At 40.6% G+C, this 144,179-nt stretch overlaps 3 protein-coding genes and 3 pseudogenes across 7 annotated transcripts in view; 2 read left to right on the top strand and 4 right to left on the bottom strand.

The window, feature by feature from the left end:
* AP1S2 (adaptor related protein complex 1 subunit sigma 2) overlaps positions 1–29,596 on the top strand; it is a 30,124-nt gene extending 528 nt beyond the window's left edge. Inside the window, exons 2-6 of one of the 4 annotated variants that reach the window (XR_008666109.1) lie at positions 1,814–1,992; positions 10,369–10,477; positions 11,101–11,238; positions 15,608–15,702; positions 28,076–29,596. Coding sequence is in view for 3 of the 4 variants with exons in the window: in XM_055337863.1 (XP_055193838.1) it covers positions 1,814–1,992; positions 10,369–10,477; positions 11,101–11,238; positions 22,301–22,357 (483 nt within the window). In the remaining variant the exon portion in view is untranslated. The other 3 variants (XM_055337864.1, XM_055337865.1, XM_055337863.1) reach the window with 3 other exon arrangements.
* A 2,365-nt stretch (positions 29,597–31,961) lies between these two features.
* Positions 31,962–59,452, bottom strand: ZRSR2 (zinc finger CCCH-type, RNA binding motif and serine/arginine rich 2). The gene is made up of 11 exons (XM_055337828.1): positions 58,664–59,452; positions 58,136–58,215; positions 53,956–54,034; positions 50,457–50,565; positions 50,168–50,254; positions 46,921–46,959; positions 46,183–46,301; positions 40,880–41,093; positions 36,050–36,105; positions 35,140–35,249; positions 31,962–32,605 (listed from the first exon to the last, which is right to left on the bottom strand). Exons 1-11 carry the CDS (start codon positions 58,702–58,704, stop codon positions 32,172–32,174), a joined length of 1,368 nt encoding a protein of 455 aa, XP_055193803.1. The 5' UTR covers positions 58,705–59,452; the 3' UTR covers positions 31,962–32,171.
* Positions 59,453–62,932: 3,480 nt separating this feature from the next.
* On the bottom strand, positions 62,933–122,483 carry CA5B (carbonic anhydrase 5B). Of its 2 annotated transcripts, none has more exons than XM_055337855.1 (8): positions 122,416–122,483; positions 111,534–111,729; positions 83,096–83,293; positions 75,108–75,226; positions 73,190–73,285; positions 72,403–72,465; positions 71,215–71,370; positions 62,933–65,196 (listed from the first exon to the last, which is right to left on the bottom strand). In XM_055337855.1, the coding sequence occupies exons 2-8, from the start codon at positions 111,673–111,675 to the stop codon at positions 65,017–65,019; spliced, it is 954 nt and encodes a 317-aa protein (XP_055193830.1). In that variant the 5' UTR covers positions 111,676–111,729; positions 122,416–122,483; the 3' UTR covers positions 62,933–65,016. The 2 variants fall into 2 exon arrangements, with proteins under 2 accessions (XP_055193830.1, XP_055193829.1); XM_055337854.1 differs by lacking the exon at positions 122,416–122,483 and adding an exon at positions 120,904–120,922.
* Positions 76,409–79,082, bottom strand: LOC129517610 (serine/arginine-rich splicing factor 11-like; annotated as a pseudogene).
* Positions 94,626–95,251, bottom strand: LOC129517775 (ribosomal protein L18-like; annotated as a pseudogene).
* On the top strand, positions 99,487–99,982 carry LOC129517776 (60S ribosomal protein L26-like; annotated as a pseudogene).
* Positions 122,484–144,179: the final 21,696 nt, after the last annotated feature.

Here is a 144,179-nt window from a genome sequence, read left to right as displayed (position 1 = left end):
TGCCCCGCTCCTAGCCCGTCACCTCACCCGGGCTCGGTCAGTGATGGGAGTGCGGCCCCGTGGGGCGGTGGGGAGGCGTCGGACGCGGCCGGACCGAGGAACGCTGGCCCTGAGCCGGCTCCGCGGCGGAGCCTATTGTTTTTAGTAGCCAATCTCGAGGAATTGAGGTGCCCTGTGATTTGTGGCAAAAATCAAAGCTTTACTTTTTAACCAGAGGGAAGGAATACTTGTGCTTCGCAACCGGGGATCGTCCCGTGTTAGCACATAATTTATTTTAGAGTGTGTTATTCATTCGTCTGTAAAGTGGTGGGGAGGGGATACAGACCGCCTGGAGCTCGTGCTCTTTTCGAAAGCAAACCGCCACCCGTCCGGGTCGTCAGGGTCCTGATACAGGGGTCTGTTATTCTTAAAGTTCTGGTAACGGGTTTGCAGTAAACGTCCAGGTGATGCTTTACTTGCTGTCCCCCTTCGAACGCCGCTGTCCTAACACGACTTGTATGGGAGGCACTTTGATATCAAGAACATCGTTTATTTTGTGCCGGTGCAGGTTTTAAGTGAGGTGTAATACCACTGTTTTAACTTTAATGAAGTTAAATTGCCACATCATAAATTTCTAAATATCTTGTTGACGCCCGTTTGGATTAGTACAAAAAGCGACAATAATTTCTTAGCGAAATTTACAGCCGGTTTTATTCTAAATTGGCTGTGCTAATTCCCCCACCCCATATTCAAATTTAAGATGGTATGATGCATATTAAGAATCGGGTTGGGATCTTACTTGTAGTAACCCTGTTAAAGGAACTTATAGCAGTTACAAGAAAAAAAAGTGTCTGAATTGTACCTTTAAATGAACTTTTGTTAGAAACAATGCATACCTGTTTGCATTTGGGAAGACCAGTTGGATTACAAGCTTCCCTTTAAAATTAAACATGTAAAACTAATTGACGTATTTGAGGTTCCAAATACATATATACAAAATAGTGTAAGTGAAATATACTAGAATTCAACATCCACTCCATGTGCAGATGCATTTTTAAAAAATTGTTTTAAATGAAGTATTTTGCATAATGTCTCTACATGTGTGTGACTCAATTTTGGCATTTTAAAGGTTTATATTTTTTCATATTGTTACATTAACCCACTTCTTTATTGTGTGCCTATTTATATTGGAATTTTTTAAGTGAAGATGAGAAGAGGAACTTAAAAATCAGGCTCTAATTAAGAAAAATGTGCATCTTTGGGGTTTTTTTGTTTAAAATTTTAGATCTTTTGTTTTCCCTAAAATATGTAAGCATAAACTAAAGAGAGCATTCTGAGTGATAGCTGTCTGAAAACAAGTAATTCAGCCTGGAACTGGAACAGCCTTGGTGAAAAATAGTAGATCTGCTGTTTGTTTCAAATGTATCTAAACCAGTTGATATCATACAGAGAGTGTGAAATGTATAGCACAGGTAGACAGTTTTCTTAAATTGCAGGTGTTATCTTTTTCCTCAAAATTTTCACTCAGCTCTTTACCTGGGTTTTTTTGGGGTTTTTGTTGTTGTTTTGTTTTGTTTTTCTGCTACAAGCTGCTTACCACACTTAGGTGGAACAGGGTGGGGTGGGGTGGGGTGGGGTGGGGAAATTTGCATCTGGTGGGAAGATCTTTATACAAGAATTTTCCTGCTATTTTAACTGGCATAGCAATACTGATGGCTGCTAATCATTGGTCAGTTACAGGTCGTGGCCCCAAAGCTTCTCTGTGAAATGTGTCATCTTAATCTTTACGGAGTCAAAGTGTTGCATGTAATCTTGGTTCTATTTATCTTAACAGATGCAGTTTATGTTGCTTTTTAGTCGTCAGGGAAAGCTTCGACTGCAAAAATGGTATGTCCCACTATCAGACAAAGAGAAGAAAAAGATTACAAGAGAACTTGTTCAAACCGTTTTAGCACGGAAACCTAAAATGTGCAGCTTTCTTGAGTGGCGTGATCTGAAGATTGTTTACAAAAGGTATAATTTTTATTTATCAGATAGGTAAAATAGTAGGATCAAATGTTCAGTCATGTATAATGTGGTAATGGCAGACTTTTTTTGAGAGATGACATTTATAAATAATAAAGATTTACATGAAAAAGGTTTAAGTTAAAGCTTTATGTCTTTAAAATAACTGCTGTTTTGATTGATTACCCAGTCAAAAAATAAAATCAGAAGTCGATTTAAAACTAATTATGTGATTAAAGGCATAAATGATTATTCCTTTTTAATAATCTTTTTAGAAAAATTAAATGAATTTATTTCTTTACAGGTGAAAATTGGGTTGTATTTTAAATGCTGTAATTCTCTGAATTTAGACAAGCCTTTTCCCTCTACCCCCTTCTTGAAAATCTATACAGTAATGACTAATAGCTGACGTGCCTTTTTTCTGACTTTTAGAATCTTACTTATGAACACCTTGGATACATAGACCATTTTAGTCATATAGAGGTTTTGAACCTTTGTGTATACACAAGATTTCTTTGTTAGCATTTATTCAAAGAACACTTGTTGCTGTCATGGAGGTATTATTAGATCTGATAGATAATTTTGCAAAGAATAGATTTTTAAATTTTTGATGTTGCAAAATGACTCACATTGGCTTTGAACACTAAGCTTTTTAAAAAATGTACATCTTTATTATATGCAAGTCTTTTAATACTCTAAAATATATTTCTCAAGATTAGGCTAATCAGGTTAAAAGAAATATAATTACTTTGTTTCTTCTCCATATTCCCTGTCTTACACATAATTTACTGTGTGTAAGATGAGTGTTTCTGCATATAAAAATTGTCTTCTGTAGGGGAAGTGCAGGGAACAAACAGTATGGGCTGCAAGGACGGTTGAAGAGAAGTCTGGGTTTTCTCTCTTTCCTTTATTCCACTCTAGGTGTGGACAGGTGTTTTGTGAGGGAGGTGGCAGAGGAGGTAATGGGGATTATAGGACATTAAGAATGTTCTCAATACCATTAACTCCTCTTTCCAGTAGAATAAATTTAGTCATCTTTGGGTGATTTGGGTTTAGTACTTGTTGAGAAAACTCAGCATTTTAGAGCTGAGAGAGGTCTTGGAATAATCTAGTCAGATGATTGTTTTTATAAAGCTTTTTGTCCCAAGGTTAGAACCTTAAATGAAACAAGTGGAAGTGGAGGTGCTTTCATGAAAACAGGACTGGGATCTCATACCTCTGCTCCCTTGGCCTGCATCCTCTGCATAGGAGATGTTTCATGAGCTTTAAAACCGCCACTGTTGATTAAACTTCAATTTTGTAAAAGGAAGAATTTGGGAGAAGTGACTTGCCCAAGGTCATATTCTAGTTAGTGACTGATAAGAGGGCTAGAAACAGATATTAAGTGGAGAGGGGAAGGTTTTAAACGGGGATGAAAACAGAGCAGATACACATTTCTGAAAGGATCTTTGTAATTGGAGAATGGGGTGGAGCGGGGAGGGGGTGGTGGAGCGCTGAGGCCCACCGCCTGGAGAGATCCCTTAGGAGACCCTGGCGTTATAGTGAAGCCCTGAAGGAAGACTGCTGTGGGCTCAGCAGGCGGAATGAGCTGTTACTACAAGGTAAGTTTTACAATACTTGGTCGCTGCTAGAAACAGGGAAGGCAGTGATTCCACATTTCTGGTTGAGCTGATTGTAAATGTGAGGTAGTAGACACGGTGACTGAGATGCCTAGTTTGCTCGGGGTGGATGTGGAAGTCAGGGCAGAAATCAGGCATAAAGTGGTAGATCACCAACATTCAAGGGGCAGGGAGACGGGGAGAGGGTAAGTTATAGGGTCAGTAATGTCAGGGAAGGGGAGAGAGTTTTGAAAATTAAGTCACCAGTGCCAAATGTTGCAAAAACAAAGTGAAGAAAGAATCTATTAGGTTTTACAGTGAGAGTTCATAAAATGCCATTTGTCGGAACATTTTCAGTGAAATAGTAGAAACAACTCTCGAAGAAATGGGGCGAGGTGTGAAGAGGTGGAGACTTTTAAACAGCAAATGTAGATTATTTTGGGAGCTTTGTCAGATGTGAAGAGGTGGTAACCACCCATAGACGAGGGACAGGGTTTTTAAAAAGGTGTGAGAGACTTAAGCTTATTTCTAGATAGGGGAAGGAGTCCCCCGTGTGGAGGAGGAAAATACCAGCAAGGGAATCAATCCCAGAAATCGAGATTCCTGCAGCTGAAGGCAGTGGCCTGTTATGCTGAAGGAAAGCAAGCTCTCCGGTGTTCCCGCATACAGCATTCAGCCCACCCATGTTGGGCCAAGCTTTTTTCTTTTTAAAGGCTAAAGGGTAATCTAACCCATTCTGATACTTGTATCAAGTGCCTGTAAATAAAAGGTGCCCTTAAAAAAAAAAAACTTTATTGAGATAAAATTCACATGCAGAATTTTTATTTTAAGGCGGAAGTTAGAATTTTTAATCTGTTTTTCTATGCATCTGCCCCATTTCATACTGAAAACCTCATATATTCTTTGTTGATATAAACAGGTGATTTTTTTTTCTCCTAGTCCAGCTGGAAGAGAAGACCTTTTAAGCAAAAGAATTCTCACTTAGCTTCTGAGAGAAATTCTGAACCAGCCCTGTTGCTGTTCCTATCACCAAGTGATCTCTTTAGGTCTTCCTTCTTCCATTTGTCTCAGCCACATTCTTCTTGCTGAACATTTCTCATAACATTCCCCCTTTTGGGAAGAGGGTTGGGGGAGGTGTGGATAAGAAGAATATAGCTGGGGATCCCTGGGTGGCGCAGCGGTTTGGCGCCTGCCTTTGGCCCAGGGCGCGATCCTGGAGACCCGGGATCGAATCCCACGTCGGGCTCCCGGTGCATGGAGCCTGCTTCTCCCTCTGCCTGTGTCTCTGCCTCTCTCTCTCTCTCTCTCTCTCTCTCTCTCTCTGACTATCATAAATAAATAAAAATTAAAAAAAATTAAGTAAAAAAAGAATATAGCTGAAAAAATAGATTGAAAATCTGAGGACTTGGGTTCTGTTTGATTTGCACCCTTAGCTAGTTTTGTGACTTTGAACAAGTCATTTTGTGTGTGTCTTCTTAAAGACCTAACACTGGGAGTACCTGGATGGCTCGGTGGTTGAGCATCTGCCTTCGGCTCAGGTCATGATCTCGGGGTCCTGGAATTGAGTCCTGCGTTGGGCTCCCCCAGGGAGCCTGCTTCTCCCTCTGCCTAGGTCTCTGCCTCTCTCTCTCTCTGTGTCTCATGAATAAATAAATAAAACCTTAAAAAAAAAGGAAAGAAAAAGACCTAACACTGTATGCTTTTTTTGATTCCTATTTTATGCAGCATGTTATGGAAGAGGCACTAGATTAAAGTTTTTCAGTGAATTTAAAAATACATATATCTCCAAATTACTAGTTTGAGAATTTGCCACAGTACTGTATTTTCTTTACTAACAAAAGAATTTTTAATAACATACCAGTGGGTATTGAGAATAGTTTAGTTACATTCACGCACAGTCAGCTGACACATAGCTGGCTGCGGAGAAGTCATGTGTTTTGAATATAAGAATAGGCACTTTCAGATGTTCTGAGTGCCAGTAATTAGAGTAAGCCTTAATCCACTCTGCTAAAAATAACCAAACATACCTTTCTTCTTACTAGTCTATTATTACTTTTACTTCAGATTTAAACTTACAAATATATACTAAGAGAACAAAATAAGCCAAAATTGAATATTTAAAAAGCATTTGGTTCTAAAAATAGGGGTACACTTCAGTTCTCTTGATAGTCTTTTACTAAATCAGCATAACAATTTTTCTCTTCCTCTTCAAAACTCTTAAAATATTGCTTATTCAGTTTTAATTTTTGCCAGGTGCAGGATTACTTTATTTAATACAGTTCCTGGCTGTAGTTTTTAATATGAAACTTGGGTTTTGGAGTCAAATTACCGTTACTCAATTAAGCCTGGGTCTCCTATAAATGCAAGTTAATAACAGTATCTTTCTGGAAGAGTTGTTGTGAGGATTAAAATGGTAAAGCCTCGGCTAACATTTAGTGTCTCAGAGTGAGGGCTCTATGAATGTTATTTGTTAACTATTCTGTTTCTTCCAAGCTTTCTATAAACAGGTGCCTTATAATCCTGATAACTGGATGTTCACCTATAACAATATTTGTTTAATTGATAACTCTTTTTCCTTTCTGAGTGAAAGCAAACATTTAGGTAGTTTTGCAGGATTTTTTTTTGGCATCACAGGATTTTTTTTTTATTTTTATTTATTTGAGAGAGAGGGAACAAGTAGGAGCAGCAGGAGAAGGTGAAGCAGGCACTTTGCTGAGCAGGGAGCCTGATGGGCTCAATCAATCCCAGGATCTTGAGATCATGACCTGAGCCGAAGGCAGATGACTGAGCTACCCAGGCACCCCTATATTGCAGGATTTTAAAAATAATGGTTGATGCTTGGACACATTACTCCTGGTGATAATTAAATTAATAGTTCTAAATGATTCACACAATTAAGCACCATTGAATAAGTACTGTTTATTTGTAACTCAGGAGGCCGTACTGTGGATAAGGAGCAAGGATGGTGCAAGCATTAGATTAACAGTAGCATTGTAGAAATGCTGACATTCAGAGTAAAAGAAAGTTTGCCCTACACTGTTAATAAATTCCTTCTTTAATTTTATTTTTTTAAAAAAGATTTTATTTATTCATGAGAGACACAGCGAGAGAGAGAGAGAGAGAGAGAGAGAGAGAGAGAGAGAGAGAGGCAGAGACATAGGCAGAGGGAGAAGCAGGCTTCACGCAGGGAGCCCAATGTGGGACTCGATCCCGGGACTCCAGAATCATGCCCTGAGCCGAAGACAGACGCTTAACTGCTGAGCCACCCAGGAGTTCCCTAAATTCCTTCTTTAAAAAACATTTTTTTTAAATTTATTTGAGAGCACAGAGTGAGAGAGCATGAGCAGGAGGAGGGGCGGGGGAGAGGGTGAAGCAGGCTTCTTACTAAGCAGGGAGCCCAGATGTGGGGCTCTGGGGCTCTATCCCAGCATCCCTGGATCATGTCCTGAGCAGATGCTTAACTGACTGAGTCACCCAGGCGCCCCTTAATACATTCCTTCTAATGAGATTATTTAAATAGCACTCTGTTTGTGTCAGCTAGTCAGGTCTGTTTTTTTTATCTTATCTACCATTTTTATTTAATATCAGTTCCTTTAATCTTTAGTTTTCTTGATTTGGGGACTTGTAACATGTTATTTGTATCAGTTTCCTCAAATTCAGAACTATTTGGTGAACATGGGTTAGGGAGGATGGAGGGTTGGAATATTCCATTGCTTTTTTTTTTTTTTTTTAAGAGAGAGATTGTTGAATTTGCGTGAGCAGGGTGAGAGTGGTGGGTGATAGGGAGAGTGATAGAGAGAATCCCAAGCAGGTTCCATGCTCAGTGTAGAGCCCAGTGTAGGGCTTGATCTCTGAACCCTGGAGATTGTGACCTGAGCCAAAGTGGTTCACTTAGCTGACTGAGCAACCTAGGTGTCCCTCATTGCCTTTTAAACAGATACACAAAACAGGGTAAGAAGGAGAGGAAGCACTCTAAAGTTGGAGGTGGGGGATCCCTGGATGGCTCAGCGGTTTAGTGCCTGCCTTCGGCCCAGGGCGTGGTCATGGAGTCCTGGGATCGAGTCCCACATCAGGCTCCCTGAATGGAGCCTGCTTCTCTCTCTGCCTGTGTCTCTGCCTCTCTCTTTCTGTGTCTCTCATGAATAAATAAATAAAATCTTTTTAAAAAATAGGGCAGCCCAGGTGGCTCAGCGGTTTAGCGCCACCTTCAGCCTGGGGTGTGATCCTGGAGACCAGGATCGAGTCCCACGTCGGGCTTCCTGCGTGGAGCCTGCTTCTCCCTCTGCCTGTGTCTCTGCCTCTCTCTCTCTCTCTCTCTCTCTCTCTCTCTCTGTCTCTCGTGAATAAATAAAATCTTTAAATCTTTTTAAAAAATAAAGTTGGAGGTGGTGCCCTCTTATGTCCTTCATGCTAATAAATGAACACATTTGAAAGCTTCCTCTCTAAGCCTACAAGAGACCTACCATTTTGAATAACTTAATGTATAAGTCAGGTAGAATGGACATGGCAATAAAGTCTAGCTGTGTATGATGAGGGAGTTCCTAAGGTGGAGTGGGAAAAGGTCTGAAGATCAGATTTCTTGTCCTAGACCAACCACTTGGCAGATCCTATACTCTTGGGCCTCGTTTTTTTTTTTTCTTTGTTTTGTTTTTGCCTTCCTCTGTAATCAAGGATTATGGTGCTTACTGTTGGAAAGATCAAATAATTGGTCTTTATTTTTTTTTAAGATTTTATTTATTCATGAGAGTCACAGAGAGAGGCAGAGACAGGCAGAGGGAGAAGCAGGCTTCATGCAGGGAGCCTGATGCAGGACTCTATCCCGGGTCTCCAGGATCACGCCCTGGGCCTAAGGCAGGTGCTAAACCACTGAGCCACCCGGGGATCCCCAATTGGTCTTTATTTGATCAATGTGATGATAGTGGGTTTTTTTTTAAGATTTTATTTATTCATGAGAGACAGAGAGGCAGAGACCTAGGCAGAGAGAGAAGCAGGATCCCTGCGGGGAGCCCAGTGCAGGACTCGATCCCAGGACCCCGGGAACGCAACCTGAGCCAAAGGGAGACGCTCAACCACTGGGCCACCCAGGTGCCCCATAGCATTGATATTAATAGAGCATTCTGTAAATATTAGACATTCTCATACTGAAGAGTAGGAATTCATTGAATTCCAAAACTGAGATTGTGTGTGTATTATTTTCTGTTAATGCTATGAACAGTAATTGCTCATTGTGTTTTCGAAAAATCACTTAAATGCTTGCCAGTGAAAATTACTGTCAAAACAGACTTGTTTAGAATGTTCTGGTTTTTTGGTAGCGTTGGTTTGTTTTTCTCAACAGCCTTTATAACACACTTAAACCATTTGAAAATGCTCTTTTAATCCTCAAAAGACTTGATCATTGTTTGCTATGCCTCAAGGTTATATGTTACGTTTTGGCTTCCTTGGGTCAAGTATAATGTAGTCCCATGTGCTAGAATCCTAATTTGGAAAGAGAATATGAGTTTTCCAATTTTATTATTCAAGGGTAAATAACCTAAACTTTCATTTAACAGATAGACCTTGGAAAATTTGACGACAGGTCACAGTTTCCCCTGTTCTCTTTCTCTAACTTCTGTAATAACTTAAAACTGTTCTTATCTTGGAGTTTATTCCACAGTCCTAGAAACCTCGTTTTTAAAAACAGTTCTATGCCATGGGAAGTCAAGATAGTAGTTACCCTTGGGGGTGGCAGGTTGTGACCTGGAGGGGCTAGGAGAGGGGATTCAGGAGTTCCATAATCTGTTTCTTAGGGTGCTGGTACTTGGGTGGGTTTACTTTGAAAACCAAGGGGTGGCTCAGCGGTTTAGCGCCACCGTCAGCCCAGGGCGGGATCCTGGAGACCTGGGATCGAGTCCCACGTTGGGCTCCCTGCATGGAGCCTGCTTCTCCCTCTGCCGGTGTCTCTGCCTTTTTCTCTCTCCCGTGTCTTTCATGAATAAATAAATAAAATCTTTAAGAAAAGAAAAAAACCAAGAGTATATGACCTGTGTCCTCTGTTTGTATATTACACTTCAACAAAATGTTTCAGGCATTGCCTTCATGTTGATAATATCTTCAGTGAGTCCTTTGGTCGGAAAGTTTATCTTCTTCCCTGTTTACTTGTAGTTTGAATTAGTCACACGGTGCATTTTGTTTTAATTAAGTAAGTGTATTATATTTCATACAATATAGGACAATTATATTTCTTTCATTATATTTAATAATCGGGTCCAGCTATGTTTTAGAATATTCAGAGAAGGGAGCCTGAAAGAAGAGCAAAATGAGTTACTCTTTCTAGAAGATTTCTGTATGGTATGATTGAATGATCCTTTTTTTGTTTTTGTTTTTGGGTTTGTTTTTTGTGGGTTTTTTTTTTTTTTTTTTTTTTGCTTTGTACTTTTGAAACACTACATGCATTCATTCCTTTTTTTTTCCTTTTTTAAAGGTTTTATTTATTTATTTATGAGGGACACACAGAGAGAGGCAGAGACACAGGTAGAGGGAGAAGCAGGCTCCCTGCGGGGAGCCTGATGTGGGACTCCATCCCAGGGCCCTGGGACCATGACCCAAGCCAAAGGCAGACGCTCAACCACTGAGCCACCCAGGCGTCCCAACATTCATTCCTTTTGTAATCCAGGAGGGAAAGAATCTATACTGTTGTAAAAGGGGAAATAAACTGTATAAGCATGGGATCCTTCACAATAGGGTATGAAAACATATTTAGAAAACATGATTATAGGGTAAAATTTTTTCCACATTTGCTTTGTTACAGATATGCTAGTCTGTATTTTTGCTGTGCTATCGAGGATCAGGACAATGAGCTAATTACCCTGGAAATAATTCATCGTTATGTGGAATTACTTGACAAGTATTTTGGCAGCGTGAGTAGTATTTTGTTTTAGGAAATTGAATGCCATGGTCTTTTTTTTTTTAATCTTTTCTGTAACAAGTTTATTATTTGATCATCTTGGGGATTCTGACTGTTTAAAAATAACTGCAGGAGAGGGAAGGGCTGACTGTCTTTTGCTAGCGTGCTCAGTCAGCTGCCAGAATGAATGCTTGATCCCATGGCCCTACTCATTTAATGATGGTTGTGAGAATGAGATTTAAAATAGTGAAACAGGAAGGAGTTCAGCTGCAAAGATTAATATTCTGGAAGTGCTTTGTATGGAATTTAGATTTGGTAAGCAGTTATAATCACATTATCTAAGAAATGTGTATTTAAAAAGATCAGTGTTTATCAATAGAGAATTATTAAGTTGCTCATGTTGGGAGCTTCCAGAATCAGGTCTTACTTTACTTAGCTTGTAGGTATTGTGTTTCCAAGTACTTGAGATTTGACAATTAAGCTGACTAAATCAGTGATGCTTAGTTATTAGCAAGATGGCTATTTTTAGAAAGAATTAAGATCGATTCACTCTGATCAGATTTTATGCACTACCCAATGGTGGGTAAGTATCTTTTGCTTTCTTCAGTTTTTGACATTGTTTTTCTTGCTTTTTAGGTATGTGAACTTGATATCATCTTTAATTTTGAGAAGGCTTATTTTATTTTGGATGAATTTCTTTTGGGAGGGGAAGTTCAGGAAACATCCAAGAAAAATGTCCTTAAAGCAATTGAGCAGGCTGATCTACTGCAGGAGGTAAGCTAATTGGAGTTCTCTTTAGTAGACCTAAGCATGTTTTGGTATTGCTAGGGAAGTCTCAGTTATGTTCTCTCATTCTTAAAGTTTCAGAAATTACTCTGAAGCATGCTTGGCATGTAGTGTCCATGTGCAGTATATTGATTGGGGTATATGTTAGTCACATCAACTTAGTTAATCTGTGGATGGATTGTTTGCTTTAGAGATGGTCTGTCATATTGATGGCCCAGTTTTTGGACCCCAAAACACTAGGGTCTAAACCTTTAGAAGACAGACTAAGAAGGAAAAGATTCATCTAACAGTAATTTGAGAACTCTCCATCCGTTGTTCCGAATTACTGAAGGTAATGCCTTTTTGCATTAGTGTGGATGGATAATCAGTTGACTGTGAGACTATGGCATTTTCATCCCAGATTGGTTCATATTTTCACCTCATGTCCATTAAGCACAAATGTAGCCAAGCAAATGATAAGTGTTATAATTACACTTTTTGTAGAAATCTCTAATTTTGTGTTAGAAAAACTAAAAAGTATTTGGCCTTTTTCTTTGCTCTTTTTAAAGATTTTATTTAACTGTTTATCTCAGAGAGAGAGAGAGACAGAGACAGAGAGAGAACGTGCACACACAAGTGAGGGAGGGAGAGGCAGAGGCAGAGGCAGAGGCAGAGGCAGAGGCAGAGCGAGAATCTCTCAAGCAGACTCCATACTGAATGGGAGCCCAATTTGGGACCCAGTCTCATGACCCTGAGATTGTGACCTGAGCCAAAACCAAGATTTGGATGCTTAACCAACTGTGCCACCCAGGCACCTCTCTTTGCTCTTTTAAAATAGCAAATCATGTTCTGTCAAGTGATTGCATCCTTATTTTCTCTTGATATCCTGAGAACCGTTGATAAACCCCCTTCCCTTTCCAATTTCCACAGTTGTCCTGGATTACTTGTATATTTGTTGTTTCTGGACCTTCAATTTCTGAAGTTTTTCAAAATACTTAAGGATACCTTAATTCAGATACGAAGTTGAATTATGGTTTAGCAATAATTGTGGTTTTAATCAGATAAAAACTCTATAATACAAGGAGAAGGAGCTAGTCAATATAAAAATGTAGTGTGTTTTCATTAATTACCTTTTTTGTTATTAAAGGAGGCTTTAAATCCAATTTTTTTTTTTTTTTTTTTTTTTAGCATTTCTGCTGTAACAGAAATGTGAACTAAGAGAAGAGTAAACCTCTCTTAACTGTGTGCCTCTATGGGAGGGAGGGTAGGCCTTGGTAATGGCTCTTCATTAGTCACTGAGTCAGTTGTGAGGATTACTCCAAGTTGGGATGATATCATCCAGAACATACATATATTAAATAGGAGACAATACATTGTACATGTATTATCTTGAACTACCAAAACAGTACTTAAGATATCTGCAAAAGTGGAATCTTATAAAAAAAAAAAAAGTGGAATGTTGTTGGCAGCCCTGATACTACCCACTGTCCGTAGTGAAATAGCTTAGGCCTTTTTTCATGTGTGTACGGTTTGCCACAGTTCTTTATCATTATTATTATTGACTGCAAATATATCATAAGGGAGATTTTTTTCAATGTCTGATATTGTGACCACAAGCTCATATTCTGCTATTGTAAAATTGGTTTTAAAGTTAGGACCTCCTTATTTTGCTGTTTACTAATCAGACTTTTCTAAAAATAGGGTCAAGCCAGAACAGGAGCTGGGAATTTTTCATATTTATCTCTTCTCGTTCACTTTTATATTTCGTTATTATGGAACGGTATTCTGCTCTCTCAGATCCTGGTATTTCCTCCAAGTTCTTCATCATTTCCTGATTAATTACATCTGCCTTAAAACATCTCTGAAATTCTTGAAGTTCACCTTTTAATTTTAATATATATTTTTTTTTCTGGAGAGTAGTGTTTACGGCACTTATCTCTCCTGTGTCTGGATTGTTTTTTAAACTCTACTGAACAATTACTATAGAATTTATAATATGAGAAATATACTAAGTTTACTCTTATAGTTTTTATTGAGGATAAAGAAGTCTGTATTTGTGAGTGTGTGTGTGTATCTCCCCTATTGAAGTATCTTAATAGTAATATCTCCCTTTTTGAAGTAGTGTTTTGGTATCTTTAGGAGAAAGGAGTGGAGAGGCATGGGATGTCTGTGGTCCATGTTAAGATTTTTCTTCCCTGTCTCACCGTAGTTTAAAAAAAAAAAAAAGTTGACTACCATTAATTACGGTTTCATATCTTTAGAAGAGAGATTTGGCCCTATTTCTCATCTATGACTACCTTAATATTTTGTACATAAACCAAAATGATAGTACACTAAGACATTTTCTATTCAATCGTCTGAGTGTACCATTTTTTTAGATTTAGCCATTCAGGTCTCTAGGAGGCAGAACATGGCTGGTCCGCTCTAAGTTTAGAGTGAGTTAGAACATTGCAGGTTAAGGCCTTCCTGAAGCCAAGCTAAAGTCTTTTTGGGGCAGTAAGGCTTCAGATGATTCCGTTCAGGTTAACCTGTTACTCATTCAGGTTATTTGCCAACGTACTGTCACAAATCCAGGGACGACAAAATGCTTGTTTCCTAAAATAGATTTATTTATATGTTGCTATATGGTACATGTTTACATCTTCGGGTGAGTAAGTATTATGTTCATAAAGTAGGCGGTGGAATAAGATGAGAAAAAGCATTCCACCAACTGCTAAATTTCTTTAAAATTTCCCTTTTACCCAATTTATATAAACGTCTTGTGATTTGTTTAGATAGTCCTTCATATTGTAGGCAAACAGGGCAGACAGTTGATAAAGTAGGTTTTCTATTAGCATATTATATATAGTCAGTAATGAGAACATGTCTGGACACCATGACAGCAAAAAAGAACTGTGACAATAGCTGATGCTTACTGAGCACTTAGATGGGAAGCATCCTGTGCTAAACATCAGGATGCCCTGAGAAGGATCATGAGCACCTTTTTAACAAATGCAGAAGTAGAGGCTCAGTGAGGTTACAGTGACTGGTCCTAGCATTCCAAACCCAGATCTGCTAGACTTGGGAGCTGAGTGGAATATTGACCACTAAGCCCTGTCCATGTCTACCCACCTGCCTACCCTATTTGTATATTGTCTTGGCATGTGTATTTTAAACCTTCTGTTTTCAGTACCAACTTCTGTGTTTTTCAGTAATAAAGAGATTCATCATTCTGGAGGTTTTTCTATATGGAACAGAGTAGATTTCCTAAGACAGATGCCATTTTATAGAGTTTTCATTGTCCAAATTATCAATTGTTGGTATTTTTAAATTGGATGTATAGATAGAAATAATATATTTTAAAAATCATTTCTTAATGAATTTCTCAAAACTCTTGGATTTATAGTAGCTTTTTGGGTCTTATAATTTTAGTCTGTGTCATGAATATGATTTTTGCTTCCAATTTTGTAAATGTAGCTGTAAAGACACTTACCTAAATGCAGCCTTAAACTTGTAGAAGTCCTAACTAATTTATTTTAATCTACTTTTCTTTGTATTGTGATTTTTCTATTTGGTTTCAGGTCTTTTACTTGATTATTTCTAAACACCAACGATGCTTCTGAATTTTTAATGAAAATATCTGTTGGCTTAATGATACATGGTAATCGCAAAATGATTTAGATTTTAGCCCTTTAAAGTTTGTGAAATATACATTTCTATCCTTAAGAATATTTATTTTCTTCAGAAAATTTTCTTTAAAATTTCCTTTTTACTCAATTTGTATAAATGTCATGTAGTTTGTTGAAGTAGTCCTTCATCTTATAGGCAAACAGGGCACAGTCAGTGGATAGATTTTCTATTAGCATAGTATAGTCACTAATGAGAACATAAGTATGTATTCAAATTATAATTGCTAAAATATCAGACATTGTGTTTAAATAACCAAGATTTCCTTTTTATTTTACTTAGTTACTTGGTAAACAGTGGTTCAGTTTTGACATTTCTAGAGTGAACTTTGTATTCTTTTCAATATTTGGTTCTGTGAATACATAATTAAATTTGGGGGTAAAGCCCAGAAATATCAGTCCATTATCCAATTTTTAATGTTTACTGGAATTTAACACAGGTTTTCTTAACATGCCACTGGTACTTAACGTGATTCTTAAATTACTAAAGTGCAACATGCTGAGATTACTAAATTGACATTCTTTGCAATACTTGGAACATTTCCCCACCACCAATTAAGTGCCTATTTTAAGCTAGTTTTTTGAGGGGGAGTACATGGGGGAGTGGTACAGTTGGTTTATAAACATAGATCTAATGACCAAGGAAATACAGAGTGCATTTTCTTTGTAAAGTCAGGCACTTACCAGTTTTTCTCTGCTCCTTAATTTTATAGAGCCAGAATGAAGAATGGGGAGGTTTGTCTGAGGATATCTTATGATAAAGAGCAGTCTAAGGCTTTAGTCCTTTTGACCCCCAACTTATTTATTGGTAACTACCAAATTTACCGTTTTTGTGGCATGGATAAAATGGGGTGTTATGCAAAGACTGTTGCACGTGAGATGATTTCAAGTCCTTGCCTGATCCATGAAGATCAAATAGGTAAAAAACCGGGCGTTGGGCTTTAACCTCAGCGGTAGATGCATGATGGTGTTGATCGGCGCTTTGAGATGTGTCAGCCTTTCTTTTTTATACTAACAGCATCGTTTTGAAATTTGTGGGGGTTTTCCTTTTGAGCTTTGTTTGCTGTTGGTATTGTTTTTCACTAAAGAGCGTGAGCAATGAAAAATAAGTGAGGTACCAAAAGCAAGCATTACACTCACGAATTTGCTTCTACTTTGAGATGATCCACTTTATGAATAGGGTCTCTTGGATTTGCAGTTGTTAATCTGCCTCGGCTAGAAAGTGGTGCTCTATGGAGAATTAGTGCTGCTAAAATTGATTTGTTTTAGTGCTGGGGCTGCATGATATATCTTAGTACTATTATCTTTGTGAAAGTAATAATAAATCTGTTGGACTGCATAAAAACGGAAAGGTAAGATATCTCAGAAAAATTGATTTTTAAAAATGAATCTTTTGTGACTTAAAATTACTTTAAGTAAATAAGTACTTGAAATACTTAACATGCCTTTTAGTATGAAGTTTTTGGGTTTTTTAATTAAAATCTTGCTAATTAAGAATATTTGGGTATGCTAGTCAAACTCAAGAATATTGTACATTGTTTTATAACAGCTAGATGTGTTCAAATATATACAGTATCATTTAACAGCAAAAAGCATTTTGATCTAAATCCTCTTAGGATTTGGTCTAATTAGAAAAACTCCTATGATTCCTTTGTAATTTCCACTGATGATGTTAAAACTTTCAAGCCTAAACCTTTTTCTTCTAAGTTGGGTTAAAAGTTAACAAGGCTATATATATGCCAGCATATTTTAATTTCTTATAGGTAAACTTGATTGGGGTCTGCTAGAACAAACTGGAGAAGTAAAGGTTTGGTCACATTAATGTTTGAGTGGAAAATACAGAAGGAAGGCAAAACAAATCTTGCCTTTTGTTTTACGTGTTTTTTTTTTTTAATTTTTATTTATTTATGATAGTCACAGAGAGAGAGAGAGAGGCAGAGACACAGGCAGAGGGAGAAGCAGGCTCCATGCACCGGGAGCCCAATGTGGGATTCGATCCCGGGTCTCCAGGATCACGCCCTGGGCCAAAGGCAGGCGCCAAACCGCTGCGCCACCCAGGGATCCCTGTTTTACGTTTTATAAGAAATTTTACCAATGTCCTTGGTCACTGGTTTTTAGATTGTAATCACTTTGCTGTATGTGTGTTTTTTGAGCACTCTGCTTTTCAGAATTTTGAGGGTTCCTCCCTCTGTTTCATTTTAACTTATTTTGAGCCCACTCTTGCTACTCTGGGCTGTTATAATGAAAAGTTGAGTAACCTAAAATTATAATGAAAAGTTGAGTAACTTAAAATAATGAAAAGTTGGAGTAACTTAAAATCAGTAGCTGTAAATCTGATTTTTAAAGATATTTGACAAGAACCCACAGTAATAAAATACATTTTTATATCATAGCAGTTACATGCACATAAACCAAAAAAGTATTTTGTTAACTAATACTTTATTTCTTGTTTTGCATTCTCACATTTTCTATTCTCTCCCTTTTTTCAATGCTGATCCTGATCTACTAAATTGATTGCATGCACCCTAGGATTGGGGCCTGCAAAAGAGCCTATTTCTAGCTGTTGGTGGTGATTTTTTTCTTTAAAAAATAGTTTCTGAAAAATGTCATGGTTTGAGTTCTTTTTTTCCCCCTACTGACAAATTCTTTAAATTTTTCTTTTATTGTTTCCTCTGTTGCCTTTTAAAAAAAATAAAGTTCCCATTATAGAAAAATTAAGATGCAGCCAAGCACCCAAGAACATTAATTTTACCTACCTATCAACCAGAGACAATTAGATTAATTCAGTGGTTCTCAACTGGGGTGGGGAGTGGGGCAATTATGCCTCCTCACAGAACATTGAACAAATGCCTGGACATATTTTTGATTGTCATGACTGGGAGTGGGGTGCTACTGGCATCTAGTAGGTAAAGACCAAGGATGCCTCTAAACATCCAACAGTGCCCAGGACAGCCCTTGTAGAACAAGGAATTATCCAGCCTCAAGTGTCCGTAGTGCTGTGGTTGCAAAACCCTGGTTTAATTTAACACGATAGGATATATAAAGACTCCATTTACATTTATAGACCACTACATCTTTATAATATATAGTCCAGAGTATAAATGACTGGCTGAAATGAATCAAAAGTAAAAGGGAGAAAAAAAAAACCCTAAGAACTATAAAAGAATGACAAATGTTCTTAATAAGAACATGTAAATAGCTATAAAAATCACCTCTGTGAGTCAACAAAATCACCTTTACTTTACTTGATAACCAGTGCCTGGGGAGATCATCTGTGGTTGGCTTTTAGCATCTAACCCACAGCAAAGCTTGTGGGATGTCACTATATAATTTCATTTTCTTGGCAACAACCAAATCAGTTAATATCTGTTAAGGTAATTGAGTTTTTACCTGGAAACAGAATTGAGTATACCCTTTAGGCAATTAGAATATTTTTAAATTTTTTGCTGATTTCCCCATCCACCTTAGGGATTTGATAATTTTTTTTAGAGAGGCACTAGTTTAAATGACCAGAATTTGCGTGTATAGACTTTTATTGTACATGTAGACTTTTTTGTTGTTCTTTTGTATTTTATTAGCCTTAAAGAATTTTAGTAAACACCTAGAGTGTGAATATTTTAAATTCAATGATGCAAAGAAATCTGTTATGTTTTGAAAACTCTGATCAAATTTAAAGCATTTCAAGTTATGGTCCAAATGGAAGACCTAGGCAGATGCAATATAGTTACTCTAAAATATACTTAAAACTATTTCTTTGCGGTCTGAAGTTATATTTACTAAGTGATCTGCTTTTTAATTTATTTTTAAATATTTTATTTATTCATGAGAGACACAGAGGCACAGACACAGGCAGAGAGAGAGAAGCAGGCTCCATGCAGGGAGCCCAATGTGGGACTCGATCCTGGGACCCCAGGATCACGCCTTGGGCCAAAGGCAGATGCTCAACCACTGAGCCACCCAGACTTCCCAGTAATCTGCTTTTTTAATTTAAAAAGTATAATTAACTGCCGGAGAAAGTAATTTGTCCTTAGTATTTTATAACGAATAAGTTTTAGAGCAGGGTTTACAAAATATAGTTAAGTTATTCCCATCATTTCTAAGACAATCTTTTGAGACATGTAATAGAAACAGCACACTAGAACAGCAGTAGCTATAAATAATTCACAGATGAAAGAAAAAACAAATGGTCCTTTTACATAAAGGCATATAAAAATATGAATGAGAACTTTTTTTCATTCTTGGATTGGCAAGGATGAGCAACTCTCTTGTCTGGTGCTTGTGAGCACTTAAACTTGTATTCCATTTTGGAGGATTAGTTTGGTGATACCTGTTAACAGTTAAATATTTTGACCCATCAGTTAAATTTTAAGGAATTGCATCCAACAGAATTATACAAATGCACTAAAATTTTAGTATAATATTAAGCTGGTGGAACTTCCCCAAATATTAATCAATGGGAAATAGGTTAAGAAAATTACAGTACAGCCACACATGAGACCATTACCTGGCTGTAAAAAAGAATGAGATTAATTTCCATGTAATGATATGAAAAGATACTCAAGGTCTATCAAGTGAGAAAAGATCTAGGAGTGGGACATTAATAACTTATTGGCATTAACTCTGAAAATGTTTGAAGGCCCCCCCCACCATTTTCTAGAAGTGTAAAACCTGTATTAGAAGTATGAACTTTTTAAATTTATACATTTTTATTTTTTTTTAAAGATTTTATTTATTTATTCATGAGAGAGAGATAGAGGCAGAGGGAGAAGCAGGCTCCATGCAGGGAGCCCGACATGGGACTCGATCCCCATGGGACTCGATCCCGGGTGTCCAGGATCATGCCCCGGGCCGAAGGCAGGCACTTAACCGCTGAGCCACCCAGGGATCCCTAAATTTATACATTTTTAAATGACAAAATGAAACTGTGTGAATGGAAGAGTACACATTGTGTTGTTCCATTAGGTAAAATTAGAGTAGAATTTGCTAAAAAGTTCCAGCATGTAAAGTGAAGCACTTGCGTGCTCTTGGCCATTTTAGACACTAACCATCTGGCACAACCATATTGCTCTTGCCACTCATTGCTAACTTAATGTAAAAAAAAAAAAATCACTTGACTTTACTAGTGCCCAGAATTGCTGGCAGAGAAAGACTGACACCGTGAGCTGTGTCATCTGAAAGGTACCTTACAAGGGCTTTCAATTCTTCTCTTTTTGTTCATTACTAAACATAGATTTTAGTGAATTTGGACATTCTCTGGCCCTGTGGTTTTTTTTTTTTTAAAGATTTTATTTATTCATGAGAGACACCGAGGCAGAGGGAGACGCAGGCTCCATGCAGGGAGCCCGATGTGGGACTTGATCCCGGGACTCAGGGATCATGCCCTGAGCCAAAGGCAGAGGCTCAACCACTGAGCCACCCAGGCTGCCCTGGCCCTTTGGTCTTTAAGCACAGGGAATAGGGTTCCAGAGTTGAGAGTAGGACCTTGGCTACCAAATTCAGTGAGAGGCAATAACAAGGACCATTGTATTCTAGAACATGAAGGCTAGAGGATACTACTTATAGTACAAGAAATAAATGAAACCCTTTCACAAGAAAAACTGGGAAGCAGTAACTTCAAATAACACATACTTATTTTTCATTTAATGTAAATGATTTGCTCTTTGACCACATTGTGTGCTAAAAAGAGACAATCAGGAGACTAGGTTTTCAGTTTTGGATCTAATACCAGTAGTTGACTTAGGCATCATCTCAACAAGACTTAGACCTTCAGATAAGTCTAGCTTCCAGTATCTTACAGTTTCCCAGATTGCTTTAGTTTTGAGTCATCAGCCTATTATGGTGGAGATCTGGGAATTTTTAAGGCAATGGAGCTTGTCTTTGTCTTAAGAATGTAGACAGTTGGAAGAGCAGGTGTAACTTAATTCCTCTCTCTGCTGTTTGTTAACCTGCACTTCCCACCACCTCTGGCTCTTTTCATAGGGGATTGAGAAGAGAGTCACTCTGAGTACGGAGGGAAGTTGAGCATACATCATAGATGCATGTGTAGGGGGTGGGGAGCGAACTCAGAGCAAGGGAAGCAGAAATAGAATCAAGGGGCACGGAAGTTGGCAGGGTGAATGGCAGTGGAAGCACAAGCATTGGTCTTAGGCCAGACGAATCTTCCTCCTGTTTGGAGGAGATAACTGGGGAAAGCTGTGGTTTGTTTTTTCTTCATCAGTTGGATGAGCCAAATTCTTGGCTTTGAGAAACTGTCATCTAGAAGAGAGTTGCTGGGGACTAAGGAGAAAGAGAAAAGGTAGAGGTAGATAACTGGAATAAAATGTTGAGTTTGGAATAGACTTAATGGGGGGAGGAAATGAGTGAGGAGTAAAAGGATAGCCCAGAATTACAGGCCCATTTCAGGTTGAAAATAATGTCTGATTTTTATTCAAAACAGGTCTCCAAAGAACTGGTACTAAGGGCAGTTTGCAATTTGTGTAATACAACTGGATTAATTTTTTCTGTTTTCATTCTGGCCATTATTCCCATGTAATCTAAATCACTGATGTTTTAGTGTATTGAGGAACTCCGCTTGCCCGGTAGTGGAAGAAGAGGGTAGTTCTGGTTCTGCCCAGGACCCCTTGTGTGTTGTGACAGACTTGGCTCTCACCCACCCCAATTTTTAATTAAACTAATTATTCTGTGATTCAGAAGATGTTACTAGTGGTTTTGAGGGCCCAGAATCCTGGAGTTATATTTAATCCACTACAATATTTTCTTGGTTTATAAGAGAAAAAATAACTTGGTTAATATGGGCATATCTGTATCATTTAGCTTAAAATCAACCTTAAAGGTTAGGTGGTCATTAAGGCATTTATTTACAGCACAACTTTTTCAGACTGTCAAAATTGAGAAATTATTAAAAACACAGTGAAGCAACTTAAAAGTAAAAGGATACATTATTTTTGTACATCTTAGGGTTTCTTTTTAAAGGGTGTTTTTCCAGTGAAGAGGGTTTTATTCCTATGACGAATATTCTTCACAGTTGATGGATGCTAATTTCTTTTTTAAGTATAATAATATGGATCATTGGCCATAAAGAACAGTTTGGCTTATCATCTACCCTTGAGTTTACTAAATGTAGTGAAAGGTCCGTCAGAAATGCTGGGCATGCATGTTTGAGAATGGTCTGTCTTGCTTAGTAAAGTCTCTTCTGGGGAGCGTCAGGGGTGTGCTCAGCCCTATTTGGGAAACTATCTTTCTCTTTTCTTTCAATGGGCATAAGCTCTCCATGGTTGGTTTTTACATAGTGTGCATAAAATTAAGAGAGAAAACCTAAAAGATAAAAAGCTATACTGTAAAGGCTCAAAGAACTGGTATGTAGGTGAAAGGTTGACAGACTTAAACTTTTCTTGTTCTCTCTCCAGAAAACAGAGAATATGTATCACAGCAAGAGTTTCATGGGGTGTAAGAAAGCGTACTAGAATACGTGCTGGAGTACTGACATGCATCAAAATGTAGTAGGATCTATGAATTCAGTTTGTAATTATAATTTTGTCAAGTTTGTTATTTATATTTTAGCATAAAAAGTCTAATTATACTAAGTCTCAAGGGATAGTCCCCAAACCTCGCTTAACTGATATTTTCATAGGGAATTTTATTCTGATAATAATCCATCTCTGGGACTATTTTTTTACACAAAGAATATTGAAAGAGGTCAGAGGTTCATTGGCCAAAAAGTATTAAGTACTGTGAAGCACTAATGTCATTGATACAGATGTAAAGAAATAGAATTCCCCTATGAAAATGAGAGCTTCTATACGAAAATGAAGCATTTGGGGTTTATTACTAATATAATTTTAACTTGCTGGTTCATTCCACTATATCCTGAGTGGAAAAACGAAAGCAAAACTCTCTCTTTAAACTGTTTTAAGAATTAATTATTTGAGGATTAAAATTTAACTGGCACTTCTTACTTTTGTATTTAATTGTATAAGGGATCTGTTATATATTTGACCAGTTTACATGACTTTGTAGCCTAACATTTCAAAATGCCAGCTTTCATATTAATATGAAGATATTTTAAAGGCACTCAAATGAGCAGTTTTAAACTTTGAGTCACAAGCCTTTTGGCAGGGGTATAATCCCTCTGAGAGTCTGAAGAGCCATGGGCCCTCTTCTCAGGAAAATCTGTATGTAATTTTGCCACTAGTTTCAGGGGGTTCTTAGAGTCCCTAGAAATCCATCTCTGGGTCGTTTGAAAACCTCACCTCAGGGTACCTCATTGATGTGGGAAACTTCTACTTACGTACATTTGTAGGCATAGACATTAAATCTTTTTGGAGAGTTCTCTAAAATCTATCTTGAGGATTATTTTAAAAATAATATCCTTGGTCTCAAAGGCATAGTCTTTGGAATTTTTTTTTAAGCTAAGCAAACCGTTAAACACCTCCATTGCTACTTAAAATACCAAATGGGTGACTACGTTTCCACTTTTTCTTGGCAAAGATTTTCCTTTAGGATCTGTAGAAGAGTTTATGGTCACCTGAGGATGTAATGATTTTCATTAAGGGATTAAATTCCTTTACTTCGTGTAATAAAATCCTGACATACTTGAAGACTGGCAGGAGGTAGTAGTATTCTAATTGAATTTTCAGTTAACTCAGTATTGACCAGATGATTTTACACTGAAAATCTTTTCATACTCAAGATGAATTGGAACTAAGCACTGTTTATAAGTTAAATGTTCAGCCATACACCAAAGAACGAAAACAAAAATGTAAGCTTCCATTTTCCTCACTGTGCACTAAACATTCTAGGAATCTGATTGTGTCTGTCAGTTTGTACACTGTGTAAGAATATATGCATTTCTTTTGTAGCCACGTCATGAATATTTTAATGTCCCTGTGTACTAAATGACTACTCGTCGTGTATGCAGAATTTCACAGAGGAAATAGAGAGCTGATATACTTATGAAAGAAAATATCCTCAGCTTGGTGACTATCTTGTACAATAGATCATTTCAGAACCAGTACCTTTACGATTGTAATTGTTTTTCCCGTCCTCATTTTTCTTTTTCTGTTTTATTTTCATTCTGTATGTGATCTTGATGTAGTTTATTCCTGCTCACAGCTGGTATAATTTCTTCTTGAAATATGACCTATGAATGTTTTGAGTAGTTCATCTTAAAGACATACATGTCATCATTTATGAACCATCTATGATTAAAATCTTGTAAGAAAAATTTAGCAATCGTTAAAATGTTCACCAAAGAAAATATAGCGGAAACGCCACGGCAAAATAAGCAGTGCCATGCCATGACATATAATGTGGCTTGGTCTTCAGATGTTCGGGGGAGAAAGGAAATTCTATTCAGTGTGACTATTTTACAGCCTCTGTGAGCTACCGTATTCTAATGTATCACATAAAAGTGTACTTGGAAGTAATTTGAGAGAGTAAAATCTGTACTGTTACGTAATATTTAAGGGTAAAACAGTCACAGTTCTTAAGTTTGTGATGCCACATTTATTGATCACATTTGTGCTATACAGTATTGAACAGTCCCTTTAAGACACATCAGAGAAAGCATCAGAAGTGACTTCTGCAATATATATTGTTCAGTAGGAAGTAACCTTTTCAAAATGTTAATACTGAGTTCTAAGACTCAGTTTAAATACTAATATTTTACTATAGTTTTATAATATCTATTAAGTCTCCATTTAAATACTTAATGCTTTGTTAACTATGGTATTATACTCTAAATATTAAGACTTTTAATATGACATGCAACTTATTTTATTATAAAAGGAAAAGTACCAAATAATTCAGCGTTTCTATCTAGAGAGTTTAAAGCCTGATTACAGAAGCTATCTTAAGGCATCAATAAGCAAATTCCGAAGTCACTCGAGCAGGTTCACTGCTGACGGAAGACCTATGAAAATGTAGACTAGGCAGGGACGCAGAGCAGTTCTTTCGGGTCCCCGGGTCCTGCAGTACGTGGCAAGCACCTGGATGGGTTAGCAAATGAGAAACTTGGCATTCGCCCTTGAAAGCATTGGGAAACACGGGTCTTTCATTTCCATTTTTGTCCTCCGTCCCTCCCCCACCCTGCAATATGTCATTCATCTGGTTTTACTGCTGAATATGCACTGTCTCATGCCTGTTTGCTTTGGATGCGGTGTGCTGAGCTGTAACAAGATGTTGCTTCTTTTATTCTTTGTATACAGCTGCTTGCTTAAAATTCGTAGATTCTGAAATTGCTTTTCTTGCACGTCTCAAATAAAAGTATTGCATGTACTTTGTCTCATGTGAATGACTTTTTTCTTCTTCATCCCTTTTGACAAATAATCTATTTTATATTTTGGTTTTTCCAGGTAATTTTATTAGGTCGTGTTTAAAAAACCCTAAAGTGGTTAATCTGGCAAATTTTCTTAAGTGTACAGTTCAGTACTGTTAAGTATATTCACAGTGTTGTGCAACTGCTGTCCAGAAATTCCTCCTCCTGTGAAACAAACTGTACCCATTAAACAATTCTCCATTCCCCCTCCCCTCAGCCCTTTGTAACCACCATTCTACTCTCTTTCTATGAATGTGACTACTTTAGATAATGGTTTTTCCAGGTAATTTTGAGCTACAAGTTCAGTGTCAACATGGGAAAATTACATTTGATACTATGAACACAATTTGTAAAAAAAAAAAAAAAACCAAACCAAAACTAATGTACTGTTTGTAGAGCACTCCAGAAATAATATGTGCAGGTGGTTCCTTTAAACCAGGCCTTTTAGAAAGGACACATTTTAAATAATGCATATTTGATAAGTAACATGGTTCTCTTCATGAGATGCCATATAGGATTGCAGGCAGTGAGCACGGGGAAATCTGACCAGCTCCACGGAACGGAATGGGAGGCATTTTTACACGGATAAGCGAAGAACGCTAACTGTATAGAATCCAGTGTAGGCATCTATTAATAAATGCATTGAAGGTTGAATAGTGTTTTTAAGAATTATTAACAATACAGTTGACCCATGAACAATGAGGGGTTTAGAAGCACTGACCCCCCCCCCCCACGGTTGAAAATCCACATACAACATTTATCTCCCCCAAAACTTAATAGCCTACTGTTAACTGGAACCCTTACCAATAACCTAAACAACACATCTTTTGTACATGTATTATATACTTTATTCTTACAGAAAAGTAAGCTAGAGGAGAAATGTTAAAATCATAAGGAAAATACGGTAAAAAGTCTGCATATAAATGGACCTGTACAGTTCAAATCTGGCTTTGTTCAAGGGTCAAATACAAATGATTATATTGTTTCCTTTATTTAAGATGTATGTGATTCAGATTTCAATATATTTCATGTTTAAAGCTAAACATGATACAGAGACTGGCTACATTGTTCTTAGGGATGTTGCATCTTTTTCATTAGACTTTAAAAATTCTGAGACTTGCAAATAAAACAGGAGAAGGCACCTTCATGTGCACATCACCCAGCTTCAACACCCATCAACTCAAAATTCATGGTACTGTGCTTTTGTGTCATCCATTGCACCCCCCACCCCATTTTGGTTCAGGGTTTGAAAGCATGTCCTGTACGTCATTTCATCCCTAATGCTTCAGTATGTATCACCAAGAGATGGAAGTACCACACCCTCCAAAATTAACAGTAACTCCTAATATCTTGTTCCTGGTTTAATTTTTCCTAATTACCTGAAAATTGCATTTCTATAATCGGTTTGTTTGAACCGGATTCCCAACAAGGCTTAACACTGTATCTGGCTGACGTCTCTTTAAGTCATTTCATCTTTAACAACTCTTTTTTCCTTGCCATTTTTTTTTTTAACAGTCACTCATGCTGTAGAATGTCCTTCATCCTGTATTTGGTGGATCGTAATCCTGTGGCAATGTTTAACTTGTTTGCCTGTCCCCCATATATATTTTGATAAAGCCTGGTTAGGCTGAGGTTTCATGGGGGTGGGGCGGCAAGGGCAAGAATACTTCATTAAAAAACCTTTTTGTCACCAAAGCCAATTTTTACCCATTTTTCACTAACCTACTAAAAGGTCATCATGTGAACTTTATACGGAGAGCTGGTTTATAATACTTTATTTAGTACTGAATGCTAAATACCTTCCTGTAGGGTAGGTCTCAATCATGTAATGTTATCAGTTAACATTTTTTGAGCACTTTCTAGAAGTAAGGCACTAAGCCTTCTCTCCCTTAAATGTCTATGTATGAAGGTAAGTACTGTGATCCTTGTTTTCCAAATAAGGAAACAGGCTAGAGTTTAATTTATTTACGATTACTCCATATAATGCTTTACATACAATTAAATCTAATGTATGGATTTATGGTTTAATATTTTTCTTTTCCTTGTTTTGTGCTGTACCACAATTAGGATGCAAAAGTAAGTTACTTTATTATTGGATACTAAAAATTGCATTTTCTCCATTAAATTGTCATATGCCTTTTAATGACAAAATTGTTGCAAGAAATACCTGAATTTGACCTGGTCCTCTTTTGTGATGTGCAAAATCAGCCACTCTGGAAAATTTTCAAATAATTTTTTCTAGATATGCTTGCTTTGTTTTGTCTTCCTTTAACATTTAAAAAATGAGTTATTGCTTGCCCCCCACTGAAGCCACTGGTTGCCACGGGGTGGGTGTGGGGGAACCGGCTGCAAAGGTGAGTTTCTGAAGCCCTGCTGCTGGGGAGAGTAAAGTAAAAAACTGAGTAAAAATGCAGAGGAAGACATTTCTATAAATACATGTGACCAAAAAAAACCATAGAAAACCAACTTATGTGAAGATTCAGAAGAAGAACTCGGGGTTTTTCCTGCTTTTTATTTAGGGGAGACTGAATTTTAACACTAAGGTAATTACCTTTCCTGTAGCTAATTCGATAGCAATGATTTCCTAAATTGCCAGTGGGTTTGCCTGCTTTTTGTGCGACAGCAGTGGTGCCCAGCACACTGGTAGGTAATCAGTAGGTATTTAATGCATGCTGAAAATATCCTTCTGTAGCCTCTGAGCTTTGGGGCACAAAACCCTAAATAACCACTGCTCTCAACATCAGAATGTGCCCACATGCCCTGCTGCTTGCACTGTTCTCTAAACTTGCACATCCTTCCGTGTCAATTTCCCATTCTCAAGCCTCCCCGGATCTGCTTACCAGAGTCTCACATTTTCCCTCCACAGGAAGCTGAAACCCCACGTAGTGTTCTTGAAGAAATTGGACTGACATAACTCTCCTCCCTTGTTGATGACTTCTTGTGGCATTTCACACACTGTAGATGGTCACTGCCTTCATGTCCATGTTAGCTAATGGTATAAGATGACGTCTTGTCAGTATTACTGTTTTGCTAAAGCTGCTTCATTCAGGCCTACACAATTTTTTTTTAAGGGAACTTTGGTTAATCAAGGGATAAGGAATTTAAATACAAATTAGAATGATGCAGAAAAAGAAAGGTACCTTTTCTGGATATTTTAAAGTTTATAGAATCTGTTTCTCTCAATCTGATCATGTATCTATGAGAATAACACACAATCAGGCAATATACATTAATTAATCACCGTCTTTGGCAAAGGCAACTGTTAAATTAGAATATGAAACCTGGTTTTATGAAACCAAAGACTAGCGTGTAGCATTTCAGTATATATGAGAATAAAGGGAACTGATACATATCAAATGAATTAAAATTTAACTGTTGAGACTTTAAGAAAAAAAAAAAGAACCAAATTTATACCAAAGATCCTTATTGGAAACTATATACTTAAAAGGGAATACACAAATGACTAAATTGAAATGATGTGTTTTACACTAAAATTATTTCTCCGGCATTCCAAACCGGGGACGAGGAACAGAGGTTGTTTAATAGTGAGCATGTTATGTTTAAAGCTAAGGAACATTCAACTCGAGACAGATTTTTTTGTGGTCATAACCATTTAGTGACTTAAATGGTTTTTTGATGCCCCCAAGTAAAATGGAAAGACTGACCTACCAGAATTCTTCATAACAGTATCTTACGGAAAATGTGTTCTCGTCACAAAGTGTTGCCTAAGTCATTGTTTAAAGCACGAATATTACTCCTGGGGTGCTTTTGCTTCCCTCCACTTGTAAGTGCTGCAAACTTTAGGGCAGCTTCCTTCCCTTCCATGGCACTGCCTAGTTAGCAGAAATGTTAAAAAGCAGACACCACCTTTCATGTAAAATTGAGAGTTGAATGAAGTAAAATGGCATTAGTGGGCCCTATGTTTTCTTAAAGCTATACAATTGTTTCAGTGTCACTTTTATACATACTTTAATGTATGTAAACGTATCTTCATGATTTATACTTTCATTTGTATCTGCTGGGCTGGATTAAGCTTTGTTGTGATTGTGACCAATACATTCAGGCCATGTTAGCACTGTCTTATCACATCACCAATTAGTTGTAATAAATGTTCAATGTACACCACTGTAGTGTGTTTTTATCTTTCTCTTTACAAAAGTCTGTCAAACTATGGGGAGCTGCTGAAAGAATTTTAAAGTTTTTTCAGTAAAATGTTGAAAATTCACCTCCATTTGAAGGTGGTTGCTAAAAGCACACACGAGATAAATGATGGAAGATGTAAGGAGTTTTCATGTACTTTGAGCTCACTAGGAAATAATGTGGCTTCCACGCTGAGAGCTTATCTACACATTTATTTTCAATCAATAAATGCCGCTTTTAAAACCTTGATGCAGTTGACGTTTCTACTTTCTGAATTAGCAACTCTGATTATTCCAGGTAATCAAAGGCATTGCAAATCAACCAGCTCCCCAACCCACGCCTCCCCCCCCCCCCCCCGCACCTGGAGGTGCTCACGGAGTGAACCGGTATCAGCAAACTACCGCCTAATATAAGCAGCAACTCAAAACTGGTCATGACAGTTAAGGGACCTCCTAATAACTGCAGATGGGGGGGATCCCTGGGTGGCGCAGCGGTTTGGCGCCTGCCTTTGGCCCAGGGCGCGGTCCTGGAGACCCGGGATCGAATCCCACGTCGGGCTCCCGGTGCATGGAGCCTGCTTCTCCCTCTGCCTGTGTCTCTGCCTCTCTCTCTCTCTCTGTGTGTGTGTGTGTGTGTGACTATCATAAATAAATATTTAAAAAAAAATAACTGCAGATGGGAAATGCTACATATTAAAGCGAGGATAATAAAGAACAAGGCATCAACTACCATCAAGTTTCTAGTCATAAAAAGATACTTGCAGACCTGGATAGTCTCCAACACTCAGCTGGCTTATTCAATGAAAACAGGCCTGATGGGCTTCTGCTGGCACTGTAGAGCTGGAATTTTAAAATCATAAATAGTAATCAGGTTATAAGTTTAAGAAACATTAATAACTTTAAGTTAAAATGGACATTTATCAGGATAATGAACCAGTCAAGTGGTTTAAAACTTCTCTGCCGTCCCTCCACACCACAGCACCCATGAACACTGGAGGGAAGAGACCCCATTATCTCATAATTACCTTGAGCACAAGCTGGTGTTTATCCTATTTTGTCCTCCACGACCTATGAAGGCTATTCCACTTGGAATACCACCTTTAATTACGTATATCTTGGCTGTATTTAGGAAAGTAATGGAAAATACTGGATACCATGTTATTCAGCATTAGTGAATCCAGTAGGTAATTACAGAAATTTTTCAAACATTTTTAGGGTAAAGCTGGCATTTGAAGTTGAACAAATCAATTTTTAAAGTAAAGTGATTTCTGGACCATACTTCCTTTTACAGATTACATACTAAAGAACTCTCATTTTCAACAGATAACCACTCACTCAGAAATCCCAATCTTGAAATTTCTTTCCCTGTCAGCTTCAGTACTTTGTGCATCCTTAAGCCCTTACTTCCAAATCCCAAGTCACCAAATGCCATATACTCTGAAAATCCAGATGTCCAGTATGTCATTAGGTTATGAAGAAAATTAAAAATGTATGAGAGCATCTTTTTTTATGATCTGAAATCTAAGAATAATTTTTACCTTAAGTCCTTTTTTCTTCAAACAAGTTTCTCTGACCACTTTTTTAAAATGAGAATTGCTTTAACACAGGCAAATTCAGTAGCAATGACCCTAATTTTCCTGAAAATGACAAAAATAAGACTTACCTCTATATAAACAGCTCCCCAACACACTAAAAAAAAAAAAAAAAAGACGACACCCCTAATGGAAAACCTCCAGCTGAGAAGGGGCTGTGAATATGGGACAGGATGGAGAGAAAATAAACCGACTTTACCCTTTCAGTGCTTTAAAACAATCTTTTTTTAAAAAAACAAAAAACAAAAAAACTATCCTTAGTTTTTTTTTTTTAAGATTTTATTTATTCATGAGAGAGAGAGAGAGAGGCAGAGACACAGGCAGAGGGAGAAGCAGGCTCCATGCAGGGAGCCTGACGTGGGACTCGAACAAGGGTCTCCAGGATCAGGCCCTGGGCTGAAGGCGGCGCTAAACCGCTGAGCCACCCGGGCTGCCCGACAAAGGGAATCTTAAAGTCAAAAAAGCTGCTCAGCTACTGCATGTAGAAAAGCCCAACAGATTAATAATAAAGAGCAAACAACCGAACTTAAGAGCCATTAAATACAGAAAAAGTGTCAGGCTTAGCCAATACATAGAGAAACAAACAGTCAAACAAAATTTACCAAATCAAAGATTAACTTGGTGGTGTGGGGATAGCAAAACTTATGATGGATAGAGTACATTTTTGTTAGCCTTTCTGGAGGGCAATTTGGAAACGTCTCAGGAGTCTTATCTCTTGGTGTCATAGAACTGATCCTAAGGAGATGGTCAGAAATGTGTGAAAGTAAGGAAATCCACAACCGGACAGTTTATAGCACTGGACTCTTTAATAGTGCAAAATCAAAGGTAACTTTAAAATCCAACAATAGGGGTATGGTTGAATTAATGGATAGGTCCACGCGCAGTGAGAAAATTAATGAGAGACTTGATGAAATAGGAGGTTCTGTGTAGGAAAAGCAAAGCATATTCAAGTGCAGCCATATATGATCTTGGTGTTAAAAAAATGTGTACACACGTGTAAGAGAAGGAAAAAAGACGCAAGCAATGCTCCAGTGTGAACTTTATTGCTAAAGGTTAGGATTACAGGGGATTTTCACGGTTTCTGTGCATTTGATGTTGCCTAGGCTTTCTATTCTATTCTAAACACACTGATTATCAGAGAAGAAAAGTATCCTGAAGTGGGGTTCTGGCGGACGGTGTACAATCAGTTACGAATAAAGTAAGTTTATTTGCATTTGGGACCCTGAATCGTTCAGTCTCTGCTGCCTGACCTCCTCCTGCCTCGACTCCTGGACCTAGAGGAGCTCTGGCTCCGGCTGCCCCGGCCGCGGCTGCGGCCCCTCTTCCTGCCTCGGCTCCGTGAACTGGGCCCGTCGCGGCTCCTCGACAGGTGTTTGTGAGACTTCTTCCCCCGGTGGCTGCTCCTCCTCTTCCTCTCGGCTTCCCCGTTTCTCTTGTAGGAGTGGACCGGGCTGGGGCTTCTTCGCCGCCGCGGCCTCCCATAGTACTCATCGTGGTGACCCATCCTCTCTCTCCTCTCCAAGCCCTTCCCAAAGGATGAGCCGGTCCGATCAGGAGACAGGTAGATGTCTCTGTTAGCTTCCCAAAACTCATTGTTGGGATTTCTGAACACATGAAGAAAGTTGCAGTGTTTTCCTCTTGGGCACTGGTGTATTTCAAATAAACCTGCAACGGCACAGTGAGGAAATAGCATTTACTGCTGGCCCTTTATCCGGTTTAGAAGGTACACCGCCGACGTTCGGACGTGACAGACCTATCTCCTCCTGCGTATTATTTCAAAGCAGCTTATGTAAATTGATGTCATAGCTCTGGTGCCCAGAACTGCAAAAACATTCAAACGCTCTAACAAACGGCACTGTGAACGGTAACAAAGCAGAAGGTGTTCATTAAGCCGAGTATCCCGGTCCCCGACCGGATGGATGAGGGTGTGGAGTGCGACCGACCGAATGCATGGTGACCACATCGGGGGGTTTTGAGGGCTCCACCGTCCCACTGATAGACGGTGTAGATCCCTAATTCACACCGAAGTGCCAGCCCCTGGGAGTCCCGGGACAGCGCTCGGACAGCGTGCTGGTGGCAGGACAGCTACTGGCCAGAAGGGAGCCCTATCAGAAGTGGAGGACTTTGTATTTTTTCTTTACACTTTAAGGAGAAAATGGTAAACATTGGCCTCATGCTCTTAAATTTACCAAGTGGTTTTAGTACGGAAGATTTTTGTCACAGGTGAAATCTACTCGAACAACTTAGTGGTCCTCTTGAGGCTTTCAAACTTTTTTTTTTTTAAAGTTCGTCAATTCCCCAAATATGTAAAATGGTCAAAAAAAAAAAAAAAAGCGAAGTACCTCCACACCACACATTATATGCGAAAACTCAAAATCGATCCGAGTCCTAAATGTAAGACATGAAACCGTACAACTCTTTGAGGAAGACATACAAGTAAAATCTTCATGACACTGGGCTGAGCAATGGATTCTTGGGTATGACACCAAGAGTACAGCAAAAAAAAAAAAAAAAAAAAAAGATAAAACATATTTCATCAAAATTATAGACTTCTATACTTCACAGGACATCGTCAAAGTGAATGGGCAACCCACAAAATGGGAGCGAATATCGGCCAATCATATCTGCAATAAGGGGCTTCGACAGATGGAAGAGTAAAACCCCATGGTAAAAGGACAACCTAATTAACAAGGGGCAAGGTATCTAAATAGGCCTCTCTCCAAGAAGGACACACGTATGGCCAATCAGGAGGACACACCAAAGACACTCAACATCATTAATTACTAGGGAAAGTAGCAAAGTTGTTATTTTAAAAAAACAGGTGAAAGAGTCTCCTGCTTTGGGGGAGCCGGTGTCACACTCGGAAGCACCTCACCGAAAGGGCACGCCGCGTTCCCATGAACTGACAAAAATAACCGCTGGCAGGGAAACGCCAATTCCAGCTCTTTTAGCCCGCAAGCTCTCAAACCTCAGACATCATGGTTCTTCTGCTCTCCAAAGCAAGGAACTCTAAATTCTTGTTTTGCCCCCTTCAATAAATGGTTTTTAAGTGACGGCATCCATTAAGATCAGGCTGCCAGAGATAAAGCCTTCATAAATTATGGATTTTGTTTAATGAGAGGTTTTAAGCAGGCAAATGTAAAGCCAAGAAAAGTAAAGTGTAAGAGAAGTGCTCCCCTAAGGCCTGGATGGTTTCATCCCTGTTTCCAGAGGAGTTCAACGATAAATAGTTTGGCTGAGCTCGTCTGACGGAAATAAAAAAATAACAAGGCCTTGAGAATTGCTGGCTACTTAGAGGACTGACTCATCTCTGGACTCGGCGGCCACAGTCTGATGAGTCAGCCTCACTGCGCCCTGGCCACACCCTACAGCTACAGCCAACCTCTACTGCGCAAAACATGTCTTTCAAGCCAGGCAGGAAATGCCATCATGTTTTAAGGTGGCAGGGATGACCGAAAATTCACGAGGGATAAAGATACGGGAGAAAACCCAGTTTGCATGAAGGGAGCCCGTGAGGAGAGGTCATCTCTGACGTGGCCACAAGGAAAAGGCAGCTTCTCGCAAACACAACTCAGGCTTCCTGAAGTCTGAGGGCTCGGGATGAGGATGAGATGGTGGGAATTCTAGCCCCAACTCCGTCACGGAGACGCCGTGACTGCAGCCACCTCATCCATAGCGTGATCTACAAGCTCTATTACAGACCTAAAGTGAGAGGTTCTTTACGTAACGGTCTCTGCTCGTCTAGTGCATGAGGCACAAGCTAGGTTTCGCCCCTTTAAGAGACTCTTCTCAGGGTGCCCGGACGGCTCAGTGGGTTGAGCGTCCGACTCTTGATCCCAGCTCAGGTCTTTTTTTTTTTTTAAATGTTTATTTATTTATGATAGTCACACACAGAGAGAGAGAGAGACAGAGACACAGGCAGAGGGAGAAGAGGCTCCATGCACCGGGAGCCCGATGTGGGATTCGATCCGGGGTCTCCAGGATCGCGCCCTGGGCCAAAGGCAGGCGCCAAACCACTGCGCCACCCAGGGATCCCTCCAGCTCAGGTCTTGATCTCAGGGTGGGGAGGTCAAGCCCCGCACTGGGCTCCACGCTGGGCATGGAGCCTACTTTTTTTAAAAAAATGTTTTTTTCCCTTAAAAATGTCCCTTTACACAACAGCGGAACCACTGGGGTAAAATCATCGTGTTGTATTTTACCACAAATTGCCATTTTCCATCGGGTCACTGGACAGAATTCGCACTGAAGTTGCCGTCCTGCATACCATCGTCCGTTAAACAGAGAGAGGGCTGCCTGGCATTCTTCTTCCCTTCAAAAAAAAAAAAAACACAAATTAAAGGATGCATTTTACAGTAACTTTCTATTATGTAGATGACCCCCACTGTTCATTAACTTTCTTATTAGTTTATCATCAGACCACCAAGTTCACTGCTTTTGTACTAGGGAGTCCTCCTTAGAGCATTCAAGCTCCTGAAGCTCACAATTTATTCAGGAAGGCTTTTTGCTAACCCTCCGAGAGATTCTGATGCATGGAAATCAAGAGGTTCTGATGCATGGAAATCGGCTGGAGTCAAAGCTGCTTAAACCAATAGATTGGACCATTAAAAATGCAGAAGTGTTTCCCATCATCAGAGCCTCTCCTTTCTCAGCTAGGATTGCTGTTTTTCTTATTACAGTGGTTAATTGATCCCATTAGCCACGGCGGGGCCCAGACAAACAGCAGGACAAACAGAAATGATATACCAACTGCTCTCTTAGGGGGCCGAAGGCATACCAAGATTACACGGGGCTTCGATTTCTGGCTTTTCCAATGTACCCTTTTCTGTTCTCTATGCTAGCCACTCCCTTTTCAGTTTGTATTTTAATTATGAAAACTAAGTAAAAAAAAAATAACCACTGTAAAAGATTCAAAACTATGTTAAGTATACAATGCATGAAATGCAAATGCATTCTCAAGTCCCTTTGGATATCCCTATCAGCTCTTAATATTACATTTTTAAAAATAACACACATGTGAAAGCCATCTATTTAGTGGGAAAAACCCAGACGGCAACATAATTATACTACACTGTGACAAAATGTGAAGATATTTATGTTCAGAATACTTACGATTGATACTGAACATACACATTGCCCCTCAGATGAGGTTCCAAGTTGCAGCTGACCTAAGGAGCAATGAAGAATTCGATCATAAAAAAAGAGAGAGAAGAAGGAGGAAAAGAAATCCTCCAGTCATCACAATGCACTTTGTCCAAGGTAACACTACCAAAAGTAGTTAACATTTGAAGATTCCAAAATCCAGCTACCATGCCACTCCCAGGCCTATTTAAGGCATGCTTCAGCACACCACACCATTACAGGCCCCAATTATTTGATGCCTGCTGATCCAGATTCATTTTTCATGAATGTGAAACGCTTCACACGTACATACAAATACAGAGAACAAAAATCAACCACCCAATTTCAAGATGAACGCTTGCCATTTTCAACTAAGAATGGTTAAATATGCAAAACATTAAGGACCTAGTTGAAAGCCTTCTGCCTAGCGTCCCTTCCCTATCACATGGATGAGCACTAACTAGCCTGAGGCTGGTGTATCCTTCACATTCCAAATGCAAACAAATATACGTGCACCTCTCTACACAGACACAAACATGCATATCCATATGTATACAGACGGGCACATACACATACATCCGTGCCATAGAATCATACATGTTATGTACAGACATCTATTATAAACATATGGGTAGACTTTATGTGAATATATGGGTATATTTATGTATACGTATGCAAAGAAACCCATATATGTATTGGTAAACAATGCACAGGACTGCTTTGTACATTTAAAATTTTTAGCACACAAAGTATATTTTACATTTTTTCCAAATATCATCACATAAACATGACTCATTTGAACTGTATACTGGGTATATCAAAATACCAAATTCATTTATTCACTCCTCTAATGATGACTATCATCATTAGATAGGTGCTTTCAATTTTTCAACAAACAGTGCTGCAGTCAGCATTCCTGAACATGTCTCTGTGGATACAAGGATTTCTAAGATGCATGACCAGAACTAGTGTGCCAGTCTGTAGGTTCACATGTACCTTCAACTTCACTAGATATTGGTAAACTTTCTGAAGTGGTTTTACTAATTGACACATCCTTGCCCACTCTTGGTATTAACAGAATTTATCATTTTTTACCTGATAGGTGTAAATAATCTCATTTAATATGCACTGTTCCTATTATTAGGCTGAGCATTTGATCATTTGTCTTCAAAAATGACAAATCTGGACACACAGATCAATGGGACAGAACAGAAAGCTCAGAAATAAACCCATGATTATATGGCCAATTAATCTATGACAAAGGAGGAATGATTATGCAATGGGAAAAAGCCTCTCCACAAATGCTTCTGGGAAAACTGGACAGCTACATGCAAAAAAAAAAGAAACTGGACAATTTCTCACACCATACTCAAAAAATAAACTCAAAATGGATTAAGGACCTAAATGTGAGACCTAACACCATAAAAATCCTGGAAAAGAGCACAGGCAGTAATTTCTCTGACATCGGCCCTAGCAGCATTTCTCTAGGTAGCTCTCCAGAGGCAAGGGAAACAAAAGCAAAAATAAACTACTGGGACCACATCAAAATAAAAAGCTTCTGCATAGCAAAGGTAACAATCAACACAACTAATAAAAGGCAACCTGTGTAGTAAGAGAAGACTTTTGCAAATGACATATCTGATAAAGGGTCAGTATCCAAAATATATAAAGAACTTATATGACTCAAAGCCCAAAAACCAAATAATCCAATTAAAAATGAGAAGACATGAATATTTTTCCAAAGATGAATACAGACAACCAACAGACACATGAAAAGAAGCTCAACATCACTCATCATCAGGGAAATGTAAATCCAAACCACAATGAGATACCACCTCACACCTGTCAGAATGGCTCAAATTGAATAGAAATAAGTGTTGACAAGGACGCAGAATAAAAGGAACCCTGGTGTGCTGTTGGTGAGAATGCACACTGGTGCAGCCACTATGGAAAATAGCATGGAGGTTCCTCATAAAGTTAAAAATAGAACTACCATATGATCCAGTAATCGCACTACTGGGTATTGACCCAAAGAAAATGAAAATGCTAATTCAAAGGGATACATGGACCCCTATATGTATAGCAGCATCATTTACAATGGACAAATTATGGCAATAGCCCCAGTGCCCACTGATAGATGGATGAGGTTGTGGTATATATACAATGGAATGTTACTCAGCCATAAAAAAAGAATGAGATCTTGCCATTTGCAACAACATGGATAGAGCTAGACAGCATAATGCTAAGCAAAATAAGATAGAGAAAGGCAAATACCATGATTTCACTCCTATGTGGAATTTAAGAAAACAAACAAAAAGGGAAAAACTGAAAAACTCTTAACTACAGAACAAACTGATGTTTACCAGAGGGGAGGTGGGTAGGGGGGCTGGGTGAAATAGGTGATGAGGATGAAGAGTACACTTATTTTGATGAGCACTGAGTAATGTATAGAATTTTGGAATCACCATATTTTACACCCGAAACTAACACTGTATGTTAACTATGCTGGAATTAAAATAAATAAAAATAGACAAATCCGATTTGTTTTTATTTAATGGTATAAGAAGGTCCTCAGATATTGATACAAATGATCAGCTTTTATTTTCAAAATGAATCTACAATGTTACAAATTTGTTCTACAGTATTTTTGTTAGAGTACTCAAAAAGAGGCACACTCCATAATAATAGTTTATAACATCATCCTTAGAAAGATGAGGAATGATAGTTTATAACATCATCCTTGAAGACTAAAAAGGCCTTAGGAGACCACATCAGTTTCACCAGCGACCTCAGAGATCATTTAATCCAGTTGTTCCCAAGGACCCATTAATTTTTCCATTAATTCAGTGTTTTCAAACTTCTCTTATTAAGAATTTACTAAAGAGCTGTCCATGTAAAATTGCCAATGTGATTAGCATGAGCTTGGCTGATAAAATTCTAAACCGAAGGACAAAAAACAATAAACCACACCGTGGGGCAGCCCTGGTGGCACAGGGGTTTGGCGCCGCCTGCAGCCTGGGGTGTGATCCTGGAGACCCGGGATCGGGTCCCACGTCGGGCTCCCTGCATGGAGCCTGCATCTCCCTCTCCCTCTGCCTGTGTCTCTGCCTCTCTCTCTGTGTAGATGAATAAATAAGTAAAATCTTTTAAAAATAAATAAATAAATCACACCGTGGCTAGCAGGTGCAGCCTGTTCTAAGTAATGGTGTGACTTCCACTAACCAGGTGGAAGTTTTTTTTGTTTTTGTTTTTTTTCAGGTGGAAGTTTTGAAAGCAGCTCTGCCACTGACTTCACAGAAGCAATACAATGTAGGGACCCCACGAGGGAAACCACTGATATAGTCTTAATGCCCTCCCTTTCGGGACGAGGCAAAAGCAGGAAGAGGCAAAGTGATATGTGCAAAGGCACAGAGCTAGTCAAACCATGCAGACCCCCCAGCGTGCTATGGCGCCATGCGGGGCTGGCCCTGTGGCTCTAGTGATCACTGCTTGTGCTGAGAAGCAGTGTGAAGACCGGGAGGTGCATGGAACACATATGGAAAGGTAAAGAGAAATTTTAAAAGATTTTTTAAATTAGGAACTCAGGGGCACCTGGGTGGCTCAGTCAATTGAGCATCTGACTTTGACTCAGGTCATGATCTCAGGGTCCTGGGATTGAGCCCTGTGTCGGACTTCCTGCTCAGCGGAGAGCCTGCTTCTCACTCTCCTGCTCCCCCTGCTTGTGCTCTGTGTCAAATAAATAAAATCTTTAATAAAAAATTTTAAAAAGAGTGGAATTAGAGGAGCACCTGGCCATCTCAGTGGGTAGAATGTTCGACTCTTGATCTCAGGGTCTGAGTTCGAGCCCCACATCGGGCTACCTGCTCAGCAGTCTGCTTCTCCCTCTCCCTTTTTTAAATAAAATCTTAAAAAAAACAGTTGTGAACTCACTGTACATTAAGTACAGCTTTGCATTTCATGAGTGCTGATGCTTAGCAGTCGCTCTGCTGTTTCCTGGCTGTTCCAACTTCCCTGTCATTGCTAACTTGCAGGAAAAAAAACCTCACGATTTTATTCCTTTTTTTCTTCCCCCTTCAAATTATGGGGCATTTCCCCCACCCTACCATAGCAAAATCATTCCGGTTTGGATCTGATCAAGTCACAAAGTGGGAGGCCTCACTATGCTAGGATTCGAGCCCCAGGGTCCCAAGAGCAGCTACTAGTACCTCTGCCTTTATTTGTGCCTTGAGGAATGTTTTCCAATAACTGTGTACTCTGAAACGCTCCTTTTCAGCCGGTATGCTGCATCACAAGCCACAATTTGGGGAACACTATGTTCAGTACACTATGTTCAGTACTGAATGAATAAAAACAATGTCAAAAGAAGGAATTAAGGTTTCTGTTCTTGGGTAGCTCCAGAATGAATTAGTACCTGGGGTGGAAGGTGCAAGCAAGTGCCATTATCATGCGGCAAACTCAGTAAGCGGAGGGGTGTTACACTGTGCACGCTGCAGCTCTAGGTGAGACCCACTACAAAGGAAGGGACAGCTGCCTTCTCCGTCATATGCAGCCTCTACATGAACGGTGGGATGCCTATCTGCAGGACCTTACGCAGTTCTGATTTCATGTAGTCCCTCTACCGTATCAGCAGTGAGGGGTGGTAGAAAGGGAGAAGAAAGTCACATTTACTGAGAGCCCGGGCGCCCAACTTTGGACCAGGCATTGCACCATCACACACGCCCCGCCCAGGCAGACAGCCTGTGTCCTAGCACTCATGTCCTCTAGGGCACTTTGGTGGGAAGTGAAGCAGTCCCCTTCTTCATGTGCATCGTGCACACCCACCTTGAACTGGATTACTTTCCCCACGTTCTTGAACTCCGGAAGCACGTCATCATAGAAGTCCAGGAACTGCTGGTAGGTTTCCTCTTCACTGTACTCTAGGCTCGCATCTGGGTCATAGTCATCCCTTCTGCACTGCTCCATCCCAAACGTTGTAAACATGCTTTTAATAAGAAGTGTGGGGCTCGAAGATGGGAAATTGTGTTTACGTGAACACCTGCATATGAAAGGAGAACTTAAATGCAGCACTCCAAGAGTTAGAAATTGTACATCAAAAGTTCCCTTTAGGGGCACCTGAGTGGCTCAGCCGGTTAAGCGTCTGCCTTTGGCTCAGGTCATGATCCTGCGGTCCTGGGATCAAGCACTGCGTCAGGCTCCCTGCTCAGTGGGGAGCCTGCTTCTTCCTCTCCTCCCTACTCATGCTCTCATTCTCTCTGTCTCTCACTCTCTCCCATAAAATAAATAAATCTTTAAGAAAAAACTCCCTTTAAACTTTGAGAGACTTCTCTACAAGTCTCTCTTCTTCACTGCAAGATAATAAACCCCATTCAGATGTCAAAGTGTAACACTGAAACCGACCAATAGATCTGCTCTTGTTAAGATGTAAAGTTGGGAATTACTTCCATGCCCATATGCCATTTGGCTGCCTTTTGATGAAGTTCCCAAAGTGTTACACATGTAAAAGCATAGGAGGAAAAGTCCACTGACATGACAGGCTGGGGTGACGGGCACAAGGATACCATATGTGGGACTCAGGAGGAAGGTGAAAACAATACAATCCTGGTTCTATACAATCTTCAACTAACTCAATGCTTAAAGAACAGGGTAACCTACGAGTTTCGAGCTAACGGAATATTTCAATTTCACATGTGTACACACAGCATTTCATAGTTATCATGGCATTTTTCTATTTCTTCCTCTGATCCTTGCAGCCTGTTAGGACTGTCAGGGCTTGCATCTTCCCCACTTTGCAAAGAGAGAAGCGGAGGCCTAGAGCAGCACACTTATCCAGGGCACCTGGCTGGTAAGAGGGGGCTGGGAAGGCGGGGTTAAGCTACAGTCTAGTGCCTGTCCATCATACGGCATGATGTACAGACTTCCCATATAATGAGGAGGCTAAGCATTAGGAAGAACGATTTTCTTTTCAGAGTTTAAACCGCACCACACCAGGTTGTATGTGAGTAATTTAAGTCTTCTATAGGGGTTTACTTTATTTACTTCCCTCTCTGAAAAGGAGAAGGAAAAGAAAATGTAGTTCAAGGTTCCAAATCACCGGATTTTCCTGATTAGGTTTCTAGTTATTAAAAAATGGGTTAAGGCAAAATTTTTAGGAAAAAAAGCAATCCCCAGAAATAAGGAAGAAAAGAAGCTGAAGAATAAGGCAAGTGTCAGCAAAATCAATTACCGTGAAATGACTAAACGTTTAACTCCCACTCACTTCCCATGTCTATAAACTGACATCTGTGCGCCCAGTGAGACAATGCACCCAGAGTGCCCCCCCGCACACCGCACCCAGCTCAGACATGTGCAGTGTCCAGGAATGTGAAATGCTCTACTTTCCAAAGGACCCTCCTAGATGATTTAGTAGCGACCTCATGATAGGTCCATCTTCCCAAATATAGCTACCAACTGCACAAAGAGTGAAAGTTCAACCTGACCATAAGTGTTAGCAAATCCAAATTTTACAAGTAGGAAGCACAGACAGATTTAAACATGGAACCAATTTAACAGGGTTAAAATTCTGCTTGTGGGATTATTACATCTGAATGAACCTGGCTCTAATTCCTAGAGTGTCAAACAAGCATGTGAGTTTGGGCACAGGGCCCAAGTCCCTGTTTAGGGAAAATCCCCACTTGGCTTGGAGACAGTCTGCACAATCTGTGTATACTCAGGGCTAGCCCTACTACAGCCCCTCCTGAGAAGTCGGCTAAGGCAAGAGGTATTTGGGAAGGCAATCTAAAGGTGTGATACCGAACCTGTTTGGTTCCCAGAATCACCTGGAAAGAACCGAGATTTCTGAGGTTCTGTCCCAAACCATCTGTCAAGACCTCAGGGTGGGGAACCATATTTTCAAAGTAACTCCCCACCTGATCCTGAAGGTCAGCCATGTTTGGGAACCCCTGGTTTAGACCATGCTATGTACTTAAGATGCAGATACTTGAATCAAGTTAAGAATGCCATGAAATCACAGTTAAGACATCACCCTAGCCCAAGGTCAGCCACTGAACTATGTGGTCTCCAGATGCCCCTTTGGGCATAGCATAACCCACTACACCCTTTTCTCTTCTTGAGGGAGCTCTCGAGTTGCCTACTACCTTTGTCCTTCACAGATTTCAAGATACATGCTGAAATGAGGCTGCAATCATTTATTGAAGGTCTCTGTGAAAACATTTTCAGGGAAAATTATGTAAGCAGCTGTTAATAAGACATCTATCAAAGTTATGGCCTACCTCCTTCCTCAATGTCTTTACGCAGTATTGCATGGGAGAAAGATATAGAACCTAATGCCTGGAAAATCTGTCTTTCCAGAGATACCACGCATTCTTCCTTTTTGGTAAGAACTAAATTTCCTCTTGGGCTGTGTTACAATCCAGTGCCAAGTGTACTGCACACTCACAATAACTCATTTTTTCCTCCTTCCCTTGCTTTCCATGACTTTCACTACACTTAGTGCAATAGATTATGAGCCCTCTTTAAATCACTTCTGGAAACCAGTGAGTTAAAATAGCTATCCTGATATGTAAGTTTTACCTTTCATCAGTGATCATGTTTTCAGGAGGGTGAAACAACAATAAAAAAAACCCGGAACTCCCCCTCAAAGCTGTGACTCCAGAAGTATCAGCTCCAGAAAGGTTCTTGAATTGACCTGTGGACTCATGACAAAAACAGAACCACCAAAGAAACACTTTGGTGATGAAGTATCTGTCTGATGATGTGACAAGCCTTAACAGGAAAACAACAGCTGTAGGATCCTGGAGCAAGTCAGCATGGCTCTAAGAGGGGAACAGTCTTGTTGTCTGAAAGGATGGTGCTGCATTTTGTAACTGCTCATTTCATAGAATTGTATTTCACAATTCATTACCTGAATGATGAAAATACCCAAACTGCTCTCATACTTTGATGGCGGTGATAGTGAAATTTCATATGCCTATGAAAATATGAAGAAATGTTCCCAAACTAACCTGCTCACTGTCACTATGTCCTTGGAATGACTCTCAGGGCTGTGTGAGCACCTGACGGACTCTTCTCCTTTCCACAAACACACACTGCCCACGGATGTCCTGAAACCCTTCAGGACACACCCCCTTCTCTCATTCATGCCCATCCAAAGGGGAATTTAGAATCTGATGACCACAGTCTTAAGATTCAAGGTAATGTTGGAGATACATCATAAAGGAGGAAACCTGCAGCTAGAAAACCTACCCACACAGATGTGAATTTATACTGAGTCCCCATTGTCTTTCGTGGGTACTTCCCATGTTTTCTTTGCTGGGGGGTGTTTAATGCCAATGATTACTATTTCTTGATGAACTAAGCCTAAGTTTAGGAAACACTTCTAAAGGTAAAAAGGGGAATAAAGTCTCTTCTTTCCTTAGTTCCCAGTTCCTCAAGAGGAGGCTTTCACTACTGACCACATCCTACGAATCCTTTCACAGATATTCTGACTTTACATAACCCTAGTCATGAACCATAAAAGGAACTACGCAGCCTGCATTAGGGGCTCTCAGTCCTAGGGCACACAAGAAACACCAGAGGACATTTCAAAAGTAAGGCTGCCTGCGTCTCAGAGATTTCCCCAACTTGAGGTAGGACATACATTTTTTAAAGCTTTCTAGAGGATTCTCATGTGCACCTGGGTTGAGAACCACTGCTCTTGGACAGCCCCGGTGGCCCAGCGGTTTAGCGCCACCTTCAGCCGGGGGTGTGATCCTGGAGACCCGGGACTGAGTCCCATGTCAGGCTCCCTGCATGGAGCCTGCTTCTCTCTCTGCCTGTCTCTCTGCCTCTCTCTCTCCGTGTCTGTCATGAATAAATAAATAAAGAAAAAAAAAAAAGAAAATCCAAGTATAACTTTAAAAAAAAAAAAAGAGAACCACTGCTCTTAAAAAATATAAAAAGGCATGAGGGCTTAACTTCAAAAAGCAAAATAAGAGGAAGAGAGAGCAAGTTTATATTTTCAAAGAAGGACATGAAACTCATGGCATGGATAATTTTATGAATAAAATAACATGAATGAAAACACGGAGTTTTCTCATTACATACATATGAATCTGCCTATTCACATCCCTTTCAGGATTAATAGGATCCTAAGAAACAATTAGATGTTTTCTGCAAAATGCTTAGTAATCACCAGATTTTGTCTTGGATAGACTATCATAAATTATTTTTCAACTTTTGAGTTGTTCATTTTTTTTTGAGTTGTTCATTCATTAATAAGCCAAATGATAAACATCACCAATGCCTGGCACATAGTAAGGATTTAAATATTTGCTAAATGAATGAACCGACACTTAGTTCTCCATGTGAATGGCTTGTTTCAAAAACACGGAGCCAAAAGAGGCAGGCAGCCGAGTGTCTCAGAGAATAAGGGCAACCACAACAAAATGAAAATACCAGCCAACACTCGGGACAGTGTTTGCCATATGCCTGGCACGGTGTCTGGGTTTGCCCTGCATTCACTCCTTGCAGCCTCACAAACTCCTCCAAAAGGAGAGACTATTTTTCATCCCCATTTTACAGATGAGGAAACTAAGGCTCAGAAGGCTTAAGTAACTCTCCCCAACTGACAGCTGCTTAAGTCAGTTTTTGCACCCAGGCTCTGTTCCTGAGTCCAAGCAGACAGAGAATGGGGAATGAGAAAAACTTCCTCATTCACTCGGGTCCTGTCTTTCACAGATAGCCTTGGGCATGCCAATTTTTTTTAAAGTCTCTTCTATGCATGGTGTTGGCCACTCAAAAATAAGTAAATAAAAATAAATAAAGCCAAGCTGCTCCGGTCTCTTGAAATATGTTCTTTCTCCATCCAAATTGTCCCACGTGGACTCATGCAAGCACAGGAAGAAAACAAAAAGGACAAGGTCTTCATGAAGCTGTGGAGGAATGCAAAGGAAGCCCTATCAGAGAACTAGGCTGAGCCTACCCAGGGAACATGTACAGGAGGAGCAATGTGACTGGAGAAGCAGCAAGAAAGCAGCAGATACCTGACTGGGAACCTCTCAAACTCAAGCCCGTGCTGCACCCCCAAAGAGAACAACCTCGACATTGTGATCCACTGAATTCTGACCCGATAAAGCAAAATTAGTTACCTATCTCCAAATCTGCACGCTCCTGTTTTACTGTAGAATGGACAATTAGCTCGATCTTTCTCCATTATCCTTAAGTCGATGGGTGGTTCTGGGTTTTGCCATGTGGCACCATTTTCCAACTGTTGAAAATAACCGTGACTTTATTGGTGGTGTAAAAATCCATGAAGAACTCCATGTTTAAAATGTATGCAAATATTTTGGCCAAAAATAAAAAATAGATTTAAGAATATATACATTTAGGTCATAACAGGCAATCCAAACTTCACGAACAATTGCCCGGAGACATGCACCCTGTCTTTCCTGGCTCCCAGTCATTGCCCATCATCAGGCGTCAGTCACTGTGGCTACCAGGAACTGTCACTGAGGTCTCCCTTCTGCCCAGCCATTCTGAATGAGGTCAAAGGACTTGTCAGGGAACCACCCCTGAGAGAGACCAAAGTTGCTCTGTAGCAAGTCAAACCATTTATTTCAGGGCAACAGTGTGTGATGCTGCTCACACGCACTGTAAGGACTATAAATAATACAGTCCAGAGAGGTGACTTGATACCATTTGCTTTTGCTCATCAAAAAACTTTTGCTGCTGTTGTTGCTGCTGTAAAAATCACAGAGCTACAAAAGTGATTCTGATACTCAGATGTGACCTAAATAGCTTACCACAAAATTAACATTATACTGGAAGAACCATTGTTAAAGAAATGTGCACTGATCTCTAATTCTGAATGAAAGATTTGAAAATACCTCATTTTCAGCCTGCTCCAGCATCTTCTGCACAGCTTCCTACAAATGGTGCAAACATAGGACTAATGAAAACCTGCAAGTCAGGAATGTCACGTCTGGTTTCTCTGGTTAAGAATCTCTGTAACAATTAAAAACATAAAAACAAAAACAAAACCCCACACACATCAAAGGTTTCAGGTTCTAATTTGCTTTCTACAGCACAGATCTTCTGAAAAGCTTTCAAAGGACATATAGCTGAGAATGTTTATTCAAATAGGACATTTATTAGCTCCCATTGCAAAACAGTCTTATAATAGTTTCAGTTAACAGTAATACTTAGCATATTTGCTCATATATACCACATTCTAGCTTTTAAAATGAGTGATATAGTATCAGAGAATTATTATAAAATGCAATGCTTAGATCAAACATCATCAACACTTAACAGATATTAAAGTATGACATGAACAGCAGTAACTCAGGTTGATGAAAAAGATCAAACTTTTCGGTAAGGCAAAGGAAGTCTTACAATGTGCCAGTAAATTTTGAGCTGTCATTTAAACAAGTTTTAAATTATTCTTGACAGACTTCTCTTCCCTAGCCCCTTAAAGCATTACATAAAAGACTCCTCTGCCTCGCTGCTTACTTGAGAACGCTACCAGGACCCCTGGTTAACTTAACATGCTCACCAGGCAACTCTGGTTCTTCTCCAACCCCAATCACCTGAACACCCCACATCTCCATAAAGGACATTGCCGTTTGCCCCCTTGTTTGGACTAACAACCTAAAAAGGAGAACTGGAATTCCTCTCCTTTTCCTTCCCCTCCCTGTCTGTTCAATCGACAAGCCAGAGTCCCACTGACCCTGCCTCCATACACCTCACAACCTTGGACTTATCCTAACTAAGCACTGCCCTCATCCAAACCACCATCATGTCCTATCTGGAACAGCAGTCTTCTAACTGGTCACTCTATTTCCATTCTTGTCTCCTTGGTCACCGCTCCTGTTCTCCACCCCCTGACCTGTCTTTATACAAAAGTTAGAATGATCTGTTAAGGGTATAGACATGAATTAAGTGAAGTCAAACCCTGCTTAAAAACCGTGCTAATGGCTTCCCATGACAATATAAAACGCAAACTCCTCCTTCCAGTCTAGGAGGCCTTACATGATCTGACCCTGCCTACCTTCCTGACCCCTTCCCTCACCACCCACCACTCTCTCCTTTGGTCTCCAAGATTCAGGCACCCTGACATCTTTTCAGCTCCATGCTCAGGCCTCTTCCCTCTGCCTGAACCCCTTTCCCCAACATTTTTGCACTCAGGTGTCAGCTCAAACCTCAGCTCCTTGGACAAGTCTTCCTTGACCAGGCAATTTAAAGAAGTACACATCCCTACCCCACTCACTATCACATGACTCTGTTTATTTCTTTATAGCACTTAAAATTATCTTTTTTGCTTACTCATCTGGCTCCCCATCTCAAAAACTCAAGGAGAGCAGGGACTGTATTTTTCACTGCTTTATCTCTATCTACTAGAGAAGTATCTAGCACACAGCAGAAACACGACTGCATGTCCCTTTATACATGCTTAGAACCTACTTTATCTTACCTGCCTCTCCATAAGGTCTCACCTGACTTCCTTTGAAAGAAAAGCCTTTGCTTTTTTATAAGCCTTAACTTTAATCTGATGCCACAAAGGCCTCAGTTGAGAACACTCTGTTAAAATGGGAATCGAGGGACACCTGGGTGGCTCAGCGATTGAATGTCTGCCTCTGGCTCAGGGCATGATCCCAAAGTTCTGGGATCAAGTCCCACATCGGGCTCCCTGCAGTGAGCCTGTTTCTCCCTCTATGTTTCTGCCTCTCTGTGTGTGTGTCTCATGAATAAACAAATAGCATCTTTAAAAAAAAGAGGGGGGGGAATCGATTACTCTATAAAAAAATGACAAGCTCCCAACAATTTCCCTGCCCCCTAAAACATTAGCATGGCCTCGCCTCATCTGTAATGCAGCGCTCAAATGAGGGTGTTAAAGATTTGCACTGCATGCAGGGGTGCCTGGGTAGCTCAATCACAGCTGTGTCCAGCTCTTGGTTTCGGCTCATGTCCTGATCTCATGGGTTATGGGATTGAGCCCCACATCAGGTTCCATACCCATTGGGGAATGTGCTATAGATTCTCTCCCTCTAGCCTTCCCCCCTACTCACATGCTCTCTCTCACACATGCTCTAAAATGAATAAATAAATCTTTTAAAAAAAACTTGCGCTGGATTTAACAAGACTAAGATATAGACAAATGCATTTTATTCCATGATGAAGTGATTAACTACCCACTTTTATGCTATTCAAACTTGGGAATATGAGAGAAAAGATACATCCTGATGAATCAGTCAAGGAATGATGAGCTGTGGGATCTTGGAAATAAATACACTGTGTTAAGGAATAGCAGCAAAATAAGCCAAAGCATTCTTTAAAAGATCCTGGAAGATATTGTACATATACCTTATAGATTTTTTTTTTAAATAAGTGACTATGTGTTAGCTACAACGGCCTTTATAGCCAAGTTGGAAAAGAAGTCAAGATTTAGCAACAAAAAATATTTCCTAATTCCTTAGTATGGTAATTCCTGATTCTTTTTGGTCAATTCATTCTTGCTGACATGTCATAAACAGTTAAGTGTTTTATTGACTAAGTCAATGTGGACATGACACAAAATATTCTGTAAGTGGGTCAGCCCATATACAATGGAACCTCAGAGAAACACTTTGGTGTGAATGTCAAGAGCTAGAGCAAAAAAACATTGGCCCAAGTGTGGGACAAAGTGTAAAGCAGGGCCAGCTGCCTGTTTTTCAAAATAAAACCAATAGAGTTTCATTGGAACACAGCCACAACCATTTATTTACATATTATCTATGGCTATTTTCATAACCCACCAACAGAGCTGGATATTTGCAACGGAGACCATATTCACCGTAAGGCCTACAATATTGACTCTCTGCCTTTACAGAGAAAGTCTGCCAATCCCTGGTATAAAGGGGAAGTGGAAGAAGCTGAAGGAAAACCTTAATTTAAGGTATCTGCCACTGCACAGACCCAAAGAGGAGATAGGAAACTCTAGTGTGTATCTGTGTTAACGCAGGACTCTGCCTAAATAAACAGGGAAACGAAGCCCCAACCCTGTGATGCCTGCAGCTTACTCTGCAGCCCACCCAACAGCATATCTGTGCACCGAGAGGATACGCAGTGCGTTTATCCTCCTGTGACAGGAATCACCTCTCTTTCTCTCTTCTCCTGCAGCTTCTGCTCCTCCTCTTCTCTCTCTCTTCTCTGCTGCTCTTCCCACTCTTCCTTTAACTTTCTCTTTACCGAAAAAAAGAAAGAAAAGGAAAGGTAATTCTTGTCATTCACTTTCCAAAAACATTTAACATACAGGGCAGATAAATGAAAAACTTTAACACTGGTGAAATGGCTAATATCCATTTTTGTTAAGTTCAAGATCTATAACTCCTCCTAAGAGCTATTTTAGTTAACTAGTTAGCTGGCCATCTGATTAACCTCCTACCTCTTGTTCTTCCTGCCGTTTTCTAGCCGCCTCTTCCTTTTCCTTCTTTCTTCTGAATTCTTCTTGTGCCTTCTGCTCCCGAAGCAACCACGCCTCATGTAATTTTTGCCTATCAATGTAATGATATAATCAAAAAATAAATGAGCACTACTTTACAGTTACATACAATAATAGCAAAATGACATATTTGAGAATGATTAAGGTATCATGAAAGATTTTCTAGAAAGCAGTTAAGTGGAGGGATAAAAGGGACAGAGGCTATGAGTAGTGATCTCAGAAAAACACTACCTCACTAGCTCTCTTCCCAGAGGGTTAACAGGTGAAAATCACCACTTCTATATTTCCTATCCATGACATCTTTTATGTAGAACAAGGACACTATGACTCTCCCTTTAGGATGACCATTGTGATGTTTAGGTGTCGATAAAGATGCCAACAAATCTCAAAGCACCATCTAGCTTTTCACGTTCAGGAGGTCCTACCCTTCCTCTTCTATGCATTTTACAAGCAGCAAACGTCAGACTGCGGCACTTTGAAAACCCAGCATCTGCTGCCCTCTGTCTTCACACTGCTCCTCTAGACAGGTAAGAGCCTCCTGTAGCTTGCCCCCAAACACCTAAAGTGCTCCAAGAAGGGAATATAAAACTATATCTGATTCTGTCTTTAAAACAAAGAAAGCTAGGGGTTTGAAGATGACAAGGAGTCATACAAATAAATTAACAGGTGTCTAGTTTACTTTTTAAAATGACCAATTATAAGCAGATCTTATCTTAAAATGGCAAGCATCTCAGACATCCAATATCACAAGTTTCTAATTGAAAGATGGGTTACATTTCAAAAGTTGAAAAGCCAATCAGGTGTTTAGAACCTAGATTGCATTTTCCCACTTAATTTGTAAAAGGGAAGTGAATTACAAGAAATGGCTCTGTATCACTTCAGCAACATTAGCCATTAAATACAATTTTATGTATGGCCGGGGAACCTATTCACAATTTCAAATACCCTATGGGAAAATATATTTCATTTCCAGGAACACATCTTTTAACCATGGTACAGGCAGGCACACTACAGAGGTCAATGTTCCTGTGCACATTGTAGGTTATGTATAGATGTTTCAGTGTGTAGAACTCTGATTTATAAACCTTTTGAGGAACGTATTAATTATATATAAACCGAACCAAAGTGCATATAAATCTAAGACCTCAAAAGAACAAAATGTTACACACTTTAAAATTTAATAACCTGAATATACTGCCAAGAACTAAAACTGGAGAACTCCGCTCGCATGGCTCCACCAAAACCCCTGCACTAGGAGGACTTGAGGAAACTCTAGCATGGCTTCCAGCCCAGCAAGGAGCAAGGCTGTGTCCTCTGGCTGATCCCTGACCCCAGCCCCTCCTCCTCACCCTCGTTAAAATGCCTACCCCAGAGAGCTCAAAGCTGAGAGAGCTCAAAGCTGCCAGGAAAATGGACTATCTGCTCTAGCTAACACAGGATCATAGGCCCATGCCTTCCTTTCATAGAGCATTTACTAAAAAAGGCTTCTAATTATGAATAAGTCTGTCTCAAGGACCTGGGAGCCATTACTGGGAAATGTCCCCTTTAAGAAAGACAAGCCCTGTGTCCCAGTGTCTGTGAACGGCTAGGATGTGAACTTCCCTATCTGCCTGCTAACAAACACAGCTGGCCTAGTCACGTTTACGTGGACCAACCCTCAATACTTCCCCACTTCTCTATTTCTCCAGGGCCCCTGCACAAATCAGAATGGGGCTCTACTCTTGCCCCTACAGTCAGGGGTAATGGAATACAACCTGTTCTCACGACTTTAACGTCTGCCTATGTTATTCTCTGATGCCATACCTCTGCTTCAAGGCAGTATGTAAAGCCATACAGTATTTCCACAATTAATTTTCCTTCTTTTCAACAACATACTATCATGTAACTTGTGCAGGAACAAAGATCAAAGGAACACAAAGATGGGGTTATCTGACTGAAAAGAAGAACTGCAAATAAATGAGAAACCAAAAAAATGACTCCCCTATTTCATACCATAAATGTCATCCTCATCATCACAGAAATCTGGAACAACCAGAGTTATTTACAGCGCCTCCTATATACTAACATGATGTTAAGTGCATACAATTGCCACCTCATTTCACCTCACCAATTCCATGAAGCAGGTACTAGGACTGATTTTATTTCCATTTTGTCTCCATATTTAAGAGGAGGAAATTAAGGCTTAGGGGGATAAACAACTTGGACACAGCCAGTAAGTGGCAGGGCCAGGACTGGAATGCAGTTCTGGCTCATCAACTCCATGTTTTCAATCGCTAGTACATTTTCTTTTGGCAGTTTTGCTGACTGCACCTGTTTATGTGCTTAAGTGGAGAACGGGAGTGAATTACATGCAAAGAAACCACATTCCCTACTAAACATGCTGCTAAATAGCTAGAGAGCATCTATAAAGTTTTTTTTACTCCTGTTCAAATATATTTTTTTATTGTGGTGAAATTTACATACCATAAAATTTCGGATTTTAACCATTTTTAAGTGTACGGTTGAGTAGCATTAAGCACATTCACCTTATTGTGTACTACTGGAAAAAATTAAAAAAAAAAAAACCCCTACCCCCTGAAAAATAGTAAGAGAAAAAATAGAAGATTTTCATCATCTTGGGATGGAGGAGGCCTTTTACAGTCCATACACCATGGTCAGGTATCAAGATGAAAGCTGATGACGTGAAAAACAAATTACAGTAAGTAATGCCATTAAGTTAGGACTGATGACAAATATGAAAAGAATACATCACACATTTAATAAAGAGTTAATAATACCCTTAATCAGTAATAACCTTGCTTACATAACAAACTTAAAACAGTGTATCCCAAAAGAGAAAGCTGCAAGACTTAACAAATATAAAATAGGTAATGAGATATATCCAAAAATACACAAACTTACTAATTGAGAAATGTACATTTGAAACAATGAAATGCATCTTTTCACTACAGGAGTTTTAAAAACTGATGCCCGGTGTGAGTGAAGAAGGTACAGGGATCCGGGCAACTCAATTTACTGCTGGAAGAGCTGCAACTGGGATGGCCTTTCTACCCAACCACCAACAGTTTACAGGTACTTATCCTATGATCCCAACAATTTCACTTCTAGACATTTTTCTGAGGAAACAACTGGGCAGTTACCAAGGATATATAAGAATGGATACTCATGGCAACTTTGTATAGAATCGTAAAAATACCGAGTATAAATTAATAGGTGTTATAAAGAAGACCCAAACTAGTTCATAAGGACTTTTAATATTTACTTTTTTCAATTTTTTCCCCCACACTGGATGTGGAGCCCAACACCAGGCTTGAACTCACGACCCTGAGATGAAGACCTGAGCTGAGATCAACAGTCAGATGCCCAACCAACTGAGCCACCCAGGCACCCCAAGACTTCAAATAAAACTGAGTTCATGAGAAGTGCTCCAATCGCTGCTGACCTCTCTATCTCCAACAGCTTCTCTTCTTCTAGGCGTTGTTCTTCAATAAAAACATCCTCTTCCTCCTTCTGTAAGAGTCCTAAGGGAATTTAAATGTTTCATTAAATGAGCTGAATATTAGAAAACCAATGATTAAAAAAAAAAGATAAAATCTAATCTTTACAATTATGGTAGGGATGTTTTTAAAGCCTTCTAATAGGAAGGGCTCCAACCAACTAAATTTGAAACAACTGTGAAACCCGAAAAGAATAATGGTAGATAACACATTTAAAAAATTGAAATAAAAATAAAAATAAAAAAATAAAAAATTGGTGGTTCTACAGTGATTCTCAAAAAGGCAATGGGCTATGAAAAGGAACATTCATCTTTACAGAAGAATGGCAACTAAAAAATGTAGAAAGACTGTAGTAGAAAAAGTCATCACTTTTGCAACCCCCACAGTAAGAACTGATTTTTTAAAAAATGCTAAAAACATTGGATAAAACCTTATTGGGAAGAAGATATTTACTTGCACCATCTCAAAACACCAGCCCACACGTAAGTACTGATTTACAAAGGGGAAACATTCTATACAAGGGAGACAGATGATTGGCAACATTTTGACCACTTGCAGCAATACTAAGAGTAGAACAACCTGACATCATAGGCTCTCTGATGTGGGTAATGAGAGGTACACAGCATCGGTTTTGTAGTATTTGCCATAAGGAGTGTAACCTGAAGCTAATCAGAAGACAGGCTACTCCAGAATGCAGGGCATTCCACCAGACAACTGGCTTGAGCTTTTGACAATAATCAGTCTTGTTTTTTATTTTTTTAAGATTTTATTTATTTATTCATGAGACACAGAGAGAGAGAGAGAGAGGGAGAGAGAGAGAGAGGCAGAGACACAGGCAGAGGGAGAAGCAGGCTCCATGCAGGGAGCCCGATGTGGGACTCGATCCCGGGGGTCTCCAGGATCACAACCCAGGCCAAAGGCGGTGCTAAACCACTAAGCCACCGGGGCTGCCCATCAGTCTTGTTTTGAGCAAGGTCAAGTATGGCCTGCATCTCACACCACTGAATTGTTGCTCCTTTACTTGGCTACAAGTCTGATATAGTGGTCCTTATTCTAAGGAGATGCAGGCTGAAGTATTTAGGAGTGAGAGGTCATGACATTGGCAACTGACATGCAAAGGGTTCAGAAAAAATATGGACATGTATCCATCTATATAGGGAGTAAAGCAAAACATTAACACTGGCAAATCTGGATAATGGGTTCATGAATGTTTACCATTTTTTCAACTTTCTGTACACTGGAACATTTTCAAAATAAGAACACGGGAAAATATTTTTATTTCTTGTTTTTTAATTTTTTAAAAAGGATTTTATGTATTTATTCATGAGAGAAACAGAGAGAAGGAAGAGACATAGGCAGAGGGAGAAGCAGGTTCCCCTGGGGAGCCTGATGCAAGACTCGATCCCAGGATCTCGATCTGAGCCAAAGGTATATGCTCAACCACTGAGCCACCCAGGCATCCCGGGAAAATATTTTTAGTATGATAATTATATATATTATTATACATATATAATATAGATTCCTATTCCAAATTTAAATTTGGGGGGAAAAGGAGGAAAACTGAAGTGAAGGAAATATAACAGAAGATCTCAGGCTTAAAGGAAAAAGATTTTCTGTCTGTCATGTATGTTGAGTATAGTTCTAATCAAAGGCACACCCAGTCCTAGGTAATTACAATTTACTTTTCTTAAGCAAGTAAACTTTATTATCTCAGCATCTGAAATCAAAATAGGTAAAAAAAAAAATTTAGTGTAAGTTCTCACACAGAATAAAATCTAATTATTCAGATTATTAAATGAGCTAATGTACATAAAGGACCTTCGAGAGAACCTGGCATAGGGCCTATGATTGACTTACAGAGATATGCCCATAAACTAGACAGTGCCTGGCATAGCTGCTATTCAAAAGTATCTGTCTGACTCACTCAACCCCTCCATCCTCCCAAAACCAAGCTGACACTCCTTAGAGGTGATCACTAACAGTACCAGGTATAGCATTTGCTCTACACATACTTACAAATATATGCAAAGACACATGTAAGTATAGTATACCTAATTGTATCATACATACAATCATATGTATTAGAATCATGCAACTTGCTTTTTATTCTTAATGTCACCTTAATTTCTGACAAGGCAGCTCATCACAAGCTATTTCGAGTAGAACTGGATGCTAAAGAGGCTACCTGCAAATGAGGTCAAAATTCCAGAAACTCCTACCACTCATTTTCCAACTTGCTCTTATAGCAATTCTTATAGACTATGTCCCTATTCTAGCCTTCTGGGTATTGGTTGCCCATCCAATGTGTGCTGCAATGAACAGCAATGTTTGGTAGGCCACACTATTCACGCAGCACCACTGAGTAAATAATTAGGAGTTGGAGTGGGCCAAAGTAGGAGCAGTAGTCCAGAGACAAGTACTTAGACTTGGATCTGCCATTAGCTGTATAAGCCTGATGCAGTCACTGCATTCTTCAACTGACTAGACTGCCAAAGGACATGATCCCACCCACGCCTCTCCACAAAGGCTCACTCTGAAAGCACTTCGTGAAGTCAAAGGGGGAAAAAAATTCAACACAATACAAACAATAGTTCTAGGATTTAGAACAGGGGAGAAGATGATTAAGAAGTTAAAAAAGAAGTTATATTGGAAAAACACAGGCTAAGTTAAAAAAGGTAGCTAAGATTATTGAGGGGAAAGGGGGTGGGGCAGACACCAAGGGCATCAATAACTCCAACGTACTTTTTTCCTTTTGTTTTTTATACCTGATGCTTTGTCCTGCCTTTAGTGGTCCAGTTTTGAATAAAAGAGAGATGGTAACAGGTCACGGGTAAACACCCTGCTCCTCCCATTCTAAATATTCCAAGTATTGCTACTAAAAATAATTAAAAAGTAATTAACATGTCTACAACTATGTTTCACATGGCTAGTGAATACTGAATACTGGTTACCTGAGGCCCTTGCCTGTGGACTGTAAGAATTGTCTAGATACATTATTGCAATGTACACAAGTACCAAATCATTACAAAGTAATCAGTTATATGTCAAAATAAAAAGGTCTGAAGACTGCCTGGATAGTCTAGATGGCAAACATAACACAGTACTGCTGTGCGATTTCAGTGCTTCCATCCACATTTATAACTAATATATAATCTTGTAAATTAGTACTAATTTCATTGTATTAAACAGGCAGGTTTAATATATATTTGTTAGATTGTGACACGTGAAGGATAAATGATACCATAGCCAGTACAGATGAAGGTGCCACAAGCACTTTAATAGGAAAAACAACTGGCAAATAACCACAGGGCAACAGTAGTGGCACTCCCAACTCCACTCAGTACCATATTGATGCTGTAAGCTTGTTTTACCTCATTCCTAATGTTACATTAATCTAAATTTGAATTTTACTGGATGTGTAATTTCACTTGGTTTTATAACGTGTACATGTATGTTTTATAGTGTAATAAGAGTTTCTTTTTTATTTTTTTAAAATTTTCATTTACTTATGATAGTCAGAGAGAGAGAGAGAGGCAGAGACACAGGCAGAGGGAGAAGCAGGCTCCATGCACCGGGAGCCCGACGTGGGATTCGATCCCGGGTCTCCAGGATCGCGCCCTGGGCCAAAGGCAGGCGCCAAACCGCTGCGCCACCCAGGGATCCCTAATAAGAGTTTCATATCTGGTTTTATGCTTGTGTATATTTAAATGACAATAATAATTTGAGTCAAAGGGTCTCCTGTGTTACTGAAGTTTGAGAAAAATTTGCAAAATGTGTAAACCCCTCAAGTCCTGCTGGTTTTACAGATGAAGATATTCGCTGAATACTTACTATGTGCAAGGGCTGTGCTAGCTGCTGTAATTCATGATGCCTGTACCCGTAATATCAGATACTTCATAAATAGTCACACACAATCAGTGATTGATTTACCATGACGTCTTTCCCCCTTTAGTACGTTAATATCGTTTGTGAAATGGGTCTAAGATCACTTTATTTGGAAGGCAATAGGCGCAGCGATTTTTCAGCAGGTCTGTACTTGGCTTCCTCTGGCACTGGGGCTTCAAGTTAGGACGGGAGCGGAGAGAGCAGTTTCATACACAGAAAACGGGCTAAGGAGCCGGTTACCTGAGTCTCTCAATCGAGCCAGTTCCTGTCGTCGTTTCTTTCGTTTCGCCTTTTTCAGGGCAGCCCTGTACTTTTTGTGGCTGGAAGATTGAAACAGGCACACACTAGCGTCAACTGACCGCACCTGCGCCGCTGCCATGACGTGCTCACACGCGCCCCCCCCCTCGCCCCTCCGTCGCCTCCCGCCACCCAGCCGCTCTGAGTGACAGGAAATCGTTCCGGTGCCCGGGAGTGAATTCTTATTTCCCGTGCTTTAATTACGGAACACGCATTCAGTATCTCCTCGCCATTCCATGACCAGCCGGCAGGTCTTTTCCATTCCGCCACCTGTTCACTTCCTCGCATCCCTCAGCCTACAGGCGCCCCTGACAGTCCGGGGCGCACCCCGGGGAGCGCTCGAGCGGCAGCAGTGCCTCGCCTGCTTGGCCCAGCTCCCCTTTCCTTCTGGCTTGCATATCCTCCATCAGCAGGCTCGGCTGGCCCCGTCCCGTCTTCTCAGCGGCTCATTATCCCCCCAACCCAGCTTACCTTGGTTTCTCCGGAAACATCATCTTCTCGGGAGCCGCCATGTTGCAAGGGCCACCACACCCCCAGCACCCCACCCCTAGAGATGGCCGGAAGAGGCGGGATTAAGAGCAAGGGCGCGGCCGCGCGCAGGCGCAAGGGGGGGGTGGGGAGCGTGCCTCCGCCGGGGGGGACCAAGTACGGAAGACGCGAGGTTCCGGGGGGAGGGTAGTCTTCCAGAACGCCCACCAACAAATGTCTTCTTCCCGAAAATTCTTTCGTGTCCCTGAAAGTAATTCTTCCCTCCTAGCGCTTCCCCACTGCCTTATCACTGCCTGCCCCCACACCATCGCAGTCTCTCTTGTGGCCAGGAAGTTAAAGTCCCATTTTTTTCTCGTTCCCATCCACTCACGAAACCTCGTCCCACTACGTCACTCGCCTCCCGCGGGCCCACCTATCAGCCCCTCCGACGAACTCCAGACTCCGCCCCGTTCCAGTCGTACCTGCTACCTCAGCAGTGAAACCCAACACCTGGGCTGTAAACGTCTGACTTCTCCCAAGGAATGTGCTGTCTACAGGCACAAAAGAACCGACCCATCGATAAATATGGTAGAGGGAACGTAGTTTACTTAACAGTCCACGGGCGATTCAGGGAGAACTTTCTGATGCCTGAGTTTTCAGGAACGTAACGGCGAGATTCCCGGTGAAAATCGCAAATCCGCATAAGCAAAGGCACTGAGAACTGAAGCAATGTGGAATTGGTCGGAACCGCAAAAGTTTTTCACCATCGAATTTAAAGGGAAGTTCCAGAATACCAGGGAACACAGCGAGTTGGGACCCCTGGGTGGCTCAGCGGTTTAGCACCGCCTTTGGCCCAGGGCGTGATCCTGCAGTCCGGGGATCGAGTCCCACGTCGGGCTCCCTGCATGGAGCCTGCTTCTCCCTCTGCCTGTGTCTCTGCCTCTCTCTCTCTCATAAATAAATAAAATATTTTTAAAAAGCAACAGCGGTAGAGGTGGCTTGGGCCCGGGTTATGTAGAAGGGCCTAGCAAATTATGCTAAGAAGCCTTAATTACGTTCTGGAAGCAACAGGAAACCATCGAAAAGCTTTTAAGTTGAGGTTTGTTGTCCTACTCATGTTTTAGGTAAATTATTCTGGATTCCAATATAAAGCTGGAATATCACAAACTAGATGAGAAATTAAACTGGGACAGTGAAAATAGGATTGAGAAAGTAAAATCAGCCCTGTTAATAATCAGACTGTGATGTACATATACAAGGGCAAAGACAAGAACAAGAAAAAAGAATGCTTCTCCTGAGGACATGCTGTAGCTACAGAATGATTAACAACCTCCATATTTTGAGGAAGATTGCATAACTTCCCTGGCCTAGCTTTGTTCCTTTCTCCTCCAACTCAAAATCACTGAGCTACCCAATCACTAAACTGCACCTGCTTCTCCTAGTCCATCCTTGGAATCACTCAGCAAACCCCCAAACTGCATAAAGCCTTGCCCTACTCCCTCTTAGAGAGATACTTGCAATAATATACCTCCAAATTAAATTTGTCTGGCTCAGTGCATCAGTAATTAGTGTCATAGAGGCTTTGGGATTGGACAGATGAGGAGACTCAAGCCTTCTCTCTCTGAGTAAACTCTTTTAATGTCCAGTCCTGAGTTTTCTCATCTGTAAAAATCAAGGTAGTGGTGATAGTTCACAAATGCATGCTCTATGTTGGCATAATGCCTGGCAATAGTGTCTCTGACACATTACCTGTTATTTCATCATCTTCACTTTGAAAACTCCCCTACCTCAAGAGTAGGTTGGTACTTGTCCTACATATGCTCCAAGCACAAATATTTCACCTTTTATAACTCCTGTCACACTATATTAAAGCTTCTTGCAGTAAATTTTAAATTCCTTAAAGGTGAACACTTGGTACTTATAGCCCCTGATGAGAGAATGCCCTGAGAGGCAAAAAATGTAGCTGTGCAAATCACCAATTTTGCTGGTTCCTGTGACCAGGAAACTCACTGAGAATCATTGAGAATTGCTGCCATTCTAAAAAGTGTTACTGTGTGGGTTCCTATAACATTTCTTATGAGTTGGACCAGAATTTCATGTCAGAACAATAAATAAGAATGACTTCTAGGAAAGGTGCCTGGGTCACTCAGTTGGTTGAGTGACTCTTGATTTTGGCTCAGATCATGGTCTCAGGGTCATGAGATCTAGCCCCATGTTGGGTTCCATGCTCAGCAGACAGCCTGCTTGGGATTCTCTCCCTCTGCCCCTTCTCCCACTTGTACACGCTCTCTCACTCACTCTCTCTCTCTCTAAAATAAATAAATCATTAAAAAATAATGTCTTCTAGGAAGATGCTCCTAATTAAAAAAGGATACAGATTTATATTTTATTATGACCTACAAATGAATATGAATTATATTTTATAGGAGTTAGACATTTATCCCACAAATTAACCACTGAATTCATCTTCATGCACAAGCTTGAATTGTGCAGGTTAATGTCATTACATAAGTTATCTTGAAAGCCAACTTCATCTCAAACTATAGCTACCATCATTTGAATTCAATAAACCATTAGATAAAAATAAGGTATGTATAAATTTCATGCAAAGATACATTGTACTATGATATCCTGATAAAGAGAACAAAACTATCTTTATTCTGCAACATAACATATATTTTTCTTGGTTCCTGACATACAACATCAACTTATTCTCAGGTATGTACATTTTAGTTTATCTCCCTATCTATGGGAAAAAGCCTAAATTTTGATTTTACATCATCAGTAGAAAATAGAAAACAAAATGACTAAAGAATGATCCATAAATGTATCTTACATTTATTGCAAGCATAAATGGAGAGCAAGAAAAAAAATGTCTACTTTCTGAAAGCCAGGATGGGACTCTGAATTAGTTTGGGTTTTTCTTGCTCTAGTAGGACTATGGTACAGGATTCATTCAATGATCAGTGCAGAAATTCTCAGAAAAGAAGATTCCACTTCTCACCTACCATTAATTTCAGTATTAGTCACCAGATTGATTCAGGTACATACAGTGGGGTCTCAAGTCCTTTCCAAAAGTCATTGCTATACCAATGGCTTTATATATTCTCCAGATTATAGTTATTACCTAAGATAGCAAAATAAAATACTTAAGGTAGTATATTAATATGAAAAGTACATATAAATCTATATTTATACAACTGATAAAAAGAGGAAAGAATTGGGGCACCTGGTGGCTCAGTCTGTTAAGCGTCTGCCTTCGGCTCAGGTTGTGATCTTGGGGTCCTGGGATCAAGCCCCACGTCAGGCTCCCTACTGACCAGGGAGTCTGCTTCTCCCTCTCCCTCTGCCCCCCTCAACTCATGGTCTCTCTTCATCTCTCCCAAATAAATAAAATCTCTTTAAAAAAAAGAGGAAAGAACTATGCAGCAATAGTGGTTATTACTCGATTCTGGTGATGAACTCTAAGCAACAAAACTGCTGGTGGTTTGAGAAGGAATGCTGGCAGAGTCAACATCCCCACCTAGAACCCAAACCAAAGTACCATTTCTGAAGAGGGGTTGAACTCAAAGATCAGGAATCAGAAAGTACAAAAATGCGGATGACAAGGGTCTTAGTCCTTCTGGGCTGCCATAACAATGTACCACAGACTGGGGAGCTTACAAACAACAGGAATTTGTTTCTCACAGTTCTGGAGCCTGGAAGTCCAAGATCAAGGTCCCAGCAGACTCAGTATCTGATGAGAACTTCCTTACTGGCTCATTGATGGCCATCTTCTTGCTGTGTCCCCACATGAGGGAAGGGGTGAGAGAGCTTTTGGGGGTCTCTTTTATAAAGGCACTAATACCATCATGAGGCACCGGCACAAAAATACCTAAAATGATCACAATACTGTGATTTTGCTAATATTCTACCAAAAGAAATGTGTCCCCCAGTGAACAAGGGAGAGACATCTTCCCAAACGTTCTTGAGGTAGATGCCTGCTTTTAGAAGAGCTACCTTTACCCTACCCCACACAGCCCTGGAAAGGAGAAAGGGGCTGGCAGCTTGTCCTATTGGTGATGTCAGGATATTGTGCCCTGATTTGACAGAAAGAGGTGAGCTGAGAAGCAGGTGCCTTTTGTTTTCCTGCTTTTTTAATAAATCTGATAGTTTTCCAGTCACTTTCTGATCTACATGGCAAAGGATGTCTCACTAATTTTACATTGTACATACTAAAAAATAAATAAACAAACAAACAGCTAATAGGAAGAAAAGGCCATTCAACAAATATTGATATTGTAAAGAAAGCATTTTATTATAGTATTTAATGAAAATGAGGAGCAGTGTTAATACAAAATTCTTTCTCAAGCCCTTTGACAGACCTCAAGTCCATTTTCCCCCTTTGAGTTCAGGAAGACACAAGTAAAACACTTTTGGAAGCACAAAAGACAAAAAGTTTCTTGTTAGGGTGTATCAGTAGCCCTGGAATCTGCAGCACCCCTTTGGAGGTCATACGACTAAGGCACAGGGCAAGGAGGAGGGACCACATTTCCCTAAGGCAGTTTCTATAACCTCCATGGAGAAGGTGACTAAGAGTTTATTATGCAAACCATGACATGGTTGAGAGTGAGAGGACGCTGTTAATCACACCAGAACACCAGGTGCAACTGAATCAGGTATGGCAAACTGGACACACCCAATAAAAACAACCTTTGTAGCTCTAAGATATAAGGGCAAATCAGGCATTGGTCCATTGGTTCTCACTCCAATTTGGAAGATTCACTGCAATATAATTTTGCACCAGGAGTTTACAAAAGGCCTAGGAAGAAGGCCCATGTGCTCTGGAAAATGCATATCTTATGTGTTTACCCTTTTAAAGGTAACTGTGGTTTGAACAGATCAATTAAATAAAATTAAGATATACATTTTCCCCCCACAATTATCTTTTTAAGAATTTTACTCATTTTCTTTCCAGAAAAGAAATGCACTCTAGAAGCGAATGCCTTCATCCTCTCCCTTTTTTAAGAGCACATAGCTCCCCAAACTTATACATATAGCTCCAAGCTTATTTTTTCCTACTGAATGTATTATCTATTGTTAATTGTGGTAAAATACACATAAAATTTACCATCTTAACCTTTTTCAGTGTAGAGTTCAGTAGTGTCAAATTTACTCATCCAACCCTGCCTTTGCAGATCAAATGATTAGCATCCTAATGAAAGGAATACTACTAGTAAATGCAATATGAGTTTGAACACAGGCTTATAGGCAACTAGAAATATTCCAAGATATTTAAAAGCAAAGGCAGCAATAGCATGGATTCCTCAGAATATGTAGAGTTCTCTAGATTTTAGCCTGTTAAGTTTCTCTCCTTGTTACTGTAGCAAGTCTTCTAAGCTATTGTATAAATTGGGAAGTTGAGCACCTGCCTTGCATAGAACAATGTAATAAAGTTCAGCAGTTCAAGGGAAGCCATGAGGCCAAGATGGTTCTGTCATAGTGGAAAATATTATATTTTATGAAACAGTGTACAAACAATGCAAAATAATACTATAAACTATAGATTTATATTACTAGTCTTTTGAAAAAGATTTCTATAAATATGTCATGAAAGAATTTTAAATTCTAGGCCCTTCAAGCATTTTCTTTAAAATGTTCTGCATACGCTTTCCATATGATCAAGTCTTGAAGTAATATATCTGATCTTCAGAAGTGAAAATAGAAAAAAAAAAGTGGAAATGGATTCCTAGTTATAAATTCTTGTTTTCTTTGAATTACAAAATATTTTTTCTATCTTGTAAGTTAATGGTAAGTAAGTAAGCATATCACGTACTATGAATGACAATGAAAGGTCAGGACAAATATATTCATTGAGAAGGCCTTATAAAAGAATATACATTCATGTTTTGAAATAAAATATATGTAAAACCATGGCCAATGTTCAGCTAGCCAGGAAGTACCAGCCTGGACTCTGAGGCTATTTCTAAGAGGCCTGCCTTCTGAAGGATCAGTGTCTGTGTTCAATTGTTCAATATTTTGATTACCATCCCTACTTATAGCTCTATAGAAGTACTAACTGATAAACATAAAAAGACACTCAGAAATATCAGACATGAAAAGACATTACAATTATCAACAGGCTGCTGTAGGAGAAACTTGAGTCTCTTGCTGCTACTTCAGCGTTAAACATCATTATCAATAAAATTAAGAACTTTGTCTACCAAAGAGCTTTCCTCAAAGACTCATGAGAGTACTGCTACACAAGAAATGCACGCCTCTAATTATTATTAAATGCAGGTGTTTCAAATAGTCTAGTTGCAATTTTTAAAAAGCTATTATTTATTAAAGCAAAGTACTGCCCAGATATGAGCATCTCAGGGGGTCACTTGGCTAGTTGAAGACTGGGGTTTCACTTGTATATTCAGTACATAATCATGACGGAAGGAAGAGCGGACAGTGCGATTCATCAGGGGCTGGAGGGGGCGGAAATTGTCCACCATTCTTTTCTCCTTCTCCCCCTCTGATGTGAAAAGCAGAGTCCGAAACTGCTCAAGCTAGAATAGAAGTAGGAAGCATAAAGAATTTCAATAGAGTAACAGCTTAACTTCATGAATAAATTACTTTCAGTTTTACAATTGTGAAACATTCTGCCAACAATACACAAAACAACTTATTTCTGGGTGGGAATGCCTTCTCTGCTGGACAGGGAATAAAATGTGTGGGAGGAGAGTGACAGGAGGTGGTAAAGCCGATGAGGTACTTGGGGTCTGAAGACTGGGGGTCAAAGGCCCAGTCCCCCATATATTGGCCATTTGCCAAGGACCAGTTACTTTATCTTTGATTCCAGGAGCCCCATCTTTAAATGGGGAAAATAAGTAGCCTACAGGATAATATAGGGAAGGACTGATACCTATAGTAACAGTGCCAAAAATGTTTCGTTTCTTTAAAATGTAGCCGAATCATTAATACAATGTATTTTCATTGCTCCAGACCTGGGCATTGTGGGAAAGGTGGTACATGTGAGTATCTTCTTAACAGGCAGTGGGATGCCCCCTGCCAGCACTGTCCAAGAGAACTTTCTGTGATGATGGAAGTGTCTTCTGCATGACTCATTACAGTAGCCACAAGCCACATATGGCTACTGAGTGCTTGAAATGTGGCCAGTGCAACTAAGGGACTGAATTTTTACGTATTTATTTATTTTTAATTTTTTAAGGTTCATTTATTTATTTTTTAGTAATCTCTACACCCATCGTGGGGCTCGAAATCACAATCCCGAGATCAAGAGTTGCATGCTCTACTGACTGAGCCAGCCAGGAGCCCTGCAACTGATTTTTTTTTTAAGATTTTAATTATTTATTAGAGACACAGAGAGAGGCAAAGACACAGGCAGAGGGAGAAGCAGGCTCCATGCAGGGAGCCCGATGTGGGACTTGATCCCGGGTTTCCAGGTTCACGTCCTGGGCTGAAGGCAGCGCTAAACTGCTGAGCCACCTGGGCTGCCCTGTAACTGAATTTTTAATCTGATTTTTATTTTAATGTACTTATATTTAAATTTAAATGGTGACATGTGACTGGTGGCTACTGGATTGGACAGTGCAGCTCAGATGAAAAGGAGCAGCCCCAAATCAAGGGCCTCTTCTCTAACATGGCAATGGCATCATTCACCCCTTGGCTTTCTGAGCAACCATATTCTGGAACACTTGACTTCAAGCCAGGCCATAAAATCTTTTCACAGCATTTCTCCTCACTCAGGCACACTGCAGCTATGGAGAGGACAGTGTGAAGGCACAGTAGGCAAGCATGTGAAGATTTGTTTGGATCAAAGACTTCAGGTCAAGTACAGCTGCAGAGGCAGGACTGTGACCAGGAGCAAGTACCAAACATGGTAACTATACATGCAAATTACACATATATCCTCATAAATTAATAATGTGTCCAAGTAGTTAAGATTTATTTTTATTCAGCTAATTACAAGATTAGAAATAGCTCAAATATCAATAATAAGTTACATTAGATCTATAAAATGGACTATATCTAGTCACTAAAAATGATGTTGGAGATAATGTTATTATCTATAAAATGTTCCACATACCATTGAGTAAAAAGAGGAACAAAATGGTAGGTACAGAATGATTCCATTTGGTTAAGAAATTTATGCATATTTGGGCAGCCCGGGTGGCTCAGCGGTTTAGCGCCACCTTCAGCCCAGGTCCTGATCCTGGAGACCCAGGATGGAGTCCCATGTCAGGCTCCCTGCATGGAGCCTGCTTCTCCCTCTGCCTGTGTGTGTGTGTGTGTGTGTGTGTGTGTGTGTGTGTGTGTGTGTATCTGTCTGTCTGTCTCTCTGTCTTTGTCACTCATGAATAAATAAATAAAAATCTTCAAAAAAAGAAATTTATGTATATTTATACAGATAAAAGACCAAAAGGATTTATGTTTATCTGTATAGACAAACAACCAGAAGGATTTATCCAATGACCAACACTGATTGCGTTGACAGGTGACTGGGATTATAGATGGCAGCTAACATTTCTTTTCTTACTGAGTTTTCTGTATTGAGATTTCATTTGAAACCTCCTCACATGGGCCACTGACCCTCTGATTTACTGATTTTACAGATTTATTTTTCAGTGTTAGGTCAATTTTTAAATATGAAGTATAGACACAGACTAAACGTATACGCCACCAAGCCCAGGCTTATGGACAGTTAAGCTCTGTATTTTGTCATTTGTTTTTGGTAGTTCTCATCACACAGATTTAAAAAAATTACATGGTCTAATTTACTAGTTGCTTTCTTTAGGACTTCTGGTTTTGATATATAGTTAGAAAAGCTTCCTCTATTTGGAGGTATAAAAAGATTTCTCTATGCTTGTCCTAGCACTTTTATGGTGGAGTTTTTAACATTGAATGTATCTGGAATATATTCTTGTTTGAGGTCTGAATGGTGGATCTAACTTTTCTCCCCCAAATGTCTAACAAGTTGTCCCTCAACAGCATTTATGGGAGACTCTCATCTTTTCCCCCATTGAAATGAGATGCTACCTTTACCACAAACTCAATTCTTATATGTACTTGGATGTATTTCTGAACTTAATCACTTTCTCCCCTCCAGTGATCTCTTTATTTGTCTGCCAGGGCCACACTACTAACTATTGAGGCTTTATAAATATGTGGATCTAATCAGCTCTCATTTCCTTTTTTTTTTAAGTATTTATTTATTTATTTGAGAGAGAGAGAGAGAGAGAGAGATGGCCAGAGACAGCACGAGACAGGGCTCTATCCCAGAGGCAGGGCTCTATCTCAGGAGCCCAATATCATGACCCGAGCTGAAGTCAAACGCTTAGCCCACTGAGTCACCCAGGCGCCCCCCACCCCCACCTCATCTCTCATTTTCTCTTTCAGAATTTTCCCTGGCTATTTATGCTTGTTCGTTTTTCTGCATGATTTTAGAAATAGCACATCTATCCAGAAATCCTATTGGCAAAGTAAATGGACCATATCAAACTTATGGAGAATAACAACTGAAGGAGAGGGGCGCCTGGGTGGCTCAGTGGTTGAGTATTGGCCTTTGGCTCAGGTCGTGATACTGGAGTCCTGGGATCAAGTCCCACTTTGGCTTCCTGCATGGAGCCTGCTTCTCCCTCTGCCTGTGTCTCTGCCTTGGTGTCTCTCATGAATAAATAAATAAAATAAAATTAAAAAAAAAAACAACTGAAGGAGAATTGATATCAAAGGCGTCTTTATGCTGTCTTCTGATTTAATAGAATGGTATCAATTTTATGAATTCTTTTGTGTCCTTCAGGGATGTTTTAAGATTATATGCTAAATTTTCTTGTTAAGCCTACCTCAAGGCATTTTATCTTTTTGTTTCCATTATAAATAGTGTTCATTCTTCCATTATAACTTTATATCATTATATCCTTTAACTGATTGTGATTTATATATATTACATGTATTGATTTCTATAAATTAGTATTATACACCACTAATTACTGAATTACCTTATTTTTGAGGTAGTTTTTTTTTTATTGTTTCTCTAATGTGTTTTTTCTTTTTTGGTGTAATCATATTGGCTACTTCCAGAACATAATACAAAATTGTATATGGTAATAATATTTCCATATTAAGCATACTATTTATTTTTGAACTGAGAGCAATCCCTTTTATCAATTTAGGGAAATATCCATTCATTTCTATTTTATTTAAACATTTAAGAAACTGAGGGTCCCCAGAGTGGCACAGTGGGTTGAGCATATGACTCTTGGTTTTTGCTCAGGTCATGATCTTGGGGTCATGGAGTCAAGCCTTGCAACTGGGCTAGGGCTCTGAGCTCAGTGAGTAACTTGCTGAACCTTCTCCCTCTCCCTTTCCCCTCCCTGCACATGCACTCTTTCTCTCTCAAATAAATAAACCTTTTTTAAAAATTTAAAAACTGGGGATGCCTGGGTGGCTCAGTGGTTGAGCGTCTGCCTTTGGCCCAGGGAGTGATCCTGGAGTCTCGAGGTCAAGTCCTACATCAGGCTCCCTGCATGGAGCCTGCTTCTCTCTGCCTATGTCTCTGCCTCTCTCTCTCTTTCTCATGAATGAATAAATAAAATCTTTTTTAAAAATTTAAAAACTGAATAGTGAATTTTGCTAATGCCTTTTAACATATAGAAATGATTATATGATTTTTCTATGTAGATTCACAGATATGATGAATTATACTAATATTATTCCTAATAAGGAACCATCCTTGCTTTGTTGGAATACATACTACTTGGTTGAAGTGTATTATTTCTTCTAATGTACTGCTTGCTTCCTTTTTTAAAAAAGATTTTATTTTTTATTTGTCAGAGAGCGAGCAAGAGAGCACAAGCTGGGGGAGCAGCAGGCAGAGTGAAAGGCAGGCTCCCTGCTGAGCGAGCCCAATGACAGCTTGTGCTCTCTTGCTCACTCTCTGACAATTAAAAAATACAATCTTTTTAAAAAAAGGAAGTAAGCAAAAAAAAAAAAAAAAAAGGAAGCAAGCAGTACACTAGAAGAAATAATACACTTCAACCAAGTAGTATGTATTCCAACAAAGTAAGGATGGTTCCTTATTAGGAATGATATTAGTATAATTCATCATATCTGTGAATCTACATAGAAAAATCATATAATCGGGCAGCCCTGGTGGCACAGCGGTTTGGCGCCGCCTGCAGCCTGGGGTGTGATCCTGGAGTCCCGGGATCGAGTCCCACATGGGGCTCCCTGCATGGAGCCTGCTTCTCCCTCTGCTTGTGTCTCTGCCTCTCTCTGTGTGTCTATGAATAAATAAATTTAAAAAATAATAAAATTATTTTAAAAAATAATAAAATTCTTAAAAAAAGAAAAATCATATAATCATTTCCATATGTTAAAAGGCATTAGCAAAATTCACTATTCAGTTTTTAAAATTTTTAAAAAGATTTTATTTATTTATTCATGAGAAAGAGAGAGAGAGGCAGAGACATAGGCAGAGAGAAGGAGTGAAAGGCAGGCTCCCTGCTGAGCAAGCCCAATGACATGGGACTCAATCCTAGGACCCTGGGATCATGATCTGAGTTGAAGGCAGATGCTTAACCAACTGAGCCACCCAAGCATCCTTGTCTGCTAGCTTGTTTCTCATATATTGTTTTTGCTTTCTTTAAAATATATTCTTCAGAGGAGCACCTAAGTGGTGAGGTTGATTAAGCACCGGACTCTTGGTTTCAGCTCAGTTCATGATCTCAGGGTTATGAGATAGAGCCTTACATCGGGCTCCACACTGGGTGTGGAGCCTACTTAAGATTCTCTCTCCCTCTGCCCCTCGCTCTCTAAATTAAAAAATAAATCTTTATATATATATATATATATATTTCTTCAATCTTAATTTTTTTTCAATCTTTATTTTTTGATGCAAGATTTGATGGATGTTGGTATCAGCTATCCTGGCTTCATAAAAAAGATTTTAGAAGCTCTTGCTCTTGTGAAAATGCTTTGTAATTAATAAAAAGCCCATAGAGCAAGCATATACAAGTATTATTGTAACTTAGTTAAATTATGAATTAGACAGGATTTTGTGCATTGACATAGTAATCACCACTTAAACTTACTTTTTTTTTAAACTTAATTTTTAAAAAGAAAATAAACTCTGAAATTCAAAACATCTGACTTAGAATTTCTGGACATTGTTGGATTCTGTCTTTATCCTGAAGTTCCAGAGCAAAATTTCCATAGGATTTTAAAGGGTTTTGAGCACATTCATTTCCAGCCTTCATTCTTCCTTTTAAAAGGGTCTTGTTTATATAGAGATTCATATTTATATATAAAATACACAATGCATAAGACATATGTCATTGCCAAATATGAAAGTAAAAACCTTGTTTCCTCAATTTTAACTCTTCTCTCTAGTTGATTTGAAGCCTTCTCTAATTTATACCCAAATTTTAAGACAAGATGTTAGCACATTTTAATAAAAATGTATAAGCATTACAAGATGTTAACAACGGATGCCAAAGTTGGAGCCCAGCCTTGTTTTAAAGGGACAGACTAGCATTTCCTCATACAGAAATGTGGAAAGAACATACCTGATCATGATCAACCTCTACGGGCTGCTTCTTAATGATCCAGGTGACAGACTCAGAGAGTGGAGGGGTAGTCAAGGACCCCGAGTAGGTCCAGTAATCTGGGCAGGCAGGCATCAGGCAGGAAGGATCAAATGACCCAAATTCCACAAGGGTGTCCTGGCCAAGAGAAGGGGTCACCGAAACTATCATTCAGCGCGAAAACCACTCAGGAATTGCAAGACAAGGCCCTGATTCCTGGGGAGGCTGGGGACCAGCACTGGTCCAGAGGAGTTGCAGGTACCTCTGGGTGCCTAAGGACAGAATCACACCCATGCTTTGTTCCTACATATAATCCACTGTGCAAGGTTCTCTTTTTTAAAAAAGAGACATAAAAGATTTTAATTGAGACATAATTGACAACAGTATAGTCCTGACAGTCCTCCACGGGAACACGGCAAAAACCACCTTCTCTGCCCAGTCTAGTGAGTTTGCTGCAGGTGGTCTGCTCTGACCTCTTTGGGAGGCATCAGGTGGTAGCTGGTGCATGAACAAGGAGGCTCCCCTTTTTCAAGAAAAAGGAATAGAGTTCTCCTTTCTAAAACACAATGCAAATTCAGGGGAGCCAGGCCCCTGGGAGGAAAGGGGAGACAGAAAGAGGGGAGGAAAAAGAGGGAGGTGGAGGGGAAGAGGGAAAGAGGTAGTGGGGAGACAGCCAGGTGGGTGGAGGTGGGGGGAGAGAGAGAAGATGTGGACCCCCAGGGAACAGCCCCTTTGGGATCCTGAATACTGGACAGTTAACCCTGGGGCCTGCACAAAGGTAGATCCTGAAGGATATGGGTAACTGTTCTTTACAGCTAGTCAAGCCAAGGTTCTGTCAGACTCTTCTCTGCCCCCTGCCTGTGAGAGGGCAGGTAGAGTCAACAGGGCTGCTCTGGGTGCTTCCACAGGGACTCAGAAGGAGCAGAGGAGGGGACAGCGCTGTGTTCCCGAGTCCCTGAGCGCTGGGGCATGGCAGCAAAACCAGAGGTCAGTGCCCACCAACAGAATCACTTCTGTGGCCTTCAAGGTGTCCCAGGACCAGGGGCTCAACAGATGCATCTTAAGTGGCAAGTTGTCTTCCGAGGCAACTTTCAAAGTGCCTTGTCAACGTCTCCACTCTGAGATCAAATGTAAGATAAGTTTCAAGTGATTTAGGGAGAATAGTATTACCTTATGCTTGATTGATGGCAAGGTATCCACCAATTTCTGTAGTTCTTGGTGATGTTTGCCTAACTAAAGAAGGAGCAATGAGAAAATATTAAAAACAATTGACATTCACTTTTGAAATAGTAACAGAATGTGAATTAAAATTAGCCACCTGGTAATTACATAAAAACAAATCAATCACCCTATTTAAACTACACTTAAACTGGTAATTTAGATCACTATAAACATCACAGAATTAAAGTAGACACAGAACAAATGAGCAGGCTGTTTGCTGACAGGGTCAGTGTGCCTGCAGGGAAAAGTACCCCTGCTCCATTCAGATATCAGTTCTTGTGTTGAAATTTTAATTAATTAAAATTAAAAATTGTTCCACAAAATAGCCACATTTCAAGAGCTCATTTACGTAATGTGGCTCATGACTACTCTATTGGACTGCATTTTTATACCGTTTGAAATATATTCATAGCAATCTTGTATTTTAACCATTGTTTTTTCTTTCTTGTTTTCTTAAATTGAAGTATAGTTGACACACAATGTTACAATAGTTTCATGTGTACAACATAGTGATCCCACAAGTCAATCATTATTTCTTTTTACCTCACTATAGTTAGATTTTTTTTAAGATTTTATTTATTTATTCATGATAGACACACACAGAGAGAGAAGCAGAGACACAGGCAGGGAGCCTGACGTGGGAATCGATCCTCGGTCTCCAGGATCAAAACCCGGGCTGAAGGCGGCGCTAAACCGCTGAGAGGCTGCCCCTCAGATCTTAATATCACATTCTTACCTTTAGAAATACTCCTATTACAGCCAAACCATGTTCTTCTAGTGCTGCATCCTCAAAGTTTTCAAATTTGACTGCATTCCAATGTACCAAGTGCAGCTGAAACACCATTAAAAGCAGGTTTGACACAGGACCATACAGGATCACTCCAAAGCAAACAGCCCTATTCAACACATCATATTTTAACATGTTTCCTCGCCCAAAACAATGCCACTGAGAAAAGAAAATACACCAATCTGGTGCAAAATGAGATAGAAATAAATAGCAGGAAGAACTGCATGCAGGAACAGTAATTAATATTCCTCTTTTTTTAAAAAAAAAGATTGATTTATTTATCTTGGTGAGGGAGAAGGGGTTGAGGGAGAGGGAGAGACTCAAGCCGACTTCATTACTGAGTGTGGAGCCCAACATGGGGCTGGATCCCAGGACCCCGAGATCATGACCTGAGCCAAAATCTAGAGTTAGCCGCTCAACTGACTGAGCCATCCAGGTGCCCCTAATATTACTTCTGAATAGAGGGATTTATCTGGAGAAAAATAAAACGAATACAGCAAGGTGAGTAATAGTTCAGTGAGGGAGTAACGTCTGTCCATTCCCATTCTGATTTGCATTAAACCATCATATCAAAAATCCATTTGCATCTTAAGGAGGGATGTTTATATTGAGAGAAATAGATTCTCTCCATGGGAATTAGACAAGAGTTGAAGACAAATTTCTTTGAGGGATAACCACTTAAAACGCATTTCTTTTTTTTTTTTTTTTTAATTCATGAGAGACACAGGCAGAGGGAAAAGCAGGCGCTTCACAGGGAGCCAGATGTGGGACTTGATCCCAGATTCCAGGATCACGACCTGGATCAGCCAAAGGCAGGCGCCCAACTGCTGAGCCACCCAGGCGTCCCCACACGTGTTTCTTTTTAAGGTATCATTTAAAACTAAATTAAGGGGAAAATTGTAAGAAGAAATTCTATTTCCCTTTGCATTTCCTATTCCTCCCTACAAATTATTTCTTGTCCATCATTCATAAATGCATCATCACCCAGTTTCCCAAATATACCCTCAAGGTCACAGTTCACTTGTTCGTCTCTCCTGAAATGGACCTTGCCTCCAAGTTCTGTTGCTTTTATTTCAGAAATGCTTGTTAAATCTTGCTCTTTTTCTCTAATTTTATTGCCACAGCCTTCATTTAGGCTGCTACCAATTCTCACTTGGATTAATTCAACCTGGTGACCCTGCATTGTTGCCTCGGTTATAACTTCAGGCTTTAATTTGAGCCTAGCTTAGAATTCTAGAAGGATTGTTTTAGGATCTTTTTTTAAAAAAATATTTTAATTATTTATTTGACACAGAGAGCAAGAGAGAGAGAAAACACAAGCAGGGGGTAGGAGAGGCAGAGAGAGAGAAGCAGGTTCTCTGCTGAGCAGGGAACCCAACGCAGGGCTGGATCCCAGGACCCTAGGATCATGACCTGAGCCAAAGGCAGTAGCTTAACCATTGGGCCATCCAGGTGCCCCCCTGTTTTAGGATCTTTTTTTTTTAAAGATTTTATTTATTTATTCATGAGAAACACACAGAGAGAGGCAGAGACATAGACAGAGGGAGGCAGGCTCCTCGCAGGGAGCCCGATGTGGAACTTGATCCCAGGACCCCAGGATTGCACCCTGAGCCAAAGGCAGATGCTCAACTGCTGAGCCACCCAGGTGCCCCCTCCCCATTTTAGGATCTGAAGGTTCACTTCTGCTCTATCATTTGGGATGAGAGTAGATTATCATTTTTACACGTATAAACTGGGAATAATCAAATATGCCCGAGGGAGCTATTTCGCATTTATCGGTATCACCTGATTGTTCCTGAGACTGTCTTAAAAACTCAGCACTATCCCCACTTCACAGTTGTCACTGTTCCCAAGCTGCTCAACATACCTCTGCCGGGTAACATTTGCTGTCCACAGTATGCTCAGAGCCCCAAGCATCGATGGCCCCCCAGTGAAAATGGAATTGCTTCAGTCGGTAGTTGTCCTCCAGGGGTCCTCCCTTGATAACTGAAATGGCACATCCAACAATTCAGGGGACAGTTTTTCACACCATGGAGGGATGTGGGGCAAAGGCCAGATCTTTGGGTGGACCTTCTATATGAACTGTCCTAAGTGGAGTGCACTGGATTAGATACAAGTGTATATAAACTTGATTTCCACAAAGTCAATACATGGATCAGGGCACAACCTGTACTCTGAAAGACACTGAGATTTAACTACACTCCAAGCTACCTACAACCGTTAAAAGCCAATTCTTGACTTATTTTTATATTCTATATTTACTGAGCCCACTTTTTTTTACAGGGACATGAAATAGTGTAAGGGTTTTATTATCAAAGTCTTGTAAAACATTTTTAGAAACTGTACATCAACATGGCAGACTGTAGCCTTACTGTAGTTTTTACTGCACAAAAGTGAAGCTTGAAACTCCTGTAACTAAGAAAACAGTTGCCTATTTTGCATTTCACATGGGATCACTGTATGGATTAGATTACTATGGCAGTAATACTAACAAATTCATTGGTTTTATGCTTGAGATCAAATAAAAAGTATATTATAAACTAGATCTGTCTTATTTTAAAAGCTTAATGAAGGTCAATTTAAAATGTACTACCCCCTTTTTGCAACACTGAGATGACAACAAATTAATAAAAGGATGGAAAACTGAAAATCAGGGCAAGAGATAACTTTCTTTTACAGATGGATTCAGGGTAGGCAGATGGCTTTCACTGATGTAGAGGTGAAATAAATTATTTCAAGAAAAAAAAATTCCAAACACCTTAATGAAAACATATACAACTCTACTTCAGAATACTTTTTTTTTTAGACTTTTTATTTATTTATTCATGAGAGACACAGAGACAGAGAGAGGCAGAGACACAAGCAGGCTCCATGCAGGGAGCCTGACGGGACTCGATCCTAGGTCTCCAGGATCAGACTCTGGGCTGAACCGCTGAGTCACCTGGGTTGCCCTACAACTCTACTTCAAATTATGCTATTTACTTACCACCAAAGACAGTTTCATTTGAAATCTTGTTTCTATAATTAAAGGCTAGTAGGCCATCCAAAAATGTGAATGCATGTATAAGCTTTTAAAGTTAAACAAAAAACACAATTTGACCACAAGGCTTAAAGGATGATCTCTTTCAAATGTTCATTTTCTGATGTAACTATAGTAATGCTAATTTGTCATGTCAGCAAACAAGACCGTAAGTAGATCCATCATGTTGGAGGATTTTAATAACATTTAGGATATTCCCGCCACAATTAACATGGAATCAGTGCATTTCCTATATGGCTCTATTACCGCAATGAGTCAAATTCTAGAAATATGATAATTGAACTTAATATAAGGAGATCATACAACATAAACAATCTATGCCTTCTGTAGATACACGAAGCATTTGTTTTGTTATGAAGCAGCACCAGAATAGTAAAACCGCTTGGTTACACAATCAGATTTCACCCTGTCAAGACTGGATACTCCTGAATCATTTTCCACAAGCGCTACAATGTAAATAGCTAATATCACTATCAGCTATGTAACCATTATAACTCAGAGCTGTATTCATCTAGGTTTGAGACGAACAAATGCAGCATTAAGAAATCACACAAAGGAACGGCACTGGTGCATGAATCCAGTTGGCTCCCCCAAGGAGGCAATATTTGGCCACTCACAATCATGTCTTCTTCAAGATGATCATCTCCATTCACTTTGGATTCTCTTCGTGAATCACCAGTTCGCTTTCCCACAGAACATTCTTTTGTTTTAGGAGAACTTGGTTCTATTGGTTTCTTCTTTTCTCTCTTTCTTGCTGTCATTCCTTTGTTCCTCCTCATCCTAATGCCATGTGACTTTTACATCTTTGTCACTCTCTGATTTTTCATTCCTGATCATCCTTTTCCCTATCTCTCCTTTTCTTCTTCTTTCTTGTTGATTTTTCTCCTTCATCTCTGCTTCTTTCTTTGTCTTTTTCTTTCTTCTTCTCCTTTTTGTCTCCTAGGGGATGATGAGAAAGATACTTTCTTTCCTTTTAGGCGACCCAGGCTTTTTAGGAGATCTTGTGCCACTCATACTTCACTGTTGTCTCTCTCTGCTTGTAATTCTGGAATGTCTGGCTGTGCTATAACTTTTTGGTGGTGTTTTGGAACGGTCCTTTTCTTTTTTTTTTTTTTTTATAAATTAATTTTTATTGGTGTTCAATTTACCAACATACAGAATAACACCCAGTGCTCATCCCGTCAAGTGTACCCCTCAGTGCCCGTCACCCATTCACCCCCACCCCCCACCCTCCTCCCCCTCCACCACCCCCAGTTCATTTCCCAGAGTTAGGAGTCTCTATGTTCTGTCTCCCTTGGAACGGTCCTTTTCTTGATCTTCTTTCTTTTTGTCCCTGGCTTTTGGGGTGCTCCTTGACCTTCTACTTCTCTCTCTGGAATGAGATCTTCTCTGTATTGGACTTTTGAATCATCACCTACTCCTTGACTTAGAATGTGATCTCCCTCTTGATCTGCTTCTTGATTGCCTGTGCCTAGAAGATGAGGGAGTTCTCTTCCTAGAACATGATCTTGACCTTGAGTTACTGTACCCATTTTTTAAGTGCAATAAAATGCAAATTTCTCTTAGCATATTTATCCAATCCAAACTCCTAAAACTGGGCAGCCCTGGTGGCTCGGCGGTTTAGCACCGCCTTCAGCCCAGGGCCTGATCCTGGAGACCCAGGATCAAGTCCCACGTCAGGCTCCCTGCATGGAGCCTGCTTCTCCCTTTGCCTGGGTCTCTGCCTCTCTCTCTCTCTGTCTCTCATCAATAAATAAATAAAATCTTAAAAAAACTCATAAAACTGAAATATGGGGACAAAAGATATGCCCTTTCTTTTTTATACACTGATACTTTTTTTTTTCTTAAGTAAACTCTGCACCCAACGTGGGGCTCCAACTCACGACCCTGAGATCAAGAGTTGGTTGCTCTACCAACTAAGCCAGCCAGATGCCCCTTGCTTTTCAATTTTGGAAGATACTAGTGTTTCTCTCCCTTTCATTGAAATGGAATAAAAAATTTACAAGTGAAAAATTATCACCTATCTCTCTTTGAACAAAGTGAACAATGTGAGTCATCCACACTCTACCACTGGCCTCACCATGTTGGATAATACGTGCCTTCTGTTTAGAGTTTTCTAAACTAGTGAAATCAATACATTAAATGCAAAATATTGAGAAAAAAATGAGATTTTAAAATCACCCTTCTTCGGGCTTTGGGTTGTGCTGATTTTTTTTTCTTGAATTTGCTAACACATATTAATTAGTTCCTCATTTCTTCCGTCTAATCCAACCCTGGTGATGTCTGTCCATGGTTAAACCAATACATCAGCATAAAGCCCACCCATCTCATCTATCTTAGTAATCTTTAGAGTTTCTTGCATCATTTGTTGAATTTTATGTATGACTACAGCAATCCCAAGGACCAAATATATTGGATATGTCATGCACTAGTCTGCTATCTTACTGCCTTTTGAAAATATTTTACATAATTTCTCCTTTAAAACAAAAGTTTTCAAAAAGGTGAGCAAAGACACCAATGACCACTTTTTTTTGAAGGGCAGGGGAGGTACAGAGAATAATACCATATAATTCACTAAATTAATAGGAGGCACGCTGAAATAAAAAATTAAATATCTTCCAAAAACTTGTTTTTCTATGCCAGCTCCATATTGTGAGCTTGACTTTGGCAAATATTTAATCTGATCTGTTTCATGAAATTGAAGTTCTTGTCCTAAGTTAAGATACCTCAACCACAGCCCAGTATGAGACCCAGAGCGAGAGTACCCAGGTAAGCTGCATCAGATTCCCCATCTCTGGGCATGGTGTGCAGAACTCTCCATGTACCACCTCCTGCCTACCTCAGGACTTGCTTGGTTCTTCCTTCTTGCACTTTACACAGTAAGACCTAATACAAGCATGGCACTGCCTTGAACTTCCACCTCCTCATGGACTGCCCAGGTGTCACCTCTGCCAGGAAGCCTTCTCCCACCAGACCCCACTTGAACACTTCCCTAATGGCATTTAGCACTCTGCATTAGTATTGTCTCTTCAAGGGGATGTCTCCCCACCATGCTATAAGCTCCCTAAAGGCAGCAACCATCCCTTCTTCCTCTTTCCATTCTGAACACCTGGGAAGTGCCTGGCACTTAGAAGATCAGCAATGAAACCAGGAACTAAAGAAGCAGACTGCCAACTGTCTGTTGGGTTTGCTAATTGAAGTATCACTCGTTTCCTCAGCAAGAGTGAGGATAAGGGTGGGGTCAGGTGGGGCAGAAGTGAGAGGGGTGAAGTGGAGTCAGCAAGAAACAGGCACAGAGGGGAGACAGAAGGTAGTAAATTAGAAAGTAGACTAGTCATAAGACATATCAAACAAATATATACTTATTTGAGGTTGTTGACACTTTGTTCTTTCAATTTTCTAAGATGAGCAAGGATTAAACTTGTAAAAAATTAGATAACAAATATAAAATACCCAGCCTAGCACTGGGCCTATGGTGAACAATCTACGTAATGTTCACTCCCTTATTTTGCTTTTAATGTGGAAGTGAAGGAGCTAGCAGAGGAAGGGATGATGAAGGAAAAGGCGGTACACAAGACCCATACAAATCCAACTAAATGCAAGGAAATGGGCATGAAATGTTCTGGGGTAATGGAAATATTTAAAAAATTGGACTGTCCTACGCTATAAATTTGCTAAAAATCATTACATTGTTTTCTATAAAAAAGTAAAGGCAGGACCAAAATTAGGAAGGAGAACTTCAAATGTCTGTGGAAGCATGCTTCCTGGGTTTACCAGTGATGCCCTATAAAAGTGTTAAGTGACCTAAGATGCGGCAGAAAGCACCCTTAGGAGAACAACAGGACTCATTTCTTCCTCTCTTCGAGGCCTGGTGACATAGCCAATGAGAGAGAGTACTTTCAGAGGAGGTGAAATTAGAGATCATTCATGCGCTTCAGCCCAGGCATAATTTAGTGCCCTTCCCCACAATATTTTCTATCCCTCACATACACTCATCAAAAAATTGAACTGTGTCCTACTCAGGGGAGCCAAATAACAAAACAATACCCAGCGAAGGGCAGTGGCATGAGATGCTCACATACCTTCTCTTATTTTCCTTTTAATTTCTGTAAGGTTGGTGGTGATGTCTCCTCTTTCATTTCTGATCCTAGTAATTTGAGTTTTATTTGTTTTCCTTGGTCCACCTATCTAAAAGTTTATCGGGTTTGTTGATCTTTCTGGAGAACCAACTTTTGACTTCACTGATTTGTGCTCTGTTCTTTATTATGCCCATCTTTGTGTTTGCTTTGGGTTTAGTTTGCTCTTCTCCTTCTATCCTTAAAGCTAGGTTATTGATTTGAGAAATTTCTTCTTCACCAATAAAGATATTTTCATGTCTAATTTCCCTCTAAGCACTACTTTTGCTGCATCCCATAAGGTTTGGTATGTTTCCTTTTTGTCACATACCTTCCCCTTTCCTTGCATACCTTATCCCGAGTCTTTGTAAAGCACACTGCAGCAGCATTTCCTAACTTTTAAAAAATTTATAGACATTGATATTTATTAGCTCCTTTCTTTTCTAGAGTTAAAATTGGTTCTTGCCTTTCTTCGTTTCTAGGAAGTCTTTGCTCTCTTTTTCTTTATGTTTTATGTTCATTCACTCTTTCTTCCTCTTTGAATGCTATGAATTATTTTGCAACAGCATGGAGAAATAGCAATGAAGAATAAGCAGGAAATAGCAGGCAATCACTGAAATGTGGAAAAATAAAGAGAGAAAGTTAGGTACTTATCAAAGGTTAATGGTATCTTAAAGAAAATGATTATTAAAGCATAATAAAAAGGGGTTACCTGTTTGGTCTTTCCTAACAAAATAAGTGGAAAATTAGAAGCCTCTCTACAATTTTTCTTGTATATTTTGTAAAAACAGTGTGACACTGACACACCTAGGAAAGGTAACATCAAGGAATGATTTAGTTAGCTGTGTTGGGGGGTATCTTATGAGTTATTATGAGGAAAATGCAGATCATTTGTTTTCCATCTGAGATTGACCAAGCAAATGGTTAGATAAGAATTCTTGAGTCTAAAAAATAAAACAGAAAGCTATTTGCTTTGAATGATCTGGAGATTAACTTACTTGGTTAAGAAACTTACTGAACAACTTCCCATAATTTCCAACTCAGTGAAGCAATCATATATTGGAAACACACAGTCTCTACTGGCAAGGTCAATAGAAGACTGACCAACATTTAGGATTCTCAGAAGAAAAAAAAGAAGGTTGCCAGGGACCTAGAGAGCATTATTTAGACTTGAGAGGATTACTGCTCATCCCGAGTGCACGTATGAGAGTTGGTGTTTACAGACTAGGTCTGCCCACTAGTCTAGTTGGCAGGAGTAATGGTAGAACTCGACAGTGATAAGGGAAGCTCATCATCATGCAAGATGGTCATCTGGATCGTAGGAATTTAGGTGCTGTTCTGAAGATTTCTGGAATTCTTATATGTAATGTAATATTATAGGCTTCCAGTTGAGATGGGGGCATACTAAAGGGTTTTGGAAAAATTAGGAAAGATACTAGTAAATCTGAGAGGAAAAGGAAATAATTTCCATGGGAGGAGCAGTCTGTTTGAGCCTGGGCCAGAGGGCTGTGTCTAAGTATCAGAGCATCACTAGAAAAATGCAAAGAGAACCAAGATGCACTTGAGAATCCTAGAGCCAGGATAGATACAGGAGGGAACACTTCTATTTATGCGTGAGGTTACACTTTTGACTTCATGCATTCATACTTTCACAGGCTCATCTTCTCATATTCATAAGAGAAAACTAATTTCCTAAAAGGTTTGTCAGTCTCAGCTCTAATGATATTTGAGGCTGTGTAACTCTTGGTGACTACTGTCCCATGTACTGTAGTTTTTCCTCAGCAGTTTGACTTTCACCTACAAGATGTCAGTCACACCACTCCCCCACCCCACCCCTGCAAGTGTGACAACTGAAAATGCCTACACATATTGCCAAGTACCCCCAGTCCTAGGGGAGGAAGAGGGGGCAAAACTGCCACTGGTTGACAACTACTCTTTAAGATATACTATTTCAAATAATAATCATTTCAGACTAAGACTACTTGATGCCATCAAATTTGGCTTGAAAAAAAGAAGAAAAAGAAAAAGGAACCCTACATGAAATTAATCACATTCTGTGTTCAATAGACACAGAGATAAACTCTGGGATAAACTAAGAAATCATTCAGATTAGTTTATACCTGGGTAATCGAAAACCAGAGAAGATTCAAAAGCAATATAATATTTGGGTTTGAAAATCTCTTTTAAATTGTGTTTCTGATAAACTAGGTAACAGCTTTTAATCAACAAAATTAACAGAATGTGAGTTTTTATTTTTCTGTGTAGAACTAGTTGTCAAGACTTTAACTTCATGCACACATGAATATTCTTTTTGCCCCATTTCAAAGGTATTGCAACTGCTCACTTATATCTAAATAGTAGTACTATTTAATGTGAAAGTATCTTGTAAAGTCAGTAATCAGAGAAAATTAGTACATATTCAATACATACAAATTTCAGGCAAAGCTCTAATTTCAAAACCTATCTCCTATCTATACATAGCAATATACATACTTATTAATAAATACTACCTTTACTAGAAGAAAATGTTTATAAAAACTAGGAGGGATTTTTTTTTCAAATGTTAAAAAAGTAAATGCAAAGAGTCCCATGCCACTGCTCAAAGAGGTCCACGTTCCCATGGAGGCAGTGTGGTATGGCCTGTGCTGATGCTGACACGATGTCTTGAACTCCAGACAAGACCACCAGTCTGGCTCTCACCTGATTTATCTGTAGAATCTTCAAATTCCACGAGGAAAGAGTACCCGTTATTCCAGACATGGAGGCAGGTGGTCGGGTCATAAGAGACGGTGAGTGGTTTTAGGGCAGGATCAAAGACACTGTCCCTCCACCGGATGTTGATGGGCGACTGGCGCTCGCCCACCGGGACCAGGTCCACGCTCTCCCAGAGCGGGTGCACTAGGAGAAAGCACATCGGGGCTTATGGTCAAGACGTCCGCTATACGGGATCACACAGCGGGCGATGCCAGTCGTGGGGGCTGCCGAGGCTGATGGAATCGAAGCCTGAGGGATCAGCCACGTGGGGGCCGATGGCACGGACCAAGGCCGCTCAGGGAGCACCGGGCACAGGGGCAGCCTGCTGCGTCGTCAGCGCAGGCAGCTCGGCCTACCCTCTCGGCTCGCCTAAACCAAGCGCTGCCTGGCGTCGTGCCAACAGTAGGACGCGTGCAGATGAGCAGCGTGGGGAAGGAGCGTGGTCTCCAATGAGGCTCTTTTCTTTCCCGATAATTTTCTGAGCCCCACCCACCAAACCAGGTGTACATGCAAATACAGAGCCATGCAATTTTCCCTCGTGGACTTCTTTTCAACAAAGGCCATGGGGGAAGAGGAGGAAGAAGTTTTGGAAAGCAAGTGTTCACCGAAGCACTCTACGTTTTTCATTGCTTGGCTAGGAGAAATAAAGGCTTGCGTGGCATGCGTCTGTAATTTAGCTTGCAATTTTGAAGATTTCTGGATTTATCCAATTATTGTGTTATATTATTATAGGCTTCCGACTGAGATGAGGGCAACACTCTAGGGTTTTGGAAAAATGAAGGAAGGTACTGATGAATCTGGGGAGGAAAAGGAGTGATTTCTTCTTAGTTTGACATATGCTTACCTTAGGAATAACACTGCCGCTTATTTTACCACCAAAAAAAAAAAAATGTTTTTTGGGGGAGTTGGGAGCGAATAGCAAAGCATTACAATCTGGAACAAGCAAGCTATGGTAAAACCACAGACAAGTCCAGAGAGCAAAGGAGAGGGCTGCTCCTTTACAGAGTGAAGGAGGAAGCTGGGAAGGCCTTTAGAAACAAAAAGTCCACTGGAGGAATCTGGGAGCTGGAAATATAGTGGCTTCTCGTTCACGGCCTGAGCTGTAACTGTTTCTCACTGGCTGAGCTCTTGCTGGGGAAGAAGGGGCAGTCTTCCTTCCTCAGGTTGAGACAGTGGATTAGTAGCTGAAGTAGTGTCCCCGTGCAGTGTTTATTTCTTCCTGTTGGGTCTGCAACTGACTAGGAGAGCTCCTGACTCCACTACAGGTTAAGGTGTACACACGGAATTGTCCTGATTTTCCTACAGAGGGTCAAGCACCGGGTCTTCACAGTAAGTCCTGGATAAATCTCAGTGGATTACCTGTAATGCACATAGAGCTGTTGAGACATCCATGCATGATGGATAGAACTATATGCGTAATTTGGGGTGCCCCTGTGCTCTGCCCCTTAGGAGCACCACAGATGGGCAAAACCAAGACCAATAGGAAAACGAGAAGAAATGTGCTTCGAGATAAATCACTACCAATGACACTCTGTACCTCACTCCACTGCTCTGAGCCTAAGGATTTGAGAAAGTGATGAGGTAGTTGCCACTCAGTCAATCTCCCATGTGTCTAGTCTAGTCTCTGACACTCCACTTGTCTTTTTTTTTCTTTTTTGTTTTTTAAGATTTAATTTACTTACTTGAGAGAGAGAGAGAGAGAGCACACAAGAGTGGGTGAGGGGCAGAGGCAGAAGCAGACTCCCCGCTGAGCAGAGAGCCTGACATGGGGCTCCACCCCAGGATCCTGAGATCACCACCTGAGTGGAAGGCAGATGCTTAACTGACTGAGCCACCCAAGGCTCCTCGACCCTCCACTTTTCATAAAAATAAATAAATAAACAACAGAAATACACCCCTGGTTTACTCTTAGAGAGAAGACATCTCTCTTATTGAGGTAGCAGCCCCAAATTCATAAATTGGAAATTCAAGATCTTAGCTTTGTCATTTTTGCAAAAAAGTGCCCTGGCACTATAGACAAAGCATTCCGGCAGTTGCCAGAACAGTGATTCGTAATGGAGGGAGCAATTCTGTTCCTAGGGGTCATTTAGTAATGTCCAGAGACATTTTTGGTTGTCACAGCTGGAGATGGGTCCTACTTACACCTAGGGGTAGAAGCCAGGGATGCAGCTAACTATCCGACAATTCATAGGAGAGGCACCCACAGGACAGAAATGTCTGGCCACAAATAGTGCAATAATACCGAACTTGAGAAGTCTTGGTCTAGAGCTAAAAGCTATAGGCAGATACAAGAGAGTATTCTCTTTTTCTTTTTCTTTTTCCTTTCTCATATAATGCAGTACTCCCATCTCTAGAGAAGTCTGAACCCAACGTCTTTGGTATTTTCCCTTAATGTAAAAGAACTAGTGAAGGACAAGAACTTATTTTAGAAAAGAATGACAGCTTTCCGTTCATAAATCCTGAGTGAAAAGTACATACAAATGGGTGCAAGACATGGGGATCCCTGGGTGGCTCAGCGGTTTGGCGCCTGCCTTTGGCCCAGGGTGTGGTCCTGGGGTCCCAGAATCGAGTCCCACGTCAGGCTCCCTGCATGGAGCCTGCTTCTCCCTCTGCCTGTGTCTCTGCCTCTCTCTCTCTTTCTCTATCATGAATAAATAAATAAAATCTTTAAAAAAAATGGGTGCAACACAGTCACAATCTGATTACAATGCAAGTTCCTTGCAGACAGGAGCCATATCTTCCTCCTCTTTTTGTTACGCTGTAGTACCTTATTCAATTTATGTCCTTTAATTTTAGTATTGATTATCCATCTGCTATTGTTGGGATAAAAAGCTGTATTTCATTACTTGTGTGATATTTTCTAAACTTCTAGAAACCCCTGGAACAGCCCTGATTCAGTTGTACTATATTTTGTTCTGACTTTTAAAATTTTAGTCTCAATCTGGTTAACATACAGTGTCGTATTACTTTCAAGTGTACAAGATAGTGACTCAACAATCCCGTACACAGGATGCTGTACTCATCATGACAAGTGCCCTCCTTACTCCCCATCACCTATTTCACTCTACCCCCTGGCAGCCTTCAGTTTGTTCCCTATAGTTAAGAGTCTCCTGGTTTGGGATGCCTGGGTGGCTCGGCGGTTGAGTGTCTGCCTTCAGCCCAGGGCATGATCCTGGAGTCCCAGGATCGAGTCCCACATCAGTCTCCCTGCATGGAGCCTGTTTCTCCCTCTGCCTATGTCTCTGCCTCTCTCTGTGTCTCTCATGAATAAATAAATAAAATATTTTTTTTAAAAAAAGAGTCTTTTGGTTTATCTCTCTCTCTCTGTCTCCTTTTTACCTTTGCTTATTCGTTTTGTTTCTTAAATTCCACACAGGAGTGAAATCATATGGTATTTGTCTTTCTCTGACTGACTTATTTCACTCAGCATTATACTCTCTAGCTACATCCATGTCATTGCAAATGGCAAGATTTCATTCGTTTTTAGACTGAATAATATTCCATTGTATATATATACCACTTCTCCTTTATCCACTCATCTATCGATGGACACGTAGGCTGCTTCCACAATTTGGCTACTGCAAGTAATGCTGCAATAAACATAGGGGTTCATGTATCCATTTGAACTAGTGTTTTTGTATTTTTGGGTGCAATTACTGGATTGTAGGGTAGATTCCTTAATGTTTTGAGGAGTCTTCATATCGTTTTCCACAATGGCTGTACCAATATGCATTCTCACCAACAGTGCAAAAGGGTTCTTTTTTCTCCACAAACTCACCAACACTTGTTGTTTTTCATCTTACTGATTTTAGCCATTCTGACAGGTGTGAGGTAATATCTCATTGTGCTTTTGATTTGATTTTCCTGATGATTAGTGATGTTGAGCATCTTCTCATGTGTCCATTTGCTATCTGTACGTCTTCTTTAAGAAATGTTTGTTCATGTCTTTTGCCCATTTTTAATTGGATTATTTGGTTTTCTTCATATTGAGTTGTATACATGCCTTGTATATTTTGGATACTAACCCTTTGTCAGATATGTCGTTTGCAAATATCTTCTCCCATTCCCTAGGCTGCTTTTTATTTTTGTTGATCATCTCCTTTGCTGTGGAGAAGCTTTTTATTTTGATGCAATCCCAATAGTTTATTTTTGCTTTTATTTCCCTGGCCTTGGAACACATATCTAGAAACATGTTGCTATGGCTGATGTCAGAGGCATTACTGCCTAGGCTTTCTTCTAGGATTTTTATGATTTCAGGTCTCACACTTAGGTCTTTAATCCATTTTGAGTTTATTCTTGTGTATGGTGTGAGAAAGTGGCCTAGTTTCATTCTTCTGCATATAGCTGTCCAGTTTTGCCAACAGTATTTCTTGAAGAGTCTATCTTTTTCCCACTGCATATTGTTTCCAGTTTTGTTGAAGATTTATCATATAATTGTGGGTTTATTTCTGGGTTTTCTATTCTGTTCCATTGATGTGTGTCTATTTTTGTGCCAGTGCCATACTGTTTTGATTACTACAGCTTTGTAATATAACTCGAAATCTGGAATTGTGGGACATCTGGGTAGCTCAGTGGTTAAGCGTCTGCCTTTGGCTGAGGTTTGTGATCCCTGGGTCCTGGGATTGACTCCCTCATCTGGCTCCCACAGGGAGCCTGCTTCTCCCTCTGCCTATGTCTCTGCCTCTCTGTCTCATGAATGAATGAATGAATGAACGAATGAATAAATAAATAAATAAATAAATAAATAAATAAATAAATAAATAAATAAATAATAAAAAATCTGGAATTGTGATGCCTCCTGTTTTAGTCTTTTTCAAAACTGCTTCAGCTAGTCAGAGTCTTTGGTAGTTCCATATAAGTTTTAGGATTTTCTGTTCTAGTTCTGTGAAAAATGCTGTTGGCATTTTGATAGGAATTGCATTAAATCTATGGAGTGCTTTGGGTTGTATAAACATTTTTAAAATATTTGTTCTCCCAGTCCATGAGCGTGGAATGTTTTTCCATTTCTCTGCATCACACTTCAATTTCTTTCACCTATGTTTTATACTTTTTAGAGTACCAGTCTTTCACCTGTTTGGTGAGGTTTTATTTCTAGGTATCTTATTTTTATGTAATTTTAAATGGGATTGTTTTCTTAATTCCTCTTTCTGCTGCTTCATTATTAGTGTACAGAAATGCAACAGGTTTTTTTTAAGATTTTATTTATTTATTCATGAGAGACACAGAAATAGAGAGGCAGAGACACAGGCAGAGGGAGAAGCCAGCTCCAAGCAGGGAGCCAGACATGGGACTCGATCCCGGGTCTCCAGGATCACACCCTGGACTGAAGGTGGCGCTAAACCGCTGAGCCACCCGGGCTGCCCGCAACAGATTTCTGTACATTGATTTTTTTATCCTGTGACTTTACTGAAATCATTTATCAGCTCTAGTAGTTTTTTGGTGGAGTCTTTCCAGTTTTCTATATGTAGTATCATGTCATTTACAAATAGTAAAAGTTTTCCTTTTTTAAAAAAAATTGTATTTATTTGAGAGAGACAGTATGAGTGAGGGAAGGGGAGCAGAGAGAGGGAGAAGCCAACTCCTCGCTGAGCAGGGAGCCAGACACAGGGCTCCATCTCAGGATCCTGGGATCATGACCTGACCTGAGGGCAGATACTTAACCACTGACTGAGCCACCTAGGCACCCCATGAAAGTTTTACTTCTTAATTATGGATTTGGATGCCTTTTATTTCTTTTTTGTTGTCTGACTACTGTGGCCTGGACTTCCAGTGCTCTGTTGAATAAAAGTGAGAGTGGACATCTATGTCTTGTTCCTGATCTTATGGGATAAGCTCTCAGTTTTTCCCCATTGAGGATAATGTTTGCTGTGGGTTTTTCATACATAGCTTTTATTATGTTGAGGCATGTTCCCTTTAAGGGCTTTTATCATCAATGGTTGTTGTACTTTGTCAAATGCTCTTTCTACACCTATTGAAATGATCATACGGTTTCTATCCTTTCTTTTACTGATGTGATGTATCACACTGATTGATGTTCGAATACTGAACTACTCTTGCATCCTGGGAATAAATCCCAGTTCATCATGGTGAATGAATTTTTTTAAGTGTATTGTTGGAATCTATTTGCTAGTATTTTGTTGAGGATTTTTGCATTTATATTCATCAGAGGTATTGGCCTCTGGTTCCCTTTTTTATGATGTCTTTTCTGATTTTGGTATCAGGATGTTATTGGCTTCACAGAATGGATTTAGAAGTTCTTCTTCTATTTTCTGCAACAGTTTGTGGAGAATAGGTACTAACTAAACATTTGATAAAGGGACACCTGGGTGGCTCAGTCAGTTAAGCATCTACCTTTGGCTCAGGTCACAATCCCGGAGTCTTGGGATTGATGGAGGAACACAGGGCTAGCTGAGGACAAAGCACATCGACAAGTCCTTGAAACAGGGAGAGTGACTGATTTAGTTGTAAGGACACCTGGCACAAAGAGACCTTGCAACTCCTTCCCCTATAAGATACTTAGACTGTGGCTGAGGGTTTGAGAATTCACATACTTCAAAACTAGTTCATGAGGGTCTCCTGTAAAGACTGGGCAAGAAGGAAACTAACAAGAAGATCGCCAAGACAATCTCTCCCTTGTCCCTCACACTTGTCCCTCACACTTGTCCCTCACACTTGTCCCTCACACTTGTCCCTCACACTGCATTCAGGAAATGGCCAGAATCTACCCTCGCCCAGGCAAACACCAGCCACCCAAAACCAGGCCTATCTATTCCTTCATTGCTCCATTAGGATCTTAACGCTCCTATCAATTTATGCCCTTTGATTCACAATTTCATCTTCTGGAAAGTTTTCTTTCCCCCACCATTTCCTCCTTTAGCCCAAACCATCCCCCCACCAGGGGCCCTTGATTACTGTCACCCTAGTGAAGACAACTTTGCCAAAGGTTTGTTCTGCTAAGGATAATTCACATTTTGTTATCTCCTCCTATCCTCTTTCTCTATATTAACAAAATACAGATTGAAATGATATCTTGGTAGTTGCTCATACTTTCCCTCAAAATAGGAAGAGGACTAAGTGTTCTGACTAATAGGGCCTTCATTTTAAGGGGAAAATGAAATAAACAGAAACAGTAATTATATTAACTACGGTTTCAGTGAGCAGAGCTACACAGTCTTTATGAAGGTGTCCCTAATATACAGCTGATGAGCCACAAAATCCCTGTAGATTCCATAGTGGTAATGTGCTTGGTTCTAGTTCTTATTTGTAGGACTGGTCCTGGCTTTGATTTATTTTGTGCTTGTACCACCCTATGCCTCCGTTTTGTCCCTCTTTCAACCCCCAACACATAGAAAGCACATTCCTGTCTTGGCCCCTCAGTTCCTGCCCCTCCTCAGAAGTCAATTTCCACTCATTCACCTACCCGTTATCTATAGGTCTTGGGCTTAATTGTCACCTTCTCAGTAAAATGTTCTCTAGCTACTCTCTTATAATATTATCCCCTCTAAATATTATTTTCTAATCATACCACTCTGATAGTTTACTTTCAAAAGTTTTATTATACTAGTGTAGTTAATATTATATTCATATGAAGGGTAACAAATTATGCCCCTTTAGGGAAGGACAAATAATTTTTCCCTCTAAGCTTCTAGGTCCTTAGCTGAGACATCCCCCCCCCACCACTGTAACAAAAAGACAGATTAATAGGAAAAACAATTTTTTAAAAAATTATCTACTTTCTGACCAGAGACCCACAAAGATATGAGACTTAAAAGGCAGCCACGTGATTGAGTCTTAAACACAACTGGAGCTAAGGAATGGAACAGGGCTCTGAGGCTTCAAAGTGGAGGAGGGCAATTCACGGGGAGGTGAGAAAAGGAAATGTTCTGAGAGCCAAGTCTGCCTTCCCAAGCACGTAAGTCTCTCTAATGAAAAAGCTGTCTCGGGAACCCTGGGTGGCGCAGCGGTTTGGCGCCTGCCTTTGGCCCAGGGTGCGATCCTGGAGACCTGGGATCGGGTCCCGCGTCGGGCTCCTGGTGCATGGAGCCTGCTTATGTCTCTGCCTCTCTCTCTCTCACTGTGTGACTATCATAGATAAATAAAAAAAAAAAAAATTGAAAAAGCTGTCTCTGGTAATGGCTCTCTTCCTGGTACAGCCCCCCTTTTTAACGTAAATTTCCCTGACAAAAGGATAACATCTACTCTGCTTTCAGAGCTTCTCCCGTGTCTGAAGTTTCTCAAAATAATTAGCTCAAAATAAGCCTTCTGCCAGAGGCATATTTTGGGGTGGTGAAGGGGAGCATAATATACATCCCATATGTCTCTTTGGCAGAAGGCTTATTTTGAGCTGATTATTTTGGAAACAGCAGACACGGGAGAAGTTCTGAAAACTGAGTAGAAGTTACTCTTTTGGCAGGGAAATTTACATCTATAAGGGAAATCTCCACGTGTGCGAGTGTCTCTGTCTCTGGACTAGGAAGAGGATGACTCTACATCACCAGCAGCTCTCATCGGTGGAGAAGGCTGGACTGAAATTTACACAACAACCATGCCCATGTTTACTGGGCTTTGCTTGGTGACCTACCATAACTGTCCCCCTCAACATCTTTTTTTTTTTTTAAAAGCATCTTTTGCCTTTAGCTGAAGATAGTGTTTAAGGTGATAGCTTTGGCCATCTTGGGGAGCTTCTGTTTTCCTAGGTCTCTCTCAGGTATATAGGAGGTGCACATGTTACTAAACTTGTATTTATTTTTCTCTTGTTCATCTGTCCTTTATTATGGGTGGTCTCAGCCAAGAACTCAGAAGGGTGGAGGGAAAATTATGTGTTCTCTCCTACACATATACATGTGACTATCTGCCTCCCCCACTGCTCTGCAATCTACAACTGAGCTGGCTTTCAATCACTGCTTGTGCACTGAGTCTATAAGATAAAGAACATCCCTGGGAAGAGTCCAGTCCCGTTTTATCTTTATCCCTATTACCCTACTGATCATCACATTACCTTTTTCTTTAAGGATCTTTCAGGTTTCTCTCTTCCTTGTCTTGCCATGACCAGCAGCCCAGGTCAGGCCCCTAGACCTCAGACTTCATACCATGCCCCTTGGTTTCTTTTCCCGCTCTCTCATTCCCCTCTACTCCATCTTTCCAGACTTTGATTTTGACATTTTCTCCCACAGTTCCTCCTTTTGAACTCATATCATGTTCATTCTTGCCCTTTTCACACTTAACCATTGCTCCTTCAGTGTGCATTTGCTTTATCTGCCTCCAGGGCCTGTGTCAAGGCCCGAGTCTTAGGGCCTGTGTCCTAAACTTCTTCTGCAACCTCTAGGCCGAAACTGGTACCAGGCACAAAGAAGGCACTTAATGCTTATTTTATTGATAAAGAAAACCAAACAAGTTGATAGCAAGGCGATCTACCTTACACTCACAATCTCTCCAACCAGGCAAGCAGGTTTAGGTCAGAAAACTTCCTTTGTTCTGTTAGGAGCCACGAGCAGGCCACTCCAAGATGGGCCACTTTGACATGAACCTTATTTTGTGTTAAAAGCAATCCAAACCCAGGAGATCAGGAAAAGCTCTTTACCTCCCCCTCAACAGCCTACTTTAACAGGAAGAGAGCTATTAACAGAGATGCCTCCTTACCTTGGGGACTCATCTGCATAATAGGACAACCTTTGTTTTCCAAACATCTTTCACCTTCACACTACTGGTTTTCCTCCCCTTTGTGTCCTCAGGCTTCTACTCCACTCTTTAGCTTAAATAAGGCTCAGGTTGCCTCACTGTCTTTGGTATTTCCTTGTCTGTGTAGATTCCCCTTAGGTTTTAAATTTGATGTTCTCCTGTTAATCTGTCTCATGTGAATTTGATTTTTCATCCGGCTAGAAGGACCTGGGAGGGTAGAAGAAATTCTTCCTCCCCAACAGTTGGCATAGTCGGCAGGATACTTTAACTCACTAGATAGACACCTCTTGCCCTGACACTGCCACAGTTAAGAGAGCCTTGGGACATCTGACATTCAGCCAGCAGAAAGTTAGATTTCTTATCATGTCAGCCTCAAAGAATCTCTACCTGTAGAGTCCAATGGAATGAGGATGGTAAGAGTCCTTTTTCTCTCTTTCTAAATTTAGATTAGCAGGAGAGAAAATCTTTGTGGGAAATATTTGTCCTTGAGCATAGTGATTCTGGAATTTAAATAGAATACTCTATATGGTTACTGATCCATTTCCTCCCAGAGATGGTCTTTGCTTTCTTTTGTCTATATCATTTGGTACACACATCAGGTAAAGCCTATTGCTAAAGGGACATCTTAGAAGACAAAGCCACAAAACTGGTGAGCATGGGCTGAGCACTTAAAAGTTATTAGAATTGGGTGCCTGGGTGGCTCAGTTAAGTGTCTGCCTTTGGCTCAGGTCATGATCTCAGGGTCCTGGGATCGAGCCCCACATTGCTCCTGCTCAGTGGTAATTCTGCTTCTTCCTCTCTGTCTCGCTTGTGATTTTTCTCTCTAATAAATAAATACAATCTTTAGAATAAGATAAAATAAAAGCTATTAGAGCATTCACCACAAGAAGACTCCCATGACAGGATCAGTCAGTCACAGAATGGGTTACATTTTCACTAGGTCACCTGCCAACCTCAAGAAAACCATGCATCAAAGTATACTGTAAAACAGCCCAGTCCCCAACCCTGTGGCACCTCCTTCTTAGATATAGTGTGTCTCTAAGAGACCCAAGACCTAGCCAAGACTGTTAACAAGTGAATATTTTTCCTTTCATCTTATTCTATGTCCTAAAAGCTTGGATATATGACCATTGAGAACACTCTTTGGTCTCCACCATCCAGAGTGTGCTTACCAGGGTACACCTTGGTGGTCAGTTAAATAGACTGGGAATGGAACTCAGATTCTCTCTGTCCAGCTGTGTTAGCTCCCCAGGTGTTTGACTTGAGAGGTTCCAGTCCAGAGGAACCTTTGCCATTTCAATCCTTGTTGTTTGTTAGTGCTGGAAAGTCCCATTACAGTATCACCCACCCCATATCACAGATTAGTAGGTCTGTGACTAGAAGCATCTCACAATTTTGTGGGAGATTGGAGATACCGTTTTCATCACACCATCCTTACTGTTTGTGCAACAAAGGTCTTTGCTTTCTTTTTCTTTTTTTCAAGATTTTATTTATTTATTTTAAAGAGAGAGAAAGAACATGAGCAGGGGAAGGAGCAGAGGGAGAGGGACAAGCAGACTCACCCTGAGCACAGAGCCCAATGTGGGGCTCGATCTCATGACTCAGAGATCATGACCTAAGCCAAAATCAGGAGTCAGACACTTAAATGACTGAGCTACCCAGTCATTCCAGTCTTTGGTTTCTTAGACTAATTTTGGGACTAAACTTCTGGATCACAGGGACAGGTCACCCTTGCCTTTTTTTTTTTTTTTTTTTTTTAGCATTCAAAATCTTTTTAATAACAAGGCAGGATCTGGGGTTAGTTTTTGTAGCCTCAGCTGGCCCTGCAGCCTCTGGCACGCTGGAACTTCCGGCCCTTGGATCTCACGTAGGGTTTGGTGTGGCTGTGTGGGGTTCCTGGGGCCTTGCCAAAGTGTCTGTACACCTCTCGGCCCTTGGGTGGACCAGAGAGTAAGACGGTGCCACAGCCCTTGGGGGAGTCCAGGGCCAACTGATCGAAGGTGAGGAGCTTGCCTCCAGCTTTGAGGATGCGGCTCCGGGCACGGCTACTCACGCGCAGTGCACACACCTTCAGCTTGGGCACCTCCTGGACACACACATCATCCGTTATAGTCCCTACAACCACAGCTGTTTTGTTTTCCAGCGAGGCAGTTTCATCTTCCAGATCATCCGGGAAAGGGACAGAGGTGGCCAGTTGGTGCGACTAATGAACAACCTCTTCAACACAACCTGGTTAAAGGTAGAGTTGGTTCATCTGGCCAGACACCTGTACAGCTTGACCAACAGTCTCAGGTAGATGTCCTGGCTCTTGGGCTCCTTGCGCCGAACCTTTCGGTCCTTGTTGTGGCGGACATCGACTCCCATGATGGCGCCTCCTGCTCAGCCAGGTCCGGAAAGAGAGAACCCTTGCCCTTTTTGGGTGTATCTTGCTATTAATAGATCCTACTCATTAATGGCCAGACAATGGAACCTTTAAATTGGCTATATATTTTAAAAATTTTTTAATAAAAATTTTTATTTATTTATTCATGAGAGACACAGAGAGAGAGGCAGAGACACAGGCAGAGGGTGAAGCAGGCTCCATGCAGGGAGCCCGATGTGGGACTCGATCCCGGGTCTCCAGGATCGCCCTGGGCGAAGGCAGGGGCTAAACCACTGAGCCACCCAGGCTGCCCTAAATTGGCTATATTTAAAAGAAAAATATTCTTTATTGAGAGCTCTCACTTGTCTTATTAGTATAATGGCTAGTCTTAGAGACTCCCTTGATAAGATAAAATCACAGAAATTAGACTTAAGAATTTCTTTTCCATATAAGATTTACAGGGAGCACTCAGGTTCTCTAGGTTCAAAGTATACAGGTCTTCATGTAAATGCTCAAAGCCAGGAAATGAATTTAACAAAAGTATCTGAGACTGGCAATAAGGCTTGCTTTGCTCCTACTTCCAAGGATTGATAATCAGGCTCTGCCAGCTTCAGGCATTTCAATGCAACCTCCTTTGCAGATATATCCTAGACCCCCTACTACAAAAGAATTCATGTCTCCTGGACTGCAGCAAGGTGTTTTAGATTATAAAGCCCTTTAGCCTCCACTTTGAAAAGATCCTACTAAATTTATAGATTAAAAAGAATGACTATCACAAACCCTCTTCACAGGAAATAGGACCAAAATTTCTCCTAGGCCCTCTTACAAATGATCTGCAAAAGGCCATTATTCAGGGATAATTAGAAGCCTACATTGAATTATGAACCTAGAAAGAAGGGTTAAAATGAAAAAAAAAAAGAAAAGAAAAAAAAGAAGGGTTAAAATGCTTTGTTAAAGCTTAAAATGTTAAGATGCTTTACAAAGATAAAAATCTTTTGATTCTTAATTTTAGTTAAAAACCTCCCTAATATAAAGAAGCAAATTTAGTTAAAAAGATAAATCAGTCCTTTGATATCCAGGCTATAATCTAATTCTTAGAGGAATTATTAAAAACAACTCTTTGTCTTACAAATCTCTACAAATCGAGAAATGCAACTCCAGAAGCCAGTCAAAGAAAGCCCACCTATCTTTCTTTACCAATCCCCAAACTTCACCTATTCCTCTCAAAATGTTTATGGATATTATGAAAGATCAGGATATTAAAAAAAAAAGAAAGAAAGATCAGGATATTAAAACAGTTGTCCTCTACTTTATAAAAGGTAAGTTTTAAATCACAATTGCCCTGTAACTCTGGGGAAAAAAAAACAAACAAAAAATTTTTTGCATTCTTCTTGTCTCTTCTAAATCATAAGTCTTTAAAATGTAAATACAGGGGCACTTCAGTGGCTCAGTGGTGGAGCATCTGCCTTTGGCTTGGGTCATGATCCTGGGGTCCTGGGGATCAAGTCCTGCATCTCTCTGTGTGTCTCTCATGAATAAATAAATAAACAAAATCTTTTTAAAAATAAAATAAAATGTAAATACAGCCCACAATTACCTGGGACTGAAGAAAAAAAGGGAAAAAGAAGTTTTTTAAAAATACAAACTTCTAGGGATCCCTGGGTGGCGCAGCGGTTTGGCGCCTGCCTTTGGCCCAGGGCGCGATCCTGGAGACCCGGGATCGAATCCCATATCGGGCTCCCGGTGCATGGAGCCTGCTTCTCACTCTGCCTGTGTCTCTGCCTCTCTCTCTCTCTCTGTGACTATCATAAAATAAAAAAATAAAATTAAGAAAAAATACAAACTTCTAGAATGGCTTTGGTACTCCGATTCTAGCACCTTTCATAATAGACAGATATGCACCAAATCTCCACTTTGGAGAAAATGTGGATGTTTTCTCTGCCCTTGTGATGTAAATTTCCTACTCCCATCTTCTCTAGGACCTAAAATCCATTCTTTTTTTTTTTTAAGATTTTATTTATTTATTCATGAAAGACACAGAAAGAGAGAGGCAGAGACATAGGCAGAGGGAGAAGCAAGTTCTCTGTGGGGAACCTGATATGGGACTCGATCCCAGGACCCAGGGACCAGGACCCAAGCCAAAGGCAGACACTTGGCCACTGAGCCACCCAGGTGCCCCGAGCTATTCTGTGAAATATAAACAATTAAGGAGGGATCCCTGGGTGGCACAGCGGTTTAGCGCCTGCCTTTGGCCCAGGGCGCGATCCTGGAGACCCGGGATCAAATCCCACGTCGGGCTCCCGGTGCATGGAGCCTGCTTCTCCCTCTGCCTATGTCTCTGCCTCTCTCTCTGTGACTATCATAAATAAAAAATAAAAAAAATTAAAATAAACAATTAAGGAGAAGTTTAGAGAAAAGTACCCCCCCAAAAAAAAGGTGGGGAGAGGTATTTGGAAATTGTGTCTTTAATGTCCCTTCCACAAATATTAGTAAGAACAAAAGCTAGAAGATTGTTTGGATTTTGTCTGTCTATATATGTTATAAATGTTGGATATTTTCTCTATCTCTGGATGGTATTGTTAAAATTAACTTGTAGAAGAGCTCTATTTAGTTGGTTTGAAGGCAAGGGCTTTGGACCTTTAAGAATTGAGCATTTCATTCCAAAACTCTGAAAGATAGAAACCCAAATTTTTTTTCAAGTTTATGTGATCTGGGAAAATATTCAGTACTAAAGCTAATTTAAGGTTGTTGGTTTAATTAAAATAAAATTGCCGTGAGGCCCTATAGCTCAGGGGTTAGAGCACTGGTCTTGTAAAATAAAATTGCCTTTAGAGTTATGCGTTAAATTTAAGACTTTTATCTGTGTTTAAAGAAGGTCAAATGGGTTCTTGTCTCTGTCGCAAATTTGTCAAAGAATATTAGAATAAGGGTTAACTTTGTCTCATGAAGTTTAGTAGGTAATCTGAACGTAATTGTTAAGAACAAGTAGATTAAATAGATATAAATAAGACTAGAAGATTTATAGGTAAACTTTTGGGTAGCTTCCAAAACGTTTGGCAACCTGAAATTTTGGAATTTTCCTGAGTCAGATGATGAGCTGAATTTGTTGAATATCTGCATAATTTCCAAGTAAGATAAAATAACCAAACATTAAGTAATAAACATAGGTCTGTCTATTTTTGTCTTATTGCAGAGAAACTAAAAATAAATGTGGTTTTATTAGTAAACTTGCCATGTGATTTAAGAAACTATACAATGTGAGGCAGTCCAGGTGGCTCAGCGGTTTAGTGCCACCTTCAGCCCAGGGCTGAAGATCCTGTAGACCAGGGATCAAGTCCCATGTCGGCTCCCTGCATGGAGCCTGCTTCTCCCTCTGCCTGTGTCTCTGCCCCCCTCTCTCCTTCTGTGTCTCTCATGAATAAATAAATAAAATCTTAAAAAAAAAAGAAACTATACAATGAAAAAAATGCTTATTTCTAGAAATTATGAAATGTATTCATAAATTTGCTAAAGAATGCTGGTATAACAAAAGTTTACAGTTGCTTAGTATTAATTTTCACTAGACTCTAAGGTTCCTAAGAGTTAAGAATTGTAATAAATATATTTAAGACTACTAGAAATAATAAGAAAAACAATTCTATATGTAAGAAAAGTAAGATTTGTGTTTTGGAGAAAAAATATGGGGAATGGGAATACATTTTTTGATGAGGGAAAAGAAATTTTTTTCCTAAAGTGAGACTGATTATTTAAAGAAGGAAAACTGGGCAGCCCGGGTGGCTCAGCGGTTTAGGACCAACTATACATACAGCCCAGGGCCTGATCCTGGAGTCCCAGGTTGGGCTCCCTGCATGGAGCCTGCTTCTCCCTCTGCCTGTGTCTCTGCCTCTCTGTCTCTGTCTCTGTCTCTCTCATGAATAAATAAATAAAATCTTTTTGAAAGAAAAAGAAAGAAAGAAAGAAAGAAAGAAAGAAAGAAAGAAAGAAAGAAAGAAAAAGAAAGAAGGAAAAAAGGCAAACTATGAATGTAACTCAGGAAAGTTGAAGAAGGTTTATAAAGAGGGAATCTTTAAAAGGGAATTTTGTGTATGGGTAGTACTAGTTAAAACTAGATTAAATTTAAGTGAGTAAATGGGTTTTAATGTCAAAAATACACTAATGCAAAGTTAAAATTCTTGTTTTCTCTTTGTTAAAAAACTCAAAATTTTCTTAAACTACTGATCTGCTCTTAATAAGATATTGTAAATGTTTTTATCTTTAAAGTTATCTTCTGTCTCTTCCCTTCTGCGGCCATCGCTAAGGCGCTCGCAGCCAACATGAAGTTCAATCCGTTTGTGACTTCTGACCGGAGCAAGAATCGTAAGTGGCATTTCAATGCGCCTTCCCACATTCGCAGGAAGATCATGTCTTCCCCGCTTTCCAAAGAGTTGAGGCAGAAGTACAACGTGCGGTCCATGCCCATCCGGAAGGAAGACGAAGAGCAAGTTGTGCGGGGACACTACAAAGGTCAGCAAATCGGCAAAGTAGTCCAGGTTTACAGGAAGAAGTATGTCATCTACATTGAATGAGTACAGCGAGAGAAGGTAAATGGCACAACTGTCCACGTGGGCATTCACCCTAGCAAGGTGGTTATCACTAGACTAAAACTGGACAAAGACCGCAAAAAGATCCTTGAGCATAAAGCCAAATCTCGCCAAGTAGGAAAGGAAAAGGGCAAATATAAGGAAGAAACCATTGAGAAGATGCAGGAGTAAAGTAACCTTATATGTGACTTTAAATAAAAACTTAAAATGAAAAAAAAATAAAGTTATCTTCCTACAAAACAAGGATTTTATAGCTCACCAAAATAATTTCCTATGTTTATCAAGTGTTATGTTATCACCTTGAAGTGTTGTATGTCAGAGAAATAATCACATTTCCTTGCCACCTGCATCAAAATGAACTCTAACCAAATCTTTAAACATTACCATTTTTAACTGTTATCATTTACAGTCACTGTTTTACACTGATGCCACTGCAAATGTATTTCATCTTCAGTGAAACTCATAGAAAAGATTCATATAAACTCATAGAAAAGGACAAGTTTCCGATAACCTTAGGATCATAAAACTGAACTAGGTAAGAATTTCTAAAACTAGGGCAGCCCCAGTGGCACAGTGGTTTAGCGCCGCCTTCAGCCCGGGGTGTGATCCTGGGGACCGCGTCAGGCTCCATGCGTGGAGCCTGCTTCTCCCTCTGCTTGTGTCTCTGCCTCTCTCTCTGTCTCTCTGTCTCTGTCTCTGTCTCTCTCTCTCTGAATAAATAAAATCTTTAAAAAAAAAGAATTTCTAAAACTAGTGGAAAAACTGGATTTAAGCAAAACAAAAACATGGGACTGAATGAACTGAAGATGATAATTATAATTTTTTGCAACTTTCATTTAAAACATTTCTGACTTTTTTAAATGGTTTGTTTTTCAAGATTAAAGAAATCTTTTCTCTGAAGCTAACTGTCCTATAATAATTTGATAAACTACATCATTATAAGCAGTATGGAAATATAGCAGGAACGAATTCTCCCTACCTGAACCCTCCAGAATTCAGAAACTTTGTTAATATTCTTATACTTTCTGGCCTTAAGGCTGTTAAAAGTTCAATCTAGAAATTCTTTACAAAAAGTTCCAGCAGGAAGAACAAATATTCTTAAAATGTCTATACTACTCAAAGAATCCACACATTTAATGTAATCCCTATCAAAATACCAACAGCATTTTTCATAGGGCTAAAACAAGTAATCCTAACATTAACATGGAACCACAAAAGACTCCAAATAGCCAAAGCAATCTTGAAAAAGAAGAACAAAGATGGAGGTATCACAATCCCAGATTTCAAGATACACTACAAAGCTATAGTAATCAAAACAGTATGGTACTGGCACAAAAATAGACACATAGATCAATGGAACAGAATAGAAAACCCAGAAATAAACCCATGATTATATGGTCAATTAATCTTTGGCAAAACAGGAAAGATTATCCAATGGGAAAAAGTCTCTTCAACAAATGCTGTTAGGAAAGCTGGTCAGCTACATGCAAAAGAACTGAATCACTTTCTTACACCATATACAAAAATAAACTCAAAATGGATTAAGGACCAAAGCATGAGACCTGAAATCATAAGAGTACAGAGTCTCTTCAAATAGAAGAGAACACAGACAGTAATTTCTCTGACATCAGCTGATGCAACATTATTCTAGATGTGTCATCTGAAGCAAGGGGAAAAAATATAAAAATAAACCATTGGGACTACATCAAAATACAAAGCTTCTGAACAGCAAAGAAAATTATCACAAAACTAAAAGGCAACCTATGGAATGGGAGAAGATATTTGCAAATGACATTTGACAAAGGGTTAGTATCCAAAATACATAAAGAACTTCTACAAATCGGGGACCCCTGGGTGGCTCAGTGGTTTATTGCCTGCCTTCGGCCCAGGGCATGATCCTGGAGTCCCAGGATTGAGTCCCACATCGGGCTCCCTGCATGGAGCCTGCTTCTCCCTCTGCCTGTGTCTCTGCTTCTCTCTCTCTCTCTCTCTCTCTCTCTTTCTCATGAATAAATAAATAAAATCTTAAAAAAAAGAACTTATACAAATCAACACCTAAAACCCAAAAAATACAATTAACAAACACAAGACATGAACAGACATTTCTCCAGAGAAGACATACAGATGGTCAACAGACACATGAAAAGATGCTCAACATCACTAATCATGAAATGCAAATCAATACCACAGTGATGTATCAACTCATACCTGTCAGAATGGCTAAAATCAAAAACACAATTAACAAGTGTTGGCAAGGAGATGGAGAAAAAGGAATCCTGTGCACTGTTGGTAGGAATGCAAACTGGTGCAGTCACTCTGGAAAACAGTATAGAGGTTCCTCAAAAAGTTAAAAATTAGAACTACCATATGATCTAGTAACGGCACTACTAGGTATTTACCCAAAGAATATCAAAACACTAATTTGAAAAGATACATGCACCTTTATGTTTATTGCATCATTTCTTACAATAGCCAAATTATGCAAGCAGCTCAAGTGTTCATTTATAGATGAATGGATAAAGAAATGGATACAAACACACACACACACACAACGGAATATTACTCAGCCATAAAAGATGAGACTTTGCCATTTCCAACAACATGGATGGAGCTAGATGGTATAATGTTAAAGTAAGCAAGTCAGAGAAAGACAAACACCATGTTCACTCACGTGTGAAATTTAAGAAACAAACCAAAAGAACAAAGCAAAAAAGAGACGAACCAAGAAACAGACTCTTAACTATAGAGAAAGCAAAGAGGATTTAAAAGAACCTACATGGTCACAATCACTATTCTTGCAGTGCTTATGTAAATAATTAGGCCAAGTTTTTAAAACTAGACTTATTTTGCAAACAAATGTTCATTTGGTTATTTTTGGTAGAAATCAGGGTGATTATAGAGAGACAAAATATGTTTGAATAACATATCTGTATAAGTACTAGATTCTTTTTTTTTTAAGATTTTATTTATTTATTCATGAGAGACAGAGAGAGGCAGAGACACAGGCAGAGGGAGAAGAAGGTTCCATGCAGGGAGCCCGATGCAGCACTCGATCTCGGGACCCCAGGATCACACCCTGGGTCAAAGGCAGGCGCTGAACCGCTGAGCCACCCAGGGATCTCTAAGTACTAGATTCTTTTTTTTTTTTAATTTTTATTTATTTATGATAGGCACACAGTGAGAGAGAGAGAGAGGCAGAGACACAGGCAGAGGGAGAAGCAGGCTCCATGCACCAGGAGCCCGATGTGGGATTCGATCCCCGGTCTCCAGGATTGCGCCCTGGGCCAAAGGCAGGTGCTAAATCACTGCGCCACCCAGGGATCCCCCTAGATTCTAATATTTGTTATAAACAAGGCTAGATCCTGACTTCTAGTTCCCCCAATGCCTCGCTGCAATTCTCCAAACTAAGGTGTTTTTTTTTTTTCTTTTTCTCCCTCCTTTCTGAGTTGGATTAGAACTAAAGTTTCCCTTTTCCCAAAGCCCTACAAGCAAAATATGAATGAACGACTTGATATAAACTTAAGAGAAATCCCCGCAACAGCTCATGTGTAGACAGTCCTCATGCCTGCTATTCTATGGGCCACTCAAAGATCACCAGGGACACTCGAACTACACACCAGGAAGTTCTGGTACCACTGCCTGCTCTCACTCTGAACATGCTTCAAGCTTGACATCTAGAAATCTCTCCACTAGCTATCCTCAGAACTCAAAAATGGGTTTATAATTTGATTCAATCATTAACCATTGCTTTTCTTCCATTCCCATAGAAATGCCTATTGTTGAGTACCTGATTACTTGAACCAAAGGCCTAATTTTGAAAACATATCTGCATCACGGTGGAGATGAAATGAACCTAGTTGAACTGACCTATGGTCAGGACTAAGACTGGTTCATTGAGATGGACAATTTACCAGCTCAACTTTTACTGTGTGAAACTTCGGGAAAGTTTCAGAGGAGCGAACCATAGGGGCCAAGGGTAGGTTGCCCCAAGATAGGCCCCCTTTGGCACAAATGTTATTTTGAGTTAAAAGCAAATAACCCCAGCAGAAAAAAAGCTTTTCAGAAAAAGCTTTGTACCTCTCCTTTAACTGCCTGCTTATACCGGGAAGAGAGCTACTAATGGAGATTCCTCTTTACCTATGAGACTTACCTGCATAATAGGGTAATCTTTGTTTTCCAAACATCTCCTCTCACCTTTCTGATAATGATCCTCCTTCGCTTTGTATCCTCAGACCCCTACCCTTCTCTATCGCTTATATAAGCCTCACATTGCCTCACTATCTTTGGAATTTCCATTTCCATGTGGGTTCCCCTTACATATGCTATTAAATTTGATTTCTCCTATTAATCTGTCTCATGTCAATTTGATTCTTGTCTGGCCAGAAGGATCTTCAAAAGTAGAGGAAATACTTCCTCCCCAATGTCCACATGATCACATCTACCCATTTCTCTCTCATTTCTTAAAATCCTACAGGCTCTAAAGATCACTTCCAGCCCCTTCTCAGACAACCCCAGACTACATTAAGCATCCCCTCATCTGCTGATATTTCTTGGCATCTATTCTCTGTACCTGCACTGCCTAATAAGGTAAACACTCATCCTGTGTGATTGTTTAAATTGAGGCGTGCTATAAATGTAAAATACCTAGGGACCTTAAAGACATAATACAAAACAAAGAATGCAAAATATTTCACTTATAATTCTTATATTCATCTCATGTTAAAGTGGGCATATTTTGGATATGCTAGGTTAAAAATATTTATTTTTCCTCCTCAACAAACATATAGGTAAAAATAATTTTACCTACTTACTATATTTTATCTACGTATTTGCTATATTAGAATGAGTTTCCCCCAGTTTTGAGATGTAATGAACATATTATTTGTTCTCTCTTTTTTTTTTTATTTATGATAGTCACACAGAGAGAGAGAGAGAGAGAGAGAGGCAGAGACATAGGCAGAGGGAGAAGCAGGCTCCATGCACCGGGAGCCCAACGTGGGATTTGATCCCGGGTCCCCAGGATCACGCCCTGGACCAAAGGCAGGCACTAAACCGCTGCACCACCCAGGGATCCCTATTTGTTCTCTTTTAAATGTGGTTATTAGAAATTATAGAATTGCCTATATGGCTCATTGGTGGCTCACATTATTTATTCACTGGACATTGTTGTTCTACACCCTCATTGGTTTTTACTCCTGTGCCTTGACCTGTTACTGTCCTTTTTCTTGAGATGTGCAATTTCTTCGTGTAACTGAAGATCATCCTAATAGGCCTATGGTTGGGCACAGTGATAGGATTCACCATTGCTAAGGATGATCACAAATTGTCTTCTCAGAGCATGAGAGCTGTAAAAGGCACTTTGAGTCTGAGCCCAGGTAAGCGCAGCATACACATGGAGTTCTCAGCACACTAAAGCCCAGAGTTCCTCGGGCTCTGTTCAGAGCTATTTGTTAGCTCCTTGTTGCTGCCAGCTTCTTGTTGCTGCCTAAACCCCTGGAGCTATTAATAATTCCAGGGGGCTCTTAATCAGCCTATTGTTTCTTAAGGTTATTTGAATGTTAATGAGAGATTCCATCTGGCACATCCTGAATATTATCAGAGTTCTTAGTGAAGACATTGCAAAACAAAAATTTTAATACTATTGTTCTCTAGGAGTTTTGCCCTTCAAAAAATTTTTTAATTAGATAATGTGAATCTTTTTTTTTAAGATTTATTTATTTATTTATTTATTCATGAGAAACACAGAGAGAGTCATAGACATAGGCAGAAAGAGAAGCAGGCTTCCTGCAGAGAGCCTTATGTGGGTGGGACTCAATCCCAGGATCCGGATCACTGCCTGAGCCAAAGGCAGTTTCTCAACCACTGAGCCACCCAGGCGTCCCTGTTCTTCAAAATTAATTGGACAAATAACAGGAGAATTTTCTAACACAGTTCAGTTATAATACAGACCAATCCTGTCACATAGAACTTTCTCTGATGATGGAAATTTTCAATATGGTAAGCGCTAGCAACATGTAGCCATAACATTTTAATAATGTATATTTACATGAGGGCAGCCAGGGTGGCTCAGCGGTTTAGCACCGCCTTCAGCCCAGGGTGTGATCCTGGAGACCAGGATCGAGGCCCTTGTCAGGCTCCCTGCATGGAGCCTGCTTCTCCCTCTGCCTGTGTCTGTGCCTTTCTCTGTGTGTCTCTCATGAATAAATAAATAAAGTCTTTAAAAATAAATAAATAAATAAATTTATATTTACTTGAAAATACACACATGAGACTAGTGGCTAGATTTTATACAGTGCCATTCTATTTTACATTGTCCTAAAAAAATATTTCTCTTCAATCTAAAAGTAGAGATCATGAACAATAAAAATCAATGAAATAATAACAAATAGGGCCCCTGGGTGGCTAAGTCAGTTGAATGGCCTGCCTTAGGCTCAGGTCATGATCCTGGGGGGGGGGGGTGTCTCTGCTCAGCAAGGAGCCTGTTTCTCCCTCTCCCTCTGCCTGCTGTTCCTCCACTTGTGCTCTCTCTCTCTCTGTCAAATTATAAATAAAAATCTTTTTTAAAAAATTTTTAAAAAGATTTTTATTTATTTATTCATGAGAGACACAGGCAGAGGGCGAAACAGGCTCCATGCCAGTAGCCCGATGCAGGACTTGATCCTGGAACTTCAGGATCACGCCCTCAGCCAAAGGCAGGGGCTTAACAGCTGAGCCACCCAGGTGTCCCTATAAATAAAAATCTTAAAAAAGAAAAAGAAATAATAACAGATAGCAAATATGTACCATTTCAATTCTAGATGATTGTTTTTATATTTAATTAGATTAAGATTTATTTTTATTTTTATTTATTTATGATAGTCACACACACACACACACAGAGAGAGAGAGGCAGAGACACAGGCAGAGGGAGAAGCAGGCTCCATGCACCGGGAGCCCGACGTGGGATTCGATCCCGGGTCTCCAGGATCGCGCCCTGGGCCAAAGGCAGGCGCTAAACCACTGCGCCACCCGGGGATCCCTAGATTAAGAATTAATATTTTTGTTATGGTCTAAGATCTCATATTTGATTTTTTTTAAAGGATTTTATTAGAGAGAGAGAGAAATCAAGAGCAGGAGGGAGGGGCAAAGGCAGAGAGAGAAGGAGAAGCAGAATTATCACTGAGCAGGGAGCTCATCGTAGGGCCCAATCCCAGGACCCTGAGATCATGACCCCAGCGGAAGGTAGACACCTAACCAATGGAGACACCTGGCACCCCCCATGTTTAATTTTTTAAGACTATTTCTCCATTAATTTATTTAAGGTACAGTGATTTCCCATTTGCCCTTGCCCCCACACATGCAGCATCCCCATTATCAACATCCTCCACCAGAGTAGTACATTTGTTATCATTCATGAACCTATAGTGACACATGATAACACCCAAAGTCCATAGTTTACATTGTGGTTCACTCTTGGAGTTATATATTCCACAGGTTTGGACAAATGTATATTGACCTGTATCCATCATAATATAAAGAGTATTTTTACTACCCTAAAATCCTCTGCTCCACCTATTCATCCCTCCCTATACTCTAACACATGGCAACTATTGATCTTTTTATTGTCGCCATAGTTTTACCTTTTCCAGAATGTCATACATTTGGGGTCATAGAGTATATAACCTTTTCAGATTGACTTCTTTCACTTAGTAATTTGCATTTAAAATTCTTACATTTCTTTTCAGCGAGGAACAAAATCCCATTGTCTGGCTATGCCACAGTTAAGGTATTCATTCATCCTACTGAAGGACAACTTGGCTGCTTCCAAGTTTTGGCAATTATGAATAAAGCTACGAAAAGCAGCCATGTGCAGGTTTTTGTGTAGATGTAAGGATTCAACAATGCTGAACAAATAACAAGGAATATGATTGCTGGCTTGTATGGCAAGGACATATTTCATTTAAAAGAAACTGCTGGGATCCCTGGGTGGCGCAGCAGTTTGGCGCCTGCCTTTGGCCCAGGGCGCGATCCTGGAGACCCGGGATCGAATCCCACGTCGGGCTCCCGGTGCATGGAGCCTGCTTCTCCCTCTGCCTATGTCTCTGCCTATGTCTCTGCCTTTCTCTCTCTCTGTGTGTGACTATCATAAATAAATTTTTAAAAAAATTAAAAAAAAAGAAACTGCCAAGTTATCTTCCAAAATGGCTGTACCTTCTTTGTATTTTCACCAGCAATGATTAAGAATTCCTGTTGCTCCACAGCTTCATAACCACTTGGTGTTATCACTATTCTGGATTTTGGCCATTGTAATCGGTGTGTGGTGATTTTTTTTTTAAGATTTTATTTATTCTTTAGAGATACTGGCAGAGGGACAAGCAGGCTCCCTACGGGGATCCTGACGTGGGACTCAATCTCAGGATCCGGGATCACGATCTGAGCCAAAGGCAGATGTGCAACCACTGAGCCACCCAGGTGCCCCTATCATCTTGGGTTTAATTTGCATTTCCCTGGTCACAGATCACACAGTGGGGCATCTTTTTATACTCTTATTTGCCATCTCTATATATTTGGTGAGGTGTGTGTTTATAAGGTCTCTAATCCATTTTTTAATTAGGTTTTTAAATTAGATTTTCTTATTGTTGACTGTTCGGCTTTGTTTCCTAATCTACTATAACCCTAAATTTTTCATGTGACAATTAAAATAAATGTCAGTAGAAGATATACTAAGTGAATTTGATTTTATGTTCATCTTGGGTAACAGGTGCAGGCTTTTCTCTTTATTTTATCATGTTCCAAATCCTCAAGTTAGGATTGTCAACACTGCCTGCTACTTGAGATAACAGCAAACAGCAATCTGAGTTGACAGACAACGATTCCCTGAGAGGTGGGGAGCAGAGTGTGAAGGTGAAGCATAGAGCACAGACAGGCTCTAGCGAGACACTGCTTTCTGAATTTGCCACATCCTCCTCCTTTCTTATTCTGCTTACCCCTATCTTAAAAATGGCCAAACATCTGAGGGAGGCGCTGAGCCTATGATGATGATAAAGATGGTGATGATGAGGGCAGTCGGGGGGGGGGGGGGGGGGGGTGTGTGCGGTGCTCAGCGGTTTAGCACCACCTACAGCCCAGGACCTGATCCTGGAGACCAGGGATTGAGTCCCACCCACGTTCGGCTCCCTGCATGGAGCCTGCTTCTCCCTCTGCCTGTGTTTCTGCTTCTCTCTCTCTCTGTGTCTCTCATGAATAGTCTTTAAAAAAAAAAAAGGTGGTGATGATGATCATCAATAGTACTAGAAGTAACCTGCCAACACAGTCCTCACACTGTGTGGCAGGTACTAGCAAAGGGCTTTCCATGTTATCTTTTCTAACCCTCAATGATCTTGGGTTGTTCTTGGTCACAAGTGTGCAGTGGGCCTTCTGGTGGGGTGTTAAGTTGCCAGACATGATGCATATTGTCTTTACAACTGATCAGCAGAAGGTCTGGAATTTAGGAGCAGGACATGCTCAGTGGGTCAGGGCAGCAGAGACTATAATATTCTCTCCAGTGAAAACAGGGAAGGTTGGTGTTATATGCCAAAAGCAAAATAAAATTATAATTGTTACCTGTTTTTCTTATAACTTACAAACCAGAACATCTGATGTGAAAAATTAATTAAGGAAAGTCCACATCTCCCCAAGCCACCACTTTTTGTTTTAGTCAGCATCAAAAGAAGCAAACTATCCTAAAGACATACCTATCTTGGATTTTAGACCTTCAACTTTCAACTCTCTGTTGAAAAAAGTAAAACTTTAGTAACTACATAAACATGACTAATTTTTTCCATTTTGAGCCTCAGACCACAAAATGCCAGTGTTGAGAATAAGCCAGTCCGGGTAGGATGTGGGTCTGTTGGTAGGAAGCCACACCCAGCAACCAGAAATTTATTATGACTCCAACCAGTTCATTTGAATAAGAACACTGTCATTGTTGAACAAAACCAAGTAAATTTATAATAAAAATTTATTTATGGAGGAGTTTCAAGTCCTTGGATTTAGCTAGATTAGCACTACTAATTTAACAGCATTTCTTGAGATGCCTGGGTAGCTCAGCAGTTGAGTGTTTGCCTTTGGCTCCGGGCATGAACCTGGAGTCCCAGGATGGAGTCCCGCATCGGGCTCCCTGCATGGAGCCTGCTTCTCCCTCTGCCTATGTCTCTGCCTCTGTGTGTGTCTCTCATGAATAAATAAATAAAATCTTTAAAAAAGTAATTTAACAGCATTCTTCCTTACATTTTTTGATTATGTACATATGAAGTCAAAAGAGAACAAACCAAAAGAGAAAAAGTGGAGAAACCTAGACCTAGAAGGAATCCAACATTTGAAAAATCTGTGTCAATTCTTTTAAAATAATGGAAAATATGAAAAATTCCTCTTTAACAATATATTAGCCATTCTCCACATATTCAAACTCATCTCTCCACAAATGAACACATTATTCTCTCCTATTGTCCCACTGATTCTTAAGTAGGGGCAGTTTTGTCCTCCCCAGAGCTCATTTGGTAATGTCTGCTGACATTTTTGGTTGTTACAACTGGGTGGGGGGTGCAACCGTCACCTAGCAGGTACTGGGGAGGGATGCTGCTAATCAACCTACAGTGCACACTGCACCCACAACAACACAGAATGACCTATCCCCCATGTCAGTAGTGCCTCGGTGGACAATCCCTGCACCACAGGGACACAGCAGGAAACCGGTATTTCAGGAGGGGGATGAGATGCAAGAGGTTTCAGGAAAGACCATCTGCTGCCTTGATTAATATGCTGTGGGTGTTTTTTTAAGATTTTATTTATTTATACAGAGAGAGAGAGAGAGGGAGGAAGAGACACAGGCAGAGTGAGAAGCAGGCTCCATGAAGGGAGCCCAAGGTGGGACTTGATCCTGGGTCTCCAGGATCACGCCCCAGGCCAAAGGCAGCGCTAAACCGCTAAGCCACCCGGGCTGCCCAATATGCTGTGTTTATGCCAGAGCCCATTTTGGTAAGCTGGTCAACCAGAAGAACTCTGCAATTTGTGAGTTGAGAAAGAATATTTCAGATTGTGAAGCTACTGACCTGCTTACAAACATTAACATGCAACTTTCAGAACGTTAAGACTCTCCAAAATAGGGCAGCCCAAATGGCTCAGCAGTTTAGCGCTGCCTTCAGCCCAGGGCGTGATCCTGGAGACCCGGGATCAAGTCCCACATCGGGCTCCCTGCATGGAGCCTGCTTCTCCCTCTGCCTGTGTCTCTGCCTCTCTCTCTCTCTGCGTGTCTCTCATGAATGAATAAATAAAATCTTAAAAAAAAAAGACTCAGAAATAATTCGCAGTCTGTGGATCAATGTTTGTAAGAAGACTGTTGCTAACAAGAACAATACAGAACAGGTTCCAAGCTATTTGAAACTGGAATACGTCTCACCCTATTTCTGCATGACATCATTTTCACATGTTAAACCTTGTCAAGAAAACGACTTTCCAAACCTTTTTATGATAATCATTTTGCAATATATGTGTATCAAATCAGCACATTGCATACCTTCGAATCACACGAGATTATGTGTCAATTATATGCCAATAAACTTGGGGGGAAAAGAATTTTCCACGTTTATGTTAGAAGACAAATAGAGAAGCAAGTAATTATTCTCATGGTTCCGAAGGCACACAATCCCACTCTGGAATACCACTGACACTATATGGATAAACACAAGACACGTGACTGTCATGCACCCCCAACCTCTCACTCTCTTTAAAGGAGCAGTGTACTCACAGGCTCGGTTCCGGGTTTTGTATGTGCAGGTGTAGAGGCTGCAGGGCCTTGCTGGCATGAACGTGGGGATCTGGAATCTTCTCCAAAGTGACCTGCATGGAGAGGCTTGAAGAATGGCCCTCAGGCTACTCATCACCACCATGATTAGCCTGAAATCTTGCTCGGGGCCCCAAATAGCTTGTAGGAACCTAATAACCTAGAGGCAGGAGGACAGAAGAGGGAAAGCTGTAAACAACTGAGATTGGCCATCAAGTGGAAACCTCTAAACAGAACAACATTCAGACTAAGAGTACACAGGGCAGGGAAGGGAGGCGGGAGGGTGGGGCTAGGGGGGAATGAGTCAATAGTTTATCCACTTCCCTTCCTCAAATTTATTCGTCACCTCACTGGCAGGATCTGGATGACTGATTCAGGAGCCCTGCCTTTCCTTTAAGGTTAGCAAATATTAGAGGTCGAGAGACATCATCTTTTTATCCACAAGAATGTAAAGACTGCTTATAGTAATTTCTTAAAATTAAAAGAACATTTACTCCTTGAAATCCAAATTAGATATCCAGCATGGTGTTTACATGTAAGAAGTAACTGAAGATTAAAGCTCCTGGGTAAAAAAAAAAAAATCAATCTGTATCGGATTGCTTTTAAAAAACACAAGGATCCATCCTCTCAAAAATAGTCATGAGCAGTTTTGAAATCTAAGCTTAAATGCTGTGATTCTGTCAGTTGTATGTATGACACTATATCCCTTGATCATGGGGGAAATGGAGGTTAATCCTGAACTAATCAGTAAGGAGATTCAATGTGAATATTCATGTATGACTGCATTGATGACCCCTCTACCCCTCACAGGTCCCAAGTAAGAGTCTCAGGAGACAATGATTTCCATGGTCTTCAGAAATTACAATATTAACTTTCACTGTTTCTTTCCTGCCACACTCACCCCCTAATGCTTCTTCCACTTTTCCTGAAAACTCCCATCCCTATAGTAAGTGAGCAAACAAGGTCAGAAACAAAATGTTTTTTCCTGATTATACATTCACTGCAGTATAGATTTCAAAGTGTTTGGGGTGATTATTTAAGATGCATTCTGGCAGCTATTACGTACACTGCTTGAGCAACTGTGAGTGAGGTTTGACTGTGTGGCCCTGTGCCCTGGTGCTGCTGACCTCAGCCTCATGTCCACCCCTTGCTCTTGCCTGCACAGCAGCCACATGGACTCTGCTTCTTCCCTCTCCCGAAGCTCCCTCCAGCCTAAGGGCTTGTGCAGATGCTCCTCCTTCCCTGGACCACTTGTCCTCCATCTGCACCTGGTTAGTTCCTTCCCTCTCCTCAGGTGTTCCGCTCCAGCATCACTTCCAAGAACCTCCCCTGACCACGGGCTCAGCCCAGCGCCCTCTTCACCTCCCTCACGGTGCTTCTTGCAGTTGAACACCTCCTCAGGAACGTACATTGTGACGCCACCTCCCCAGCACCCCAGCCCTGTGGCAGTAAGGGCCATGTCTGTCTCTGCCACAGCCGCATCTCTTGGGGACACAGGGCCTGGCACATGATGGCCACTCAGTGACCTGGGCACACTTCCTCGGTGATGGAGATGTGCATCCCGATTTCAAGGACTGCAAACTGTGAAGTGGTGGCCAGCATGTTCTTGGACAGTAGGAAGGGCTCTCCCTAGAGGCCACCATCACCCAGTTGTGGGGTTACTTATACTTCTGAAACACTTTTAAATGCTTGCCATTTCAGATGAGGGCCTCGCATCCCTACCTCTCAGAGGTGAAGGACCCCCAAAGTTCTCCCCGACCTGCAGGGGGAACACACCCGAAGATGAACCTAAGCTGGTCTCACAGGGATGGGAATTCTGCTGTAAATGCTTGCATTTCTGTGCTGATTGCTATTTCCTTTGTTCCAGGAACCATGCTGGGGGCTGGGATGCAAAGCACAACAAGGCACGAACTGGACAATTCATTTCTCCCCCTTGGAGCCTCCTGAAATGCACATCATATGGCAAGGAAAACCATCCAGGACTCCTCAGGTTTTGCCTGTGGCCTACCAGAGGCCTCTCAACTGTCTGGCCATGGTGGCGGGCAAGCGGGGGCCCAAAGTCACAAAAAGAAAAATTATGATCCCTAGCAATGCTGAGCAAAGAGGCAAATGTTCTTATTTCACCCTTCCCTCCTTCACGTACTTCACTGCTTGTAATTGGCCGTGAACTAGCTCTTCTCCCCTGTACTGCTGCCCTTGACTCCGCTAGATCTGAGCTAGAGAGAAGGCTTCACCCAAGGGAAAGGAAAGAACAAAAAAAATCACACCTGAGCTGTGTCCACTGAAAGCAGGAAGCAGAGTTGCTTCCTATTAGGGCCCTGAAAGGAACAAAGGAGGGCTCCAGGCAGAACCCTTTATAACCAGCAACAAGCCATGTGTCGGGACAAGTACTGCAAAGTGTGGCAAGTAGCCAGCCTCTTGGCCCGGTGCCATGCACTCTGTTGCATGCATCACTTTGCCAATGAACACACCGAACACAGGGAGCAAAGACGCATGGTCACCACATTAACAGGGACCAGTCAAAAGTTCCAAATCTCGTGGAGGCTTCTCACCTGGAGTCATTAAACCAGAGACACCTAAGGTATGTCTGTACTGCCAGTAGATGTCAGAAATTCTCAAACCAGGTTAAAATCACTTTTGTTTATTTTTACAAGCATACTTATATGTGTATATATTTGGTGGGGGGGCATGTCAGTATGTCCCTTATTTAAGACATGCAAAAGTCTGACTCAGGATTTCAAACACAGATTGATAATAAACTTTCAAGATATTATCTTGATACTGCCTTGAGCCAACTAAAAGTCCCTCATTTTCAAATACCTTCATTAAAAGAATTAACTGAGCAGGCTTAAGGAATGATGGACCATTGACTACCTCATTTCAGAATCTATTTTCTTTTTTCCCTTAATTTTTTACTTTGGCAAACCTCAAATTTGAACAGTGGAAATACTGTAATAAAACCACCTATGTACCCAACACTTTATTTCAACAATTATCTGTTGGTGGCCAAGCATGTTTTATTTATACCCTCCCTCCTACCTCCCCTCTCTGTATAACTTTGAAGCAAATGGCAGGCATCTTAGAAACCTGTCCACAATTGTTTTCCATAAGAAAGTATCTCCAAATTAATTTATAGTTTCTTCTCCATAAAAATCATCTGTAGGAATTAGCCTCTGGTGATAGTTTATGGACAGAATATGAAAACTATCAATTTTCCAAAATTAAAAATATCACAAAAGCCCTGTAACCCAACACTTCGTCAGTGTCCACCTACCCCTTCATGTAATCATTTCACTTTTCTCTTGATATCTCCACCCTAATCTTGGATGAGAGCTGGTATCAAGAACTGTATGCTTCTTTCTAGTCTTGTAAGACTAACTTATAAGACTTATAAATGATTGTGTAACTTATCATTTCAGATCAGCAGAGTAAAAGGATTACATGAACTGAAATATCTAAGAGGAAGGTTTAATGTACACCTTTCATCTTATGCAACAAAGAATCCAGAAACAGAGGAGCAGGAGAAACATGTGTTTAGTAACACAGTACAAGAGGTGACTGCAAATGGTGTAAGGGTTAAGAAAGCTCCCAGAAAGAACTGGTAAGTGTTGTGTAAAGGAAAGTTATTATTATTCAAATTGAGTTTGCTAAAATGCTCCCCTTGCTATAAAAGGAAATACTAAGAAAATAGAAGGCAGTTTGGGATGATTTTTAATTTCATGTTTTTCGTTTTCTTTCTGAGACAATACCATCAAACAATTCCAACTACACAGTTTTCTCTCTGATAAAATCAATTTGACAATAAATTGAAATTTTAAAAATTGCTAAGAGGCATGGGGAAACCGTGCCTGAATTCTGTACTTCTTTCCATTGACTTGTGTTCCTGAATTGAAGCAAAAATGAGCGATTATCTCATGCAAAGAACTGGGCTGGTGAAGATGGAAAAAGTCATGTTTTCTCCTCTACCCCACAAGCTTGCAATCTATTAAAAAAAAGTTACTAAACAAGTAACCTTTCTTGGTTTTTTAGTTAGTTTTTATCATATAGTAAAATATGCATAATATTCATCATTTTAACCTTTTTCAAGCATACAATTCGGTGGCATGAAATACATTCATGATGTTGTGTGACCCTCACCAGTATCTATACCTCAAACTTTTTCATTATCCTCAACATAAACTCTATACCCGTTCAACAAAAACTCCCCATTCCTCCCCACTCTCCAGGCCCCAGCAACCTCTGTTCTACTTCTGAGTCTATGTATTTGCATATTCTAGATAATTTATTTAAGTGGACTCATACAATATTTTCCCTCCGAGTCTGGCTTATTGCACTTAGCATAATTAAACAAATACTTCTTAAAGGCCAGATGCGATGACAGCTCTGACTTAATTCAGTAAGAACATAGAGGGCAGAGGCTCTAAGTTTCAGGAGGGTGGGGAGCATCTGAACCATGTGTTATAGGAGAGAGACAATTTTAACAGGAGGGAGAGGTGGGGGGGGTGAGTAATGTCAGGGATTATGAGGACATTTCCGGAGGCAGGGGTATTTAGAAGTCTTAAGAGGGTAATTAGCATTGAAATGGACAGGACCTCAGTTTTATTCAGTAATCCCAGTGTTAGAGGGAAATTGGCCAACATGTGGAAAAGGACTCCTTTATGTTTACAATCTAGATAGAAAAAGAGACATAGTAACTCCCAGGAAGACAATAATAAGTACAGGGATACTCAAAAGAAGGGACTTGCTCTTTTGTCCTTCAAAAGAAACATTGTAATAAAACACAGCAGAAGGCATGCTTAACTGCCAAGGGAGTTGTACAGACAAGTGGCCACGTGCGTGGCCCTGTGTAAGGGGCTGTATGGGCATCTGAGGCACGTAAGCATGGTGCCAGAGAAGTCTGGGTGAGTGATCCTTGGTCAAGCTCCACAGAGCCAGAGCTGTGGTCATGCCTTGGGGGAATGCCTCGCACTCTGCAGTCATGCTGTCTGTGCACAATGCTGGGGCTGGTGGCTGATGACACCTGGCCCAGAGAAACTGTCTCTTGCCTCCCTAGGGCTAGAGGTACACAAAAGCTCCAGAATGCCTGCTATCACCTCGCCCTCTCCTTCATCTTCCTTTACAAAATCCACTCAGTGGTGGGTTGCATGTAGTGGTATGGAAATCCAAACCTCTGTCTGTCTCCTAAGAATGCTGCTGACCTCGCTGCAGTGGACACAGACGCTGAAGATAACTTTTTGTGTGTTTAGACAAAAAGAAAAAACCCTGTTTTGTAACAAAGCCAAGTGTATCTGAGCTTCCCACCATCCAAAGTCTGTCAGGAATATGTGCTAAGGCACTAGCCACACAGATGCCCAGATGACACACAGTTGAAGGTAGAACTGGATGGGGATTTGAGATTAACTTGAAGAATAGCAATTTCCTAGAGACTGGAACACCCTCAGGTATTATTCCATATATACAGGACAGTTTCTGACAACTCCATGTGCAAACACAGGACGGAACGGAGCACGCAGAATGGAGCTGGGAAGTCAGTGACAAGATTCCTTCAACCATCCTTCGTTCAATCCATCACTCTTTTATCATTTCATTCACCAGGACATCAATCAAACATCTATTAAATGCCAGACACTGGGGCAGCCCAGGTGGCTCAGCGCTTTAGCGCCGCCTTTAACCCGGGGTGTGATCCTGGAGACCCGGGATCGAGTCCTGCGTCGGGCTCCCTGCATGGAGCCTGCTTCTCCCTCTGCCTGTGTCTCTGCCTCTCCTCTCTCTCTCTGTGTCTCTATGAATAAATAAATAAAATCTTAAAAAAAAAAATGCCAGGCACTGTCCTAGGATCATTGGGGGAATAAAACAAAGTTCCTACCCTTGTGGAACTTACATTCTAGTAGGGGGAGGCCAACAATAAACAGCAATGTAAAATATTAAGTCAGTTGTACAGACAATTGAATTAAGTAGAGTAGGGTAAGGTAAATTTGGAGTGCCACTGGGAAAGGAGTGTTGCATTTAAAATAAACTGCTCGGGATCCCTGGGTGGCTCAGAGGTTTAGCGCCTGCTGTTGGCCCAGGGCATGATCCTGGAGTCCCGGGATCGAGTCCCACATTGAGCTCCCTGCATGGAGCCTGCTTCTCTTTCTGCCTCTGTCTCTGTCTCTCTCTGTGTGTCTCTCATGAACAAATAAATAAAATATTTAAAAAATATATAATATAATAAACTGCTCAAAGGAGGCCTTATTGAAAATTGGGCAAAAGATTGAAGGAATTAGTAATAGGGCTATCAGCAGGAAGGATACTCCAGGAAGAGGGAATTGCCTGTGCAAAGACTGAAGTGGGGACATGTCTGGCACATACAAAGGGATAGTAAGGCGGCCAGCATGGCAGGAATAGTGTACTAGGAGGAGGGTAGTAGGAGATAAGGTGGAGAGGTAATGCATGCCAGATCGTATAGATTTCTAGGCCACTGTAAAGGGTTTTTTTCTCTAACTCAGGATTTCTCAATCTTGACATTATTGACGTTTGACCAGGTAACTCTGTTTTGAAGTTGCTCTATACATTGTAGGGTGTTGAGTAGCATCCCTGGCCTCTACCCATTAGATGCCAGTGAGTGGCACCCTCCCTCCAATTGTGACAACCAAAAATGTCTCCAAACACTGCAGATGTGCCTTGGGAAAGGTGAATCACCTCTAATTGGAAACCACTGCTCTTAGTGAAATGAGGACACAGTGCAGTTTTGGGAGCACAAAAGGGGCACCATCTGATTTATTTTTTTAAAAGATCATTCAGGCTGCCCTACTGGAAATCAACTGGGATGGGAAGCAAGAAGGGAGCAGGGAGATCATTCAGGAAAATCCTGGGTCTTGGAACAAAGGATATCTGGGACGCCTGGGTGGCTCAGAGGTTGAGCTTCTACCATCAGTTCAGGTCATGATCACGGGGTCCTGGGATCAAGTCCCACACTGGGCTCCCCCAGGGAGCCTATCTTCTTCTTCTGCCTATGTCTCTGCCTCTCTCTGTATGTCTCTCATGAATAAATAAATAAAATCTTAAAAAAAAAAAAAGAGGGATCCCTGGCTGGCGCAGTGGTTTAGCGCCTGCCTTTGGCCCAGGGCGCGATCCTGGAGATCCGGGATCGAATCCCACGTCGGGCTTCCGGTGCATGGAGCCTGCTTCTCCCTCTGCCTGTGTCTCTGCTTCTCTCTCTGTGTGTGTGTGACTATCACAAATAAATAAAAATTTAAAAAAAAAAGATGTCATAGTGGAGGTGGTGAGAAGTGCCTGGGTGTTGGCTATATCTTGAAGAGACTGCCAGTGAGATGAGAAAGAAAGGAGTCAAGGATGGCTAGAAGATTCTCGATCTAAGCAACTGGTAGGATGGGGTTGCCATGAACCGAGAGGAGGACCACAGTGTGCAGTAAAGGTTTTGGGTGGGACATCAGTAGCTCAGATTTGGGCATGTGGGGCAGCCCAGGTGGCTCAGTGGTTTAGCGCCGCCTACAGCCCAGGACGTGATCCTGGAGACCTGGGATCCAGTCCCACGTTGGGCTCCCTGCATGGAGACTGCTTCTCCCTCTGCCTGTGTCTCTGCCTCTCTCTTTCTCTCTCGGTGTCTCTCATGAATGATTAGAGGGAATCTTAATTTTAAAAAAAAAGATTTGGGCATGTGAGTTTGAGATGAAATTCCAGTAATCCAAGTGAGACAATATGAAACTCTGACCCAGGAGAGTAACAGTAGTAATGTACCATAGCTCTTTGTATTCAAGAGATTACCATTTTGGTGAAAAACACAAGATTTGGCACTCAACCAGAAGAGAGAAAAGGGAGCAAAGTGAAGAAGGCCCTGTGACTTTATGAATGGATGATGCTGGTGGTAAAATGAGGATGAATGCCTGAAGAGAGAAACAAGCTGGCAAAAGGAGCAAGTGGGAAGGAAAAGATGACAGTCTTTGTGCTAATCCTATGGATTTGAGGTCCAAGGGGGCAGTGAGAGGAAAAGTCTAGAAGAGAGTTGCCAGGGCAGCTCTGCTGCTCAGGAGAGATCACGAGGCTAGATAGAGAAGGAAAATCCCCACCTCTTCCCCAAGGAGTAGCAGGTGTATAGAGGGAGACTGACAAAATGGAGTAAGGAGGCCAAGAGACAAAAGGAGCAGTCAAAGACAATCAAGGAAGGAATAGAGCATGGAAGTTCAGCGGTGAGGAAGGTTCGAGGAAAATCCCAATAAACAGAAACTCAATTTAGCTAATGCTAGGCTATAATACCTATAGCAAGACATGAGGTTATTTACACTAAAGCCTAAAGCCAATCCACTCTATTACATTAAAATTATAATTTATTGGTAGGTGGTTATTTAAATGTACCTATGGATCTCATAAAGCCTAAGCTTGTAAAACCACAAATAATATTTACCAAACATTATCCATAACAATGAACTACTAGCATACATTACAAGATTTCACAGAAAATTTCCTTACTTAAGTTTGTCTTTAAGATGGGACCGTAGCCTGGATGGGTCTCATGAGTGCTAAGCCTTTTGTACTGTATGCCTTTGCTATGATTGATTATTTATATATGTCCTTGGCTTTTACTAACATGTCCTTTATCTGCTGTTTTGCCGACAGACATGTGTGAAAAAAGAAAAATTCTAAAAGCCTTTAAAGAATCATTCATAAATTATGTATTCATTAAATGACAGATGGAGCTGACCATTGAACAACACAGCTGCACTTATATATGTTTTTCCCCCAATTAATACAGTATAGTACTGTAAATGTATTTTCTCTTCCCATGATTTTATTTTTTTTAAGTGTTTATTTATTTATTCATGAGAGACACAGAGAGAGAGAGGCAGAGATACAGGCAGAGGGAGAAGGAGGCTCCATGCAGGGAGCCCGACGTGGGACTCGATCCCGGGTCTCCAGGATCACGCCCCGGGCTGAAGGCAGCGCTAAACCTCCGAGCCACCCGGGCTGCCCTTCCCATGATTTTCTTAATCATATTTTCTTTTCTCTCGCTTACTGTATTGTAATAATATAGTATATAATACATATAACATACAAAATAGGTGATAACTGATTATGTTATTGGTAAGGTTTTTGATCAACAGCAGGCTATTAGTAGTTATGTTTTGGGGGAATCAGGTTTTAGGTAGAGTTTCAACTGGGCAGGGGGTCAGTGCCCCTAATCCTGTGCTGTTCAAGGGTCAACTGTAGTTTGCACTCTGCCCAATTAAACCATTTATATGTATGCAAAACAGATGGGAAAAAAGTACTCTAACCAAAGGTTACAATCACATTGAAAAAAATTCCTTGATTCTCATCAGACTGTCCATTTTCTCACCTCCTGAGCTCAAAGGAAGCCAGTCTTTTGCAATGCCCTGAAATGTAAACGAGAGGTTATGCTGTCAGGTCCCAACTCAGAAAGTTGAGCTTCTTCCTCTCACCTACTTCTGCCCCAAGACCATGATCCCAATCTGGGGTTGCCAGAGGTTTCAAAATACATTTGTAGTAACTGTTTTGTGTGCTGCAACTAAGTGCCCCAGTGCTGCCAGTGAGATGAAATGAATTTTCCTTCTCCCACCAGATTTCCAAAATATTCAAGTTCACTCATTCACTCACAATTCACTCAATCTTTATTGAGTCCCAGTGGTGAGTGGTCACGACGTTTTGCCTGGCTCCAGGGAGAACAGGGCAGGCGTGTACAGGCCCAGAGAATGATGCCCTTGCTGATCCTGGCCTTTCAGAGAATTTCAATGCTGGTTCTGACAATAAAAATTATCTGAGAAAGGCCCCAGGTAGTGGAAAGTTTTTCCAACATATCCATGAAACAGGGACCGTTTTGACTGGTGTGCAGAGGCAGATAAGGGGTAGGGTCTGGTGCAGCTTCCCTCATGAGGGAAATCTGGCTACTCCACACTTATTGCAGCAAGGTTTTTAATAGGAGAGAGGACATGGCCAGATTAGCAGTAAAGGACCAAGAAGGAGAAGCAGAAAGCAAAGTAGTTTTCAGTGGTTAGGAGAGAACAGGTTCTAACGCAGTTAAGGTGTACACATTAACTTCTTGTATTTCTCAAACTTTCCCTGGGAAAATACAGAAGAGGGGAGGGCACTTACATTCATATTAAGGAGCTGCCACCAGCCTTAAGGTAGTAGCATTTAATACCGAATGCCACAAAGACTCTTAACTATCAAAAATGTTTGTACTTCAGCGGTTCTCCTTCAGTTCTGGGGCGGGGCACAGAACAAAAAGGCCAGAAGTAATTGCGGAATAGAAAAGGCTCAGATTTGTCCACGTGACATAGCTGTGATGCTGCTCCCCTGGCTTGGAGGTGGCTGTGGCTCTGTCCATAGACCCTGGTACAGTCGGGGACGGGGGATGGGGGGAATACAATCCAGAGCCAAGTTAGTCCCAGCTTGTCGCGCCTCGGTTGTTGTCGCCGTACTGCAGTATCCGATTTTGTAGCCCTTACTCCTGTGTCCAGAGGACTGGACTTTTTTGAGTTAATTCACATCCAACCACTCCTGGTAACACCCCCTCTTAGGGAACTGCCCTCACGCACGGGACACCCCCCTCCCCTGCCAAATTCCCTCAGACAGCTGTTCCCCGACAAGTGCAATGGCACCCTAAGGAAGGTGCAGCCACCCGGTGGGTGACTCCCACAATAGAATGGGGTTGCGGGGCGGGGTGGGGGAGAGCGACGCCGCGCCGAGACTCCCGCAACACTCGCAGGACCAACAGCTGTGCGCTCAGGCCTGGCGGGGCGAGGCGGCGGGACGTGAGGACGGTCCCGGCCCTCCCTGAGCCCGTGTGTCCCCGCTGTGGCCGCCACCCCAGTCGGCCACCGGCCCTTACCTTAGCGTTTCTCCAGAGCGCGAACCTCGGCAGCTAGCTGGAGCCCGGGACCCGCCGCAACTGCGCGGGGCCATCATAGCCACGCCCCGTCTTCACGCCCCACAGCGCAGGCCACGCCCCTCCCCTCCGAGACTCCCCTCCTGGGGCCGGGACCACGCCCCCTCGCGTCCTTTCGCGCCGCCCTGGCCACGCCCCCCCAGGCCCAGCGGTCCGGGGCCGCGGCCGGGCCGCGCCCCTCCCGTCGCAGCCACGCCTCCTCGCCCGGGCCACGCCCCCCCCCCCCCCGCCCGGCTGGGCCTGCTGCGGGGATCCCGGGTCGCGTGGGCGGCCTCCCTTGTCTCTAGAGAAACCCTCCCGGGTCTGGGAACTGAGCGCCGGCGACATTTTATCCGGTGAAATCAGACTGCAGAGCCTCGTCTAGAGAATGACTTTCCTCGGGTTTCTCCCATTTCCAAACATCAATACTGAAGGTAGTACTGAGAGCAGGTGGCTCAGGAGGGAAACACAAACATTGGACGAGTCCCACAACTGTGTCCCTTCCTGTTGTTTTCATGTCCGCTTTACCCGAGTTTCTTGCGGCCAGTTTCCATGTCTGATCTCGAATTTGGAGCTGCTCCTTCCAGGCAGTTTTCACATCCTCTAAACCAGAACGATGGACCAATGTTCCTTCTAGTCCCTCAGCCAACCTTAAGTGCCACACAGAAGAGTGGAGTAAACACAACTCCTGTATTTCCTGATACCTCCTTCAGAGGCCCTGGCTTGAGCACCCAGTGAGCTCTGGCTGACACCGGCCTGTGGAGACACCGCCACACTGACACTGAAACTCTGGTTGCAGCCCTGTGTGCACCCTGACATCACTCTGCTAGCCTTATTCTCTCCACTTACAACTCTAGGTTCACAAGAGAAATATGAAGGTTATAACCAGCTTTTCTACCCCTGTGCAGAAATCTCTGATTCACTCATTCATTCATTCAAATCCTATTTTTTGAGTACATGCTCCCCTAATAAGGAAGATAACCTTCAAGGAGCTTATAGTCTAAAGTTGTCCCAACTTGGGTTTGGATGTGACAAGAAATGATGAGAAGGAGAAGGTGTAGCAAGGGATTGATACGTGCAAAAGCGTTTGGTAAGCACAGGTCTTCCTGATTTGATTTGTAGGAATTTTTTGGGTAGCAAACATAGGAAGTCAGTTTTATAGGACTTAGTACACTTCTTCACACTATAAATTCTCAATAAATATTCACTGAATACTTAACCCTTTTCACATGTGTGGAAACATAACATTTCTTTGCTCTCAGCAGTAAGATTTGCTACATTTATTTCTTCATATACCAGGGATACATATTTTATGATAGCATATTTAGTTACTTTTTCTTTTCTTTCCACTCCATTCTATTTCTGGCTTGAATAGAGTGGAAATATTTAAAATGCTGCGCTACAAAGAACACAGAGAAAAGAACAACTTTTAACAGAACAGTCCTATTAAGGTCATCCAGACCCTAAGAACCCTGCCTCATTTATAAAATGTTTCAACTGTCACTCATTTTTGCCTAAAAAAATGAACTCACCGAAATTGGCTGAAATACAGCCTGTATAAACTACTGAGCTGATTTCTTTCTTTTTTTTTTTTCTGAGCTGATTTCTATAGTGAGTTCTACATCACCTTCCTCCACAAATAATCTGAGGCAGCTTATTAAAATATTGACATTACTGGATAAAACAAATAGCTGAAGGAGCCAGGGAAAGGGGAACTTAATGTAAGGAAAATAAAGCAGCCAACGATAAGATTAGCATTTCAGTATACAGGCCACCAGATCCAGAACAGTTGTTTAATTTGGGACAAAAATTTGCCCCTAAGCTTTTGAACAGCATCAGAAACAAGGAAATACTGAACGTTTTAAGGTTTTCCAGTGTTCTTAAGATAAAATCAATCTTTTAGATATTTTTAGAAAAACATTTTTTTTCTTGAATTTTAGCCCTGAGAAAAATCCTGTTTTCTCATATACAGAGGATGTAGTGAGCTAAGTGGGAAATAAGTGTTGTGAGGAGTTAAACACAGGTCCTCTCAATGTAAGCTGTTGGCACAATCCCAAAGCACACCGCTTTAAATCAATCCTATGAGCCATCAAAACTTCTTTTCTGTTTATCCAAGTACACAGGCCAATAGATTTCAACTCATATGTCAAGTTTGAGGTGTTTGTCGGGGCTTCCCGAATAACTGTGTTGAGCTTTGTAGCTTTCTCTAGGCTTGGAAGGAAAAAGTTCTGTGACTAATTAGCAAAGTCTGTCATGGGTGGGGGCTGGATGAGTGGCTGCTTGCAAAAAACCTATCTGACAGCTTCGATTTGCAGAAATAGAGGTCTCTGCATGCAGAACTTTTGTGTAGTAGTCACTCCAAGTCAACAATTCTCATTATAGGACTTTTGATAAATATCCAACAGTGGAGTTTGTTATCCTTTCTCTCTCTCTTTTTTTAAAAAAAGATTTTATTTATTTATTCATGAGAGACAGAGAGAGGGAGAGAGAGAGGGGCAGAGACACAAGCAGAGGGAGAAGCAGGCTCCATGTAGGGAGCCCGATGTGGGACTCGATCCTGGGACTCCAGGATCAGGCCCTGGGCCAAAGGCAGGCACTAAACCACTGAGCCACCCAGGGATCCCTCATTATCCTTTCTCAATCTCTCCCACCCACACCAGTCTCCCCTGTTCTTCCCTGTCTCAGCGCATTTCCTTTGCTGTTCCCATCATTTGGACCACTCTTTACTAGATTTATATGACTGTTTTTTTCTCAACATTCAGCTGTCAGCTAAAAGGTTGTCCCTTTAGAGCTGTCTTTCCCGACAACCACATCTGAAGTTGTATCCAGAGCCTCTCCATCTGCACTGAACGCGAGGGTCACCTGGAGATCCTGTTACAATGCATATCTGACTCTGATTCTGGAGTGTGACCTGAGATTGTGCATTTCAAGCAATTGCTCTGGAGATGCAAACCTGATGTTCCACAAAACACGCTTTAAGTAGCCCCCCATTTCTCTATCTCTGTTACATTATCTGTTTCATTTTCCTCATGGGGTGTCTCACAACGTGCAACTATTTATTTTCTGGTTTGTATATTGGATTGTTTGTGGGTTGGTTGTTTACTAAATGTAAATTCCCTAAGAGCTGGGACTTGAACCAGTTTGTTCAACTTTGTATTCCCAGCACTTAACACAGTACTGGCCCACTGGTAGGGGCTCCGTAAATATCGGTGAATAAGTGATGTTCAAGGTTCATTGATTTCTTCATATCTTCATTTCCTGCTTATTGAATACTTAACTGCTCATTTACATACCAGGAAATAGACTATAAAGGAAAAATGGCAGTGCTCCTCAAGTACCAGTTCAGGAACTGCTAGTTACTGGCCCAAGTGGAAATAAGAAACTTGAACCAGAATGTACATCTGATATGTCATTAAACACAGTGCTCAGTTAAGAGGGCTTTTTTTCATGGCAAGGCTTTCTTGATGACAGAAGCAACGAGTTGCTTTTCCTCCCAGGGCAAGAAACTCTGGGGAGAAGGAAAGATTTTAAGCGATAACAGAGAATTATGGGAGACACAAAGAATTTGGGGAGACCAGGTGTGATGCTTAATTTTCTGTTTCAACTTGGTCAGGCCATAATGTTTAGATATTCTGTCAACATTATGCTAGATGTTACTATTAAAGTTTTTTTTTTCCGGGGCCTGGGGGGGGGGTGAGATTATCATTTGAATTGGTAGACTTTGAGTACAGCAGATTACTCTTCATATTGTGAGTGAGCCCCCAACCAATCAATTGAGAGCCTTAATAGAACAAAGCCTGACCTCCTCTGGAGGAATTTTGCCAGCCAACTGTTTGGACTCAATTCTACTCTGAGTCCCAGACTGCAAGCTTACTGCAGATTTTGGACTTAACAACTCCATTATCATTTGACCCAATTCCTTAAAATCAGTCTTCCTGTCTGTCTGTCTGTCTGTCTCTATATATACATATCTTGTTTATTTAGTTTTTCTGCAGAACTCTGACTAATACACAAGCTATTACGGAAAAGACTGAGAGCTGGCCCCTTCACCTTGGCCTTGGCACCTGAGCTCAGTCCTAGTCCACGGGATACTCCCTTGGCTTCTCCTCTGATCCTTCATGGCTATTCCCATTCCTCTTAAGTTATGCCCCTCTACTCTGGCTGACTGGACTTTTCTTACCCGAGCCTCTACCCATCCCTTCCCCCTGCCACACTCCTCCTTTTCCTAGTCAACCCTGGTGCTCCACCGTGGCCACCACAGCCTGGTAAAGCTCCTAACATTCCATCTAGGCCATGTCCTTTTCCTTCTTATTGCCACAAGCTAGGCCCTCTGATCAAAGTGGTGACCACACAACTACTCCCAGAGCCATGAACCCTGCACATCTAAATAGAGATGCCCACTACCAAGGCACCACAAAGAACCTTGGGAAACATACAATTAAAACAAAAAATGGGCAGCCCCGGTGGCTCAGCGGTTTAAGCGCTGCCTTCAGTCCGGGGCGTGATCCTGCAGACCTGGAATCGAGTCCCACGTCGGGCTCCCTGCATGGAGCCTGCTTCTCCCTCTGCCTGTGCCTCTGCCTCTCTCTCTGTGTCTTTCATGAATAAATAAATAAAATCTTTAAAAAAATTAAAAAAATATGGGGCACCTGGGTGGCTCAGTCCATTAAGCATCTGCCTTGGGCTCAGGTCATGATGTCAGGGGCCTGGGATCTGCTCAGCGTGGAGTCTGCTTCTCCCTCTCCCTCTCCTTCTATGCCCTTCCTCCCTCTCTCTCAAATAATTAAAATCTTTATTAGGAAAACAGATAATACATGAAACAGAGAATTGTCATTAAGAACAGAAACATGTGAGATGCAGGCATTTTGAGAGAGAGAAGGAATTGTGGGAAAAACAAAGTACTGTGGGAGAGACTGAGAATTCACCCTTTGTGCTTGCCTGTCTTTTCTGCTTTGCCACCTTTGTTCCTCCATGACTACCATGCCTCCACCTGGCTGCCCACTTTTCCCACCCACTTTTCCCACTATGGCCATTCCTCAGATGGCGCCTTGCCATCCATGGCACCTTGTTCTCCATTCACAGCCACTCTGTGCTGCATCATTGCCATGCTCCCTGCCTAGGACCCACAGATAATTATAGGAAACATCAAATTAGAAGAGAATTCTGGGAGAGAAAGACAGTTGTTGGAGAGAATGAAGCATTTTGGGAGAGAACAGAGAATTCTGGGCAAAAACAGAATTGTGGGGAGACCTCTAGATGGCATAATTGTCGAAGAGCATGGAAGACTGGGAGAAAACAATCATGAGAGACATGAAGCATTGGGAAGAACATGGAGGATGGTTGTGGGAGACAACAAGAATTGTGGGAGAGACAGGAATTGTGGGAAAAACAAGGTATTTTGTGGGGAAAAACAAACAATTCACCTCCTCCTGAAGTACTCATACCCTTACCCATGCCTCTCCTGCAAGACCACCCCTAACCTTCTGGCCATGCCCTCACACTATGACTCATGCCCTCTTTCCTAGGTTATGCGAATTTTACTCCTTCATGACCACACACCTTTATTGGGCACGCCTCCTATATTGGTAGGGGCTCCGTAAATATCGGTGAATAAGTGATGTTCAAAGTTCATTGATTTCTTCATCTCTGATGCTTAATTTTATGTTCTTGTTCTTCTACCCAACTGTCTTGTTGGGGCCATGCCTTTCACCTTCTGGCCATGCCTGTCTGAGTCATATCCCACCCTCCTAAGCCACGCTACTTCCAGCACCACAATGCCTTTCTTGCTGGGGCCACATGCAGTTGTTGTCCATGATCACACCCCTGTGCATCATAGTTGTGCCTCTTACCTGCATGCTGATAAGAATTGTAGGAAAGAACCACCAATGGATGGGTCAGTAAAGAAATTTAAAAAGAAGTTAAAAATATTTTGAGACAAAAAAAATATTTTGAGATAAATGAGAATAGAAATACAACATGCCAAAATTTATGGAATGCAGCAAAAGCAGTTCTAAGAAGGAAGTTTATTTATTTATTTATTTTTAAATATTTTATTTATTTATTCATGAGAGACACAGAGAAAGGCAGAGACATAGGCAGAGGGAGAAGCAGGCTACATGCGGGGAGCCCGACATAGGACTCGATCCTAGGACTCCAGGATCACGGCCTGAGCTGAAGGCAGACACTTAACCGCTGAGCCACCCAGGCGTTCCTAGAGGGAAGTTTAGACTGATAGATACCAACATTAAAAAATAAGAAAAATCTCAAACACCCCAACTTTATACCTCACAGAACTAGAAAAAGAACAACAAATGAAGCCCAAATTTAATAGAAGGAAAGACAAAGAGAGAAGAAATAAATGAAAAAGAGACTAACAAGATGATAGAAAAGATAAATAAAACTAAGAGCTGGCACATTGAAATGATAAATTGACAACTGAGGTAGACTCACCAAGAAAAGATGAGAGGGCTCAAATAAATAAAATCAGAAATGAGAGAGGAGACAAAACAACTGATACAATAGAAATACAATGAAAAAAATAAAAATAAAAAATAAAAAAATAAAAAGAAATACAATGGATCATAAGAGACTACTATGAACAATTACATGTCAACAAATTGGACAACCTAGAATAAATGGATCAATTCCTAGAAACACCCGATCTTCTAAGACTGATGAGGAAACAGAAAATCTGAACAGATGGACTACTAGTGAGGAGACCGACTCAGTAAACAAAAGCCACCTCAACGACAAAAGTCCATGACTAGATGGCTTCACTGATGAACTTTATCAAATATTCAAAGAAGAATTAATATCTATCCTTCTTAAATTCTTCCAAAATATTGAAGAGGAGGGAAACTTCCAAACTCATTTTACAAAGCCAGTATTACCCTGATACCAAAACCAGACAAGGACACCACAAGAAAATAAAATTACAGGCCAGTGTTTCTGATGAACATAGATGCAAAAATTCTCAATAAAATTTAGCAAACCAAGTTCAACAGTACACTAAAAAATTATACACCATGATCAAGTGGGATTTATTCCAGGTATGCAAGGATGATTCAATATCCACAAATCAACAACATGATATACCACATTAACAAAATGAATAAAAATCACATGATCATCTCAATTGAAGCAAAAAAAAAACCCCGCAAAATTCAGCATCCATTTATGATAAAAACTTGCAACAAAGTGGGTATAGAAGGAACATACTTCAACGTGATAAAAACCATATTTGACAAACCCACAGCTAACATCATACTTAATGGTGAAAAACTGAAAACTTTTCCTCTAAGATCAGGAACAAGACAAGGATGCCCACTCTCACCACTTTTATTCAACATCATATTGGAGATCCTAGCCAGAACTATTAGGCAAGAAAAAGAAATAAAAAGCATCCAAATTAGAAAGAAACAATTAGAACTATCTGTTTGCAGATGGCATTTTATATGAAAGCTGTAAAGACTCTACCAAGGGGCAGCCCAGGTGGCTCAGCGGTTTAGCACTGCCTTCAGCCCAGAGCATGATCCTGGAGACCTGGGATTGAGTCCCACATCAGGCTCCCTGCATGGAGCCTGCCTCTCCCTCTGCCTGTGTTTCTGCCTCTCTCTTTCTCTGTGTCTCTCATGAATAAATAAATAAAATCTTTAAAAAAATGCAAAAAAGACTCTACCAAGAAACTGGTAGAGTTAGTCAATGAATTCAGTAAAGTTGCAAGATACAAAATCAGTATACAAATATCTGTTACATTTTTATACATTAATAATGAACAATCAGAAAGAGAAATTAAAAAAAAACCATCCAATTCATAATTGTATCAAAAAGAATAAAATACCTAGGAATAAATTTAACCAAGGAAGTAAAACACCTATACATGGAAAACTGTAAGATTGATGAAAGTAACAGAAGAAGACACAAATAAATAGAAAGAAGGGCACCTGGATGGCACAGCCAGTTAAGCATCCAACTCTTGGTTTTGGCTCAAGTTGTGATCTCAGAGTCATGAGATCAAGCCCCATGTCAGGCTTCATGCTCAGTGCAGAGTCTGCTTGGAACTCTCTCCCACTCCCTATGCCTATTTGGAAGAATTAATATTGCTATAAAGTCCATACTAAAAAAGCAATAAAGCAATCTATAGAGTCAATGCAGTCTCTATCAAGATTCCAATGGTGTTTTTTTACAGAAATAGAACAAATAATCCTAAAATTTGTATTAAATCACAAAAAAAACCCCAAATAGCCAATGCAACCTTGAGAACATAAAACAAAGCTGAAGGCATCACATGTCTTGATTTCAAGCTATATTGCAAAGCTATAATAATTACAACAGTATGATATTGGCATAAAAACAGACACATATATCAATGGAACAAACTAGAGAGCCAAGAAATAAACATACATATATATGGCCAAATAATTTGTGACAAAGGAGTCAAGAATATACAATGGGGAAAGGACAGTCTCTTTAATAAATGGTGTTGGGAAAACTGGACAGCCACATGCAAAAGAATGAAATTAGACTACTGTCTCATACCATTCCCCCAAATTCAAAATGGCTTAAAGACTGGAATGTAAGACCTGAAACCATAAAAGTTCTAGAAGAAAGCATAGATGGTAAGCTCCTTGACATTGGTCTTGAGAATGATTTTTTTATCTGACTCCAAAAGCAAAGACAAGAAAAGCAAAAATAAATAAGTGGGACTGTATCAAACTAAAAAGCTTCTGTACAACAAAGGAAACCATCAACCAAATGTAAAGGCAACCTACTGAATGGGAGAAAATATGTGCAAATCATAATCTGATAAGCAGCTAATATACAAAATATATGTGAAGAACTCATACTATTCAATTGCAAAATAAACAAACAGACAATTTGATATTAAAAGTGAAAAGAGGATCTGAAGAGACATTTTTCCAAAGAAGAGATACAAATGGCCAACAGGTACATGAAAAGATGCTCAACATCACTCATCATCAGGGAAATGCAAATCAAAACCAAAATGAGGTATCACCTCATGCCTGTCAGAATGGCTATTATCAAAAAGACGAGAAATTTCAAGTATTGGTGAGGGTAAGGAGAAAAGAGAACCCTTGTGCACTGTTGGTGGGGATATAAGTTGGCGTAATCGCTATGGAAAACTGTATAGAATTCCTCGAAAAATTAGAAATAGAACTACCATATGATCCAGCAATTCCATTTCTGAGTGTTTATCCAAAGAAAACAAAAATACTAATTTTCAAAAAGATAAATGCACCCTCATGTTATCACAGCATTGTGTACAACAGCCAAGTTAGGGAAAGAACTTAAGTGTCCACTGATGGGATTGAATGGATAAAAAATTATGATACATACACACGCACACAAACACACACACAATGGAATACTATTTGACCACAAAAAAAGAATGAAATCCTGCCATTTGCACACATGGACCTTGAGGGCATTATGCTAAGTCATATAGAGGAAGATAAATACTGTACGATCTCATATGTGGAATTTAAAGAAACAGACAAGTGAGCTCATAGATATAGAGAACAGACTGTTGTTTGAAGTGAGGGAATGGGGTCAATGGGTATAAGCTTCTAGTTATAAAAAAATCATGGAAATGTACGCGTGGTGACTATAGTTAATAATACTGTATTGCATATATGAAAGTTGTTATGATTCAAAATCTCTAAAAAAAAAAGAAAGTTGTTATGAGAGTAGATCTTTAAAGTCCTTATTCTAAGAAAAAAAATTTATAACTATGTATGGGGGTAAATGTTAACTACTTATTGTGATGATAATTTTGCACTATATACAATTTTTTTATTTTTTATGTTATTTTATTTTTATTTATTTTTTTAAGATTTTATTTATTCATGAGAGACACAGAGACAGGCAGAGTCATAGGCAGAGGGAGAAGCAGGCTCTCCACAGGGAGCTCGATGTGGGACTCGATCCCAGGACCCTGGGATCATGACTCTGAGCCAAAGGCAGATGCTCAAACACTGAGCCCCCAGGTGCCCCCATATATACAAATATTGAATCATTATATTGTACTCCCCAAACTAATATGTTATATGTCAATTATACCTCAATAAAAAAAGATGGGTAAAAAACAGGAATTGCGGGAGAGACATGGAATTACACAGAAATGTGGGAGAAACAAGAATTATGAGGGAGAAAGAAGCAGTATGGGAAAGAATGAAGCATTGTAGGGGAGAATGGAAGATTGTGGGTTATAATGGAGAACTGTGGGTGAGAACAAGGAATTCTGGGAGATATAGAGAGTTGAGGAGGGATGAGGAATTGTGGGAAAGACAAGGTATTTTGGGATGTATAGATAAATGATCTCTTGCATTGCTCCCGACCTTCCTGCATGAGCAATATCCCTCCCATCATGGCTACACTCTTGTGGTCCATCTGGGCCACCCTTCTATTATGCTCCCTCACATCTCTCTGGTCTCTGGCTGTCCCCCCAACACTTTTCTGTAATTCTTTATGTCCAAGCCTATCATTTCAAAGCCATGTCTCTGGACTCCACTGTGCCAATAGTTCCTGTTCAGATCACACTCCTAGCACTGGCGATTCCTTTCATTCACTCCTGGCTGCTTTCTACCTCCCAATACACTTATTTTTGGCTAGGCTAAGTCCTCCAAGCTCAGCTGTGAGCACACTTCTATCTAGGACCTTGCTTCTAATTCTCTGTTATAAATGAGCCTTCACCCAACTTGCCAGACACCTTCACTGAAGGTCATGTTTTTGTGACCCACCTGCACCATGTCCCTACCAGTCAGGCCATGACAAATGGGCTCAGTCCTAACACATTCCCTTCTGCATTCAACATTCCTCTCCCTCCAAGATCACTCCTCAGGCTGGCCTCTGTGCTAGTCAATGGTCACTCCCCTCCCATCATAGCTCTACCCCATTCACACGCACTGGTAATGCCCCTCTCATCCAGCCATGCCCCTCTCAATTGGGCTATCCCTTTGTTCTCTGCCCATGCCACATCCTTGCAACCTGCCATGGCCATGCCCATCCGGTTCCAGGAAAGCTAGTGCACTCTGTCTCAACCAACCCTACTGTGCATGCCATACTTCCTTTGCTTCCCCACTGGCAAGACCTGGTCCCTGGTACCTCAGAGAGTGCCTGTGGGTGGGGAGTGCTCAGGTCCTGAGAAGCCTACTCAGGCCCCAGGGCTTGGTTCCAGTGGCATCTGTATAATGAAATGAGGGCATGGACCCATGATCCTTGTCTAAAATATAACTTTCCTCAGGTTTCTCCTAGCTCAAAACACCATGACTTGATGAGAAGCAATGTAGTCGTTCAGTGGGTGAACCCAGCTTGTAGATGGGTCACAGAACCATATTCCTCCCAGACAGTGTTCATGTCCATTAAATCTGTGTTCCTTCTAGCCAGGTTTCATGTTCTCTAATGTGACCCGGAAAACCCGTTCCTTCCAGTTCTTCAGCTGACCTTAAATGCTAGACAGATGCAGGGAGTAAGTAGCAACCCTGCATTTCCTCATATCTCCTCCCAAAGACCTTTCCTAGGCACCCAGGGTGCTCTGGCTGTCTAGGGACAGAACTGACATTACCTCACTTACACTGAAACTCCGGCTGCAGCCCTGTGCTCTGAGATCACTCTGCTAGCTTTGCTCCCTCCATTTACAACTCTGAGTCTGAAAGAAAAAAAAATGAAGACGGTATATAAACCTTTTTTCCCCATCCAAAAGTCTCAGAATGAACACTCCTGGGGCCAAGGTCCTCTTCATTATCTATTCAGTCACTCATTCACTCAAACCATATTTATCAAGTACTATAGTTCAGTGACTGATGAGCCTCAAGGAGCTTATAGCCTGAAATTGTCCCAAGTTGGGTTTTGAAGATAAGAAATGACTGGAGAGTAAAGGAAGGTGTGTTATGGGAGTTGATAGGTGGAAAAGGACTTGGTAATGCTAATGTTATTTTGTATACTGGGACTCACAAACTGGATGATGCTCCAGTGGCCTGGCCCACAGCTCAAATCTAAACCTAAGTCAGCCTGCACTTATGGGAAATATCTGCCAGGGTGACCATGCCAGTCACGATCCTTCAGCTCTGTTTTAGCAAGCCTACCTTACTCTAGAAAATAGGACCCGCCAGTGGCCTTATAAAGAAATCCTTGGCTTCCTAGCCAATTGTGCTCTGTTCCAGGGCTGCCCCTACTAATGCTCTATGAAACTCCTCTTGCCTGAAATCCATGGGGAAAAATGCTCCCTTGCTTGTGAGGCACTATACTCCCTAATCCATGCATTGTTTTCCCTTGAATAAAGGACATCAAACTTGTTACTAAATTGTATTATTTTTGTCATTTGACAATAGCGACAGGCCTACTTAATCTGATTAGCAGGAACATTTGGGGCAGAAAAACATAGGAAGCCACTTTAGTCATATTTACTAGGGCTCCTTTCTCGATGAATTCTCAATAAATCTTCACTGAATGTATATCCCTTTTTTAAAAAAAAATTGTATTTGTTTATTCATGAGAGACAGAGAGAGAGAGAGAGAGAGAGAGAGAGAGAGAGAGAGAGGCAGAGACACAGGCAGAGGGAGAAGCAGGCTCCATGCAGGGAGCCTGATGTGGGACTCAATCCCGGAACTCCAGGATCAGGCCCTGGGCCAAAGGCGGCGCTAAACCGCTGAGCCACCCCCCCCCCCCGGGCTACCCACTGAGTTGCTTTTTATGTAGTTAGCAAGAGATTACTTCTTCCACAAATGATCTGAGGCAACTTATGAAAATATAGACAATGCTAGATAAACGAAATAGTTGAAGGAATCAAGGAAAGGGGAGCTGAAAAGAAAGAGAACAGTGCAGCTAGTGATAAGATGAGCAAGTAGACAAGCAGTTAGATCCTGAACCTCCCCCTTGTGAGCATAGAGGAAAACGTCCTTATTAAAGGCAGGCCAGAGATTTGACTGTAAAACTGTGAATGCCCATTGAAAGAGAAAATGATAACCATTTTAAGGTTTTCCAGTGTTCATAACATAAAATCTAGGGTTTTTCTTTGATTGATTTTGGGAAGTAAAGCTTTCTCAATTTTTAGTACCAAAAGAAATCCTGATTTCTCATAAAGATGATGTAGCGAGCTAAATGGGACATAGGTGTCATAAAGAATTGCACAGTTCCCCTTTCATGTAAATCATTGCTACAGTCACAAAGCACAATGCATGAAACCATATCCAAACTTTCCTGTTTAACTAAGTAAAGCACACAGGTCCTGAATGGTCTGGCCTAATCCATGGTACAATTTAGATTATTGTTCCCCAGGATGGCAAGTAGGTTTCAACCCACATTTCAACTCTGATCCATTCATAGTAGCTGCCTGAGTAATGTCTGGGAAGTTTTGCAGCTGAAGGAAGGAAAGAAGAAGGAAAACATTTTGTGATTGATCAACACTATGGGATGAGTGAGTGGCTGCAAGCAACAACCAATCCAGTATCTCCGATTCATAGGAATAGAGGTCTTTACAGTCTTCCAGAAACATTTCTCATTAAAGGGCTGCTGCTAACTATTCACACAGAAGAAAGTATAAGATCATTGTCGCTGGCCAAAACTTAAGGGCAGAAGCTTTGAGATATTAATTTATATGCTTTCTACATCAACTAGGAGGAGGGTGGTTTAAGATTCTGTTATTAAAATGAGAGCTTCCAGCCAAAGTGGTACATGGTCTGATGCCCCCTCTCCCTCGTTATGAAGGTTGGCAAAGGAAGTACATCTGGACAGCGCTAACGACCTCTGGGTAAACTCCTGCAGGCAGCCCAATAGGCAATCAAAGACTGAATCCTACTTCGTGCAAGGCTGTAAGAATTTAGCCTAGAAAAGCAAGCATTATGTGTCCAGACCATGAAAAACTTTCCGGGTAACATCTAAGAAGCAGTGTAAATAATTAAACCTCTAGGAGAAAATATCAGAAGGCTCTGTACCATCTCGCTTTTACTACATAAACCTCATGATTTATTGGTCTTCATTCACAGGATGAGACACACAGGCACTCATGCATTTCATTGAAGAAACTGTTCTTTAAATCCCCACTTTAAGAAGATGATGTTGGCAAAACTACACTCGGTTTGTCTATTTTTTGTTTCCAAGCAGTAGTGATTCATTTTCATTGAAGTAAGACAATGTTAGCCTACGACAAATAAGTCAAAGTTCATTATGGTTATGGCTGTAAAATTAGCCTACAAAACTTTTTTTTTCCTCAAAGATTTTTTTTATTTATTCATGAGAGACATAGAGAGAGAGAGGCAGAGACACAGGCAGAGGGAGAAGCAGGCTCCATGCAGGGAGCCCAATGTGGGACTTGATCCTGGGTCTCCAGGATCACACCCTGGGCTGAAGGCAGCACTAAACCACTGAGCCATTGGGGCTGCCCTAGCCTACAAAACTTGATGAGCCTTTTAACTATCACAGTTTCATAAGATTTTCTTGTCCTAAAAGAGAGCATAAAATATCAGGATGGAGACAAAAATATTCCAAAGCCTTGTTTATGATAGATCCTGGAAACTGTTTGTTTTGTTTTTTTCTGCCTAGGAATGAGGAAAAAAATGTATTGGGCTTCATAGAAATCAAGTTTATGATTAGGATTAGTCAATTCAATTATGTTCAACAGATATTCCTGAGCCATTAGAAATACAAAAAATGAGGGACGCCTGGGTAGCTCAGGTTGAGTGTCTGCCTTTGGCTCAGGTCGTGATCCTGGGCCCTGGGATCGAGTCCCACATTGGGCTCCCCACAGGAAGCCTGTGTCTCTGCCTCTCTCTCTGTGTCTCTCATGAAAAATTAAAATCTTTAAAATAAAAAAAAAGAAATGCAAAAAGTGAAACAAATACAGTCCCTGTTCTCCAGGAAGTTTCAATTTTGTAGGACACAAAAGCAAATCACATTGGCAACACCTGCACATACAAATGTTAAATAAATACTATGAGAATGCAGGAAAGGGAGAGGATACAAAGTTAGTAGATTGGACAAGTCAGTCATAAAACTCAACCAAAAAAGCAAAAAAAGGGGGGGGGAGGGGAATTTTCTCAAAGTAGTTCATTAAGATAGATCTGGAATAATGGCTAAGACGTTCACAGGTTAAAAAAAAGAAAAAAGAAAAGAAGGCTCACGGTGTTGAATTCAAGGAAGCAGGTGTGAAAACAAACACATACGAAGGACAGAGGTGAGATGGGGCTGGGTGCAGGGACTGGAAGGTTGGAGGGCTCAGGAGGTCGGGTGGGGGGGGGGGAGCGGGGGCATCGGTGTAGATGCACCTGAAGAGCCAAGTTGGGTTCAGGTCTCTGAGGCCCAGGAGTTTGGACCACTTGCCACAGGCCCCGGGTGCTGATGAAGATTTCAGGGTGGCAATGCCTCCCCTGTAAGTGCCAGTGTGAAGGGTGTTGGAAGGTGGGCGCGGCATTCCAGGGCCCGGGCGCTGTCCAAGGTCCCGTCGGACTGGCGCCACCAGGCCTGAACAGCCAGGCAGGGCCTGGGAGGCTGCGGAGGCCGGAAGGCCGGGACCCAGGGATTTGCAGGAGTGAAAGAAGCAGGCCAAGGGGACTTGGGAAGTCATCTGTCAGCCACGTGGGCCTCGTGCCACTGTGTTCTGGACCTCCGTGATTGCGTCCGCCTGGAAGTGACACCTGGACTTAAGGGTACAGGAGATGTGGTTCAGGTGTACCCCTTCCACACCGTTCCAGGGGTTCACATTGGGAACAGATGGGAGAGGAGCAGCAAGGGGTGGAGCGGCTGCTAGCTCACCTGTAAAGCAGTTCCCGAACTCATGGAGCCGGGAGGGAAAAATATAACGTCACCGGTGTGGTCCCTGAAGAAGCTCCAAGAAGGACAGCTTCTTTGGGATGGCAGTGGGGAGGGGGTGGGGTGCAGCTGGTGGGAGATCAGACCCTGGGGGTTATCCAGGGACCCTGGAACAAGATTGGGTTTGGAGCGCATGAGTGGGCTCCGGGGCCACAAGAAAGAGGTGAGCCCTCAGCTGCCTCCTACCTCATTGTCCTGAAGGTTGCTCATCCTTTCTGTGTCTCCAAGGGTGACACTCACTACACATACAGCTATGAGGTTTTCCTCAGCGTATGACATGTGACTTATTTATTTGTACATGTGAACAATTAATGATCCCAATTTGTCAAGGTGTCATTGCCAAATATGGCCTCCAATATACTATATCCTAAGTTGCTGTTTCTGATATTGGCAAACTAGGAAGCAATATGTGATCCCTTACCCAAAAGCATCTGCGCAATGCAAGGGGCCCCATTAGGTTAAAACAGAGTTCCCTGGCCCTGGCACTAGTGAAATTTAGGGTCAGATAACTCTTTGTTGTGGGGGGCTGTCCTGTGCATTGTAGGATAGTTAGCAGCACCCCTGTCTCTATACCTACCCATCAGAAGGCCATTGAAGTCCCCATCCCTGTCCCTCAGGACCACACCTTAACAACCAGAAATGTCTCCAGACATTTCCAGATGTTCTTGGGGGGGGGGGCGCAAAATTGCCCCTGATTAAGAACCACTGAGTTAGGGATGCCTGATTGGCTCAGCAGTTGAGCTTCTACTTCGGCCCAGACCATGATCCTGGAGTCCCGTAATCAGGTCCTGTATTGGGCTCCCTGCATGGAGCCTACATCTCTGTGTCTCTGCCACTCTCTCTCTGTGCCTCTCATAAATAAATAAATAAAATCTCAAAAAAAAAGAACCACTGAGTTAAAATATAATAGGTTTGCATAAAAGCAAAAATCTTTTATCCCCGTATGTATCTTAACCTGATGACAGCTTGAAGAGAGTAGAATCATTTTATTACCTCTATAAGTATTCTGGAAATGTTGGAATATTTATTATAAGTCTCTTTTTTTTTATTTTATAAATTAATTTTTATTGGTGTTCAATTTACCAACATACAGAATAACACCCAGTGCTCATCCCGTCAAGTGTCCCCCTCCGTGCCCGTCACCCATTCACCCCCACCCCCCGCCCTCCTCCCCTTCCACCACCCCTAGTTCATTTCCCAGAGTTAGAAGTCTTTATGTTCTGTGTCCCTTTCTGATATCTCCCACACATTTCTTCTCCCTTCCCTATATTCCCCTTCACTATTATTCATATTCCCCAAATAAGTGAGAACATACACTGTTTGTCCTTCTCCGATTGACTTACTTCACTCAGCATAATACCCTCCAGTTCCATCCACGTTGAAGCAAATGGTGGGTATTTGTTGTTTCTAATGGCTGAGTAATATTCCATTGAATACATAAACCACATCTTCTTTATCCATTCATCTTTCAATGGGCACCGAGGCTCCTTCCACAGTTTGGCTATTGTGGACATGGCTGCTAGAAACATCGGGGTGCAGGTGCCCCGGCGTTTCATTGCATCTGAATCTTCGGGGTAAATCCCTAACAATGCAATTGCTGGGTCGTAGGGCAGGTCTATTTTTAATTCTTTGAGGAACCTCCACACAGTTTTCCAGAGTGGCTGCACCAGTTCACATTCCCACCAACAGTCTAAGAGGGTTCCCTTTTCTCCGCATCCTCTCCAACATTTGTTGTTTCCTGCCTTGTTAATTTTCCCCATTCTCACTGGTGTGAGGTGGTATCTCATTGTGGTTTTGATTTGTATTTCCCTGATGGCAAGTGATGCAGAGCATTTTCTCATGTGCATGTTGGCCATGTCTATGTCTTCCTCTGTGAGATTTCTCTTCATGTCTTTTGCCCATTTCATGATTGGATTGTTTGTTTCTTTGGTGTTGAGTTTAATAAGTTCTTTATAGATTTTGGAAACTAGCCCTTTATCTGATATGTTATTTGCAAATATCTTCTCCCATTCTGTAGGTTGTCTTTGAGTTTTGTTGACTGTATCCTTTGCTGTGCAAAAGCTTCTTATCTTGATGAAGTCCCAATAGTTCATTTTTGCTTTTGTTTCTTTTGTTTTCGTGGATGTATCTTGCAAGAAGTTACTGTGGCCAAGTTCAAAAAGGGTGTTGCCTGTGTTCTCCTCTAGGATTTTGATGGAGTCTTGTCTCACATTTAAATCTTTCATCCATTTTGAGTTTATCTTTGTGTATGGTGCAAGAGAGTGGTCTAATTTCATTCTTCTGCATGTGGATGACCAATTTTCCCAGCACCATTTATTGAAGAGACTGTCTTTCTTCCAGTGGATCGTCTTTCCTCCTTTGTCGAATATTAGTTGACCATAAAGTTCAGGGTCCATTTCTGGATTCTCTATTCTGTTCCATTGGTCTATGTGTCTGTTTTTGTGCCAGTACCACACTGTCTTGATGACCACAGCTTTGTAGTACAACCTGAAATCTGGCATTGTGATGCCCCCAGCTATGGTTTTCTTTTTTAAAATTCCTATTATAAGTCTCTTGAAATTGTTTATTATATACATACATCAATTTCATTCCAATTAAACGATGAAGAATCACACTTGATTAAAAATCTACAATTTCAGGGTACTTGGCTGGCTCAGTCAGTAGAGCATGCAACTCTTGATCTCAGGGTTATAAGTTTGAGCCTCATATTGCAATGTAGATTACTTAAAAATAAAATCTTAAAAACATCTATGACTTCTATTGTAGAAAATTAGTGAGTAGTGCTAAATATAATTGAGACACTAGTTTAAAAAATGCAGCCTTTTTACCTTATGAGAGGTTTCCATACTCAGTGATTAAAGGTTTTATTTGATTTCTTTCAAAGTGTCACAGCCAGACACATTTCCCAAAAACCAATAAAAATGTGCAGGGGCACTTGGGTGGCTTGGTTGGTTGAGCCTCTGACGCTTGGTTTCGGCTCGGGTCATGATCTCCTTGGTCCTGGGACTGGGCCTTTGCAATGGGTTCCATGCTCATCAGGGAGTCTACTTGAAGATTCTCTCCCTCTGTTCCTCCCCCCCACCATGCTCACACACACTCTCTTTGTCTCTCTCAATCTCTCTCTCTAAAATAAATAAATAAATCCTTTAAAAATGTACAGAGTAAAAATAAAATAAAATAAAAATGTACAGAGTAACATAATATTTTATTTTTATTTATTTTTTAAGTAGGCTCCATGCCCATCATGGAGTCCAACACAGGGCTTGAAATCACAACCCTGAGATCAAGACCTGAGCTGAGATCAAGAGGTGGATGCCTAACCAACTGAGCCACCCAGGCACCCCAGAGTAACATATTTTAAATGGTTTCACAGTTTACTGTAGTAGATTTAGGTGCTATAGGTTTAGTAAATTTCTGTTTGTGATAATTAAGTGGAATAATCGGGGTCAAAATTCAAAAAGGACATTGACCTCTACTACCTCTTGTTTAATTGCAAGTAAATGGAGTATATATATGCTCACATGCTTTTTACAGAGCTATAAACTTTTAAAGGTTATCTTGCATGAATTAAATGAATGATAGATACATATGTCTGCTTTCTATGTGATTTCTTTTTTTAAATTTTTTTATTTATTCATGAGAGACACACACAGAGAGAGAGAGGCAGAGACACAGGCAGAGGGAGAAGCAGGCTCCATGCAGGGAGCCCGACGTGGGACTCAATCCTGGGTCAGCAGGATCACACCCTGGGCTGAAGGCAGGCACTAAACTACTGAGCCTTTGTTCTCTAAACTCCAAACATTGGCAGTAAATAGTAACATATTCAGAATGATTGAAACTGCTTTGTCATCATTATCACTGTTATTGATAGGTTATTGGGCTTATATGTGGAACTGCTCAAATGAGCATTATATGAAGCAAATTACATAAAGATGACTCCTTTGAAAGTTCACTACTTAAAACTTGTACATAGTAAATTTGTGCAAGATATTAAAAGTTATAAGAAAGTAGAGATAGTATTTGAGAGGCAATAATCCTAGTGTCCAGTTCAGTTTTCCATCTATTTTATTGAGATCTCCATGATGCTATTTATCTTTTTTTAAGATTTTATTCATTTATTCATGAGAGACACACAGAGAGAGGCCGGGACAGAGGGAGGAGGGAGAGGCAGAGGGAGAAGCAGGCTCCCCGTGGGGAGCCTGATGCAGGACTCAATCCTGGAAGCCCAGGATCACACTCTGAGCCGAAGGGAGATACCTCAACCACTGAGCCACTCAGGCATCCCTCTATAACACTATTTAACAATTAATTTATTTTTAGTACTTTCTATGTAATATGTGACTTATGGTGTCTTTGGATTTGAAATCAAGTTATGAACAGTGTCTCATATTTGTCACTTGAGCTTTTGTCTTTCTATTCACCTGGCTGGACCTATAAAAGTTGACATTTTGAATCATGACATTTTGGGCTGCACATCTGACATTGTCTTTTGTTGTTGTTAAACAAATCCAAACATAAGAGTACATCAGTGCATAGTCAGAAATTTGCTTTATCTTGACATAAAAATCTTACTACCTTAAGAAATTGTATGTTTCATAGCTATTTAATATTATGATAAATCTGCTTTTTTTAAGATTTATTTATTTATTTTATGATAGACAGAGAGAGAGAGAGAGGCAGAGACACAGGAGGAGGGAGAAGCAGGCTCCATGCACCGGGAGCCCGACGCGGGACTTGATCCCGGGACTCCAGGATCGCGCCCTGGGCCAAAGGCAGGCGCCAAACCGCTGCACCACCCAGGGATCCCCGATAAATCTGCTTTAAAACAATATGAAAATCATCTATATTGCTTTTATTGTAAAAAAGGAAATTTACCCTATGAGCACAGTATTCATTTGTGATTCATTTTAAAAGAATATTGTTAAAAAAATAAGAATATTGTTAGATGCTTATTTGAAGTTATGAATGAAATATCTTTGGATATTAGTGGGTAAGTTGTACAGACTTCCTCTTATAAATTCAAAGATTAAAAATGCATCAATATACTTCAGATTAATAAGAATGCTATTTAAAATAAGATATATACACATATATATTTAGTTAAATTTGAAAGGAACTTAGAAATGTATAAAACATTTCATCCTTTTCTAAGTAATTACTGAGTTATAGAAAAAATTAAAACTATAACTATTTTGAAAATGAATTATAAAAAAAAGAAAAAAAAAGAAAATGAATTATAATGAGATCACTGTACGTCTACACTTCCTATGTCACATGGCCAAAGAAATAAGAGGAAAATTCACAGCCACAGATATTTTCATTATTAACTAAGACTAAAAATAAATGAGCTTACTTACTAGTCAATTCAAGAGTTACAAACAGGGATGCCTGGATGGCTCAGTGGTTGAGTGCCTGCCTTGGCCCAGCAGGTGATCCTGGAGTTCTGGGATTGAGTCCCACATCAGGCTCCCTGCATGGAGCCTGCCTCTCTCTCTACCTGTGCCTCTGCCTCTCTCTCTCTCTCTGTGTCTTTCATGAATGAATAAATAAAATCTTTTTTTAAAAAGTTACAAACAGAACAACGAAACAAGTATAACAACTAGAAGAAGGACTTGATAAATATAAATAAGATGGATAAATCAGAACACAGAAAGAATAGAAATAAAAATCTAAGAACATGTTCTTTGAAAAAACAATACCAAAAAATGGCAAAATTTCTGGCAAGTCTAATGGAAAATAAGAAAAAAATTAATGTATTCACTAGCATATATATAAAACATGGAAACAAATATAGATTTTTTTTGGGAAATAGTCTATACAGCTAATGAAAATACTGGAAAATCTGAATGAATGAAATGACTTTCTCAGAAACTGTAGGGAATCTAAATGGACTCAGAAAGAAG

Source organism: Nyctereutes procyonoides, unplaced genomic scaffold, assembly GCF_905146905.1.
Source record: "Nyctereutes procyonoides isolate TBG_1078 unplaced genomic scaffold, NYPRO_anot_genome, whole genome shotgun sequence".
Taxonomy (NCBI): domain Eukaryota; kingdom Metazoa; phylum Chordata; class Mammalia; order Carnivora; family Canidae; genus Nyctereutes; species Nyctereutes procyonoides.
This window is presented reverse-complemented; position numbering and strand designations above follow the sequence as displayed.

Excerpts from the sequence above, each read along its gene's own strand:
- ZRSR2 (XM_055337828.1), bottom strand. The coding sequence starts at position 58,704 with ATGGCGGCTCCCGAGAAGATGATGTTTCCGGAGAAACCAAG. Across the intron at positions 46,302-46,920 it reads TGGAGCAGGCTGAAAATGAG|TTGGAAAATGGTGCCACATG; the intron begins GTATTTTCAAAT and ends TATTTTCAACAG. Across the intron at positions 41,094-46,182 it reads GCGTGCAGATTTGGAGATAG|GTGTTCACGTAAACACAATT; the intron begins GTAACTAATTTT and ends TTTCATATGCAG.
- CA5B (XM_055337855.1), bottom strand. The coding sequence starts at position 111,675 with ATGGTGGTGATGAGTAGCCTGAGGGCCATTCTTCAAGCCTCTCCATGC. Across the intron at positions 73,286-75,107 it reads GCAAATGTTACCCGGCAGAG|CTGCACTTGGTACATTGGAA; the intron begins GTATGTTGAGCA and ends ATGGTGTTTCAG. Across the intron at positions 65,197-71,214 it reads TAGAGGTTGATCATGATCAG|CTTGAGCAGTTTCGGACTCT; the intron begins GTATGTTCTTTC and ends CTTCTATTCTAG.